This window comes from Zootoca vivipara, chromosome 12 (assembly GCF_963506605.1).
Source record: "Zootoca vivipara chromosome 12, rZooViv1.1, whole genome shotgun sequence".
In the NCBI taxonomy this organism is placed as follows: Eukaryota; Metazoa; Chordata; class Lepidosauria; order Squamata; family Lacertidae; genus Zootoca; species Zootoca vivipara.
The window spans coordinates 13,420,579-13,564,757 of NC_083287.1; the positions used below are offsets into that span (position 1 = coordinate 13,420,579).

The window sequence follows — 144,179 nt, forward strand, 5'->3', positions numbered from 1 at the left end:
ATAGATACAGTGGTGCCTCGCTTAACGAATGCCCTGCTTAACGAAATTTCCGCTTAACGAAAGGTTTTTTCTAGTGGAGGTTGCCTCGCTAGACGAATTCGTTTTACGAAAAATTCGTCTAGCGAATCGCGGTTTCCCATAGGAATGCGTAGAAATTCAATTAATGCGTTCCTATGGGCAAAAAAAAAATTCACTGCATTCCTATGGGATTCGCTAGACGAATTTTTCGTTATAAGAAAAGACCTGTGGAACAAATTAAATTCGTCTAGCGAGGCACCACTGTATGTGTTATCCCATAGCACCATGAGGAACACTCATCCCACCACGAAGTACTTTCTGTTGCCGGTAGTTCTAACTATAAAGATGTACCTTCTTAATAAGACTGAAGACACAGAAGTGGCTCAGGTACACGAAGCATAATTTCACCCGTTTTGATTCCGAGATCCACTTTATTTGCACACATTCTTGCATCGATTTGTAGCGCCTTTACAATCCACAACCACTGAGCTATCTGGGATAGAATGAAAGAGGGATCCCTGATGGGCGACAAGGTTTCAGTGCGCTGGCTCAGCCCATTTGACACTCGCACAGCACCTAGAGATTGCTTGCGTTCCCCCTGCTACCTCAGGTCCAAAGTGCAGATTAGAAAAGAGCGTCACAGTGAAATGAGCAAATCCCCAGGGATTATTGCGCAGATGCCACACAACATCATACCGTGCCATGTACAAAAAATTAGCACAAAATTAAAGAATCAGCCGTACAAAAATGCAACCTTCCACTGCTATTGCATTACAACATCAGATTAGCGTTCAAAAAAGGGGGGGGGAAGGCTGGACTGTCACATCAGAGAGCACAGCTATCCAAGGACACTAACAAACTCAATCAGGAAACAAAACAAACTTTTAAGAAGAGTTATTAAAAATGGTTCAGGTCTGAGCAAGTGGGAATGAGGGAACTATCACTGATGACGTCATAGCCAAGAGACACTTGCAAGTATGGACATATTCCATATGGCAAACTCAACAGCGCTGGATAGGTTAGCAAGTTCCCAACTACAAAATACAAGACTTCAGTTTGTGCATTGATTAGGCTAAAAGCCAGAAAACCTCTGGAAACAACAAAGTAATGGTGGCTTCTACGCTCCATTATTTCCACTCTTCTAAAGGAAAATCAAAACAAACGGGAGGTGGGTTCACAGATAAAAACCTTCTAATATACAGGAAAACATACTTCATTCTTCAGCCTGTCTTGTCGGAACCATCACTTTCCACCCTCCCAAAATTGTCTTCAATTTGTCTTTGTTTTTAATAGAGATTTGTTTCCAGTTCCTGAACAAATGAATCAATGAGCAAAGTCATTAGCAACGACGGCAATAGAAATGGGAGAGCAGTACTTCACAAGTTGCTGCAGAGGCATAGTTTCCAACCAAAACACGTTGCTAATTTCCAGGTACCTGAAAAGGGAAGGAGAATAATGTTACCTGCTGAACTTTAGGGCATGATGCAGTTGATGCTCAGCAGGTAAAGCTCTCTACCCATGGAAATGTTTGTTGGAAATGCAAGGAAAAGGAAGGCACCTCCTACCATATGTGGTGGAACTGTAAAGTGATAAAGGAATTCTGGGAAATGATACACAATGAATTAATTTTTTTTTTAAAAAAATAACTTTTGTAAAAAACACACACACCCAGAAGCCTTTTTGTTAAGAACTGTAGGTGCAGAGATACCAAAAGAACTGAAAAGACTGTTTATGTATGCTACAACAGCTGCAAGGATGCTTCTTGCCCAGAGTTGGAAAGACAACAAGATACCTAGTAGGGCAGACTGGGAGATGAAACCATTGGACTATGCAGAGATGGCAAGATTAACCGGGAAAATCAGAAATCAGGAGGATTAGAACTGCAACAAGGAATGGGACAAATCTATATAGTATTTGAAAGACCACTGTAAACACTTGAACTCTTTGGCAGGCTTACATAACTCTTGCAATGATACATATATTTTGGATACAATGGAGTGTAAATTATATGGACTTATAATATGCAGTTAAAACAACAAAGTTATGTAAAGTCTTGAGATTCGGAAGAATCTTGTGTAAACTTTATTATTTGTAACCATACTACTTCTGTGAATGAAACTGTAAAAATCAAATAAAAATTATATTTTTTAAAAGCCCTCTACACATGGAATGGGGGCTGACAAAAAGGGCAAGTCATCAGTCAGTGCTACATGGAACGGCAAGAATAATTCTATTTGTTTTGTTTTTAAAAGCATATTTATGGGACAATGAAATTCTACTTACAATGATCTGCTGTCCACTGCTGAAGGGATTTCCAGGGGTTACGAAATCATATGGTGTGGGCTCCCGAAAAGCAGATTCGGCATCTAGAAGCATAGCTCCACTTGGCATAGTGTTGCCAACGGCAAAACTAGGTATGCAACAACAAAATAGAGTCTGGGATCAATGTGTTTGCAAAGGTTCTAATGCAAAGCAGAGGATGAGCACAGAATGGCTTTGAAGTGAAACTACTCTTTCCCCGTCTCCATCCAACATTTTACTAGCAGCCAGTTGCTATATTCCCCTTTTTCTATGGAGCATACTGTCTGTTTGCATGCGTTAGTACAGAATGTACTGATTTTTCCTATTCTACTTATTGATCTTTCCTATTCTACTTATTTCAAGAGGGTTCTGGAAGCTTCTCTGTGTAAAAGAAACAAGCAGATGGTTCATGATGTTTGGGTTATTCCTTCAGAGACATTTTTAACCCGGAAGTGAGTGTTCCGAGCTCTTGGAGGCCTCTGCGAATGCCGGGAGCCAGGCCCCGACATCCACAGGATGCCCAGCAGGTCGCATCCCAGCCCCAAAGTTAGGTAAGGAACAGTTACCTAAAGAAGATGAAGAGCAGTTAAGAAAACAAAGATGAGCCTGGGCCGAAAAGCCCTTTATCAACCCTTGCCCCACCCCCAGCTCTAGCAAGATGGGTGGCACCTAGCCAGGTAAGCCCACCTCCCTGGGGGAGGGGAGAGAGGAAAATTCTGGGATTCTACAAGGGATTTTGGGATTTGTTTATGAGAGTCTGCCTTGTGCCTTTGTCTCTGCTTTGCTCCTTCGTTTGGGGGACTTCTGGGGGATTCTGCCTTTTGCCATTGTTTTGAGGATCGTGTGGAGCCCAGTTCAGCTACTGGTTGATTGTGTGACTACAGAAATGGATTAAAAAAAAATCCATCCAAACAATGACTATCATTAGTGCATGTAAGTGCATGTTATTTTTTTCCCCATCTACAATACTGTCTTATTTATTTTATAGTATAGTACATTGATGATTGCTTTCATTTTATGGATCAATGTTCTCGTTAGACAGTAAAATTCGTGTTAAATTGCTGTTTTTCATCATCTGGAATGGATCAATCCACTTTTCCATTAGTTTCAATGGGAAAGTGCGCTTCAGGTTAAGAAAGCTTCAGGTTAAGAACGGACTTCCGGAACCAATTAAGTACTTAACCTGAGGTACCACTGTATATTGATGCTTCTCTGTTTCTCCTGCACGATTGGCAAGAGATGGTAATGTGGAGAGGGGCCATTTCAGTGGAGCCTGTAGCCAAACCAACAGCCATGATCAGCCATTGTTTCCTGGAGTAACAATATGCAACAAAGCAAATGAGATCTTATGTGAGTCAGACCTGCAACTCATTTAGACTTAGTTGAAGGCCATCACAACTCCCATAAGAGCGTAGGTCATGGATATATGAGTGGATATATATCAATGTGGAAAATCATGTGTGGAAAGAAACTCACATGCGCTTGGGTGGACCATACAGGGGCCTCTGTTGGCTAATGCTTGTACATTTTCTCTTGAGCTGTGCTTGCGGATACTTGTTCATTTCACCTGTCAAGACATATGGCACAATTGGTGGGAAATGATAAGCAGAGCTACGATGCGAGCAATGAACTGCAGTCCTTTCCACACAAACACTTAGCAAACAAGGTTGGGTGAAGTCTTCCATCCTCTGCCAAAGGAAGCGGCAAACCGTTCAACTTTTTGGGACATCTGTGCATGCTTTCTACCACACCCCACCCGGTCTGTGCACTCTTTTTCCACCACCCCCCACCCAATTCATGCACTCTTTCTCCCACCAACCCTTCCCAATCTTTGCGCCCCAGCTGCCCCCTCTCGCCGCAGCCTTCCCTTCACCAGCTCCCCCTCCTCCTCTGCCACTGCCACAGCTAGGCCTCAGCCAACTTGCCGCCTATTTTGCGGCCTTCCTGACCTTGCCACAGGCACCATAAGTGGTGTGCCTGCTTCCGGAAGTGTTCTTCCAGTTGCGCTGCACCCGCTTCCAGGAATATGGCGGTGGAGGTGGTGGTTGGCCACAACGGCAGTGGAGCCTATGGCGGAAGCTGTCCCAGAGGGGGAGGGGGAGGAGGCCAGGGGGCAGAAGCAGGACATCACAGACTTCAATCAGAAGCTGGGGCAGCTTCTGCGAATCTGTGATGTCCTGCTTAATTCGGGACAATTGAGTTGTGTGAAGCAGACTTCATTGTTTCGGGGACACCTGCTCAGCCCCTGCTTAGATCTAAGCATCTTTTTGTACAGGCTTATCTGACTGAGCACTATTGGCTCCAAAAGGCAGTGATTCTCCAAGGTCTCAAGTACAGGTTCCCCCCGACTTTTGCTGCATGAGATCCTTAACGGAGAGCCTTTCAATGGAGACGAAAGAGACTGAATTTTCTACATGCAAAGCATGTTCTGTACCACTAACTGCTATGTCTAACTGTAATAATATTCCAAATGATTACACAGCATCTGGAACCAAAACGAAACGAGCCATCTGTTGGGGACTTGCACAATTGCTTTTCCTTTGGCGTTGTAAAATGCTCACAAAGCTGAGGGCATGCAACAGGCTATGTAATCTATAAGGCGTTTTGATCATAGGCTTACCAAAATTTGGCAAGCACAATCTCGAGGCCTGCCAAACTCAAGCTAGCCTGTGGCCTGGATATGTCCTTGATACTTTATATTTCTCTTTTTCACCGTCATTCTGGTGCAAGATGGGAGGAAACAAGTTCAAACATTAGGGGCTTTAAATTCAGCTCTTATTTTTTAAAAAAAATAAAAATGGGCTCATTCATTGAAGGGTTTCATGAACAGCACAGCTCTGAATCCACTGGGACTGGCAGAAATGCTGCTGGCAAACTTTGAAAGTCCCCTGTTCAAGATTGCTTGGCCTGGGAATCATATTCGGACAAACCATTCAGGCTGTAACAACCTTAAATGATAGGTGTTGTCACTATGAAAGCCTACTTTAGCCCAAAGATTTGAAAAGCCAACTATAATTCAACCTCAGACCACTCAATCACCCAATATTCAATTACACAATCTTTATTTCTAAGAATGTATTATTCTTCCAGATGCCTCAGTAAACACTAGGAATAAAGGCTGGACTGAATTGGTTCCTTGTCATCTGGAAGCATTTAGGGGATTCCCTTCTAAACACAAAGCTCTCTCTCTCTATAAAGCAAGGCCAGCAACAGTAGAATGACTTACTCTTAAGGAGGCGTAGAAATGGCTTCAGAAACTTCACTGCATACCCAAGTTCAGCCTTGTGAATTCGCCCAAGCTGCACCACGTGATGTTCCAGGGGCAGGCTTGCTAGTTCTTCAATTTCCACTCCATCATATTCATCCCCTAAGGAAAGCACAAAGAGTGCATAGCCCAGGCACTTGGCTCTCAGAGATGCATCCCTCAGCACTTCCTTGTCCCATCGACTTGTTTCTCCAGCAGAAACAACAAAGATTGCCTTGTATTTTCTCTGGTTGGGTGCTTCAGAAAAGATGTTGCTAATGGTCCACTGTATGGCATGGCCAACAGCAGCCGCTCCATTTAGCTGCTGGATAGACTCTTGGATGTGTCTCTTCATTCGTATTTTACTGCCATAAGTCAAAAAGTCAAACTCGATCTCTACTGGGCTCCTCTGGGTTTTGGGCCTGAATTGTGGAGGAGCATGACTCAGCACAGCCACCCTGTCCCCTGTCAGAGAGGTCTCTGGTTCGGCAGAGATGTCAAAGCCGTCGAGCGCTGCGCTTAGGAAATCTTTCAGTTTCCGGAATTCAACCGGGCTTATTTCCCTTGAATTTTCCAAAATGAAAGCGGCATCCACATAGCCCCGAGGACGGGGGGTTTCAGCACGGAAGCAAGAGCTATCTGGCTTGCATTTGTCTGGAAATGGAAACACAGTTGTTTTAATAATACAATATGTGCGGGGAGAAGAGAAACCGTGAACGGAAGTCTGGTTTCATGTGCTCTCACCATAGCAAAGTACACACGACTGAAGTTTTTGTAAGGCTGGAGTATAATCTCTCTCAGGTTGAATATTGATAACTTGAAACAGTCTTGTGTCATCTATCTGAAAGAATATGAGATTTAAATAGGTGTATAACTTATCAGGCAGATGGTGAGAGTTGTGATCCTGTCCACATCAGTCCCCCTTTCTCGCCCATGCTTCCCAGAAAGCTCCCAGGAGGATGCAACTGTAAGTTTGCATTTCTTAGTGCAGAAAGTATTGATCTGATGTGTAGAGCTCTTTCCTATTCTAATTAATTCAAGAGGGTTCCGGAAGCTTCTCTGTGTGAAAGAAGCAAGCAGGTGGTTCATGGTGTTTGGGTTATTCCTTCAGAGAAGCTGAGCACAGCTGGCTTAAACTGGTCCTCTTATCTCTTCTGTCAAGGTCATGCTGACTATAATAATAAGGCCAGAAGGAGCCTTGGTTTCATTTTCTCTTTCTATCTCTCTTCTTTCTGGTGTGGTGTTCTGTACATATTATGTTTAGTGTTAAGTTTTAGCCTTATTGTAAGTTATTGCAAGTTTAACTTAAGTATACTGCAGCTGGTTTTCTTATGGACAGTGCCAATCCTGAATATACAGTGGAACCTCGGTTTATGAACACCTCGGTTTACGAATTTTCGGTTTACGAACGCCGCGGACCCATCTGGAATGGATTAATTCACTTTCTATTACTTTCAATGGGAAAGTTCGCTTCAGTTTATGAACAGACTTCCGGAACCAATTACACCCATGCTTCGGGTTAAGTACGCTTCAGGTTGAGTACTCCGCGGACCCGTCTGGAACGGATTAATCCATTTCCATTACTTTCAATGGGAAAGTTTGCTTCAGTTTATGAACGCTTCAGTTTATGAACAGACTTCCAGAACCAATTGTGTTCATAAACCGAGATACCACTGTATTGGATTTGTGACCATTATGTTCATTTGCCTTCAGTAGCAGTAAAGCTCTGCTGGATGAAATACAATTGCCTCTGGTCTATTTTGGGGGAATCCTGCAACGTGTTTAAGTTTTTACTCTCCATTGGAATCTACTCTGGATCAATATTGAGTAGAATTCAATGACAGTAACGTCATGATGATATCCTCTCATGGGCCTATTGGATGGTACAGGTGGCTGAGAAATGTGGCAGTGCAGCCCTTTTAAACCCCAGCATCCTCCAAGAAATTTCACAGAGATTTTCCCGCACCAGTAAAAGAGAGAGAAAACAAACGAACGCTGGTATGGAGGTGCCAGGTGGGGAGTTTTACAAAAATAAAGGGCGACTTTCAGCACAGCACTAATTGCAACGTTCCAACATGTAAAACTCCCTTGATGTTTAAAAGGTCCAATGAGCAGTGAAGCCCTTGAGACAGTTCCGAAAGCAAGGAAGAAAGAGGCAACAGTTTCTTACCGCAAAAGCACGATTGATGCTTGGGATGTTTTTAAAAGCAATCACCGCTGGGTGGATGTCAAATGCACGGAACTCCAGGACTGCTGTGCTGAGAGAATCTCCATTGTCAGATTGGCCGTTGCTGAAGAAGACAGCAACTTTTCTCACGTTAGCACCTGGGAGAGTTCTCTTGAAAACATTCCTGGCAACAAATCTCATGGATGCCCCAGTGTCACGTCTGATCGTTGACCTCTGGTAAGAAAGCTTAGCTAGCTCCTGCAGCAAATGTTCCTTGTTGTGAAAGTCCTGGAAGCGGATCAGATAGTGGGTATCAGAGCTGTAGGATACAACGGCGACTCTGGCTCCCACTGGGCAGTTGCTTTCCCTTATTTGGGTATTGTTCACAACTGCTATGACCATCTCTCTCATCTGCTCAAATATCTGGGGCGTAGTATCTTGAGATACATCCAAGGCAAATACTACGTCTGTCGGATATACCGGACACTCCAGTCTTCCTAGAATGCAAAATAAGGTTATTGAGTAGCATGTTAAAAATAATTTTGAAAGCAAACAACGTATGCATTTTGGCTGAACAATGCCCTCAATGTTTGCATCTATGTAGGGCACTATCCAATCAAATATCAATACTTTTGAGAAACACCATTTGTTTTAATGAGAGAGATGTATGCAAGTGTTTGGCTGTCCTGTTAAAACCATTAGGGATTAAAATGGGCTTAATTCAGCCTGGATCACACACTACGTACGTTTCCGAGCACAATTCAAAGTGTTGGTGCTGGCCTTTAAAGCTCTAAACAGCCTCGGCCCAGTATACCTGAAGGAGCATCTCCACCCCCATCGTTCAGCCTGGACACTGAGATCCAGCGCCAAGGGCCTTCTGGCGGTTCCCTCACTGTGAGAAGCAAAGCTACAGGGAACCAGGCAGAGGGCCTTCTCGGTAGTGGCGCCTGCCCTGTGGAACGCCCACCCATCAGATGTCAAGGAAACAAACAGCTATCTGACTTTTAGAAGACATCTGAAGGCAGGCCTGTTTAGGGAAGTTTTTAATGTTTGAAGTTTTATCGTGTTTTTAATATTCTATGGGGAGCCGCCCAGAGAGGCTGGGGAAACACGGCCAGGTGGGCAGGGTATGAATAATAAATTATTATTATTTGTTATTATTACTACCTAGAAATTATAACAAATTAATTGTGCCACTGCAAATACTGTCATGCAGAGCAATGCTTAAAAAGCACTGGTTTGGAAGTGGAGCAACAACAACAGCTAGTGCGATACTCACCCGTCCAACAAGCTAAACGGAAAGAGGAAAGAAAAAGATAGGGTTCCAAATTAGATTCCCTTGAAAACTTTAAAAGAGAGAAAAGCACAGTTATTAATGGCACACTTCCCTTAAACTGCCCCCATCAGGAGGGCTATGTTTTTGGATAATAACGATAATTTAAATCATAAAATAAATTAACCCCTAATTTTCAACAATAGGTAAAGATTGCAGAATAGAAATATACAGGAGAAATTATAATCCAAAAGAACAAATAGATTCATTTATTAAATTAATGTGCATTTGCTTTTATGTGATATCTTGATGATCAGAGCCCTCCCCTCCCTAACTTTTGAACATCAAATTGTATCCCATGCAAAAACTCCATGGTATAAAAAGGGGGATCTTTGGTGGGCAGAGTCTCAAATTTACACTACAAAACTGTTTATTGGGGCTGTCAATTGATTTATATACTATGCAGTTTTGTTGTTTAGTCGTTTCCAACTCTTCGTGACCCCATGGACCAGAGCACGCCAGGCACTCCTGTCTTCCACTGCCTCCCGCAGTTTGGTCAAACTTATGTTCGTAGCTTCGAGAACACTGTCCAACCATCTCATCCTCTGGCGTCCCCTTCTCCTAGTGCCCTCCATCTTTCCCAACATCAGGGTCTTTTCCAGGGAGTCTTCTCTTCTCATGAGGTAGCCAAAGTATTGGAGCCTCAGCTTCAGGATCTGTCCTTCGAGTGAGCACTCAGGGCTGATTTCCTTCAGAATGGATAGGTTTGATCTTCTTGCAGTCCATGGGACTCTCAAGAGTCTCCTCCAGCACCATAATTCAAAAGCATCAATTCTTCGGTGACCAGCCTTCTTTATGGTCCAGCTCTCACTTCCATACATCACTACTATGCAGTTTTATGCAGTTTCAAAGGCCCAAGAGCATCTCCCAGGAGCCCATATTCCCAGATCCAACCCTGCCATACTACTACCAATCAGCCCACCCTGGACTGGATGGTTTTGGCTGCACAGGAAGTCGTGTGGTCTAGGCTCTTTTGAACAGGAATGACTTGCATGTGCCATGGCTGCTTGGGATATCATAGCTCAACATGAGATTGCATCATGCTAACGCTAGCCTGAGGCCCTTTGAAAACTGTTAACTGAACCAAACAGAGTTTTCAGCCCCACTGTTTATTGTAACTGCAGGCAAGTGGTCAATATATTAACTGGGCTCTGTATAGGATGTTCTTCCTCCTTTTGGTATCAAAATTCAAAATCGGGCAGTACTTACGGCTGTGTTCACGCAGATACTCAATGAGTTCACAGGACTGGGGTGGCACGGGAATGAAAATGAACACAGATACATTGTTAGCAGAAGAAACGTCTGATTTCTAAGCAGAAAGTGCATGTTGAGAGCCAATACGTAATTATTAGGGTGTTGAATAAGGTCTGAGAAGACCCAAGTTTAAATCCCTCCCAGTAATGATGTTCATTGTGTAAGCCCAAGATAGCTATCATCACTCTGCGATGCTGATAATGCCTATTTAAAGCACATTATGTGGGTGTTCCTGTGGAGTGTTCTTTCTGGTTGCAAATTGTCTAAATTGTTTAGGCATGGCATTGAGAAAGTCGACAGGTTTTTTGCCTTTCTTAGAATGCTAGAACGTTGGGAAATTTAAGGAGGCTGAATTTTGGAAGATTCAGGACAGATAAACGAAAGCATTTCTTCATGCAGCTAGCCTATTGGATTCACTCCTATTACAGGAAGTGAGGGGCATCAACTTGAATAGATTTAAAAGAGGATTAGACAAATTCATGAAGGATAAGGCTATCATAGCTACTTAACCATGATGGCTGACCAGTTGGACTAAATGAGTCATTGGCCTGATCCAGCAGGCTCTTCTGATGTTCTTAATTATTGCTCACATTAACTTTCTTTTGGAATAGTCTTTAATATTTATGCACGTTTCTTCACTTTGAAATCCTATCCCTGCGGTGTGAGGAGTGACAGGTGAGCAACAAAAGTGGATCCATGCAATCCCTTATGGTTGCAAAGAGACTTACACTTCAAGGCTGGAAGGGGAAAACACCCACACGTCATAAATACTGCATTCCAGGTATAAGGTACGTACCGAAAATGAGGACAGACCCTTCTCGCCTTTTGGACCCTAGAAGAATAAGGTTGAGATCAGAGAACTAGAAGTTGAACTGAAAGTTACTTTGGTCAGCTGGTGGTATTTGTCTGATAGAAGAGTCTTGTTGGTGCCGTAACATATGAACCCATGCCATCTATGTTATAAGCCAAGTGCAGGTGCAACATTTTCTGATCTCTTAACCATGGTTAACCGCTCAGCCATACCCATCTTGCATTTTCCCACCTTCTCTAACCAATGCAAATCTCTCCCTTCCTTCTACAGCATTTGCCACAACATAACTTTATGCCTACCCAAAGGTGAACATTAGCCATGGTTTGTTTTAACGCCTTCTAACCCTTTGACTCAGGTGGCGCTGTGGTCTAAACCACAGAGCATAAGGCTTGCAGATGGGAAGGTCAGCAGTTTGAATCCCCACGATGGGGTGAGCGCCCGTTGTTCAGTCCCAGCTCCTGCCAACCTAGCAGTTCAAAAGCACGTCAAGTGCAAGTAGATAAATAGGTACTGCTCTGGCAGGAAGGCAAACGGCGTTTCCGTGCGCTGCTCTGGTTTGCCAGAAGCGGCTTAGCCATGCTGGCCACATGACCCAGAAGCTGTCTCCAGACAAACGTCGGCTCCCTCAGCTTATAGAGCGAGATGAGTGCGCATCCCCAGAGTCGTCCACAACTGGACTTAGCGGTCAGGGGTTACCTTTACCTTTAACCCCGGGTTAAAGCAACAGCTGCTGCATTTACTTGATTGACTGATATAAAATGTTTTAAACCATTTGGCTGGTGTAAAAATACTCTCCCCCCAGCTTCTGCTTCTGCTTTCATATTAATGGCAAGTAGCAGGAAGTGGGCGGCAGTTGAGTCCCATGGCATTCCACACTGTCACTGTCGTGGGACAGAATAAAAATTCCCAGACAAGGCCTTCTGAAAGTGGTCTGGCAGTTCAGAAAAGAGTTATTAGACAAGAATGCCGCCAATTCCGAAAGCATGCAGGTGGTCCTCTAGAACTGATGAAATCAAAGTTGCTAAGCAGTTCACCAGCATTGTGGGGATTGTTGCATTAAGGAGCCCCAGTTGGCTGCAGATGGGAGCATGGCTTTACTAAAACTCAGATCACTTCATAGGCCTGAGAAGATGAGTGCGTTAGAAATCTAGCAACTCAGAGAATTAGACTTGTTTCTGATGCAGAAAAAGCAGCATATGTTTATAGAACGAAACATACCGGACGTCCTGGAGGACCCCACGCTCCTGGGCCACCCGGCTCACCTTTTAATCCTGGAGTACCCTAGAAACATTACATAATCTGTTTCAAGTACAACATCAAAAAAGACAGTACATTTGCATATTCACCAAAAATAACAGAAGACAAGGATCTTCCCGGCATCAGAAATGACACCCAATTAGTAAAAAAAGTTCCTTCCAGTAGCACCTTAGAGACCAACTAAGTTTGTCATAGGTATGAGCTTTTGTGTGCATGCACACTTCTTCAGATGCACTGAAACAGAAGTCACCAGACCCTTATATATTGTGAGAGGGCGGGGAGGGGTATTATTCAGAAGGGTGGTGGGAATGGGTGATTGGCTGATAGTGGTAAACCTGTTGACGACTGTTAACAACAGCAATTGGGTCTTACAGGAAAAAGCAAGAGGTGAGATGGCTAGAAATAGCTTTATCGTGTATAATGAGAAGACCAATTGCAGTTGAACTTTCCAGGATCAAATCAGAAACCAGGATGGCTTCTCTAAATCAGGGACGTCCCTGGAAAATAGGGACACTTGGGGGGTCTGTTAATCCCATCTTCGCAGAAGCTGAAAAATAAGTACTACAAGAAGGGCATGTAAGAACTAAACTAACCAATAATACTATTAAAAAAAAACCCTCAAATTGCTGTTCACCATACCATTCTTCCCCTAACGCCTTTTGGTCCTGGTTCCCCAGGAAGGCCTGGGTTTCCACGTGCACCCTGTTGAATTGAATAGAAAACAAAGAAGATAAAAATGACTGTCCTAGCAAAGAAAGAAAAAATCAAAATGTAAGATATTCTGCTTATTCTGCTTCCCATGATAGACATCCCAATGGCCACTGAACTGGGAAGCAGAGGGCATACAGTCAGTTCAATTTATTACAAGAAATGCTAATAATGATTGCATTAGGATTTAATCCCTTGTTGGGATTTGGCCCTCAGAATATATGTACATGGGTACCTGCATTCCAATGTCTCCTGGGAAGCCTTCTTCTCCCTATAATTTAAATATGTATTTTATAATTAACATTGCAAAAATTCCTAGACGGATGTTTCTTTTGCTATTTTTTAATCAAGAAAACGTTGACAAAGCCGAGGATAGGCATAAACTCAAGGCATAGAAGGAAACAATCACGAAACGCAACAGGAAAATGCTATCACTTCGAGAAACGAGCGCTAAATTTTTTTAAGTGGGATATGGTTTTTGTAGTGACAAAGAGATTCTAGTCCATCCCAAGCAAGCATAGTTCATTCATGCACAACCTTTGTAGATCATAGTTTAACATTCAACATTCACAAAGTAAAAATCAGCTCCCAACTTTATATAAATACATAGTTTTAAAACCATCCACCCACTCACGAAGAGGAAAAGCAGTTTGGTTTGAAAAACAACAACTCTCTTTTAATAATGAAAACTGCACAAGAAAAAAACAACACCTATTAAAATTGCTTATGTGTTTCCTTTTCTTGCATACAAAGAACCCCTTTAGATTTCAGCCAAGTAAATATCTGATCCTTATATGCTCATTTTGAAAACTCTGGGACTCAGAACTGTACCCTTTTGGATTAGAATTTCCCCAGTCATATCAAAACAGGAATTTAATGCAGCAATTTAACTCCAGGCAGTATTCCTTTCCCAATGCTATGCACTCTAGGCTCTATTGATGATAATGACATTTGCACCCGTGTAAGGGAATCTGCAGTAATTAATTGGGAGTAGTTCCAAACTGCATAAAAACAAGTTCAAGTTTTTTTTTTTTTGGGAAAATGTAATTACCTTTGATCCTTTCTTTCCTGCTGCTCCATATCCAGGAATTCCCTCATCCCCCTAGGGCAGACAAGAGATGTTTAAAAGTGGGTGGTCAATTCCCGAGGGAATATATTTAAAAAGTGTGTATGAAACATATTTGTTTTATCGTGAACTTGGGGCAGGGCTGTTGCGGAAGTCACCAAATTTGGCTTTCTGCGGTAAGGTATTTTAATTGTTGACACCGCATTGTACACACCAGGGACAGATGTTTCTGAATTACAATTTCCTTCATCCCTGACCTTTGGCCATGTTGGCTGATGCTTGTCTTTCAAAAGTCTTTATTGGTGCACATTATTTACAGTGTAGCGAGCTGATGGTTTCATGTCTCCTCATTGTGAGTCAGATTCCGGCACTGCCCCCTTCCGCGATTTGGACCAACATAAGAGCCTCGGGACAGTGAATCTCCTCCCTCTTCTCCTCCTCCTCAATTCCGGTGTCGGGGGGGGGGGGGAAGGGTCTGCGGTCTGCCTTATTCCTCTCCTCTCTCTCCCTCTCCTTCTCTTCCTGCCTGTGGAGCAGGGGCTCTTGGATGTTGCCAGAGCCTGGGCACTCCCTTTCCCGTCTCCTGACTTTCCTCATCTGCCCCTTCGCTTTCCTGACTGCTTGGAGATGGGCTGCTTCTAATGAGGGGGGGGGCTGTTCTCTATAAGCCCTTCCCCTTACAGGCACCATGCGGGCTACCGTCATATACATGGGGGCAATTCACTTTACCCTTTGAGCCCAAGACACTTTTGGTTTTCGGTCAGGCCCTTTGAGTAAGATGAACATAAATTACAAACCCTCGTTCCTTGTGGACCACGGGGCCCTGCTGGTCCTTTCCTTCCAGGATCCCCAGGTTCTCCCTGTTGGGCAAATTGAGTACAACATCGTATATGAGAACCAAAGGAGTAAACCAAAATGGAAAGTTGCTGAATCAAAATCAGAACAGTGAATGAGATATGTAGCAAACATTCCCTGAGAAATAGTTACTGGTAGGGTTACAATAGCTCTAAAAGTGAAAATCAGGACAGAGTTGTTGAGCTTTTCTCTCTCTTTTTTTTGGGGGGGGGGGGAACCAAAGCTTTTTAAAGGCATGTTTGACACAATTTAATCCCTGTTGATGGATTTCCAGGACATTTGCCTGATTTCCAAAAAATAATCCAGGGTGCCATTTTCGGAGGTGAATTCTAGGACATGTCCTGGAAAATCAGTATATATGGCAGCCCAAGTTACTGGCAACATAATTTGTGGTTGGCCACAATCCCCCAAAACAGATAAGCTGTGTACTTCAGACAGAGTGGGATTAAGGTTAGTTAAGGTAATTTGGGATTTATCAATTAGAGACTCAAATTCACAGATATTCTTTCACTGTTAACAAATACTTGTTTCTTTCTTTCTCTTTTTGTTTGTTCAGCTCACGAGTCACCTAATAAAAAAATATGTGAACTATGAAATACACATGTTTGCACAAACTTTGCCTTGAACAGACTGGCTCAGCCACTGTCTATGTAAAGTCTGTTTTGACTATTTATTTGAATAAAGGCAAATAAAATATTGCCGTTTTAGGAGCAGAAGCTCTGTGCCTTCTACAGCAGCACAGAAGGAACGTATTGACAGGTACAATTTTTCCTGTTGACAGGAAAACCAATGCCTGCTTGTTTTCTGTCATGCAACACATAATGGCAAAAAGCTCCTGTCAAAAATTAAGTAGTAGTTAACAACCCTAATTTAAATGCAAAGGGTTGGTTTTTTTCCCCACAGAGAGAAAAAAGATTTTGGAGAATCTGCATTGGGAAATTTTCTCCTTATCATTTATAGCCGGGTGGCTAACGTGTGGTCTTTGGGCTGTTGTGGGACTCCAACTCCCATCAGGCCCAGTCAACACAACCAATGTTTAGAAATGATAGGAGTTACTAGATGAGGGCTGCACTAGTCACTCCTGATGTTTACACTATATGGGCAGACTTTACACTTTGTGTAGAAAAATTAATAGCAGACATTTGAAAACATACTTCATTTCCTCTTGGTCCAGGTTTCCCTTGATTTCCTTTAGGGCCTGGGATTCCCAAGTTTCCCTGAAAACCAAACAAACATTATATCAAGCTTTTTAAGTTTGACCAGAAAGAAAGAAAGAAAGAAAGAAAGAAAGAAAGAAAGAAAGAAAGAAAGAAAGAAAGAAAGAAAGAAAGAAAGAAAGGGAGAAAGAGAAAAGGAAAGAGAGAGAGAGAGAGAGAGAAGAAACTCTTATCTTCTGTAATGTGTGGAACCTTTCAATAATACTCATTGCTGTAATTTATCTCTATAGCACCCGCTGCCATTGGGTATGAAGACAGTGCCTCCCATACTGTGCATTAAAGGTAAAGGTACCCCTGACGGTTAAGTCCAGTAGCGAATGACTCTCCGGGTCATGTGGCCAGCATGACAAAGCTGCTTCTGGCGAACCAGAGCAGCACACAGAAACGCCGTTTACCTTCCCGCCGGAGCGGTCCCTATTTATCTACTTGCACTTTGATGTGCTTTCGAACTGCTGGGTGGGCAGGAGCTGGGACCGAGCAACAGGAGCTTACCCCGTTGCAGGGATTCGAACCACCGACCTTCTGATCAGCAAGCCCTAGACTCTGTGGTTTAACCCACAGCGCCACCTGGGTCCATACTGTGCATTAAAGGTAAAGGTACCCCTGACGGTTAAGTCCAGTCGCGAATGACTCTGGGGTTGCACGCTCATCTCGCTTTGCTGGCCGAGGGAGCTGGCATTTGTCTGCAGACAGCTTCCGGGTCATGTGGCCAGCATGACTAAGCCGCTTCTGGCGAACCAGAGCAGCGCACAGAAACGCCGTTTACCTTCCTGCCAGAGCGGTACCTATTTATCTACTTGCTAGGTTGGCAGGAGCAGGGACCGAGCAACGGGAGCTCACCCCGTCGTGGGGATTCGAACCACCACCATTCTGATCAGCAAGCCTTAGGCTCTATGGTTTAACCCACAGCGCCACCCGCGTCCATTACAACCCAAAAATGCATCCTGGCCAGGGGCAGCCCTACCATTAGGCAGAGTGAGTCAGGTGGCAGATGCCAGGGATTGGCAGCAGTACCCCTATTCCCTAAAACTAGTCTGCTCTGCTCCTCCTGAGGGAGCCTGCTGGCTTCAGGCACAGCAGAGGATATTCCATTGCCAGTGCTGAAATCAGATTCAATTGCAAGTCTAGTCGTATTCAATCCATGGAATGGGAGGCTCCATCTTGTCCTTTGCTACAAGGGGCAAAAGGTCTCAAGCCAGCCTGATATGTTCCTGAGTAAATTGCACACAAAGGCCTCCCCTCCCCACACCCCATTCTCACCGAATTTTTTGTTCCATCAGGCTAACCATACTAAGGTTACCAGATTTTAAAAAATGAATCCAAGGACACTTTTCAGCTTCAATGGATTTTGTGTGGGGACTGATTTGTAAATCCAGTGACTGTCCCTGGGAAACAGGGACACCTGGTAACCTTCATAGCTGCCAAGTCTCCCGTATTCCTTGGGAAATCCCCGTTTTCCCAGCTGTTCCTAGCTGAAAAAACGGATTTTTTTGTTTCCCCCCCGGTTTATTCTGGCGCGGCAGCCATTTTGGAACTGGGCGGAGCATGCTCAGAAGCGACAGTTCCAAAATGGCTGCAGTGCGACTTCTGGCGCGGTGGCCATTTTGGAACTGGGCAAAGCAGCATCAAAAGTCACTTCTGAGCATGCTCCGCCCAGTTCCAAAATGGCGGCAGCGCTACTTCCGGTCTGCTACTTCCGGTCGGACCCTTATTTCTCCGACAGCAACTTGGCAGGTATGGTAACCTTAAAACCATACACCATTGCCGACTCTTTTAAGAGATACCTCTCTCCATATACGTCACAGTTAAAAGTCTACTGATGTACATACTTCCTATATAGATTTACAAAGGGCTGTGTCCCTGCTTGCTCCATTTACCAACACCCTGCCATTCCTCCTCCAGGAATGAAGTGGCAATTTTAAATGACAGGATCACTCCCTTCTCACTTCCATGCCTTGGCCATTGCTGTTGTGCAACCTACCTTCAATTTTGCTTCCCTGCCCCCACCCTGACTTCATGCAAATCCCTCAATTGGGGCTGTGCGATGACATCCTTACGTTTTTATTATATAAAGAGATATCAACATGAATAGTGAAAGATACAATACAAAATTTATTCAGTGTTAACTACTGATGTAAAATTCTTTTTGTTGTAGAGAAAAAAAGGCCAGCCTCTAAAAGAAGAGTTTGTTTATAAGTGTATCCCAAATGGCTGAGTGAAATCACAGACGGGTCTTGCTTCAGAATGCTTGAAAAGCACTGTATTAAGAAAAATGAATCTCAGTGAAATATGCATGAGGCCATTTTACCGGAAGACCTTTGTTTCCTGAATGTCCTTTCTCTCCTTTCTCACCAGGAATGCCACTTGTCCCCTGGAAAACAAATTACATCTAAGAAGTCTGGTAAATTCACCCAAATGTCTACCTGAAAGCTTATGAACTCTATGCTACTAAACAGAAACATAAAGGAATTTGAAAACTGGAAAATACGTGGGAAGGCTTTCTTTTGCAATAAGCATAAGCAGACAGATTTGTATTTCTGATATATTGATATATATACATATATATAACCATGGCTCTTCCGGAATCTATTATATGTTGTTTTTGACACAGTCTAGGCAGGTGGGCACACACTCAAATTTATCTCAAAGTTAAGTCTTTCCAAATACACTTATCCCTGTACACACATAGATAATGGTTACAGGTAGGTAGCCGTGTTGGTCTGGATCGAAGTAAAATAAAAAAAATTCCTTCAGTAGCACCTTAAAGACCAACTAAGTTTTTATTTTGGTATGAGCTTTCGTGTGCATGCACACTTCTTCAGATACCTGAAGATACCAGGTATCTGAAGAAGTGTGCATGCACACGAAAGCTCATACCAAAATAAAAACTTAGTTGGTCTTTAAGGTGCTACTGAAGGAATTTTTTTTATTTTACACATAGATAATGTTCTTTAAGTTCTCTCTGGCCCAAGTCTTAAAGCAATCTGGCGATTTGGCATGGGGACACTATTTTTTAAAGAAGTTTTTGAATGCGTTTAGACATTCTAAATGTTCAAGTGCTTTCTGCTCTCAGCATCTTTGTGAGGAAAGGCAGGATAATTAAAGAGCGACTATCTTAAGAACAGCATACACTGGTACCACTTGCCCCTTTAAAAAGCTCTCATGCCAAATTCTCAAGGTTTCTCTATTTCATGTTCTACACAACTTGTGTATTTAGCGGGACAATTATTCTGCGAGATTTGTGCAATGTTATTCTGTGGTGTGTTTAATATATTGTTGATTTATGAGACAAGCAGAATCCCTGACAATTGCAGGCGCAATTTTTTTACACACAGACAGAGAAGGTAGAGTGCAAACTGATATATCACAAATTTATTCAAACTATGTGATTTTCCATTGATTTACACCCTTTCCCTCAACACACACATAAATGCTAATACCCACTTGTTGACCTTCAAAGCCTTGTTTTCCTTCCAAACCTCTGGGACCAGGGTTTCCTTTTGTCCCCTGAAAGAAGAACATTCTTGTTGGCATTGGTTTTCCTCAGTTCCCAAATGCAAATTAGGGAGGTTTGCCTTCTAGTGTGAACCAAATATAACCCCACCCCCACCCCGCAATTCCTCATTTCTACACTTTCAGACAGGATTGTGGTGGCATGAAAATGCCAGGTAGCTCCATCTCCCACCAATCTATTCTTCTCTCTCCAACCAATTTCTCCTTACTGACCTGGGCAGTCAGGAGTTCCTGTGGTTACGTCTCATCGCATACTTACTGAAACTGGTAAAATTAAGAAAAACATACCGGTGGACCTGGAAGTCCTCTTTGTCCCTCTGGTCCCTACGACAAAAGGAATATTTGTTACTTTAGAGGTCCTAACTTGATGCTACAAACATTCACAGGCCTGCTTTTTGACGAGGGAGCAGCTCATGGAGCCCTTGCCCTGCTCTATGCTTCCGTCACCAACCAACGTAGGCATGGCAACATCAGCATACTTTTCTTCCCTCCACCATCCCTTCCTTCATCTTTGCAGGATCACCACCCTTCTCCCCCGTACCTCCCCATTTCTCCTCTTCCTCATACAGTTCTCTTCCCACCCCCTTTTTTGGTAACATTTCTTATCATTGAAATAGCTGTGGCCTCTCTCTTATTATTAATTATTATTAATATTAATATCCCGTCTTCCCCGGCCAAAGCCGGGCTCAGAGCGGCTAACAACAAGTAAAAATAGCACAGTGTACATGAAATCACACAGTCAATTAATTAAAATACATTCTAAAATCAATTCAGAATCAAAATAAGGCCTAGAGTTCTATGAGGATTACAGAAGGAGAGAGAGGGTCAGACTGTGCCCATGGCCCAAGGCCTGGTGGAACAGCTCCGTCTTGCAGGCCCTGCGGAAAGATGTCAAGTCCTGCAAGGCCCTAGTCTCTTGTGACAGAGCGTCCCACCAAATCAGGGCCATGGCCGAAAAAGCCCTGGCTCTGGTCGAGGCCAACCTAACCTCCCTGTGGCCTGGGATCTCCAAGATGTTTTTATTTGAAGACCGTAAGGTCTTCCGTGGGACATACCAGGAGAGGTGGTCCTGTAGGTCCTTGGTCCACATCTCCTCTCTGCCTCACCTTGCATGGGCTTTGACTAAGAGCCAAGGAGGCCATTCCCGCCCCTGCCCCCCAAGCCAGGCATTCTGCATTCATTTTTTTTATAAACTCTAAGTTTAAAAAGCCTTTTCAGCTGCTATGGCAAACCACGGCAGCAGTGCAGGCAGTCTTGTGGCCATCTCACCCAAAATATCTGGAAGACCTTGACTCTCACTCCTAAAATGCTTCTGGTTGGGGATTTAGCCATGGGGTGAGTCAGGCTACTGTGTGTCCCCTTTGAGGTTGGCTTGTGACAGACAGGATTTATGTGACATTTCACAAACAGGGAACCGTAAAATAAGTTCTCCATTGTCAGACTTAAGGTTCGGATACTGAAGCTATGGTCTAGTTTGGAATTTGCTCGATCTTTTATTTACTAAGAAAACCCAGGTGAGCTACGTTCGTCCTTACACTGTATCCTGGAGATCCATTCTCGCCTGTAAAACCTTGTGATCCTTTTTCTCCCTGCGGATAGAGAATGTAACTTTACACCATGGTTTCTACAGCAATTATTGTGGCTCTTAATCTTTCAACTTTTCACACTAAGACAGAAAGTGCAGGCACACAGTTCACCTTGGTGGGGAAACGTAACGTTCGTATACATGCCTGAAGTAGTAAGAATAAAAAAACATAAATAGGGAAGACCCAAGAGTCAATTGTTGCAGGATGACTACAGTACTACTATCAAATGGTCACTGATGGAACAATTGCTACTCTTATACCTCTAATGGTCCAACTGTGTCAAGCTTGCTACTTGATTAAAACGTCTCCAGCTGATTGCATGTAATTTAATCCATTGATCTTTGTGGATTTCTCATCTCACCCCCACAAGCCCCTTACCCAGAATACATGTAAAGTGACACTGTCTGCAGGTTATTGTTCCAATGGTTGAACAATTGAAACACGGTATATGAAGATTACCGGGAAGCTTTTAATGTGTGATGCTCTGTTGCATTTTTGTATATTCTGTTGGAATATACAACAGAATATTGGGGCAACCCAGTCAGGTGGGCGTGGTACAAAAAAATAAATTCTTCTTCTTTACCACTAGGGTTGTCAGAGAGTTCCGATGAAAACAGAAACGGGAGCAGTAATTGCTTATTTTTGCTTATTTGTCCCATGTCCAGAACAGAAATAAATCCAGTTGTGATTGCTGTTGCATTCAGTATGCAAATGAGAAGTAACTGATCATTTCCTGCCCCCATTTACATTTCACTTCCTTTGCATCTTAATTAATGGGGTGGAATAATATAACCACAACACACTTTTTTGTCATTTACTCAATTTTGTAAATTACCTAAGTTATGTAATTTATGCAATATTGCCACAGTGGATAGGGAGACAAATACAATAGTTTTTGGCAGAAGGTGAACTGTAGCAAAAGAGAAACCATGGTGCTACCAATTAAATTCTTCCAATGAGATTATTTGAAAATTCTTATCTAAAACTGTGATAAATGAATCAAATTATTTATCAAAGCAATTTATCCATTTAGTTTGTAATCACCTTTATTTGTTCATCAATACCTTATAGTAAGGATTGAACTTTCAAGTGTTCAAAAACAAAAAAGATATAAGCAAAGCTATAATTATCAATAGTTACCCTGCTCCCTTGTGAACCTTTGTAACCTTTCGCTCCTTCTACATCATCATCCACTCCAGAATCTCCCTAAATAAATAAAAATAAGCTGAGGTTTACTTTCATGAAGATAAAACCAAAGTGTTGAATAATACACAGAGTAACACAAAAGTTGCCGTTCACTGTGTAATCAGTATCTGAGATAAATCCACCCTTAAGGTTTTAAATTAGTTGAGAAGCATGCATTTTCTTTATATATAACAATAATATTGTAGCGCCCTTTCATATCGCAGCAAATGTCAATCAGGTTTTTTTCTGGGTTGACATTTGTTCTGATTTATCACAAAAGAACGGATTTTCCAGAAGAAAGCGATGGAGCAAGGGCAAAACCCCTCGAGTTGGACCCAGGCCTACTTGGACCCTTGGTTTCTAGGCAGAGGACAAACGCAAGACTGGGCGAGCCCTAAGAGGGGCTGTTGATATATATTTTAGTGCATAATAAATACAATCAGAAACTACCAACCATATGTATGGTGTAGTATGCTCATGGAGTGTGGAGAATACTTACAGGATCTCCCTGGAAGCCTTTCTGACCTTCATCACCAGGAAGTCCACTTGGTCCTGGGCTGCCCTGGAGATGTAAAATAATCCTGTGAAAACCTCCCAGATTGTCTGTTTGGATTTGTGGCTGTTTTAAAACCGAGAGAGTTGGGACCTTGCTACCCTTTCCTGTACAATGAGGCTGCTCTTTGTAACCTTCACAATTGACTTTTCTAATGCGCTTGATATATGGCTGCACGGAAATATGACCCGGAATCTGCAGGTGGTGAAAAATGCTACTGCTAATTTGCTAATGAATATTGGGAAATGAGGGCAAAGCCAACTTCTTTTGCAACAGCTGCACTGTTAGCTTCTGGACCCAATTCAGGAGGCTGATATTTAGCGTGAAAAGCCAAGTTACAGGGAACCAGGCAGAGGGCCTTCTCGGTAGTGGCACCCGCCCTGTGGAATGCCCTCCCACCAGATGTCAAAGAGAAGAACAACTACCAGACTTTTAGAAGACATCTAAAGGCAGCCCTGTTTAGGGAAGCTTTTAATGTTTAATAGATTATTGAATTTTAATATTCTGTTGGAAGCCACCCAGAGTGGTTGGGGAAACCCAGCCAGATGGGTGGGATATAAATGATAAATTATTATTATTATTATTATTCATACACAAGGGACCTCCTTTTTCTGCCAAGGGCAGGGTTTTTTCTGGATCTGGAGCCAATAAGCACGCCAGTGGATGAAGAATAAGCAATACTTTATTTGCATAAGGTCAACAGATAGCAGCAGGCATACAAAACACAAATTACTGTATAGCATACCAGACAGGAGTCACACACAATCTCCCCTTCAGCTGCTCCAGGTAGAGCAGCGAGAGAGACCCCGGCCAACAGTCTCACAGCATCTAGTACCTCAATCCATAGCTGCCAAGTTCCGGCCTGAGAAATAAGGGACTGGACCGGAAGTAGCAGACCGGAAGTAGCCGCACCAGAAGTCGCGCTGCAGCCATTTTGGAACTGGGCAAAGCAGCATCAAAAGTCGCTTCTGAGCATGCTCCGCCCAGTTCCAAACTGGCTGCCACACCAGAATAAACCGAGGGAAAACAAAAAAAATCTGTTTTTTCGGCTGGGAACAGGTGGATAAACGGGGGTTTCCCGGGGAATACAGGAGACTTGGCAGCTATGCCTCAATCTGTGAAGAAACTCACTGCTCCCTTTCCGCCTACAGCTTTTATAGCCAACTTTGATTTGATTAGCAGGCATCACTCATGATCAGCCCAGGACACCGGGTACAACTAATGCGGAGCAGCTGAGAGTCTCCAACCCAATTTGCTGCAACTGTGTATCCTCCCCACTAGCCAACCAGCACTCAGAACACAGGAGACCCAGGAAACGCTTGACACAGGTGTGTGGAAAACAAGTTATACCATCATGAATCGGCAAACCTTAAACCGGGGGTGGAAAAAGGGAAAGAGACATGTCACCTAGCTCCTCGAAATTACAATGGTCTTCCACGTTTACCCTACACTATTCCTGCATGAGCTTCTATATCTCTGTGTTCTACTAGCAATACTCTGCTCTATATGCATTCATTACATGAAATAGATATCAATAGTAAGGAGCTGGGCATTCCCTGAAGTGTCCCTCGAGGCAATAGAATGAACTCCTGGTGGAGGCCAGAGATTCTCCTATTTCAGCCTTTTGTTGGGACTATCAAAGCCATTTATTTCAGGTAACATTTGGCTGACTGATTCTTATCTATGGGATGCCATGATTTTCAGTGGTGGCTGGGACATGCTAACACACACAGTTATATCCAGTTCTCAATTAACCCATTTTAAACCATGTGAACACATTTTCCTTTGTTGTTGTTTTGTTGTAAATGTCATTTGTGGTTTTTGTCCCTTCAGGTGCCATCAAACTGGTGTGGAATACCTCGGTTTGGCAAGAGATAGTTAGCTTGGGCACCTGGCAGATTTTGTAATATTTTCAAGGTCACAAAAAGTGCAGCAGCCTTCCAGATGGGAGATGCCACTCAATACAGGCAGTTCAGAAATTTTCCCCGGAGAAGGAAAGCCATATATATTTTCCCCAGATTATCATGTGCAGAAACTGGGAAGCCCACCACGCAAAATGCAAAGATCACAATGTCTACAATGTGTCCCTGTCAAAATTCAGCGCCAACATTTGATGGATGAAATTGCAATCTTCCCATGCATGAGACATAGCCATTTTTCCAATATCTTAGGAAGCCCAGCTATCCGAAACTTTTTACTAGTCTGTGTGTACTCAGCCTATTCCTTTCCTTTGAGAATTAAGTAAAAGTTCCTTACTTATACATTACATTGGCTTACCATCTCTGCTCAAAGTCAAACTTGGAAGCGACGATAGAATTTGAAATGATACCTGCAGGCCTGCATCCCCCTTTTCTCCTTTGTGTCCTGGGAGTCCAAGTGATCCCTTGAAGAAGATTTTGAAAATTAAATTATTTCAACAGTTAAAAAAAAAAAAGAGTGTGACACAAGAAGATGGAAAATAACTTACCTCTTCTCCTAGAATTCCATCAAGCCCATCATCTCCTTTCTCTCCCTAAGAGAACAAAACCAGGCAATGAGTTACACTGCTACTCAGAATAATCAGCCTGCATAAACAGTTCAAGAAAAGTAGAATCTTTGCCAACTCCAACACCTGCCCAAAGCCTAATGTCACAGTGGCCGGAGTGGACTACTTCAGAGTAACGACGCTACGCAGCTCTGCATTTTATTCTTTTATTGGTGCTGCGTATTTACAGTGCTCAAGTCATTGCTATTTACACGGAGCGATGTTGTCAGTCGGTTTCAGAACCTCCTAATGGCTTTTGGCGCGTCTTTCTCCAACACAAAAGCTTTGGCAGACCCATCCTCTTGCCCCTCCTCTTCCTGCGTAATTCTGGAGTTGGGGGGATGGGTCTTCCCCCCTTACTTGCCCCTTCCTGTCCCACCTGGGACCCTGGCTCCTCTACCCTGCCTGAGCCTCGGACACGACTTCCTGCTTCCCCACTGGAATCGGAACTCTCCCTGCTTTCCCCTTTGCTCGGGGACGGGCTTGAACTCAGGAGGGGAGGGACTTCGCGATATCCCCTGTCCCTCACATCCACCCCCCTCCCAAGCTCTCCTTCACCCCTCCCCAGGCCCCCCCCATGTGTCGGTGACGACTGGAAGCCTAAAAACTCGGTGCTCTCCGATCCCGTTGGTGTGAACACCTCCCCCCAGTCCTGCGAGCCCCCCCCTTCCGCCTGGGAGGACGGGAATCCCAAAAAGTCCGTGGCGTCTGAGCTGGTGGGGGTAAAAATGTTTTGCCAATCTGCTCCTTCCTCTGACTGGGTGGATCTTGGCGACACCCATACCTCATCCTCTGGTTCCTCAAACTCCGCTTCCCAGCGCCATGGTGAGCTGTTCTCCCGTGCCTCCTCCTCCTCCCCCTCCCTTTCCATGTGCCAGGGCTTGGGTCTGTGGGGAAAGAGGGCGTGAAATTCTTCCACCAAGAATTCCTCCTGTATCTGAGTGGCGGGAACCCATTCATTCTGGGACGGTGGAGCATCCTCCCATGCCATGAGGTACTCCAGGCCCCCCACCCCCCACCTTGAATCCAGGATGGCCGTGGCCTCATTGAGTTGCTCCCTGTTTTCCCTCTCCCCCCCTCCCTCGGGGGTTCGTTCGCTGTCCCTGAGCCTGCTGCTTTCCCTGTACGGCGACAGCAGCGATCTATGAAACACTGGATGCACCCTCATGTCCTCTGGCAGTGCCAGCCTGTATGCCACCGGGTTGACCTGTTGCGTGACCGTGAAGGGGCCCAGCCATTTGGGTGCCAGCTTCTTGCACCTCCCTCTGGTGGGAAGGCCCTCCGAGGACAACCACACCTTGTCCCCCACCCTGATGACCTCCCCTTGTCGCCTGTGGCGATCTGCCCCCTTTTTGTACGCTTCCTTGGCCCTCTCCAAGTGTTCTCTGAGCTGCTGGTGCACCGTCTCCAGTTCCTCTGCCCAATCCTCAGCCTGGGGGCCCTCCTCCTCCTCCTCCTCCCTCTCCCTCTCTGGGAAAGATCTGAGGTCGCGCCCGTAATTGGCCTTAAAGGGCGACACCCCTGTGGAGACGTGCACTGCATTGTTGTAGGCAAATTCTGCTAGTGGCAAGCGATCCACCCAGTCCGTTTGCCGCTGGCTGACGTAGCATCTCAGGTACTGCTGCAGAATGGCGTTGACCCTCTCCGCTTGTCCGTTGGTCTGCGGGTGTCTAGCCGTCGACAAGCTGACCTCCACCTGCAGGAGGTTCATGAGCCGCCGCCAGAACCTGGAAACAAATTGGCGGCCACGATCCGAAATAACCCTTAAAGGTAATCCATGCAGTCTGAAAATGTGATCAACAAACAGTTTGGCTGTCTCTTCTGCCGAGACTGCCCTGGCACACGGTATAAAGTGACACATTTTGGACATGAGGTCCACCACCACCAACACTGCAGTCTTACCCCTGGACGAAGGCAGATCTGTGATGAAGTCCATGGACACCACTTCCCACGGCCTGTGTGGTGTGGCTAAGGGCTCCAGCAACCCTGGTGGCGCTGCTCTGACCACCTTCGCCCGCTGGCAGGTGGTACAGCCCCTTACATAGTCTCGAACATCTTCCCGCACCCCTGGCCACCAGAAGTGTCTCATGACTAGGTGAGCGGTTTTGTCCCTTCCAAAATGCCCCGCTGTAGGGTTGTCGTGCATCTGCTTGAGGACCGTACGTCGAAGCTGGGTGGTGGGTAGGTACAGCGCACCCTTGTAGAAAAGCAGCCCTCTGCGTTCTGCAAAGTCTTTTGCTTGCTCCCTCCCCCCTCTCAGTTCTCTGAAGATGCGGTTGGCAAAGTCATCCGCTGCCGTCAGTGCTGTGAGTTCTGCCTCGCTCACCACAGCTGCTCCGCAGGACCATGCCGACGGGGGGAAAATGTGCCTTGGGGCTGGTGGCGCCTCCTCCTCCATGTACTCTGGCTTGCGGGAGAGGGCATCCGCCCTGACATTCTGCTCCCCCGGGATGTAGTGGATGGAGAAGTTGAAGTTCGAGAAGAACTCTGCCCACCGTATCTGCCGCTGGTTGAGCACCCTGGCAGTTCTCCAGAACTCCAGGTTCTTGTGGTCTGTGCACACCTGGATGGGGTGCTTTGCGCCCACCAGGAAGTGTCGCCAGTGCTGGAACGCAGCGTAGATCGCAAGAAGTTCCCTATCAAACACTGTGTAGTTGCGTTCAGGCTGTGTCAGCTTCCTGGAGAAGAAGGCACAGGGTCTCCACTCCCTGTTGGCGTCCAGTTGCAACAAAATTGCGCCCACAGCTTTTTCAGAAGCATCTGTCTCAATGCGTAGGGGCGCGTCCTGCACCACATGGAACAGGTTTTGGTCTGAGGCGAACACTCTCTTGAGGCTTTCGAACGCTGCTTGCGCCTCTGGTGTCCACTTGAACTTCTGCTTGCCTCTCAGGCAGTCCGTGATGGGAGCCGTAACGCGAGAGAAGTTCTTGATGAACTTCCTGTAGAAGTTAGCGAAGCCTAGTAGGCGTTGGGCATCTTTGCGCGTCCTGGGGCTGTGCCAGTCCAGGATGGCCTGCACCTTGTCCTTGTCCATCGCCAGCCCCTTGTCTGACAGCTTGTAGCCCAGGAAGTCCACCTCTTTGGTGTGAAACTTGCACTTCTCCAGCTTCACATACAGGCGGTTCTCCTTCAGGCGTTGCAACACCTCTCTGACATCTTTCACGTGCTGCACTGGGTCATTCGAGTAGATAAGGATGTCATCTAGGAAGACCAAGCATTTCCTGAAGAGGAGGGACCCCAGGACGTGGTGCATGAAGGCCTGGAAGCATGCTGAGCCCCCTTGCAAACCGAAGGGCATCACCAGATATTCAAAAGAGCCCAGAGGCGTGAACATCGTGGTTTTCCATTCATCTCCTTCCCGGATCCTGATCAAGTTGTACGCCCCCCTTAGGTCCAGCTTGGTGAAAATCTTGCCCCTGCGTGCCGCTGTCAGGAGATCATCCACTCTGGGCATGGGGAAAGCCACTGGCTCTGTCACCGAATTCAGCCGTCTAAAGTCCACCACAAGACGGCGCTGTTGCGTGTCTTTCTTGTCCACCCAGAAGACCGGGCTGCCCCCTGCTGCCTTGCTTTCCCTTATGAACCCCCGCTTGAGGTTCTTGTCGATGAAAGCGCGCAGATCCTCCAGCTCCTGGTCTGACATGGCGTACAGCTTGGCTGGGGGTATCGTCGCCCCTGGCACCAGGTTAATCTGGCAGTCAAAAGGCCTGTGCGGGGGTAGGTGGTCGGACTCCGCTTCGCTGAAGACCTCCTGCAGGTCCCAGTACTGCTTGGGTATTGCCTCACCCCCTTTGATATGCATGGTGGCCACCGTGGCTATCGGAGGCCCCTCCCCTGGTTGGTGCTGCATGCAATGTTCCAGACAAAAGTCCGAACCAAACGTGATGCACCTCTGGTGCCAACTGATGGAGGGGTCGTGGCGCGCCAGCCAGCTCATGCCCAAGACGATGGGGGGGTCTGAGATGGTGGTGACGTTGAACGCCAGTGTCTCTGAGTGCCTTCCCACCGTCATTCTCATGGGGGGGGTTTGATGTGTGATGGCCCCTCCCAGCAGCTCCCTGCCGTCAATGGTTGCCACGTGCAGAGGAAAATCCAACTGCAAAAGCTGGATTTGGTGCTCTTCTGCAAAGCTTCTCGAGAAGAAGTTGGCGGACGCCCCACTGTCAATTAAGGCGAGGACCGTCAGGGGATAGCCATTTGGTAGCGTTAGCGTCACTTCTAGAACCACTCCTGCTCTGGGAGGGGTGGGCTGGCTCTGCACCTCTCTGTGCGGGTGGGCGGGCTGGGGCTGTTGTCTGCTGACTGTGCCTGGCTGCTGCCCCTTGTCTCCTGCAGCCAGGCTTTCCCGTTTCCCTGCTGTGGTGCTGCGTCAGTGGGGGAGGGCACCACCGTTCCCGCCTTTCCTTGCCACTCCCTGCGATGTGGGCAGTCTCTGACGAGATGCTGGGGTGAGTTGCAGAGAAAGCAATTCCCGCCCCTTCCCTCCTTGCGTCTTGGCGCCGCTGGGGTTTGAAAAGCCCGCGCGCGCGCGCTATCAATCTGCATGGGCTCCTGGTCCTGGCTGGCTCCAGGCGTGGCTTGAAAGGGTTGTTGAGGGAGTGGCTTCTCCTGCGACCGTGGGAACCAAGCCCGCTTTGCGCGCGTCGCTTGCTTGTCGTTCCACCGGGATTCCTGCCTCACCCCCACCGCCAGAGCTGCTTTGCTCAGCTGATCCATAGTACTGGGCTTTGGACCTCTCGAGAGTTCATCCTTCACCTCCTCGCTCAAACCCAAGTAAAACGCAGCTTGCATGGGAGGCGAATCCAAAACCCACCCCAGTCTGTGCACCAGCATGGTGAATTTCGCCCAATATGCGCGAACTGTCATATTTCCTTGGCGTAAATTATGCAGTTCCTCCTTAGTCTGGTCCAAATGACTATCGGACGAATACATCGTCCTCAAACCTTCTAGAAATTGTTGGACATTTTTCATGCAAGGATTCTTGGTTGCGATTAATGGTCTTAGCCACTCCCTGGCTGCTCCGGTGAGATGTTCCACAATAAACGCTACTCTGTGCTCATCATCGGGGAACTCATTCTGGTGCAGCTCAAGAGCATACACGATCTCAGTCTCAAAGCCCTGAAACTCCTTCGGGTCTCCATTGAACTTGCTTACAAGGGTCCCTGCTCTCCTTCCTGGCAGCACTTGGACTTGGGGAGCCCCTCCCGCCTTGTTTTTCTCTGCATCCAGCTTGTTTTGGAGGTCTACCGCCACCGCCCTTAAATGCTGCTCTTTTTCCTGGAGCTCTCTCACCTGTTCCGCAAGTTGTAGCCGGTCGTCCTGGACCTTCTTAGTCTCCTCTTTAGCTGCCTTCAATTCTCCCTGCGCCTGCAGCGACAGCTGTTGCAGTTCTAGCTGGGCTTGCTCAGCGACCTGCCGCCACTTCTCCGCCTCGGACACGCTCATCCCGGCAACTCCGAAGTAGCCCAAAAATGATTAGGAGGTTGCTGTCACAGTGGCCGGAGTGGACTACTTCAGAGTAACGACGCTACGCAGCTCTGCATTTTATTCTTTTATTGGTGCTGCGTATTTACAGTGCTCAAGTCATTGCTATTTACACGGAGCGATGTTGTCAGTCGGTTTCAGAACCTCCTAATGGCTTTTGGCGCGTCTTTCTCCAACACAAAAGCTTTGGCAGACCCATCCTCTTGCCCCTCCTCTTCCTGCGTAATTCTGGAGTTGGGGGGATGGGTCTTCCCCCCTTACTTGCCCCTTCCTGTCCCACCTGGGACCCTGGCTCCTCTACCCTGCCTGAGCCTCGGACACGACTTCCTGCTTCCCCACTGGAATCGGAACTCTCCCTGCTTTCCCCTTTGCTCGGGGACGGGCTTGAACTCAGGAGGGGAGGGACTTCGCGATATCCCCTGTCCCTCACACCTAATAAGGATTTTTATGAATAGTGTTGGTTATTTTTAGGGTCCCCCTCCTTGACCCAGTGTCTCTCTATGATCCAATCCAAAATCTGCAATGTTATCTGTCTCTAGTTTCACATCCTTTCCCACTTTTTCTAAAGACCTAACCTCAGCCCAGAACTAATAAATATAAAATATGCAACTGAGCCAGTTGTTTAAATTAGTTTACTTTGCCCATAACAGTAAGAATTCTAGTTACAGGTAGGTAAGAATTCTGTTTTGTTAAGCACTAGTCATAAAAAAGCACTAGTCACAGCGGGTGGCGCTGTGGTCTAAACCACTGAGCCTAGGGCTTGCCGATTAGAAGGTCGGCAGTTCGAATCCCTGCCACGGGGTGAGCTCCTGTTGCTCGGTCCCTGCTCCTGCCAACCTAGCAGTTCGAAAGCATGTCAAAGTGCTAGTAGATAAATAGGTACTGCTCTGGTGGGAAGGTAAACGGCATTTCCGTGCGCTGCTCTGGTTCACCAGAAGCGGCTTAGTCATGCTGGCCACATGACCCGGAAGCTGTACTCCGGCTCTCTCAGCCAATAAAGCGAGGTGAGCGCTGCAACCCCAGAGTTGTTGCGACTGGACCTAACGCTCAGGGGTCCCTTTACCTTTACCTTTTAGTCATAAAAAGCTTCCAGTTAGGGGAGGGAAATAACTCACTTCTTGCAATCTTATACAAAACAGAGACCAGAAGGTTTCGAATCGGATCTTCCTATGCCATTACTATTGTAAGGGGGAGAGATTACAGAGAACCTCCCCCTCTCATCAGGAGCAGTTCGTCCCCAAGCAGCCATGAAAGCGCGGGGTCTGAAGGGGCTAGTCAGGAAGCGGAGAGAGAGAGCCAGGTCTCCGGCATCATGGGAGAAACCCTGCTCCACAGGCGGGAAGAGAGAGAGACGGAAAGGGGGGAGAGGGAAAAGATGGAGCGTAGACCCTTTCCCCCGGCACCGGAATTCAGGAGGAGGAGAAAAGGGAGGAGATTCACTGTCCTGAGGCTGTTATGTTGGTCAAAGTCGCGAAAAGGGGCAGTGCCGGATTCTGAGACGGAATGAGCGGACATGAAACCGACAGCTCGCTACACTGTAAATAACGTGCAGCAATAAAGACTCTTTTAAAGACAAGTATGTGGAAAGTTGTTACTCAAGAGTAGCCCTAACAACCTCTGACAACTATAGATGTGAATCCTATATTCATAGCCAATGATTTGCTACTTACTCTCGGATTGCAGAGCTGTTGGTTGGGGTGTGATGACCAATGGCCAACTGTGGCTGTGACATGTTGGGAAAGGCCTGGTGGGCTGGCCAGAGAGGGCCTACTGGACCATTTGAGGTCCCCAGGCGGAAGACTCCCCAACACTAATGTAGGGCTTTGCCTCACTGATTGGGAACCTACCTTTGACTATGAGAAGGCAAAATCTTTTCTGATATCTGGTATCTAACAAGTGAGTGGGTTCCAGTTTTTCTTTCATTCAAAACATTCTTAGACAAATCACACCTCAAGTGGGTGGAACTCCACACGACACTCCAATGTGTATGAAAAGGCCATTTCTTAAATGCATCTTGGCAAGGTCATATTTTTAAGAGGAATAACGGTATTGGGGGGAAGGGGCTCAGTCCTTTCCACACTAGCCATTTTTGTATTCAAATTCCCCTCTCCCTTTCCCCTGTAGCTTTCATATTTATATTTATGATAGTAAGTGTGCATCTGGGACCCTATGCGGAGGAAAGCATATACAGGGATTTTGAGAAGAAAATGCAGTTGGTGGGGGACTCTATGTTGTCACACCCTAACTCAAAATCTGTGTCTCTTGAGGCTGCTCCTCATTTAAAACTGAAATAAAAAATGGTGCTTTTTTACACTCATTTCATGTAATACCCTGTTCCCCCCCAAATAAGCCATACCCATAAAATAGCAGGATTTCTAAGCATTTGTGCAATATAAGCCATACCCCGAAAATAAGACATAGTGATAGGCGCAGTTCTGAAGGGCGCCAAGGAAGAGAAGAGGCTGGAAGCATAATAAAAAAAAATAAGACATCCCCTGAAAATAAGCCATAGTGTGTCTTCTTGAGGAAAAATAAATATAAGACAATGTCTTGTTTTCGGAGAAACATGGTATGTACAGTAGCTTGCCCATTGTTGTCGTCATCATCATCACTATCGTTATTATTCCAGGAATAGGTTTATAAATCTTTCCCTTTCACCAAACAATCACTATGTTTTTGCAGACATAAGACAGCACAGACAATATTTCCTTACTGCACCTTTCTTCCAGTTCGGCCTTGTAGCCCCTGAAATATTAAAACAAAAAAACAGGTGTTCATTGAATGACAAAACAAAACATTACAAAACCCGTCTTTTGATTATTACTTTAATTGCTTAAGTGTATTCCTACCTTCATTCCTCGACTGCCTGGGTCTCCCCTATAGCCTTGGGGTCCCTCCAGCCCAGGGAATCCTCTGGAACCCTAAAAGAAAAAGGACGACGTCAGTGGAAACAAGAACCCTACTAAGAACTGAAAAATTATTTCAAATGTCGATATAACTTACTGGCTCTCCATCCTCTCCTACATATCCCCGATGGCCGGGCAAACCAGGAGATCCCTGAAAATAAAATTTTAATAAAAAAGGGTCAATACTGAAATTTGGGAAGCATTCAGATGAAGTGCTTTCTCTAAGAGTGACTTGATATTTAGTAAAAGGTGCAGTCTGATAAATGCAACGTCAGTATTCCAGAGTATAGAATATTTGAATGCAAGTTAGAAGCTCTTTGACTTTTTCTAAAATTTCAGGGACCTCGTGCATTACAAGTGTTTATCTGGGATGCACAAAGAGTTCACCAAAGCATTACCACTGCATGGAAGGCTGCCTTCATTTCCTATACAGTCGTACCTTGGAAGTTGAATGAAATCCATTCCGGAAGTCTGTTCAACTTCTGAGACGTTCGGAAACCAAAGTGCGGCTTCTGATTGGCTGCAGGAAGCTCCAGCAGCCAATCGGAAGCCCCGTCGGACATTTGGCTTCCAAAAGAACGTTTGAAAACCAGAACACTCACTTCCAGGTTTCAATCGTTCGGGAGCCCATTTGTTCGGGAGCCAAGGCATTCGTGATCCAAGGTACGACTGCAGTTTGAAATATCAAATGTTAACTTGAAGAATTAATAAACAATACAATCCAAACATTTCTGTTTTCCTGGATTAGCATTTGGCAAGTTCCTACAAGAGAAATATTAGATTAAAAATGTAAGTTATTTTATCAGTGGCATATTAACTCCTTGTATGTTCAAATTATGGAACTGGTAAAGGCTTCCACATGAAAAGTACTGCATGTGGAAAGGAGTCAACATACATAGATGGTTGTAGTAAATTAAATTATGCACAAACATCCATACCTGTGATCCAATTTTCCCTTTTGGTCCACGGGGCCCTTCCTCTTGCATACACGTACAGAATTGGCAGCAGCATGTTCTCTCAGCAATTTGTGTCTTGAAAAGAGGAAATTGCCAATGATGAAACATATATATTCTTAGAGTATTCCTGTAGCTTTAAACGTGATGAGAACTGAAATCACTGCACCCCATACCAACCACTCATTTTCTGGTCAAAGGTCAAAGGTAAAGGACCCCTAGACAGTTAAGCCAAAGGCGACTATGGAGTTGTGGCGCTCATCTTGCTTTCAGGCCAAGGGAGCCAGCGTTTGTCCTCAGACAGCTTTCTGGGTCATGTGGCCAGCATGACTAAACAGCGCAACGGAACTCTGTGATGGAAACCAGAGCGCATGGAAACGCTGTTTACCTTCCCGGCACAGCGGTACTTGTTTTTTACTTGCATGCTTTTGAACTGCCAGGTTGGCAGGAGCTGGGATAGAGGAACGGGAGCTCATCCTGCACCATGGATTTGAACTGCCCACTTTCCGATCGGCAAGCCCAAGAGGCTCAGTGGTTTAGACCACAGCGCCGCCCACATCCCTGTTTATTTTCTGGTATGAGGAGTCCCTTCAGCCTTTAAATGTCTTATCAACTTACCACAAAGGCAAACAGCCTGCCGGCAATATTTTGTGTACCCATACTTAATTGCTGGTTGTATCCAAATCCCTTTCCGAATTCAATATCCAGAAGATCAGGAAAGTTGGTAACTCCTTCCAGAGCAACTGTTATTATTCCATCCAGTCCTATTTGAAACATTGGTTGTTACAAATATGTTACACATATCTAATTTCCCAGACTATTATTTGAACTCGTTTTTTCACTTCCTTATCCTGAAGGATTAACTCACATGCTATGTATGATATGGTAACTAAAATGAGGAGCGTGAAGAATATATCATTTTTCACATTTCGTTTTTACAACTCTGGCTGGGAGTAGCCGGATCCCACTCAGTAGCAGATCAAAGAAGCAAAATACCATAACCCTCTGACTTTCTGAACTTGTTCAAACATCTTAGCACCCAAAATAGTTGCAACAAATGGGATCTATAATTATATACAGCTATACAGTCACACCTTGGAAATCAAACAGAATCCGTTCCAGAAGTCGGTTCAACTTCCAAAACATTCAGAAACCAAAACATGGCTTCAGGAAGCTCCTACAGCCAATCAGAAGCCGCAGAAACCCTGCTGGATGTTTGGCTTCCAAAAATAGTTTGCAAACCAGAACAGTCACTTCTGGGTTTGCGGTGTTCAGGAGCCAAAACGTTCGAGAGCTAAGCTATTCAAAAACTTCCCACAGGCGACTAGTGAGAAGAGTATGCTAGACTAGATGGACCATTGACCTCATCCAATAGGCTCTTCGTATGTTCTTAGTACCTTACATATGCAGGCCGGATTTAGGTTTGATGAGGCCCCAAGCTACTAAAGGTAATAGGGTCCTTTATATGTCCAGCTGTCCTTTGGCAACAACCAATCGTCGCTTTTTTGTGTTGAATATATGGTAATTTATGGACCTAATAGGTATCTAAAGCCATTTGCACATCACAAAATAGGAGCCTACACAACACAAAACACTGTTGCGTTGACAGGCGGAGTCCCCCAACCCCCCCCCCCCGGTGACCCGCTGAGCGGAATAAAGATGCATAACAACGTGCTATGGGATTCAAACTGGCCTCAACTTTATTAAGATTCAGATGTAGGGAGACCTTGGCTCAGGCATTGGGCGTTATCCTTCCCAGTCCCCAGCCGGGGTTCTGGGAGGTTTCGGGGTTATCTACATGTATAGGGGTTGGAGCTGGCTCTGGAGAACATATGTTCAAGCAGAGAGAGCCCGCCCCCTGTTCGTGGCCGCTGGAAGGGTGAGTGATGACGCCTATTGGCATGGTCAAGGCTTCCCCCAATACCCTGCACTTGTTGCCACAAAGGGGGTGAGGTCTCCGCCTCATGCCCCTCCCTCTAGGAAAATCGCCAAAGAATTCCGCCCAAGGCCTGACACTGCCAAAGTTATGGGAGAAGCTCTGGAACCAACTGGTGCTTGGAGGTAAGATTCAAATTCTATTGTGTGAGCTGGAAAGTCCCTCCCCTTACCTGGCAGGATTGGGCTTGGGTAGGTGGAGACCCCTGGCATCCTACCTGGGAAGGCGATGCCAGCCCCGAACTACCAGGGAGTCGCCTCTGGGACCAGGGGGCTGCACGCGTCCACGCAAAAGTCGCCCCCCCCATTGATGTGTGGAGTGGTCATTGCTGTATGTAGGTTTTATTTTATTTGTTTTTTATCTTATATTTTGGAAATGTACTTCCAGTTTTTCCCCCTTAAATTGTTTTTGGGGCCTCCAAGAGAGTGGGGCCCTAAGCTATGGCTTGGTTAGCTTATGCATAAATCCAACACTGTACATATGTCACCTTGCATAACACCTTATTGTTATAGCTAGAACCTATTGTAAACTAAATCAATTATATTCAGATTTTATGTAACATACCTTTTCCCCGAAGTTCTTCTGATTTCTTTTTAAGTACTTCTTTGTCAGCATCCAAGCCATCGGAGAAAACAAGCAACACCTAAAAAGTATTAGAAAGGGAAGACTAAAACAGCAACTGTATATACCCCAAGAGCAACAAGATACAGTGGTGCTTCGCTTAACGAATGCCCTGCTTAACGGAATTTCCACTTAACGAAAGGATTTTTCGAGCGGAGTTTGCCTCGCTAGATGAATGTGTTTTATGAAAAATTCGTCTAGCGAATCGCGGTTTCCCATAGGAATGCATTGAAATTCAATTAATGCGTTCCTATGGGCAAAAAAAAATTTCAAAAAAAATTCAATGCATTCCTATGGGATTCGCTAGACGAATTTTTCGCTATAAGACCCGTGGAACGAATTAATTTCGTCTAGCGAGGCACCACTGTATATGAATGCATGGTACAACTTCATTCATCAAATAGTTTAATGGCTAGCTAGACTGAAAGAACAACTGCACATCTGGGGAATGGAAATCTTTTTGGATAAAGTAAAACTAGGGATGGAATAAAAATTTCATTCAGTGTGCATTTAAATGCATAATCCAAATGGCAGCTCTCTTTGGAAATCTGCACTTTTCTGAATTTTGTGAGTTGGTTCCCCAATCAAAATATGGTGCAGAAATGTATACATGCCATGTATATAAAAATGCATTTATTAGTGAAAAGAATATTCATTAGGGGGAAAATGATTCCAGAAATGCATATTTTAGGAAGAACTGCATCCAAAAATATTGTTAGGAGAATGTGCTCTAAATTACAATCTTTCCTCCAGATCTTTTGAATTCTTTTTTGAAGTGACGCAGAAATGTGATTAACGGAGTTTAAGATAGGAAAAATGAGAAACTAACAGAAGCTGAAGTTGAAGATTTGTTCTTTCTTAATTAAAACTGACAGGTGACAACAAAGCAGATGCAGTGAAGGAGATTCGGATTGTTCCGAAGGGTTAGCTGGCAGGTATGCAGTAAAAAAATTCTGCTTACGCAGTATTAAAGTACCATCTGTTCAGCATGAGAATAAATTACCTGGCTTCGCATGTGATTACCAGGTACATTTTCAAATACATTCCAAAGGTTGTCTAGGAATTTGACATTGAGATATGACGGGCCATTCAGCCTGACTTTCCGGACATCCTCTAGGATTTTTTCATGGTCAACTTGGAGAGTCCGCAGGAAAGGTGTGTCTGTATTTTCTATCAGATTTGCCACACGGAACTGTGTTTTTGTTCCTTTGTTACAACTCACAGCCCCATAAGATGTAAAGTCTTTTAAAATATCAGGGAGGTAAGTCTCCAGAAGGTGCTGCTCATTGAAAATATGGTCTCCGGCTTTCTGAGATGAGATATCGAATCCAATAACGACATCCATAAAACATGCTGTTTTAGGGAAACACAAAGATTTCAAAATAAATAAATCACAAATTAATTTTAAAAGTAAACCCTGGAAGTAGATAGATACGGAAAGAGCAGTGCAGAACTGTATTCTGACAAACTTGGACCATTTATCCTTTGAAATTGGTTACTTCTAGGTATCTCAGGTGACATCTGGATTAATATTTTTTACTGGCCAAGGAAGAAGTGGATTTATCCATATAGAGACAAACTTGGAAATTTGATGGAAGGATACATTGACTTGGGTTTGCTTGGTTTAAGGAGAGGGCGGCCAATGTTTGAACTGTCAAAGTTCTCAAGAAAATATGGCCTACCTTCCCCTGACATTATGGGCTGGTTGTTAGGAGGATGCCTGTTGAGAAAAACCTTGAACTGGATGGTCATCCTTGAAATCCCTATTTTAAAATGGTCATAGAATCATAGAATCATAGAGTTGGAAGAGACCACAAGGGCCCTCCAGTCCAACCCCTGCCAAGCAGGAAACACCATCAAAGCATTCCTGACAGATGGCTGTCAAGTCTCTGCTTAAAGACCTCCAAAGAAGGAAACTCCACCACACTCCTTGGCAGCAAATTCCACTGTCGAACAGCTCTTAGTGTCAGGAAGTTCTTCCTAATGTTTAGGTGGAATCTTCTTTCTTGTAGCTTGAATCCATTGCTCTGTGGTCAACAGATTAGAAGTGACAATAAGAGATATTTGAATTGGAAATTAAAGAGGATTTTGACACGTGGAATCTTGGACCAAGCGGACTGAGCAGATAAGAAATAATAGGAAAACATCTAGCGAAAGTGAACTATTAGGTTTTCATACACACAGAAGGAAGGAAAGGAATTTATTTTAGAAACAATAATAATTGTTTAACGTGGATTGATAACTTGTTGCGTAACCTCACTTGTAGGTATTGGAAATGTTAGTATATTGTACGTGCAGGAATTGGCAAGTAGATAGATGACGGCTAAGGATAATAAGTTAAAAACAAAAAATTGTAATATAAGGTTAATTGCAAGGAATGGGATGTGAATTAGAAATAACTGGGAAAATAATGCAGCAACAGGGGGAAACTATGGAGTGTGGGAACCCAGTTTTTGGAAATATTGTATTAAATTTGCTTTAATTTGTGGTTGATTTGGGGAAAAAATGGAAAATCAATAAAAGCGATTTGGCAAAAAAAAAAAAGTTTTCCACTGGCCAACTATACATACATTGAAATGGACTATATAAAATGATGCTTAGCAAATTTCAGCAACAGAAAAAAAAGTGATACTTTGAGCTGATGCACACATGCAGCAGAATCATGTGGTGAGGCTTTTTTTCTGGACCATAACACTGCACAGTGCAAGGGGGAGTACTCTTCCCAGACCATATCTGCAGCTAATCACCCTCACATAAAAATGATTAATGGAGAAAGGTATGTTAGAACCCTTCTAGTTTATGTATTAATCTTCAATATGCAGGGTGCAGGATAACCAGCCTTATATAATCAACATGCTCAAGTCTAGTTAATGCACGAAGGGGTTAATACCACAAAGTACACTGTCCTCCTTGGCTTAGCTATATTCACTTCCACTCACTTTGGGAGAAACTAGTTAATCAAGCCTTTGTTCTTCCCCAGTCTACCTGAGAAGCTCAATGTGTGAAGAACTTTGAGCTGGTTGCTCCAGCTCGGACCGCATGGCTCTCACAAGCCACTCTTGAGTTCCTATACCAATAATTTAGCCACTTTGTAACTAAGACAGGACAGGTTTTACTGCCTGTGCAAGTTTGTGAAGCGCATGAATTTGGCTTTGGAGAGTTTGTAAGTAAACCATTTTTTAAAAAACTTACTTTTCCTATGTTGGGAGAAGAGGGAAACTTTGGAGAGAAACTTTTTAAGGGGACATTTTGCAACTCACTTTAAAGGGCAGACATATTTTAAAGGTCTAACAGCCCATATTTAAATCTTTCCTCTCACCAAAGCCAACACAGGGAAGGTGTTGGGTTGCTTGTTTTTAAATGGAACATTCACATATGAAACCCACACCAGCATTTTGGAGCAGTAAAGTTCAAGGAAAGGTGCCTGATATCTTACTCTGGTGCATGCACAGTAGATGTCCTCTTAGAATTTTCAGAATGCTAGAAGTGGAAGTGACTCAAAAGCTCACACTTCAAATATTTTGAATATTCCTTATATAAAATTATTATTTGAATAATAGAATTCAACACATATCTGACGTAAGGCTCCACCTCTAATATCAAATATTGTTAGAATGCTAATGTCAATTAAATTTCACATTAGTGTTCTTACTAAGCAGAAGAACATTAGAGAGGGGGGAAGAAGTGGATCAAGGTCCTTCTTAGCAGGCAAAGCTAGTACATTATTTTGTGGATTATCACCAAGGGGTTTCAAGTGCCAAGAATGAAGTCATGAAGGGCCCTCAAGTGTGACAGTAAATAAGGACAAAACGAAAACAAAATGTAGTTTTCTAAGGAGAAGGGAACAAACTCTTGGGGGAATTAATTTACACATGCACAATTCCTTTTTATATTTGCATTAGCCACATGCAATGCTATTTTTCTAGACAAAGAGGTGCCGGAACTCACTATGATCATAATGGCCATGGCGCCCACCTGAGAGGGGCTGGAACTGAGTTCCAGTGAGTTCCGGCTGAAAAAGCCCTGGCCCTTTATGAAAATATAAATCTATTTTTGCATGAATAATGAAAGAAGATCTAAAATGTTGTTTTTGAATGGAGCTTACTTGCTTCATTTTCATCTTTGCACACTTCCTTAGTTACGCGAGTTAGGATATTTGGCAGATCTCTGAAATTCGCCACAGAGTATATCCTGTCTGAGTCATCAGTGATCTCCATTAGTTTTGCCCGGTCAACCGTTCCCACTCCAATAGCGTGAATCTCGACACCATCGGCAGTCAGGGCTCTTGCACTGTCAGCAACAGGGTCATGTGAGTTTCCATCTGTGATTAGCAGCAACTTGGGCATGACGTGTCTCGGTGTTCTGCGTCTTGTGGAGTTGAATAAGGCCTTCACTCCTTTGAGAGCCCCTCCAATGTATGTTCTATCACCTACCATCATTGTAACATTAGTAATTTTTTCTTGAAGTTCTGGTTTGTTCTGATAAGCACCCAGAGCAAATTCTTCTTTATATCGGTCAGCAAATTGGGCCATACCAACTCTCACATTGTCATTATAATCTATTAAATCAAGCAGGTTTTTCAGGAAGACCTTCATCCTCTTGAAGTCTTTTTCGGGTATACTTTTGGAACCATCAATCAGGAAAACAAGATCAGCTTGGATTTCACATTCTGCAAGGGGAAAAACAAGGTAAACCAAGATTTTTGTGTTAGTATTGCCCAAAAAAAGAGAGGTGAAAATAACAGTCACATGGAATAACTTACTCCATGAAGGTTATCAACTCCAGTTCACCAAAAACCATCTATTAAAAAGAGATGTCAATGGTAAGACTTTAAAACCGTACAGCACAACTGCCTTGTCTTGGTTTCTGTAAATCCCTTAAAGGTAAAGATAAAGGTACCCCTGACCGTTAGGTCCAGTCGCGGAAGACTCTGGGGTTGCGCGCTCATCTCACTCTATAGGCCGAGGGAGCTGGTGTTTGTCCACAGACAGCTTCCGGGTCATGTGGCCAGCATGACTAAGCTATAGGGACTAAGCTAACTTCTGCTATAGGGAGTCATCTCCGGCTATTGTCATGATAGCTCCTTGACAACCATTTCCATTGTTGTGTCATAGCTCAGGTCCTGCAGCCCTATGCTACTGTGATGTAAGGTAAAGGTAAAAGGACCCCTGACCATTAGGACCAGTCACGGACAACTCTGGGGTTGCTGCGTTCATCTCGCTTTACTGGCCGAGGGAGCTGGCGTACAGCTTCCGGGTCATGCGGAAATGCCGCTTACCTTCCCGCTGGAGCGGTACCTATTTATCTACTTGCACTTTGACGTGTTTTTGAACTGCTAGGTTGGCAGGAGCTGGGACTGAGCAACGGGAGCTCACCCCATTGCGGGGATTCGAACCGCCAACCTTCCGATCGGCAAGCTCTAGGCTCAGTGGTTTAGACCACAGCGCCACCCGCGTCCCTGTGAATCCCTTAGCATTATGGGGAAAGGAAACCTAGCCCCCAATACTTGAGTTGAGAGACGTCAGGCAGTACAGCAGTGTTCAGTTTATTATTATTATTGAGATTATGATTATGATTATGAATAACATGGGATTCCCCATCTGTAACCTGCAGCATCATAGTCCAAACCTGCTCTCCCTCTCCTTGCTTCCTATTTGGGTATACAGATACAGTGGTACCTCAGTTTAAGTACAAAATTGGTTCCGGAAGTCTGTACTTAACCTGAAGCGAACTTTCCCTTTGAAAGTGATGGAAAGTGGATTAATCCGTTCCAGACGGGTCCGCGGAGTACTCAACCTGAAGCGTACTTAACCCGAAGTATGAGTGTAATTCGTTCTGGAAGTCCATACTTAACCTGAAGTGTACTTAACCTGAAGCGAACTTTCCCATTGAAAGTGGATTAATCTGTTCCAGACGGGTCCGCGGAGTACTTAAACTGAAAGTACTCAAACCAAAGCGTACTTAAACCGAGGTATGACTGTATAAGGATAATGCTTGTTCAGCCCCCCAAAAGGGTTGGGGGTTTAGAATGAATTGTGCCACCTTCTGCTGTATACTGAAAACCAAACTAAATGCTATTTCCCCCCTCCCTCCCTCATTTAAGGAACAACAACAGAATCAACCATGACAAGTTTCTAGTCCGAATAGAAAAGTGAAGGTGGAGGGGGGGGGACTCTTAAGCTTTGAAACCTCTGCTCTTTTACAGCTGAAAACTTGACACATCTCTGAGCTGCTCTTTCAACCTTTTTTTAAAGAAAAAGAAAAGAAGAAGATGATGCAGGTAACCTCTATACAATATCTCGTCTGGTGGTATTGTGGGAGCTTTCTGAGGCAAACCGGCAGACAAAAATAGATCTCTATTGCAAGATGGCACAGGAAGGCTAGTGGGGAATTATTTCCCAGTTCGGCAAAAGAGGCGTTCTATGGTTTTACTTTCCATGCGTTCAGATGAGTGTTGTGCTCAGTTGTGTTTTCATTATTCTGTGATTGGGTTGCATTTCCTGGGCTTCAAAGGAATCCGCAGATTTAGACTTCACACACACACACACACACACACACCCCATGTACAGTCCTTCTTTCAAAGTTGACTGGGAGTAAAAGGTGAGAAAAAGAATATTCAGCATGAAATCTAATGTAGGAAAGTCATGCTTCCTAAAAGTTATTTTAACAGAGTAGAACAGGACATGACTCAACGGTTGAGGTCCTGATGACAAAAGCTCAGGGCTCAAATCAAATCAAATTTTATTAAACGGTCACAGACCAAATCGACTCATACAACTAGTCAACAAAGGATAACACAGAAATAAACAGAGGACAATTTCTATACAAATTAGGCCATAACAACACTTTAAAGTTAAAGGACATAAATAAAATTAAATATTTGCATTCGCCTGCGTGTTGACATTGGAAAGCTCTTGTTTCCTGCGTCTAATAGCAGCTACGCAGAATTTGGCAACATTGATCGTAATTTCAGGGACCTTGTCTTCTACCAAGGCTCTCAGACGTTGGGATTCTGGTTCATTTTTAAGCTTTTGTGAGGCTGGGGTGATAAAGATCAGGCGAAGGTCCTTGGAAAAACTGCAGTGCAGCAATACATGCAAATTTGTTTCCACTTCCGATGAGCCACATGGGCAAACGCGTGACTCATACGGTTTACCCTCATACCTGCCTAGCAACAGGGCGGAGGGCAACACATTAAATCTTGCCAAGGTAAAGGAATGTCTGTACTTGGGTATTTGCCGTTTTGCCAGGTAATTTGCAGGTGAGAACCCTATCCCCAAATCTCTTATTGTGGCATGTTTGTCCATTTTGCCCATATGACGCTGCAGCTCCACGTCCCTAATACGTTGGAGCACTTGACTTCTGGCTCTCTCGTATCCTGCCGCTATCAAGATCTGCGGAGAAAATGCTCAGGGCTCATGAACTGCCCTGAAATTTACAGATTATTATTTAAAATTATTATTATTTATAATAATAATAATAATAATAATAATAATAATAATAATAATAATAATAGCTAAAGGAAGGACTAAAATCTAATGTAATTACAAATGGGTGTAGTGAAATTATCACAAGTCCATTATCTTATAACTGACACAACCTTTTGAAAGAAAATGGGCAACTGGGGAACTTGCCATGGAAAACTTTTCCGTTTCCCAAATGTCTCTGGAAACACCAACTTTAACCACACTACATATATGAGGATAAGCTGTTTCACACCTACTACTGAAAAGCAACAACACACAAACACAACAAAGGAGTAAGCCTGTACTTTACCTGGCTTTGAATTGTTGCATAGATTAGCTGATAAATTCGTGGATATGTTTTGCAGTCCTTCGAATGTGTCCACAAAATACTGGTTTTCTTCTGATCCAGCCATAGTCAGAAGTTCAGCAGGATTGGCCTCTTTTATCCCAATGGCCATGATAGTAATTTTATCATCCCTGAGTTTTTTAGACACTTCATCAAGTCTTTCTCTATCGTGGGATTCACCATCGGTTATGACCATGAGAATTTGGGAAACACCCCTGTGTTTGCGACTGCCACGTGCCTCGGTGAAAAGAGCTTTTGAATGTTCAAGAGCCTCCGCTGTGTATGTATCGCCCCCCAAATGTGTGTCACTCTTGATAGCATCGATGACGTCTGATTGTGTACTGTGGTCATCGAGATCAAACAGAATGTGTGGATCATCTGAATATTTGAGTGCTCCGAACTGAACAAGCTCCTTGCCCACGTCAGATTTATTCACAATGCCAATCATGAAGTTCTTCATGAGATTATAGTTTTCAGGACCAATGCTGCCAGAACTATCAATTACAAATACTATATCCAAACGCTCTAGCCTTTTGCACTCTGGAAAGCAAATGAGAGAAGATACCATCAATATTCATTAGTCATAATCAAACACCTTGTTCCTCTTAGAAATGCAAGTTCAAGTAAAGAATGCAATATTTCTCATTGTTGCAATTATGAATGAGTTCAGCGCGATGGTGCCAATGTTAAATTCTGTATTTACCCAGAGTGCATGAAGTGTGCAACATTGTGAGATAAGTTGGATGTGTGTGAAAGCAGATGGGTCGCCTGAGATGGAAAGATGCGCTTGCCAAAACCACCCAGCGAATTTTTGGCAACAAAAAGTCACAATAGGAGCGTCCCAATTTGTAGCCCAGTGTCTTAGCAACATTGCACCCCGATATCTGCAACTTTAGAAAATTGCTGTGTACATAATAATTCTATCTTAAGCCATAAAATATCTGTATTTCTTTAAGACCCATTACAGAGTAGATTCAAGACCAATACTTAAGAATCATTGATGTGGTACATCAAAGCATTAAGTCTGTTTGTAAACCTATCATTTCAGTGCAGTAAAGGATCTTGGTATGACAAGTGAATAAATGCAATGTAGTTAGAAATGTATTATAGCTGAATCGGTGAAAGCTCAAGACAGACATTTTGGGTGATTTTGGTCAGCTTCCTGTATCAAACAGCCTCAGCAGTAAAATTGAAATAAGAGTGATCTATTTTACAAAGCTATGGTCAGGATGAAAAGGGTAAATTGACGTTGTGTTTCATCCAGGACATTATAAAAGACAGCATAAGGCAAAACACCTGAAGATGGGAAAACATTGAAAGAGGCACACTCTCTAGCAAAAAAGAAAAGAAAAGAAAAGGTAAAGGACCCCTGGACGGTTAAGTCCAGTCAAAGGCAACTCTGGGGTTGCGGCGCTCATCTCACTTTCAGGCCGAGGGAGCCAGTGTTTGTCCACAGACAGCTTACCGGGTCATGTGGCCAGCATGACTAAACCGCTTCTGGCACAATGGGGCACCATGACAGAAACCAGAGTGCACGGAAACACCGTTTACCTTCCCACTGCAGTGGTACCTATTTATCTACTTGCACTGGCGTGCTTTCGAACTGCTAGGTTGGCAGAACCTGGGACAGACCAACGGGAGCTCATCGACCAATCAGAAGGTCGAACCGCTGACCTTCTGATTGGTAAGCCCAAGAGGCTCAGTGGTTTAGACCACAGCGTCACTCACGTCCCCCACCTCTCTAGCAGAACTGCCACAGAAATATGGGATGGGGGCATAATGAAATGTAATTGGACTTATATGCCCTAAAACTGAGTTTTAGATTCTCTTTCTACTGGAAGATAGCATTTGAAGGACTGCCACTTTGCTGCTGCAGAATCTCTCTCTCTCTCTCTCTCAACACACACACACACACACACACACACACACACACACACACACACACAGTGCATAAGTGCCCAAGAGCAACAGAAAGTGCTTTATATCATACAATATAAAGCGGATTGTGGTAGGGCTGATAGGAAATTTAGTTCAGGGTTTGGTTTGTGTAAGGCCACAGGTCATGCTGAGTAATGGGGGCGTGCATATGGAAATCTCAGGGTTTTAATTGGTTGGCGGGTTCCCCTTTTAAAGAGCTTGCCCACCATTTTAGATTCACTTTTGCCTTTGGCGTTTGAATCCCCTCCCACCCGCCCCTTTCTCTTGCAGGTTAGCACGACATTGCTATTGCCTTCGGGGCCGCCTGTATTCAGGGGCCAGTAGGAATTTTTCCAGTTGGCTGATTGGTTTTGCCTCTTGGTTTTCGCCTACTGCGCTAGCAAATTGTCACAACTTGTTAGGTTGGCGGTTAGGTTTTTGGTTGGTTAATCGGTTGGTAGAGGGGTGTGGCACACAGATGCCTACCCCCACCTCCGTTTGCTCCATATAGAAGTATTCCGTTAAAGGAATCTCGGGGCTTACGCTCTTGTCCTTACCATCCCGCCATTGGCGGGGATGGTGGGCCCAATTATAAGAGTAAGAGCCTTGGGGAACATTCTTGGTGAAAGAGAGGAGGGAATGACTGGGCTCAGCCACCTCCTCTCTCCCAGGTATGTTTACTTGACTTCCCTTCAGGAAGTCGGAGCAGGAACTGTCCAAGCGGACAGTGGTGAGTCCTGTCCATTGGTGACAGCTGATGTGAGTCCTGCCCCAATTGGGCAGATGAGGTGAGTCCTGTCCAGAGGGGACAGCTGATTGAGTCCTGTCCTAAATGGACAGATGGGGATAGTCCTTCTTAAGGAAGGATGAGTGAATAACCAAAAGCCTAAGCCAACACTCGGATTAAAATTGGTGTATTTAATAAAGTTGTGGCCCTAAATTATTTGCCAAAAACCAAACCATAATTCTGTTGTCAGTTGTGAGTTATTTAAGGTAATTTCTGGTAAGCCTCGACACACAAACAGTACAGTACTCACCCTCTTCAGGATTGCACACACCAAACCTGAGCTCATCCTGTACCTTATTCAAAACATCAAAGTTCTCCACGTAAAACACCCTCTCAGGTCTCCCACTGATCTCTTCGAGCTGAGTTTTATTGGCATTAAAAACGCCAACTGAGTAGATCGTGATGCCATTATCTCTCAGGGCTGTGGCTGGAGTTTTCACTTCATCTTGTGCTTCCCCATCGGTGATCAGGATAAGAACTTTGTGGACGCCACGCCGTGCCCCTTTGGCAGGCTCAAAATAATCGGAAATAAATTCCAGCGCTTTTCCAGTGAGCGTGTTGGCTCTGATAAGGGACATACTACCAATAGCATCAATGATATCCTTCTTTGTGAAGTACCTATTGAGGGGGAACCTTTCTTCGGTTGTGCCACTGAACTGCACAGCACCAACGCACATTTCTTCTGGGCCAATGTTAGATTTGTTCACAAATTCTGTCATGAAGGTCTGCATTTTTGCAAAGTCCTCAGGTCTTATGCTACCAGAGCTGTCCACTAGGAACATGACATCAACCTTCCTCTCCTCGCAGGCTGTGGAAGGAAAAGCAAGGATTGCTCAGGTTAAAAGAAATACATTTGAATTAGGCCAAATTCATTGCTTATGTGGTTTCAGCAGAAAAGAAACATGTTAAAGCAGGGCCGATCGAGGACATTTTGTTGTTTGAGGTGGAGCCTGGAAATTTCACCCCCTTCCCCAAATTGAGTTTATTTTTAAAATTTATTTTACAAATAATAATAAACTGCTTCACAGCCTGCCATCATTGAAGCAGCCTACAAGTTGCATGCCCTGTAGTGCCTAGTAGTTTCAACCAGAAAAATAGGTTCTGGAAGCAATAAATGTTCATGAAAATATTGATGCAAGGACTTGGGTTTGCTTGACAGCATTGACTCGGAAACTACAACTAATCCAGAATGGCAACATGGGAATGGGCCTTTTCTGTAATGGCTGCCTGTCCTTGCAGAATGCAGTAGCTAGACTGGTCACTGGGAGTGGCCGCCGATACCATAGAACACCAGTCTTGAAAGACCTACATTGGCTCCCAGGATGTTTTCGAGCAAAATTCAAAGTGTTGGTGCTGACCTTTAAAACCCTAAACGCCTTCAGTCCAGTATACCTGAAGGAGTGTCTCCACCTCCAGCGTTCAGCCCAGACACTGAGGTCCAGTGCTGAGGGCCTTCTGGTGGTTCCCGCACTGCGAGAAGTGAGGTTACAGGGAACCAGGCAGAGGGCCTCCTCAGTGGTGGCGCCCGCCCTGTGGAACGCCCTCCCATCAGGTGTCAAGGAAATAAACAACTATCTGACGTTTAGAAGACACCTGAAGGCAGACCTGTTTAGGGACGTTTTTAATGTTTGATGTTTGATTGTATTTTTAATACTGCATTACAGCCAGATGGGTGGGGTATAAATAAAAATATCTTATTTATTTAATTATTATTATTCTGTTTATGGAAAGAATTACCAAGGGAATTTCTCTTTACCTTTTTCATTGCATATGTCCCGAACAACAATGTTTTTTATTTTTTCCAAGGCCTCGAACTGTTGCACAAAGTAAACCCTTGACTTTGAGCCCGCAATATGAAACAACTCTTCTTCGCTGGCATCTTTCACTCCAATGGCGTAAATGTTGACATTTGCATTCCTCAGCAGCCGAGCAGCTACCTTCACGTCATCACTTGATTTTCCATCCGTCAGCACAATGAGATAGCAGGGGACGTTGCCGCGACACTGTTGTCTTGCGTCCTTAAACAATGGCCGTGTGAAATTTATAGCTGCTCCTGTGTTTGTTTCTGGTAGTGCTCTATGTCTGATATGATTCATTTCTTTTTCTAAACTGATGCGGGTGTTGTGCTGACCAAGTCTAATTGGTAAGATAGTATTTTCTGAATACTGAACAACTCCAAATCGAACATTATCAGGTCCTATGGTAAACATCTTAATAGCTTCCTTCATAAAAGTTGTCATATTAATGAACCCAGCGATATGAATGCTTGAAGAATCATCAAGGAGGAAATAAATATCAGCCCTTTCTGTCTCCACACATCCTGCAAGAATATAGAGAGATTTTATGTCACTAGAGGTCAATTCAACACAGTCTGGGTTGAGGACCTGCAGCCCTCCAGTGTTGCTGGACTCCAAGTCCCATAAGCCTCAGCCAACATAGTGAATCGACAAGGATGATGGGAGTTGTAGTTAGGCAATATTTGGAGAGCCACAAGTCCCCCATCCTCACGTTGGACCCGAAAGATAAGCATTAGACTTGCATGATAGTATTCAAAGCCATGTAGGCATGGGGCCAAATGCAAGAGATCAAATGGAAAGGTTCCAAGAACTCAGGCCAGGAAGGAGATTAATTATAATTTCTTCAAACTGTTTAAAGCTTCAAGTAGTGAGCCAAATTTCAGTTAGAATAATTTTCAAATACAGGACAAGGCCTTGTTTCGTTTATTCTTCATCAGCTGGAATATTAAAAGCTCCTACGTTAGAAATATATCTTATAGCATTGTTATACATTTTATCATCTCTACATAGAAAATTATATAGTAAAGGTAAAGGTAAAGGGACCCCTGACCATTAGGTCCAGTCGTGACCGACTCTGGGGTTGCGCGCTCATCTCGCATTATTCACCGAGGGAGCCGGTGTATAGCTTCCAGGTCATGTGGCCAGCATGACAAAGCCGCTTCTGGCAAACCAGAGCAGCACATGGAAATGCCGTTTACCTTCCCGCTGTAGCGGTTCCTATTTATCTACTTGCATTTTGATGTGCTTTCGAACTGCTAGGTTGGCAGGAGCTGGGACCAAGCAACGGGAGCTCACCCCGTCACAGGGATTCGAACCGCTGACCTTCTGATCAGCAAGCCCTAGGCTCAGTGGTTTAACCCACAGCGCCACCTGGGTCCGTTTATAACAAATAGAGACAGCTTACCTATAGTTTCATGGTCAAAGTGTACTGATTGTGTTTGCCTAACTTGCTCAATCTGTTTGCAGAATTTAAATGAAAAGTAAGATGTGGTCTACTGAGAAATTAAAGTGACAGTACTACATCTAAAGATACTGAGTTGTGCTGCGACAATTTAAAGATGCAGTATCATGGTTTAACTACAGGCTGTATGAAGACACAAAATAAATTATAAGAATACTTGAAGCTTTAAACAGTTTGAAGAAATTATAATTAATCGCCTTCCTGGCCTGAGTTCTTGGAACCTTTCCATATGAGGCCAAAGGCAGGCAGAGTTTGTGGTATCAAAAATATGGTAGGCAGAATGTTTAAAAAAATGTAGGCAGAATGTTGTTGTTTTTTAAAAGAAAAAGGAGAAAGGAGAAGACATTCATACAGGTTAGTTCAGGCACCCCCAAACTTCGGCCCTCCAGATGTTTTGGACTACAATTCCCATCTTCCCCAACCACTGGTCTTGTTAGCTAGGGATCATGGGAGTTGTAGGCCAAAACATCTGGAGGGCCAAAGTTTGAGGGGTGCCTGGGTTAGTTTTTCACAGTTCAGTGGTCTTTGAAACATCAAAACGAAGAGCTGAAAGACCAAAGCTAGGACTATGCTTACCAGATTGCGTTAATGTCTTTACCTGATTTGAGCTGAATTGTCCTTTCAGGTTGGATAATAAGTCTGTCTTCTATTAGGTTGAAGAGTTTCTTGTGAAAAGTCTCGTCCTGTTTGGGCAGGTCGGAAAATTGTCTCAGTTTGATAATATTCTGTTCTGGCGGATGTGACACAATCTTAGATAACTGAGCGGCATCCGCTCCTTCAACGCTGATGGCAAAGACGGTCACACCAGCCCTGCTAATGAGAGAAGCTGCATTTCTTATATCATCATCCGAGGGCCTGTGGGTGATAATGGTGGCGACCTGCTCTACACTCCTCCTCCTTCCGGCAAAAACATGTTTTGTGGTCATATTAATAGCAGCACCCAAATGAGATTTCCCTTCTTTAGGGGAAAAGCTCCTAATTTTCTGAAGAATGTCCGTTTTCTTCATTTCGTCTCTCAGAGAAGTTAATACTTTGGGCTCCGTGCTGTACGTGACAATGCCCATCCTTATGCACGCTTCCTTCACGTCGAGAGAGTTTACTGTGTTCTGCAAGAATTCTCTGATATGTTCAGCATTCGCTTGTGAAACAGCCTCATCCACAACAAATACAATGTCTGCGACTGAGTTCTCACGGCACGTCAGAGCTGGGAGGGGGGGAAATAGCACAGCATTAGTAATCCAGCTCCCCACCGCAGAAATTGTTTGCAAAAGTTTTTTTAAGTGTACAAAGAATGCTCTGCAGTCCTAGGCATTCACCATCTCCTGAACCATTTTGGGAATGTGTTAGCAAAGCTATTCCTGTCACTAGTGGGGAGAGACTTGCGGAACCCCCCTCCCTCCACCAGGAAGAGACTCGAGTTGCTCTCTCTTGGGAGGAAAGGGGTCAGCAAGATATTTTGATTTTATTCTGTGAACTGCCCTGAGACCTCTGGGTATAGGGCGGTATATGAATTCAATAAATAAATAAAATAAAATAAACCATCAACCACAGATTGGACAGATGTGACGATGAAACTAGATGAAAGTTAAATAAATGCATGAATACATAGCTGCCAAGTCTCCTGTTTCCCCCGGGAAATCCCCGTTTTTCCAGCTGTTCCTAGCTGAAAAAAACGGATTTTTTTGTTCCCCCTGGTTTATTCTGGCACGACGGCCATTTTGGAACTGGGCGGAGCATGCTCAGAAGCGACTTTTGATGCTGCTCTGCCCAGTTCCAAAATGGCTGCAGTACAACTTCTGGCACGACGGCCATTTTGTAACTGGGCAAAGCAGCATAAAAAGTCACTTCTGAGCATGCTCCGCCCTGTTCCAAAATGGTGGCAGCGCTACTTCTGGTCTGCTATTTCCGGCCTGGTCCTTTATTTCCCTGACAGCAACTTGGCAGGTATGATGAATATCATTTTGGGAGGAGGTTTTCATTTACCCCCACCCCCCAAACCCACAGACTTAAGCAGAGCTGCTACATTCACCTCAGCAGACAAGTTTCCATTGGTGATAATGACAGTTTTCCTCCCGAGGGAAACAGCTTGGGGGCAATTTTCATGGCAAGCATGGTGCCAGGAGAAAAAGTTTAACCCTCCTCCCCACACACTGCAGCCCCAGTGTCATTTCTACAAATACTAACAGGACACATTAGATATGTACATGAAGATAATGTACCGTCTACGAAACATTCACATCATACATTTCAAGCACTATGACACCACTTTCAACAGTCGTGGTTCCCCTGCCTCAAAGAATTCTGGGAACTGTGGTTTGTTAAGGGTGCAGAGATTCGTTAGCTGGTGCTTATTCTCCATCACGGAGCTACAATTCCTGCAGTGATTTAACAATCAATCCTTCATCCCAGCAAATGCTGGGAGTTTAAACTTTGTGAGGAGAACAGGGGTCACCCAACAACTCTCAGCACCCTTAGCAAACTACCGCTCCCAGAATTCTTTGGGGAGAAGCCATGGCCGTTTAAAGTAGTATTGTAGGGCTTCCAAAGTTTGGTGCGAATGTGGTCCAAGTTTGGGATTTTGTGCATAGCTGCCAAGTTATCCCTTTTTTAAAGGGATTTTCCCTTATGCTGAATAGGCTTCCTCGCGAGAAAAGGGAAAACTTGGCAGCTATGATTTTGTGATCCCTGTTTCTAAAATCCTGCTGCATTGTTTTCTTTACCTTCTGGAGATACAGGACCAACGGTTCCTGTTACATTTTCTGTCACATTTGGAAGTGCAGGCGTTGCTGTGACCGTGAAAATTTCCATTTGTACAGCCTTTCCAATAACTTCAGACATGTTATGAGAAAACGCTAGGAGATCCCTTGGTGTATCAAATTTATAGTGGAACGGAGGGGTAGCGATTGACTGCAGCGCTTGAGGCAACGCCTCCTGGATTCCTAACGCTATTATTTTTATCCCATCCTGCCTCAATCGGCTTGCTGCTTCTTCCACGGGATCATCTGACATCGCTGAAGCCGTGACCACCACAATCTGGTTCCTGTCTTTCCTCGGTCTTCTGAAAAAGGTCTCGTGGACCCTTCGTATGGCATTCCCGGTCCTCAAAGGTCCACCTTTGAACGAAACCTTTTTGAGTTGGTTCAGCATAGGGTTCTTGGCTTTATAGTCATCCAGGTGGAATTCAACCTTCACGTCATCGCTGTACTGCACAAGCGCAATTCGATACCTGCTTGGGCCAATTGGGAGACTGTTGATGATTCTGTTAACGAAGGATTTGACAGATGGAAAAGCCCTTCTCCCAAGGGCATCAGAGCTGTCGATCAAAAGGACAATATCTGCCGATTCAGAGGCTGAGAAAGCAGAAAATAAAAACTCAGTGCATAAGCTTATCAGGGCTTTAGACAGACAATAAACATACACTCCAACAAACTGAAGGTAAAAAAAAACAGGACACCATCTTCCAGGACCCCAGAAATAAGTGCATCTTCTCAATTTTTTTTCTTGTGAGAGGACGGCGACCATTTTGGGTGCCGTGATCTCTCATGATTCCCCCCCCCAAAAGTGTTTGGGGGGAACATAGTGCCCCCAAACATGCCTTTTGGGGCACCACACAAGATCGTGGCCCCCAAAGTGCTTTTCTTGTGGGAAATCACAGCATGAAATTGCACGAGATCACAGCGCCCAAAATGGCCACCAAAATGGCCACCATTTTTTTTCTTGTGAGAAAAAATAGGATGTCCTGGTTTTTCTGGGACAGTTGGAGGGTATGAATAAATAAAAAGAAGTGGAACCAGAATTCTCTTTTATTTGTTCATATTCTCTGATGTCAGAAATATACTAATATATTTATTGCTCTTGTGAACTTATACAGTATCCTCAATTTATTGTACTTTGTATTTACACGGAAATTGCTTTAGTCTTTCATGTAAATTGCTCTAGAGAAATGATTGAAGGGCAGTGTAAAAATATCCTGAAGAAATAAGTGCATCAAATGTTATAACATGCATCACATTTCCCTGCTAATTTACACAACACGCAAACTAAAGTGGCTAGCACCACAGGGGTATTACTCAGAAGGGTGGTGGGAATGGGTGATGGGCTGATAAGAGTGGTAAACCTGTTGATGACTGTTAATGACTGCAATTGGTCTTGCAGGAAAAAGCAAGGGCTGAGGTGCTAAAGAAAGCTTTATCATGTATAATGAGATTAAGAATCCAGTGTCCTTATTCAGACCAGGCCTCTCCATGGTTTTAAGCTTGGTAATGAGTTGCAATTCAGCAACTTCTCTTTCCAGTCTGCTTTTTCCTGCAAGACCAATTGCAGTCGTTAACAGTGATCAACAGGTTTACTACTCCTATCAGTCAATCACCCATTCCCACCACCCTTCTGAGTAATACCCCTCCCCACCCTCTGACTATACATTAGGGTCTGGTGACTTCTGTTTCAGTGTATCTGAAGAAGTGTGCATGCATACGAAAGCTCATACCTATGACAAACTTAGTTGGTCTCTAAGGTGCTACTGGAAGGATTTTTTTATTTTGTTTTGACTTCATTAAAAATAATTTAATATTAATGATAACAATGATAACGCCCTCTATACATGTGCAGTTTTCTAAAGTTTCACATGCAGCTATCCCAGATCTGGCCCAATAGTATATTTTGGCACCTGAGGCAAAAAATAAAAGCAGGGTGCAATGCCCAGGGAACAACAGACCCGACCATTTCCTCCCCAAGAGTGTGAGGAGTCCAGCATCCTCTCCTATTGTAGAGATGGAATCGAGGGAGGGCTACCAAGGAGACAACTGATCCGGCCATTGCTGTCACGGTGGCAGCAGCAGCAGCAGACGATGCATTCCTGGCAGGCCAGATCTGCTGCTGCCCCTGTGAACCCTGCCGCCTGAGGCACCTCACCTTGCCATATGGGTGAGCTTGCCCTGAACTCCCCGCTCCACCCCGCCACAAACCTACGACCAAATGTCTGTTTGAAAGGAGCTTATGATCTAAATTGCCACCAGACTGTAAAAACCACTGAAAATTTAATAAAAATTACACACACACACACACACACACACTGTATATAATTTTCTAAATTACATTTCAAAATATTCATTTAGACAACCTTAAATCAATTACTTCCCTTCTTCTCTTTCCGTGGTTCATTTTGCATACAGTGGTACCTCTACGTACGAATTTAATGCGTTCTGAACGCACATTTGTAAATCGAAAAAAATTGTTAGTTGAATCCCATAGGAATGCATTGGGAGAAGCAACCCTATCTAAAAATTCGTAAGTAGAAAAAAATCCTATCTAAACCGCATCCAAGATGGCGGACGGAGCTCCATTTGTAAGTAGAAACATTCGTAAGTAGAGTTATTCATAAGTAGAGGTACCACTGTACTGCTTATCCCTGCATATTTTGCATGAACTAAACCATTCAGTAATCCATTGTTGCATCCATCAAAACTTATTTACACTGTTGAATTTATCTTAATGCTGCCAGCGTCTTTAAATAAAGACAATTGAAAATTGTGAAAATTGTGTTTATTTAGAACCACTGATCTTAACACGAAATATGACATGCTACATTTTTAAAAGGATACTGAATTACCAGGTCTCTGTGCTGTAGAAGTCTGTGCTCCAAGAGTAACCAGAAGCAAAATTAGAAACATCTTCAATCTGTGCACAAATGAGCCAGGGAAAAAAATCTGGAGGTGGGGAAGACATCATAATCACATTCATTTCATTTCATTTCATTTCATTGATACCAATTTTTCCTCCAAGGAGTTCTAGGTAGTGTTCATGGTTCTCCTCCTCATTGCATCCTCACAACAATCCTGCAAAGGTGGTTTGGCTGAGAGGCTGTGACCTAGGTCACCCAGTGTCAGGGACTGGCTAGATGACGAGGAGTAGGGGACAGTGCCTGACAAAGAGGCTTTCAGGGAGAGTGCAGAAGAAGATAGTATGAATCCAGGTTTGTGGTGATGGGAAACAGGACACGGAGAAGATGAAGATGAAGAAGTGTCAGGCTTGAGCAATTCTCTCCCTCCCCCAGTGGCACCAAGAAACAAGAAAGTTCTTACGTACGATTTTATTCAGTCAACATGGTGAAAGACAATATATCCAGTCATTCCTCAATGATGGCGTTGCTCACACTGAGCTCCTTCCCCTTCCCTTCTAGTAACAACACCTGTCTCTACGGCGTTCGCCAATGGACAATTGCCTCTGTGCCCTTTGTTCTCACACCCTTAATGAACGCCGCGTTTGGGAGAAGGGGGGGGTCAGTTATGCTATTCAGTGACGTGTCAGCTAGTTGCTCTGTCTCCCCTCCTCCTCCTCCTAACATAGCATAACTCGGCTGTTCGCCTGTCTCTGAGCTGTTATCTTTCTCAAAGCCCTGCTGTAATTTGAGACTGCCTTCCTCCTCCCTGGAAGCTACAGGAGAAGGGTGTGTGTGATCTCCACCCTTCCTTCCCCTCTTCAGTCCAGTCCCTGACCAGAAGAAGAGGAAGAGGAAGAGGAAGAGGAAGAGGAAGAGGAAGAGGGAAGAGGAAGAGGAAGAGGAAGAGGAAGAAGAAGAAGAAGAAGAAGAAGAAGAAGAAGAAGAAGAAGAAGAAGAAGAAAAGAGCTGGGAAACATTGGAGGCTGAGGAACAGGAGAAAGCCAGCAGGTGCAGCAGCCCTGAACAGAGGCAGGAGCCAGATGTGATAGAGACAGTACCAGAGCCAGACAGTAGCATGTCCCTTAAGAGCCTGCAAGATCCCCTTCCTTCCCCTAAAACCAGGTGTTTCATTCATGCCACAGAGCAGAAAACCAGACAGAGGCAAGAAGGGTCCCTTGGCAGCCACCTTAGGCAGCAGGAGGGGTCTGACACATACAAAATGAATGTCTCCCAGGACATTCTATACAATATCTCAAAGCAGCTGTTTTATTACAGAAAAATTTCAGAAACAGACTGGAAAGAGAAGTTGCTGAATTGCAACTCATTAGCAAGCTTAAAACCTTGGAGCCACCTGGAATGAACAAAGACATAGGGTTCTTATCTCATTATACATGACCAAGCTTTCCTTAGCACCTCAGCCCTTGCTTTCCCCCCGCAACACCAATTGCAGTCACAAACAGTCGTTAACAGTCATCAACAGGTTTACCACTCCTATCAGCCCATCACCCATTCCCATCACCCCCCCTCTGAATATATATAAGGGTCTGGTTGATTCTGTTTCAGTGTATCTGATGAAGCGTGCATGCACACGAAAGCTCATACCAAAATAAAAACTTAGTTGGTCTTTAAGGTGCTACTGAAGGAATTTTTTAATTTTGTACATACAAAATGAGTTGGTGTTGGAAGGAGTGGGCACCCTGCGCAACAGCTCAAGCCTTGTGGGAGTAGACTTTATGGGTCTCTGTGTGTTTCTGTTTGATACTAATAAATGAACCGATTAAGAAACTCACTGTGTGCCCGGTTTCTCTCAGCTGTTCGCCTGTCAGCTACCTCGTAACAACCAGGGAGTTTTGTTGTGGCAGAGTGGGGATTCGAATCTTGATCTCCCAGGTCAAAGTCCAACGCTATAACCATTACACCACGCGCTGGCTCAATGGTACCACTTTTATGCATTAAAGTACAATTTGTTCTCCTGCCTTAGAAAACCAGTTGACTCTAACTCACTGCCCTGGGTAGCACCTGGCTGTCAACTCAAACACTTTCAACGCAAAGGAGGACACGTACCTGGGTCTCCCTCTGAAAAGAGGATGGGGTGCTTTTAGCATCCCACTCCCTATTCAACGGGATGAGGTCGCTTCAGCCACATAAAAAAAAAATCTTATGAGAACTCAGGAAGTAAAAATATACACATCCAAGCATGCAAGCCAGTTCCCATTAAAGTGACTCAGGCGTCGTAACTGAGATCCAAAGAGCCACTTTAGGCAGTCTAAGGGGCGTGAGCTTGACCAGTGGGATTTTTTAAAAATGTCTCTTTCGAACATTAGTCCTCCATGCATATCAGAAGCTGTTTCTGAAGCTCCCCTCTGATTCGAAAGCAATCTGCCATATGGCAATGGCTGAGAAACATGAGCAGAACTCATTGTGCAGTTCCTTGGATCCAGAGAAATATCTGGCCTTTCTGAACATCTCTGTTTCCCCCTCTGACTTTATGAACTAAATCAGGCAGACAAAAAGAAACAATAAAAAGCCCAGCGGAGTCCAATCATGAAGTTGGAAGGGACCCTGAGGGTCATCCGATCCAACCCTCTGCAATTCAGGAGTCCGATTACATACGACCCGCAATTTCTTCATTGCATTTGTGAAAGGAAAGGCAGACTGAACCTATTTTTTTTCAACTGACTGATGAGAAGGATAAAAGTTGATGGCAATCAGAGAAAACTTCCTTCTCAAGCTTTAGCACAGGGGTCAGCAACCTTTTTCAGCCATGAGCCAGTCCATCGTCGCTCAGACCATGTGGTGGGCCAGACTATATTTTTTTGGGGGGAAATGAACGAATTCCTATGCCCCACAAATAACCCGGGGATTCATTTTAAATAAAAGCACACATTCTACTCATGTCAAAACACGCTGATTCCCAAACTGTCTGTGGGCCAGATTGAGAAGGCAATTGGGCCGCATCCCGCCCACGGGCCTTAGGTTGCCTACCCCTGCTTTAGCATCTGTGGCCAGCTGGGTCCAAGAGTGTAAATATGTGTCAGAGAGAGACTAGTGGCAAAACCTCTCTAGAATGCAGACCCCTGCAACCGTCCTGATTTTACTGGATTCACAGAAGCATTCCCGACTTCCGTTTGAATCTGGTAATGTTCCCCCTTCCAGAACAGCCACCGAGCTCTGGGAGGAGGAAGGGGAGCTGGTCAAGCCTCTCCAGGGCCGCTGCTGCCGGCCTCCTCCCTTTTGCAGCTTGTAGCGGCGGCTGGAGAACAGGCAGAAGAGGAGAGAGGAGAGGTTGCCACCGCCAAAGCCCAGTCCCCAAAGACATGCCGGAACCAGCAACTCTGCCCCCCCCTCTCTCAATAAATTTTGATGATGTGCAATGTCCAGACTTTTTATATTCAAAACAACTTACCCTGTTTCTCATATTTTAAGGCATCCCCATAAAATAAGCCATAGCAGGATTTTTAAGCATTCAAGGAATATAAGCCATATATATAACTGAGAAGAACATATCTACAATCTTATGCTTATTCACTTTGTTCCTTATGGAGAGCACAGTTTTCTCCCTATTAACATTTAGGGGTCTTCCTTTGTCTGCTTCAACCCAAGCCGACCACACCAACACACACTGTCCTCGGCAGCACCCAGAGAAACCTCTCTCAGCAGCCATTCTCTCTCTGGACTCAGCTATGTAGCTGCAAATAAAATGTTTTAAGTGTGTTGTAAAATTCATTATACAAATATGACACTAGATGGCGATGGTGAGCTATGGCAAATTCATAGAATCATAGAATCATAGAGTTGGAAGAGACCACAAGGGCCATCCAGTCCAACCCCCTGCCAAGAATTCAATATATTTTTCAAAACGTTTTTTCAAAAAGCCTTTTCACAACATTTCTTTTTCATGTGTCTAGATTCCACCTCTCTCTCTCTCTCTCTCTCTCTCTCTCTCTCTCTCTCTCTCTCTCTCTCTCTCTCTCTCTCTCTCTCACACACACACACACACACACACAGAGAGAGAACAACAGAAAACAGTTAAAAACAACAGTTACTTGAATAACAATCACCACAGAATAGAATGCCTCTCTCACAGTCAGCCAATCACATGAGAGAGCTACTGCCAAAGGAAAAACTCCATGCTAAAAATACACAGCAATTGCAAACATTCCCATTTCAGGGAATTAAACCATTATCCTTAACAGCCCTTGCTGAGCTTCACGCCCCTCCCCACCCTCATCACTGGGGTGGCAGCTGGACTTTCCCCCTCAGGCACCAAAACGTCTTGGACTGTCCCCGGATGTGTCTTTGAATTGAGATAATGTTTCTGGCGTGCCTGGACCAAAAATGTGGCATTTGATTACGTAGAAACTACCCTCTTGTACAAAGGAAAAAGTCACATTCATTGCTCTGCACACTTTTGCCTTCGGCTCTTCCTACTACCAGCATGTGGATACCAAGATGCCGAGAAAAGGAATTGACCTTGTGGCTGAGAAAGTTCCCCCACCCCTGGCTCAATAAACTGAAACTGACCCAGGGACAAATGGAAGAAGACACCTTCACCCGGTATGGCTCCCTTCACAGCCTTACAAGACAACGACAAGAATCCACCAACAGCATACAAATCAATCTGGCTAACCTGATTCAAAAACACCCACCCACCCCACTCACACGTGAAAACAAAGTTCACTACAGCCAATCACAAACAAACAACCACACCCTAGGCCAACCCCAACTTCTCTCACCACCAAAGGAACACAAGCAAATAGTAAAGAGAACCCGCACAAGTGACGCTGACACAAAACCCCACACATACATTAAGTAAATAGAAACATCGGCACCCTCACCATGGCCCCTTCCACCTCTTCCCCCCTTTTCTTCCTAAGGTAATACTAATGTCTCAACAAATGAAACTGATCTGTAGAAAATGTAACTTGAAAAAAGAGACATTACACAGACTTTTGTAAACCGAGAAATCTTTAATAAAAAATATGTTAAAAACAAAGCAAAACAGTTGCCAGCATTTTTCCTGGATGCAAAGCCCGATGCAGGAAATCACTTGCATACATTTTTTACTGTACTGGTCTTTCCTTTCACTGTCTATTAAGAGTATTACAAAAGACATGAACCTAAACAAAGATGTGGTCATTAGGGCAGGATGGAAGAAGCAGAGTTCCTCTCACAATTTGGCACATTGAAACTTGCCCTCTATTTTATTCACCCTTGTTAGGCTTGACCTTTATTTACTCTAACATTCTTCTGGAGAGTCCCACTCTCTCCCTCCCTCGAAATCCAACAGCTGTTTCATACATTTTCCCCCCATTTGAAACCCATCCATAAACATTTCATTTTGTGCAGTTATTTGTCCATCCGTTTTGAAGTAGGGAGTTTTATCAGATGTAAGGGATCATGTCCTTTGCCAAATGGTAATTATATTTCTTTGAAACCAAAAGCCACAAGCGAGAGCCAATTCTCCGTCCTTTGCAGAACAAGCAAGTGTTCCCACAAATGCATATTTTTCATCCAATAACTTGGATACGCTAATTGTGACGAGTCTAACCATTGCATCCATCTAGCTCAATATTGTCTACACTGACTAGCAGTGTCTCCAGGTTCTCAACCCTACCTGGAGATGCCAGGGATGACCTGGGCACTTTTGCATGCAAATATACTGCCTTTCTGAATTTCTGAATCTTTCTTTTAAACTTCTTCCATCTTTCAGTGCCTTATCAACCCATCTCAAACCCATTTATTTGCAAAGATCCTGGGGGTGCAACAGGGATGGAAGTCACTGTGCTAGACATGAGAATCTGCAGATCGGAAAGGGGATATTAAATTAGATGTGCTCTGCCCTTTCTCTTACTTTTCTTTTTATGATTCTTGCACTCTTCTCAAGTCCAACTCACCCACTGAACCCTGCGAGGGACTGACTAGCTGGCCAGAAGCCAGTGACCATGTCACAAGAGTTAGCGGGAAAAGGAGAGACAAAGACTCTCCTTTGTCCTCAGCTTTCTTCCAATTCAGCTGCTACCTAAAGGACTGTGCAGACCAGTTTATTTTATAGCATTTATGCTAACAGGTTCGTACTGAACTTGCAAGGGGTTTATACGGCGTTCTCTGTTTATCAGTCATTCATCCCAATAAGTTCATGCTGAGATTATGCAGCACTGCCAGCTACTCGTGGTTGTCTCCCACTTTCCTGTCATTTATCTTGTCTGACTTTCCGAGGTCAGAAAAGTGATGGGGTAACTGCAGAAGGTGACGGATAACAAGCAACTTTTGTGTGAATAAACAGCCTGTCTGGAAGTGTGCTAATAGCTGCTTCTGCAAGACTGGTGACTGGGAGTGGCCGCCGAGATCACATAACACTTTCCCCAAAAAAACCTACATTGGCTCTCATTACATTTCTGAGCAAAATTCAAAGTGTTGGTACTGACTTTTAAAGCCCTAAATGGCCTCAGCCCAGTATACCTGAAGGAGCATCTTCCACCCCCATCGTTCAGCCCGGACACTGAGGTCCAGCTCCGAGGGTCTTCTGGCGGTTCCCTCATTGCAAGAAGTGAGGTTACAGGGAACCAGGCAGAGGGCCTTCTCGGTAGTGGCACCCACTCTGTGGAATGCCCTCCCACCAGATGTCAAGGAAATAAACAACTATCTAACTTTTAGAAGACATCTGAAGGCAGCCCTGTTTAGGGAAGTTTTTAATGTTTGATGTTTTATCATGTTTTTAGTATTCTGTTGGGAGTCGCCCAGAGTGGCTGGGGAAACCCAGCCACATGGGCGTGTATGTATGTATGTATGTATGTATGTATAAATAAATATTCCATTCAGTGGTGCCATCAGAGTAGGACATTGGGGTCCATGACACCCACTCAGCAGAATGAGCATTCATCTCCCCCAAGGCAACCAGACTGAATTATCACATTGTATTTGCCATCTAACAGGGGATGAGGTAAGACAAGGGCCTACTAATTGCAGCACTCCTTTTGTTGCAACTCCCTTTGAGTAAAACAGGGGGGGGGCCGAAAACCCTTATAACCAGCACCAAACTGGGGGGGAAAGACTGCTGCAAATGACCAGTCTGTGCATGCATGCACATCCCATTGTCTCAACCTTCCCCTGTGGGTTTGAGAATGGTGGTGTTAAGTTTACATCTGCCTTGGCTGTTTTCCCAAGGAATATTACCCATAGTGTTTGGCACTGTATCATATTCTGAAGCCAACAGTCAGATCACTTAAGCCCTTGTCAGACATTGCATAGCAGGGAAAACTACCATCTGGGAAGAGGTAATGGAGAAGAGAGCACTAGCTCTTGCCTCTCTCTGCTCCCATTTCCATCACCTTCCAACTAATGGGAAGGGTCTGTCTGCAGCAGTGGCCTTGAGCCTCCGTGGAGGTTCCCTGTCCATTCTGGAACCCTGGGAAATCCAAGTCATTCTGAACTCACAGCTTATAGACGCAGGACTATTCTGTTTCCAGGGCAGCTGTCTACCAGCTCCATCTGGTACGCAGGCTGAGACCCTACCTGCCTGCAGGCTGTCTCACCAGAATGGTGCATGCTCTGATTGTCTCCCACTTAGACTACTGCAATGCGCTCCACGTGGGGCTACCTTTGAAGGTGACCCGGAAACTACAAGTCTTCCTGAATGCGGCAGCTAGACTGGTGACTGGGAGTGGCCGCCGAGACCATATAACACCGCTCCTGAAAGACCTACATTGGCTCCCAGTACTTTTCTGAGCACAATTCAAAGTGTTGGTGCTGACCTTTAAAGCCCTAAACGGCCTCGGCCCAGTATACCTGAAGGAGCACCTCCACCCCTATCGTTCAGGCCAGACACTGTGGTCCAGCTCCGAGGGCCTTCTGGCGGTTCCCTCACTGCTAGGGTTACAGGGAACCAGGCAGAGGGCCTTCTCAGTAGTGGCACCCACCCTGTGGAGCACCCTCCCATCAGATGTCAAGGAAATAAACAACTATCTGACTTTTAGAAGACGTCTGAAGGCAGCCCTGTTTAGGGAAGTTTTTAATGTTTGGTGTTTTCCCCGCTTTTTTATTACTGTATTATTACTAATATTCTGTTGGGAGCTGCCCAGAGTGGCTGGGGAAGCCCAGACAGAAGGGTGGGGTATAAACAACAACAACAACAATTTTCTAAAGATGATGGTGAGCCTTCATAGATACAAGAGGCTCCCCAAGGCAATCGCCTTCCACGTGTTAGGTGACAAGCATAGGGATGGAGAGACTTCACCGCTAGTGCCCTCATGATCTCTGCCTCTCCTCACGAGGCAACTTCCCCAATACGCAGCACCCAGGGAGATCTTTAGACAGCTGGAGTCCATGATCAAGGTATATCATCTGGGCTTCGAACTTCAGAGCCAGAACTTCATTACAGAAGTTCAGGCATTGTCCTCCTGGATATTGCCTGGACTACATCCCAAGAAACACTGTCCTGGCTCGCCTAGAAAGTCTGCCCGCAGTTAGGCACTGAGCCAGGCTTTTGACAGTAGACATGTGTGACTACTTACACGTACATTTACTTTTCGTTAGTGAGGGCAGACGGCCACTTGAAACGGGAGGGCAAAGTCTCTCCTTGCAAAGGAGGCTTCAGTGACACAAGGCATGAATCTCCTGAAGTTCTCCACTCAAACATATTTTTCTCCTTATTATTATTTTATCTACACCCCCGCAAAAAAAACCAACAACCCCCAGTTCAATAAGGACAGAGGTAAGCCCAATAACCAAACAACCCAACAGACAATGAACGTATTGAATATCAGTTGGGAAAAAAGAGAGGGAAACCTGGGTGGTACAGGTAGAACATCTGGCTGCAACATCTGGCTGCAAGGTATATTTATTACTTTACATAAATAAAGTAGGAGCCTTAAACGGGAAAATTCGACCCAATTTCCAATCGAAGCATCAGATAATGATGAAGAAGAGGTGCTTATATTTTTCTCGTTATTCCATCCCATCAATGATTTCATAGAGCTAGAAAACAGCAGGAGGAATGAGACTTACCTGTATATTTTGGGTCACCCCAACTCCAAAAGCACATCACGGAGCTGGAAAACATGCAGGAAATAATAATACAGTAGTTTTTAAAAAAATCAAGCATGTTTAGCACATTCTCTTCAAACAAGGGTTTGGGTTTTTTTTTTTTTAATTTTAAAAAGGATGACATGATTTATGAAATTGTACACGATGTGGAGGAGATATTTTCTCCCTCTTCCATAATCTTTGAACCTTGTGTCACCCAGAGAAACTGATAGGCATAGCAGACAAAACAATGAGTCCCCAGCTGGACAAGGACAGTATGCAACTTTTGTTAGAACTAGTCCAGGAGCTGGGGGAGGACGTCCAGGAATACAGGAGACAGACACAAACTCTTAAAGAAGCGATACAATTGTTTCCCCCTAAAGGATACTTTGGAACTACAAGATGAGAATCAAGAAGAGCCTGAAACTCTGGAACCTGAGCAACTTTTGAGAGAAGATGCAAAGGACATTGGTTATATTCAGAAGGCACCAACCCAAGAAAAGACTCAGAATGCTGGACTCTCAGTGGGAGAGGGAGCCCAGATTCTGGTCAAAGTTAACCAGACAAAGACAATAGATTTGAGCAAGCCTTGGCTTTGGGGGGAAAAGAAGAAGAAAGTTGGGAAAGGGAATTGGAGAAAGAGACTGGAACAACAGAAGGAGAAGTGGAGAGAGGGAGGGGGTATGGAGTGGGCAAGAGATGGAGTGGGGTGAAAAATAAAATGAATTCTAAATAGGGGATGGATTAAACAGTTTAAAATTGGACTGTCACAAAGAGCTGGTTGAAGTTTGCAGGGAATTGCCAATCAGGGGAGGGAGGAGGGGTTAATAATAGCAAATTTATTAAATAAATAATTGGGAATATTTTTTAGGCTAAGGGATTTAATTTACATATTTGATTGAATATTTTGAGGCAATTCTATAGGATGTGAATATAATCAATTTTGTAATAATTTAGATCATGAGATAAGAGTAATTTGTTAAATGAGAAAACTGCTGAAGCTGGTTTTAAAATAGACTCGGGAGGGGAGGGACAGGGAAGACGAAATTATGTGAAGGAATATTAGATAAGATTCAATATTTGCTGGTTCCCCCCCCCCATCCTTTCTTTTTTCTTTTTTGTGCCTTTTTTCTTTTTTAAAATAATTAGAATAATTGTTTATGTTATGATGATATGAAAAATGTTTAAGTTGAAAATCTTAAATAAAAATCATTTATATATATAAAAAAGAAACTGATAGGCATAGCTGTCAAGTTTTCCCTTTTCTCGCGAGGAAGCCTATTCAGCATAAGGGAATTTCCCTTTAAAAAAAAAAGGGAGAACTTGACAGCTGTGCTGATAGGGACTGGAATTAGGAGAGTCAAAAGCAGGGGTCCCCAAACTAAGGCCTGGGGGCCGGATGCGGCCCAATCGCCTTCTAAATCCGGCCTGCAGACAGTCCAGGAATCAGCATGTTTTTACGTTACTAGAATGCGTGCTTTTATTTAAAATGCATCTCTGGGTTATTTGTGGGGCATAATAATTCATTCATATTTTTTTTCCAAAATATAGTCCGACCCCCCACAAGGTCTGAGGGACAGTGGACCGGCCGCCTGCTGAAAAATGTTTGCTGACCCCTGGTCAAAAGGATACACTCTTGCAATGAATGCATAGAGATTTCCAGAGGTTTAGATGGTTTTAACAGAGCATTAGAGAAATTCATGGCGGATGGGTTTGTGGGTGGTGATTAGCCACAGTGGCCAAAAGGAATTTCTCTGACTGCCAGGTTTAATTGGGGTGGGGATGAGGAAACGGTGTAATATAGGAAGTTACTGTATAGAGAATGTTAGACTCTTGATCTATGTAGCAGCACCGACTAGCAGCAGTTATGTAGGGCTTCCCAACCCTAGTCTTTAAAGGCTGGTGAATGAATTTGTGATCTTCTGCAAAGCAAGCCTTCTACCATTGAATGATGGTCCTTCTCAGTGGGAGAGAACTGTGGTTCCCATGCCCTGTTTATGGGCATCAGGAGGCAACTGTCTGACCACTGTGAAAAACTGGATGCTGGACGAAATGGAACTCATGTTGAGAGTCCCCTGACATGGAGAAATATGGAGATAGCAGAGTGCAGGGCAGCAATCTCACACCCGGGTTCCTAGGAGCAAGCCCCAAGAAACTCAGTTGGTTTTACTTTTGAATGGACCATATAGTGGAAAAAAACGAAAATCGAATGCTTTCACTTTACTGTACTATTAACATGCTCACATTTAATCGATGGTGATAGCTGTATGTGAAAGTTCTGCTTCTATTACAAAGTGCCAGCAATCATTGCAGAGGGGAGGAGATAAATGAATTGTGATGTGATCTACTAAATTAGGGTTGCCAATTTTGGGGTAATTTCACACACAAAAATAAAGCTTTTGAGCTATTTTTAAGGGAAATCGCCCAAAACGGCACTGCAGAGATGGGTTGCCATACGGCCGGATTTTCATGGATTTTGTTTGAGATTTTCGCCCAGACACTGCTTCCGACTGCATTATTCCTTATATGTCCAGAATCTGTATTTTTAATTGTGCGTTTTGTTGGAATACCTTGCCCAAACAAACTTTCAGGCTGCGTAGGGGGAAATGTGCCGTCGAGGAAGTTTTGCTGTGTGCTTAGTTTGCTTGCTTTTACTCAAAAGAAAATGCGCTAGAGGCTAACAGCACAATCTACGCAGAAGTCCCATTGATTTCAGTGGGGCTAGTTCAGAAGAATTGATGCTTTTGAATTATGGTGCTGGAGGAGTCTCTTGAGAGTCCCATGGACTGCAAGAAGATCACACCTATCCATTCTTAAGGAAATCAGCCCCGAGTGCTCCCTGGAAGGACAGATCCTGAAGCTGAGGCTCCAATACTTTGGCCACCTCATGAGAAGAGAAGAATCCTTGGAAAAGACCCTGATGTTGGGAAAGATTGAGGGCACTAGGAGAAGGGGACGACAGAGGACGAGATGGTTGGACAGTGTTCTTGAAGCTACGAACATGAGTTTGACCAAACTGCGGGAGGCAGTGGAAGACAGGAGTGCCTGGCGTGCTATGGTCCATGGGGTCACGAAGAGTCGGACACGACTAAACGACTAAACAACAACAAAGTTCAGATTAAGGAGGCACAGAATTGCAGTCTCTGCTTGGGAGTAACTCCTAATAAACTCAGTGGGACTTAATTTTGAGAAGGTGTATACAGAATTGCAATGTTCTAAGGAGGGGAATTGACAGTATCCACCAACCGATGGACAAATCTGTAATAAAATGCTCAGTACTAGAAGAAAATTCACACGGAAACAAACCATAGGTGTCAACAGTCAAGTTGTGTTCTAACAATAATCTCATATCCCCCCCCTCAAGATTTTTGCAGAATAAGAGGATCACAAAGCAGTGGTTACTGTTACATTGAGCAGTCATAGATTAGTACCTTTAAACTAATGTCATTCAGGGAAAGCTAAATAGGTGCTTAAATCTCCTAGGAAATTAGTAGGATTTTAAAAAGAGCTTAGTGGTGAATAGAGGATATATATTTTATTTATGCTTTTTTCTGCACTTGTGAAGGCCAGTGAAATATTCAAGAAGTGTGCAGGAGGAAAAGGAAAGGAATGAACATGGCATTAGAATGATGCTAGACTTAGAAAAGATTGGTGTATTTATCCACAAAGTAAATATTGCCAGCATCACAAACAAAGAGTTAAGATTCAAATTCAAAAGCGTACACTATGCACATTTTTTGTTGTTGTTTAAAATCAGAGTAAAATACTGAATGGCAGGTATTGGCCACAAGAGTTAGTTATGCGTACTTAAAACAAAGGTTTCCAATATCAGAATGCAATCGCTTAATTTTTGAGAGAGAAAGAGAGAGTATTATTAAATTTCTATTCTTCTTTTCTAAGGAGCCCGGAGCGGGGGAGAGGCAACCTCAAAACGTTAAAACAGTATAATTTTAAACAAAATAAAAACACATTTCAAACTTATTTTAAAAATTCTAAAACACCCCGGGGCTCCTTTGGGAAGAGCGGCAGGATATAAACTGAATAAATAATTATAAGAACAATTACAAACATTCTGAGCTTCTAAGAACATTTTAAAGCAAACACATAAATCACAACCTCTAATTTCAAATTGGGCTGTAAAATCTGCAGTCAGTAATGTCTTTCGTTAGTATATCATGTCACCGGGGGGGGGGGGAGCCACCTTAACATCTACACTCCATGAAAGGTTTCTGACAAAACAGTCACTTTAAAAGTGGGGGGTTTAATCTGAACAACTTCACCAACCTCTGACAAGCAATGAATGAAGACACTTACCAATTAACAAGGTAACTGCAAAACTTCGTCAACTGCAAAGTGGCTCAGGAAAGACGGGGCCTTTTTATGAGCAGCATTGTTAGCAACATCCCATAAATCCTCTCCCAAGGCAGCAAATTGGAACAAATTCCCTGGAAAAGATCAGCACCACCCCCTCTTGATATTGGTTTCTGCATCATTATCTCTGAATCCACAGTCAAAGGCCATTTTCAGAGGGGATTTCCTCTCTTCCAGCCTGTGCAACTGGACTGCAAATTGCTGGATAGAAAAGAACTTGCTTTCTTGTGAATTTATTTTTTTAAAAATAATGCTGGTCAGAATGCTGAAGTCCCCTCTCTTTCATTCCTCCTCCCCCACATACGTTAGTCCTCCCTACCTCTTATCACAAGCTCAACTTCGCTAGCCAAATAATATAGCAAAACTACTGGCAGAGGTAACTTCCAGAGCAGCATCTGGCAGCTCACCATATTAAATAAGGCGACAGCCAAAAGCAAAGCCCCAACCCAAAACATTGTTTGGTAGCATTTCAGGAGACATGGACACAAATGGAGGAGTTCTTTTGCACGCGTGTTTCTCCGATGGCCCAAAGCTGTGCTTCTGTCGAGAGAACGGCATATTGTCGAGTGCGACTTTCCAAGCTAGCAGTTCGAAAGCATGCCAATGCAAGTAGATAAATAGGTACTGCTGTGGCGGGAAGGTAAACGGCGTTTCTGTGCGCTCTGGTTTCCGTCACAGTGTCCTGTTGCACCAGAAGCGGTTTAGTCCTGCTGGCCCCATGACCCGGAAAGCTGTCTGTGGACAAACGCCGGCTCCCTCAGCCTGAAAGCGAGATAAGCACTGCAACCCCATACAGTCATACCTCGGTTTAAGTACGCCTCGGTTTGAGTATTTTCAGTTTAAGTACTCCGCAGACCTAGAACGGATTAATCCACATTCCATTTCAATGGGAAAGTTCGCGTCAGGTTAAGTACGCTCCAGGTTAAGTACAGACTTCCGGAACCAATTGTGTTTGTAAACCGAGGTACCACCGTAGTTGCCTTTGACTGGACTTAACCATCCAGGGGTAGTTTACCTTTTACCTTATTATGATTATTATGATTATTATGATTATTAATCAGGGGCCCCAAAACTAAGGCCCGGGGGCCGGATGCGGCCCAATCGCCTTCCAAATCCGGCCCGCGGACAGTCTGGGAATCAGCATGTTTTTACATGAGTAGAATGTGTCCTTTTATTTAAAATGCATCTCTGGGTTATTTGTGGGGCCTGTCTGGTGTTTTTACATGAGTAGAATGTGTCCTTTTATTTAAAATGCATCTCTGGGTTATTGGTGGGGCATAGGAATTTGTTCATATTTTTTTTCCAAAATATAGTCCGACCCCCCACAAGGTCTGGGGGACGGTGGACCAGCCCCCTGCTGAAAAAGTTTGCTGACCCCTGTTATTAATTGTACTTATATTCCACCTTATACCTGGATATCACCCAATATCTATAGTCTAATTAAACTCTGGTTCTTTTTCAGAAGAACAGTAAGGATTTTCTACTGCATGAAATTCTAATACATGGGTAAGCAAACTAAGGCCCGGGGGCCGGATCTGGCCCAATCGCCTTCTAAATCCAGCCCATGGGTGGTCCGGGAATCAGCGTGCTTTTACATGAGTAGAATGTGTCCTTTTATTTAAAAGGCATCTCTGGGTTATTTGTGGGGCATAGGAATTTGTTCACACACACACCCCCAAATAGTCCCGCCTCCCACAAGGTCTGAGGGACAGTGGACCGGCCCCCTGCTGAAAAAGTTTGCTGACCCCTGTATAGCTAAATGTTTTGATGCTGTTGCGAATTTTACTATGCATGCCCCCCCCCCGAGATTCTTCATTGCTATCCAAAATATTTGATGTGGGATTTGAGGTTACTCATTCCTCCACAACTCTGTTTTACCTCAAATGATTGAGAAGAAGAGATGTTGGTCTGAGTGACGTTTCACACTGTGCCGAATTACTTTCACGAATTCAATGTAAATTAATGTAAAGGGGGGGCAAGTTCTGTATGTTAAATGAACTATCAGGACAAGATGCAGGCACTGAAACAAGATCACAAGAGACCTTCAATTATTGTTGGCATCCATCTGTCTCAGGAAACAATTATAAGTTGAGTCAAGCTGTCTGGATCTTGATACAATATTGGACACAGGAAAAACAGTATTAAGGAGTTACTTCATAAGCTTGTCTGCATTTATAGGGAAACGGAAAAGGGGAAAGCTTAAGAAACGTCCAAGAGATAAAGCAAGATAAACTTTGGAAAGAGTGTGTAATGTTTAGAACACACCTTTATATGAGACTTATAAAATCGAGCAAGCTTTGTTATTTTTGGAAAAGCCAGAGATTTTTTTTTTTTTACCTTAAAGGTTTTCTTGCAAAGAGAAATCTAGAACTATCCCTCCAGGCAGAAGGAGTGATGATGAAACATTGTCAGAGTTTGTGTTGTTTTATATTTTTCCTCCATAAATCTGAACCAAAGAAAAATAAATCATTTCCTGAACAGTTTGGAAATCCCTATCGACATCGCAAAATAAAAAAGATGTTGACCGTTCCTGTCCAGGATACAGAGAGGACATCTGTTATAAATATGGCAACCCTAGGAGAGTTGGAAGGGACCTCGAGGGTCATCCAGCTCAACCCAACTGCCATGCAGGAATCTTTTGCCCAGCGTGGGGCTCAAACCCGCGATCCTAGCAGCACTAGGATCCACTCAACGGGTCTGCACTGGCTACTGGTTTTTAACTGGGCCAAGTTGAAGGTTTTACTATTAATATAACACTCTCAATTGGGACTAGTTTATTTGAAGGGCCGCTTTGTCTCTTATGTGCTTATTGGACTGCTTTGATCGGTGGAACGTGGGAGGAGTCAATTTGGTAGCGTGGCAGCACCAGCCGCCGAGAGTGTCTTGATGGTGCAAAGCGAGAGTGAGGCTGGGATCGAAGGGCGCAGGGCTATGTGGTGCTGGCAGGGTGGCATGAGCAGGTCCCCCCCACTACATCCCTGGGCTTCGTAAGTCCCTGCCTTTTAACATTAAGCCTGCATTGTCAGAAGGAGGGTGCCTAATTGAATTAAAAACCTTGTGGAGGCAATGTAAAAAAGATAAGTTTGCATAGGCTTGGGTAGATTTTATTACTGTCAGGGACTGTGCTGAGGAGGGCTGCACTGACTAAGAATGATGGGAGCCACCCCCTCCTCCTGATCCTGAATCTTCCCAGGAGCAGGAGGACAGCATAGATCTGGAACAGCAGTTTGCAGAGGGGCACAGTTCAGAAGGCAGAAGCTGGGAAATACTGGATGGGAAACAGCTAGGAGAAGAAATACTGGAAAAGAGGGGGTTAACAGATTCACAGTCTCTGGTCAGCATTCCTCCACTCAGCTCAAGGTCAAGAAGAGCTCAGAAAGCGGCAGAACAGAAAACACACAAAGCACAGAGGGGACAAGCTCAGGTTACAAAATGTGGGAGTGACGTGGATTCATAGGGACGTAAGGGGATGGGATCCTTAATTGGGAGCACCGTCATTCTAGGAGATGGGTTCCTTGTTCTCTCGCTGTGGTTATTAAAGCTTCTAACTGATAAGAAGACTCCTATTCCTTTGCTCTGCTTATCTACTGCCACAGGGGGAGGAAGCCGATTTCCTGAAGCCTGACAATTACATATGACAATAAGGAAGAACACAATATAGTCAGCTCTATCAGTGAATTTGGTTGATGCAATAATATATGATAGTATTCCTCTTTAAGATTCACCCCACCCTTGACTATGGTTGCCATATTTCATATTTCCATATTTCTGGACACAAAAGTTATTCAGCTTTTTTTTAAAAAAACAAACAAACTATTTTTAGGGAAATCGTCAGAAAAACAACATTTCGGGTTCCCCCGAACATTTTAACAACTTTTCAAGAATTCGGCCCAGATGCCATTTTTGACGGATGAATCCTGCCCATGTCCGGGAAATTCTGGACACATGGGAGCCCTAACTCTATAGTTTCATTATTTATGCCTGTTAGCAATAGTGCCGCAGCACACAGAGTGCGTGGAGGTAATCCACTCTTTAAGTTTCCAATGCCTAGAAGACTCCCGAGGTCAAGCTATCCTGGATTCAGGAACTGTTGCAACTGCCATACTAGCTGAAGGTGGTAAATGGCAGTCTTAGACGTATGCAGTAGATCTGAAAGCTTCATATAGTTATTTGAGGGAGTTGGGGATAAAATATTGCCCCCACAACACATCATATATTTGCCAGCTGAAAAGCACTCTCCCAGAGCTTCCATTGCAAACTGTTTGGGAGATAGGGGCAGTTTCCGGTGGCAGTAGTGGGGGGGGGGCTCCCTGTTTCTCCCTCCCCCCAATTAAAACCATCACTTACTATGATGATCATGCCAGCCTTATTTACAGACTCTTATCAATCCAGATGGTTTCAACTCTTACATAGCAAAATCAGATCTATGGGTATTGACTTGGAACTCTAGTATAATTTAAGTGAGCAATTATATTTATTGTAATATTCAAATCAGATTAAGGGCCATTGAAAAATAAAACATTGAGTCAGCTGTAGTTAAAATCTGCTGTCCCAAGTTTCATGGTTTAAATGCAACAGACAACAGGGTTGCTTATATTTCAAAACTAATAATTCCAGTCTTTACGTTAGCCCGACTTTTGTCGAGGGCAAATATTTAAACATCCCCAGAAACAATAGACATTGTGGATGTTTTTTTTAATGTGCTGGTCACTGTAGAACATATCCTTTTCTACTGTCTGTTGTATAACCAGCTATGCAAACATATACTATCCCCCTTTTTGGGGTAGTCTAACACCACGGCAAAATGAAAATATCAGATTCCCTCTGTTTGACATTAACCCAGAAGTAACTGCAAGGGTGGCTAAATTTTTTTCAATAGTTTCTCTCAGAGTGGTCAATGGCACTATTTAGCCGGAGGAAACTCCAATGAAAATCCTCGTTATTGCGTATTTTTACATGGCCGTTTATTTGTATATATATATATTTAAATTTCACATAGAGATGTTTTATGATGGTCTATATTTGAAATGCCTAGTAAAGGTTTGGCGAAATAGATAATGACCGCTCCACACATCAAATGGGGGGGCGACCTTTGCATGGTTGTGCACAGCCCCCTGGTCCCATAAGGCAACTCCCTGGTAGTTTGGGGCTGGCACCGCCTTCCGAGGTAGGATGCCAGGGGTCTCCGCCTACCCCAGCCTAGCGTCCAATCCTGCCTGGGGAGGTGTTGCCAGGGGATGGCCAGGTATGGGGAGGGACTCTCCAGCTCACACGATAGAATTTGAATCTTACCTCCAAGCACCAGTTGGTTCCAGAGCTTCTCCCATCCCACCCTCCACACCCTCATTCAAGTTTCTTTTGCAGGTTAACCTTTTTTTCCACAGGTACACAGGTGCTGCTACGTCAAGGTCGCTGTTGAAGGGCCGGAAAAGAATTTTCCTGCATTGGCAGGTTTCGCCTTTCCTGTAGCAATACGTCACAACTTTGGCAGTGTCAGGCCTTGGGTGGAATTCTTTGGCGATTCTCCTAGAGGGAGGGGCATGAGGCGGAGACCTCACCCCCTTTGTGGCAACAAGAGCAGGGTATTGGGGGAAGCCTTGACCATGCCAATAGGCGTCATCACTTCCCCTTCCAGCGGCCACGAACAGGGGGCGGGCTCTCTCTGCTTGAACATAGGTTCTCCAGAACCAGCTCCAACCCCTATACATGTAGATAACCCCGAAACCTCCCAGAACCCCGGCTGGGGACTGGGAAGGATAACGCCCAATGCCTGAGCCAAGGTCTCCCTACATCTGAATCTTAATAAAGTTGTGGCCAATTTGAATCTCATAGCACATTGTCTTGCATCTTTATTCCGCTCAGGGGGTCGCCTGGGGGTTTGGGGGACTCTGCCTGTCCACGCAATGCCAGCAGCACCTCCCTTCTTTTTATTACTGTATATAAACTACAAACTGCCCCAGCAGTGGGTGTCCAGAGCAGATCTCCTGCAGTCTCTGAAATGTTTCCTTTCCCCAAATGACCCTTAAATTTTAATAGCATTGCTCTGCTACTATAATTCAGAGAGAAATATGGTGGGTGCTGTGCTCCAGTCATACCGCTGTAAACGGAGGCAGTGTCTTTTATGAAGGGCAGGAGAGAACGGAAGGGGGAAAAGCTCACAATTTGAAAGACAATTAATACAGAATAAGGACAAGCTATTGACCAAAACGTATAATAATAATAATAATAATAATAATAATAATAATAATAATAATAATAATTTATTATTTATACCCCGCCCATCTGGCCGGGTTCCCCCAGCCACTCTGGGCGGCTTCCAAAAAAACAGAAATTCTAAAATACAAAAATCCATCAAACATTAAAAGCTTCCCTAAACAGGGCTGCCTTGAGATGCCTTCTAAAGGTCTGGTAATTGTTCTCTTTGACCTCTAGTGGGAGGGCATTCCACAGGGTGGGTGCCACTACCGAGAAGGCCCTCTGCCTGGTTCCCTGTAACTTGGCTTCTCGTAATGAGGGAACCGCCAGAAGGCCCTCGGAGCTGGACCTCAGTGTCCGGGCAGAACGATGGGGGTGGAGACGCTCCTTCAGGTATACCGGACCGAGGCCATTTAGGGCTTTAAAGGTCAACACCAACACTTTGAATTGTGCTCGGAAACGTACTGGGAGCCAATGTAGGTCTTTTAGGACCGGTGTTATGTGATCTCGGCGGCCGCTCCCAGTCACCAGTCTAGCTGCCGCATTCTGGATTAGTTGTAGTTTCCGGGTCACCTTCAAAGGTAGCCCCACGTAGAGCGCATTGCAGTAGTCCAAGCGAGAGATAACTAGAGCATGCACCACTCTGGAGAGACAGTCAGTGGGCAGGTAGGGACTCAGCCTGCGTACCAGATGGAGCTGATAAACAGCTGCCCTGGACACGGAGTTGACCTGTGCCTCCATGGACAGCTGTGAGTCTAAAATGACTCCCAGGCTGCGCACCTGGTCTTTCAGGGGCACAGTTACCCAATTCAGGACCAGAGAGTCCTCCACACCCGCCCGCCTCCTGTCCCCCACAAACAGTACTTCTGTCTTGTCAGGATTCAATCTCAATCTGTTAGCCGCCATCCATCCTCCAACCGCCTCCAAGCACTCACACAGGACCTTCACCGCCTTCACTGGTTCTGATTTAAAAGAGAGGTAGAGCTGGGTATCATCAGCATACTGATGGACACCCAGCCCAAACCCCCTGATGATCTCTCCCAGCAGCTGCATATAGATATTAAAAAGCATGGGGGAGAGGACAGAACCCTGAGGCACCCCACAAGTGAGAGCCCAGGGGTCTGAACACTCATCCCCCACCACTACTTTCTGAACACGGCCCAGGAGGAAGGAGCGGAACCACTGCATGACAGTGCCCCCAGCTCCCAAACCCTCTAGACGGTCCAGAAGGATGTTATGGTCGATGGTGTCAAAAGCCGCTGAGAGATCCAGCAGAACAAGGAAACAGCTCTTACCTTTGTCCCTAGCCCGCCGGAGATCATCGACCAGTGCGACCAAGGCAGTTTCAGTCCCATGATGAGGCCTGAATCCTGACTGGAAGGGATCCAAATGGTCCGCTTCTTCCAGGCGTGCCTGGAGTTGTTCCGCAACCACTCGCTCAATCACCGTGCCCAAGAATGGAAGATTTGAGACTGGGCGATAGTTGGCCATATTGGCCGGATCTAAAGATGGTTTTTTAAGAAGCGGTTTAATAACCGCCTCTTTCAGCGGGTCTGGGAAGGCTCCCTCATGGAGAGAAGCATTTACCAACCCGCGAAGCCCATCGCCCAGCCCTTCCTGGCTAGCTTTTATAAGCCAGGATGGGCAAGGATCAAGGAGACAGGTGGTTGGTTTCATTCGTCTAAGCAGCCTGTCCACATCCTCGGAGGTAACAGATTGAAATTGATCCCACAAAACTTGACTAGACAGGACTCTAGCACTCCCCCGCCCCGGCCCTGCTCCCACGGTGGAGTCTACCTCTTCCCGAATCTGAGCGACTTTATCTGCAAAAAACTTTGCAAAATCATTGCAGGAGATCATGTGGCCCGTACTGGGCCCGGATGGAGCAGGTGGTTCCGCTAAATTGCGAACCACCTGGAAGAGTCTCCTGCTGCTGTTTTCTGCAGATGCGATGGAGACGGTGAAGAAGGTCCTCTTCGCCGTCGCCATTGCCACTTGGTAGGCTCGAAGTTGAGCTCTAGCCCGTGTCCGGTCTGATTCAAAATGAGTTTTCCGCCACCGGCGCTCTAGCCGTCTCAACGACTGTTTCATTGCCCTCAGCGCCGGGGAAAACCACGGGGCTGTCCGGGCTCCATGCAATCTGAGAGGGCGCTTCGGAGCCAGACAGTCAATAGCACTGGTTAACTCCGCATTCCAGCGGGCCACCAGGGAATCAGCTGAAAGGCCATCGACATGGGATAAAACATCCCCTACCACTCTTTGGAAGCCAATTGGATCCATTAAGTAGCGGGGGCGGACCATCCGAATCGGTCCCACCTCCCTGCAGAGGGGAAGGGTTGCGGAGAAGTCCAGTTGCACCAGAAAGTGATCTGACCATGGCACTTCTTTTGTTTCGCTTTTACTTAATGTCAGATCACCAACATCGTATAACTTTTTATTAGAATGGGAAAGAAAAGATGAGCTAGTCAAAGCTTCAGTGATGCACTGGGCAAAGGATATAGGACACAACATAGATTTAAAGCTCTGAGAGAAACTTTGGAAGAATAATTTGAAATTTACCGCATGTTACTCACTGAAAGAGAATTACATGAAATTGATTCACAGGTGGTATTTGATTCCGAGTAGGTTGGCTAAGATATACAGTGGTCCCTCGGTTCTTGAACGTCTCTGTTGACGAACGTTTCGGAACTAGGACGCCAACACCCCGGAAGTAAATGCTTCCGTTTTCGAACGCACCACGGAAGTCAAACAGCTTCCGCTGCGTGTTTTTCGATTTTATCAATTGCATTTGCAGCCAGCCCTTTGTGCCTCGGTTTTCGAACGTTTCGGAACTCGAACTGTCTTCCAGAACGGATTACATTTCAGCAGTGATTTTTCTTTCTTTCTAAAAAAATGTTTAGGGGCTACTCTCAATTTCCTACTCATATTGAAATGCTGTCCCTCAATGAGGCCAAACTTAGATTCACAAAATGTTTAGGGGTATGCGTACCCCTGCGTACCCCCAGGAAAAAAAGCACTGCATTCGAGAACTGAGGTACCACTGTATAAAGCAGAATCAGATATGTATTGGAAATGTAAAGAAATGAAGGGAACGTTTTTTCATATGTGATGGACATGTAAAAAAAAAGGTAAAAGAATATCGGGAAATGATCTATAATGAGTTGAAAAAAATGTTTAAAATAACTTTCCCAAAAAGACTGGAGACCTTTCTGTTGGGAATAATCCAGATTGAAATCCCCAAGTGTCAACAAAATTTATTTATGCATGCAACAGCGGCGACCCGAGTTTTGTTAGTCCAAAAATGGAAAGCGAGAGAGGGGTCCCAGGCAAAGAGGACTGGTAACATAAGGTGGTAGAAAATGCAGAGCTTTCAGGTTTAACATATAGAATAAGAAAGCAAGAAGAACACACATTCAAAGAAGAGTGGAAAATATTTATTGGGTATATGGAAAATAACTGTACACAGCTGAAAATGCTGGCAGCACAAAGATAAAATCAACAGTGTAATTAATGTCCGAGTGATGTAAAAGTGGAGAACTAATATGGTCATAGTAAAATATGCAGGAATGAAAGATTAACAAAATGAACCAAGGATGTAAAATTGAAAATTTAATTTTAAAAAATGTAACCGCTTTTTCTTGACTAATGTACAGTAGCTGAGTCCCTGCTCTGGTCACACCAGGCTGTACTGCATTTCTGAAACAGCTCCCTGAAACAATTGATGAAGGTTTCAAGTCCAGTTGCTCTGAAGTCCTGGATTAAATTGAGAAAACTAAAATATTTCTGTTTCTCTAGCCAAGCATCCAGATATAAAAGAAGATATTTTCAGGTAGAGAAAAGGAGGTGCTCATGGCGTATGGATAGCGATCACATAACAGAGACCATGCATTATCCAAAATAAATAATATCTGGTATTATAAACAAATAAAGTCATATTTTGATGCCAGCCATGTAAGTCACAAGTGGCTGTGAAGTTTTGTGCAAAAATCTTGAGAAAAAGATTGCAAAATTGGTGAAACAGGGAAAATTTCACCAACCTATAAAATTATTACTGTTATTATTAATAATAATAATAATAAATATTATTCTTGAAATTGAAAAGAAACAAATTATGTATATTAAACAGTGGAAGAAGGTTTTCTAATGAATTCCCCAATATTATCTGACGAAAGCTCTGGAACAGGGGTGAGTAACCTATGGAGCTTCAAATTATGTCGGACTACAGTCTCTATCATCCCTGACCATTGGTTATGCTGGCCTCTGCTGATGAGAGTGAGAGACAAACAACATCTAGAGGTACACAACTCTCAGTCGTCGGTGGACTGAGAAGGTTGGGGGTCTTGTTTTCTTCCTCTATGGACAATTGGGAAACAGGCTTATTATAACATTCGATCCCTTTCGATCATCTTGCCTTTTTATTGCAAAATACAGATCCGTTTGTAACTTTACAAATGGCAAAAAAAATAACTTCTGTTTTGTCATAGAAGAGACGTAATGGATTGCTGTATGGAAATTGAAATTTCCTTATTATATTTATATTTAATTTTGTATATCTATTAAGTCTTTTATTGCTAGTAATTCTTAATCCAACTTGTCTGTGTATTTGTTCTTGTCTGTGTCTGTCTACGAGCTTAAAGCTGAAATAAAGTGATTGATTGAACATTTGATCAGTGTTTTTGTATCTTCATGGAGGTTGAATGAAACATTTTTGAAAACTAAAAGGGGCGGAATCTTGAGAAGGCTGTGAAGCTAAGCCTGCAAACATGCTTGGTAGGGGTATATACAAACGAGAATAGTTGGGTGGAGATTCTACAAATCTTATTTTTTACAAATGGATTTTCATTTCTGCAATCTTACGATGCCTTTCCATTAGGAATGAGTAAGATCTGCATTTATTACGGGGAGCCAATATGTTGGAAAGAAGCTATTGTTGTTGTTGTTGTTTAGTCGTGTCCGACTCTTCGTGACCCCATGGACCAGAGCACGCCAGGCACTCCTGTTTTCCACTGCCTCCCGCAGTTTGGTCAAACTCATGTTCATAGCTTCGAGAACACTGTCCAACCATCTCATCCTCTGTCGTCCCCTTCTCCTTGTGCCCTCCATCTTTCCCAACCTCAGGGTCTTTTCCAGGGAGTCTTCTCTTCTCATGAGGTGGCCAAAGTATTGGAGCCTCAGCTTCAGGATCTGTCCTTCCAGTGAGCTGGAAAGAAGCTACAGCACCCAATTAAGAGGGAAGATGAGTTGCTATTAAACTTTTGGGCTCGTGAAGTTATGGGAAAGTTTATCTGAGGCCGACCAGAATTAATTGAAAACAGTTTTGTATAAACTGTGGTTCTTTCAGTATAATTTGGAAGGATCATAGGGAAACTTTTGATTTTTAACATGCTGCGGCAGATGTTCACAAAATCTTGTAGACTTTGGTTATTATTGCATTTAGCACAACATATGAAACAATTAAACTGGGAACAGGAGGGTACAATTGCACATTGCTTGGTTTATATTTCAGAGTCATAAAAACTGATGACACAAAACAACTTGTATACTGTATTTCCAAAGTGAGTGACTCTCCCCCGCCCCCCAATATCACTATGACATAATTTATCTGTGACAGCTGTTTAATGGTTTCTGCATGGGAAAAGAATAACCGCATGCAACTCTCCATATTTAGTACCCTTTTCAGATCAAAGAAGGAGATCACTTAGCTGAATGAGTTGTTTGTGGCAACATTAGGATCTGATTGAACCAATTTATATTGAATCTACAAATAGAATTAGGGACGCGGGTGGCGCTGTGGGTTAAACCACACAGCCTAGGGCTTGCCGATCAGAAGATCGGCGGTTCGAATCCCCACGACGGGGTGAGCTCGGTCCCAGCTCCTGCCCACCTAGCAGTTCAAAAGCACGTCAAAGTGCAAGTAGATAAATAGGAACCGCTACAGCGGGAAGGTAAATGGTGTTTCCATGTGTTGCTCTGGTTCGCCAGAAGCGGCTTTGTCATGCTGGCCACATGACCTGGAAGCTGTACGCCAGCTCCCTCGGCCAATAACGTGAGATGAGCGTCGCAACCCCAGAGTCGGTCGCGACTGGACCGAATGGTCAGGGGTCCCTTTTTCTTTATTACAAATAGAATTAACTGTGGCCGAAGGGGGGAAATGGGACACAGATGACCTAGTGAAGTTTGGCAACGTAAGATCAAAAGAGGTGGTGATAAAACTGATATAATAAATTCTTCCATTGTACATGACCATGGATTTTTTTTAACCGGACTTGTCACCTATAATTTAAAAAGAGGGAAGAAGCTTAGATTCTTAAGCAAATTCTCCCCTATTTATTTAATTTAATTTATTTATTTATTCATACTTTTAAGTTTATACATTTCATTAGTTTTATACATTTCACTAATTTTACATTCATTTTGACATTTCAAAACTTGACTTCCCTCCCCTTCTTTCTGTGGTTCCTTAAATTTGTTTTTAATTTCCAAATTAACTCAATTTACTCATTTATTCATCTTCTTTAAATATATGCTCTTATAAAAACTGCAGGTTGTTACAATAATCCTGCCAATGTTTTTATCTGTTTATAATTTATCTGTAAATATTCAATAAACAATTTCAATTCTTTTGTTTTAAAAAAGGTTATCATGATTTTATATTCTTTCAGCAAGCTTCGTCATATTCCACAAGTTTTTGTATCCATTCTTTCTTTACTGGAACGTCTGCTTTTATACATAATGACCATAGCCAGTATACTCTGTACCAAAACATGGAAAGAGTACAGAGAGCCAAAGAAATTGGAAATCGTTAGGGAAAACTAGGAGCAATGTGGAAATAATTAACTGCAATGATCTGGCAACCTAATCAAAGAAAGCGATTAATTGGTCACATTCAATGACACATACTAGCAGAGAACTGGAAATATTAAATATATGATGAAATCAACTGCTGCTGTGAAGAAAATGAAATTCAAAAATTACAAGATAATCTACTATATAATTTGAAAGGTGGTTTGTCTGTCTGTCTGCCGGCTGTTCTGTTCTGTTCTCTAAGCATTCAGATGCTCTCAAGATACCATCAACAAGCTGGGCACAAGAGTTTCCAAGATGGGGTGGCAGTCTCCAGTGATGCTGGGACATTGGCTGCCGTATTGAATCAAGATGGCAGGCTGAAACATGCCATTGGCATAACTTCACCAGATTTTGCCCAGTTTGGCCTGATGCGTCCAACCAGTGTGAATTTGGATGCCTCTGGAAATATCATTGCCCAGCTTGGCAATGAAGGTTCTCGAGTGGGAGGTGGCAGTCTTCATCTATGTTGGGAAACCAGGAGCCATTTTGAAACAAGATGGCAGACCAAATCATGACTTTGGTACGACTTTTCCCCATTTGTCGTGACAGTTACAAATGTGGTTTCCTGAGACAGAGCAGGTGGTTTTCGCTTAAGTTTGGATGTTATCAGATGTGCTCAGCCCTGCATCTGTTCTAAAACTCACAAATTACAATAGCCATCTAAAAATCTCAATTTTTTTTTATTACTTCAACTTCTCAGGAAGTGCTTAGCACTCGCCACTAGTATAAGATGTTATTATTTGTAATATGCAATTTGCAGGTGGCGCTGTGGGTTAAACCACTGAGCCTAGGGCTTGCTGATCAGAAGGTCGGCGGTTCGAATCCCTGCGACAGGGTGAGGTCCCGTTGTTCAGTCCCAGCTCCTGCCAACCTAGCAGTTGGAAAGCACGTCAAAGTGCAAGTAGATAAATAGGTAAACAGCGTTTCCGTGTGCTTCTCTGGTTCACCAGAAGCGGCTTAGTCATGCTGGCCACATGACCTGGAAGCTATACGCCGGCTCCCTCGGCCAATAACGCGAGATGTGTGCCGCAACCCCAGAGTCGGTCATGACTGGACCTAATGGTCAGGGTCCCTTTACCTTTATTATGTGACTAATGATAGATTGTAATAACATTTTTAAAAAACCAACCCCCTTTTATCAACTCTTTTCAAAATGGAAAGCTGTAACTGTCAGGGTTATTTTAAAACATTGTTACACCACTTCTAAACCTTCAAGGTTTAATGTCACTGGATATTTAAAATCCACATTGCAGATTTGATTCATTTCTTACTTTGCAGCAGATTTCTAAAGTGTTCTGTGCGGGAAAAGAACAGCCCTACCCTGTCTACAACTTTTAGTACCCAATTAATCCTGAAACTGTTGTATTTATGCCTGCCAAATCCTACAGTTTTATTGCAAGCTTTACAAAAATAAAATCAGCAGACTAGTAACAGACTGCATAGATTTAAGGTTCAGATGAAGGAAAAGCTCGCTTGAAGGCTTCTATCATCTATGGTCACAACTACAGCTCCATAACATTAAAAGCACATCGCTCCCTTCCGAAATCATGGAAACCGTAGCTTGTTAAGGGTGCTGTGAATTGCAGCTTTGTGCGAGGTGAACTGTAATTTGCAGGATTCTGAGGGGCAAGTGGTGTGCTTTAAATGTGTGTTAGGAACATAGAAAGCTGCCTTATACCATGTAAGAGCATTGGTCTAGCTAGCTCAGAATTGGCTACTACACTGGCAGGCAGTGACATAGCATGGGTTGCCAGTGCCCAGGGCTACACAAAGGTAGGAGAGTGGGAGGGAAATGGACAGAGTACACATGCACATTCAATTGCCTCATGACATCCGTGTCACCCAGGAGATTACATCCACAGAGATAACAAAAGAAGAGTTGTTCTGTTTGTCACTGAGATTCTACTCAATATGATCCAGAGCAGAACTCTGACGTATAGTTAGCAGAGTAAAAACTTAAGCACGTTGCAAGATTCCCCAAAAATAGACCAGAGGCAATTGTATTTCATTCAGCAGAGCTTTACTGCTACTGAAGGCAAATGAGCAACAACGGTTACAAATCCAATACACTCAGGACTGGTACTGTCCATAAGAAAACCAGTTGCAGCAGACTTAACTTAAACTTACAATAACTTATAGTAAGTCTAAACCAGGGGTCAGCAAACTTTTTCAGCAGGGGGCCGGTCCACTGTCCCTCAGACCTGGTGGGGGGCTGGACTATATTTTGAAAAAAAAAAATGAACGAATTCCTATGCCCCACAAATAACCCAGAGATGCATTTTAAATAAAAGGACACATTCTACTCATGTAAAAATATGCTGATTCCCAGACCGACCTGGGGCCGGATTGAGAAGGCAATTGGGCCGCATCCAGCCACCGGGCCTTAGTTTGGGGACCCCTGGTCTAAACCGTAACACTAAGCATACTATGTACAGAACACCACACCAGAAGGAAAAGAGATAGAAAGAGAAAGTGAAACCCAGGCTCCTTCTGGTCTTACTTTTATAGTCAACATGACCTTGACATAAAAGAGATAAGAGAACCAGTTTAAACCAGCTGTACTGTATTGTATTGTATTGGATCAGATTATTATAAGGGGTGTGTTCTTTGTTGTGTATTTTGTTGCTGTATACCGCCTTGTACATAGCAATATAGTATACCTGAGGGAGCGTCTCCACCCCCATCGTTCAGCCCGGACACTGAGGTCCATCTCCGAGGGCCTTCTGGCGGTTCCCTCATTGTGAGAACCAGGCAGAGGGCCTACTCAGTAGTGGCACCCACCCTGTGGAACGCCCTTCCATTAGACGTCAAGGGAATAAACAACTACCCGACTTTTAGAAGACATCTGAAGGCAGCCCTATTTAGGGAAGTTTTTAATGTTACATGTTTTACTGTATTTTTAATATTTTGTTGGAAGCTGCTCAGAGTGGCTGGGGAAACCCAGCCAGATGGACAGGGTATGTATAAATAAATAAAATTATTATTATTAATATAGAAAGGCGGTATACAAATTAAAAGTGAAATAAAAATGAAATCAAATGTTCTCTCCTCACCTTAGTTTGGAGGTAGCTGAGGGGTGTTTGTGGGTGTCCTCTCATTCGACAAAAACCTCTCCCAAGTACAGTGGTGCCTCGCTTAACGAATGCCCTGCTTAACGAAAGGATTTTTCGAGCGGAGCTTGCCTCGCTAGACGAATTCATTTTATGAAAAATTCGTCTAGCGAATCACGGTTTCCCATAGGAATGCATTGAAATTCAATTAATGCGTTCCTATGGGCAAAAAAAAAAATTCGAAAAAAATTCAATGCATTCCTATGGGATTCACTTGACGAATTTTTCGTTAGAAGAAAAGACCCATGGAACGAATTAAATTCGTCTAGCGAGGCACCACTGTAGTCTACACACCCTGCTGCCTTTCTGGGTACCTTTACAACTAAAAATGAGAGATATTGGCGGGGGAACATCATGAGCCAGGAAGTCTACAGAGTATGGAAGAAATGTTAAATAGACATGAGTAGAAATACCTTAAAATAGACATGAGTAGTCAAAACCCTGTCCACACAGGAATTCAAAAGAAAACCTGAAGTTCCTTGACAATGAGGCAGAAAAACATGGAAGCCACTTTCGCAGGGAAATGAAACTTCAAAGAAATCAGAGGGCAGAGTTCAGCGCAGCAAAATGCGTGTAGGTTTGTTGAGAGGCTGACCCTGTAAAAAATGGTTTCACATTTTGCCAGTGGATCGGTGTGGCCTGCATCTGCTGTTTTAGAAACAAAATGTGCAAAATTTGGAAATAGGTGTTGCAAGCCTTTACTGTTCCTTTAGATCTCTTTCCAGTGTTTCGTCCCCTTTCATCTCTAATCTTGCAGGAAGAATCATAGAAAGCTGAAAGCACAGAAACATTGTATTCTGGAGCGCGCTCAACGTCTGATGGAACGGAAGGCAACATTTGCTTTGTATGGGCGCCATTGAGAGAGGGCAATTGTCCCGCCGTCCTGTCGACATGTGATTATTTTTCATCAAGAACACATACACCTCTCTGGCAATTATGAGATAACCACTTCAAATGCTCTTAAAATACCCTCCTCAATTAAACTCATTCTCCCCACTGCAAAAATAAATAAATTAATACATCCAAGAGCAGGCTTTTGCGAAGACTTTATCCTGGAAAATACCACATAAACCCCAACATGTCACTCCAGTAGCTTTGCACTTGCTGTTGTGTGTTTATTCATTCCAGGGAAACCCTCGGAGGAAAGGTGAATTATAAATGCAAGGTGTTGCTGGCTGAGGAGAAGGACGGATGTGTGTGCACTCTGAACATGCTCAGAGGTGCTACTGCCAGTGTGGTGTAGTGGTTAAGAGTGGTGGACTCGTAATCTGGTGAACCAGGTTCGCTTCCCCGCTCCTCCACATGCAGCTGTTGGGTGACCTTGGGCTAGTCACACTTCTCTGAATTCTCTCAGCTTCACTCACCTCACAGAGTGTTTGTTGTGGGGGAGGAAGGGAAAGGAGATTGTTGGCTGCTTTGAGACTCCTTAAGGGGAGTGAAAGGCAGGATATCAAGTCCAAACTCCCCCCTCCCCCTCCCCTTCTTCTTCTTCTTCTTCTTCTTCTTCTTCTTCTTCTTCTTCTTCTTCTTCTTCTTCTTCTTCTTCTTCTTCTTCTTCTCCTCTTCCTTACCTTGCACATTACCGGATGAGACCCTAGCACTGGGCACCAGCCCTCCCTTTCCCACTCTTTGTCCCCCATCCTTCTAGTCGCTCAAGATCTGCACCATGGCCCTTTTAAGCCCATGCCCCTCCTGGGTCTCTCTGCTTCTGGCTCCCAGCAGCACCCTGGCGAATGACATCAACAAGCCATGCTGCCAAGCTCAGAGCCAGCCACCATGTTGTGAAGGGCAGAGAGGCAGGGGTGGAATCTACACACATTTTTTTAAAAAACAACGCTGTGAAAACGTTTTCTTTAAAAACCGTTTTGAAAAATACATTGAATTTTGCATAGCTCACTGTCGCCATCTAGGGTCACATTTGTATATTTGCCGCAGTGCAGCTGAGTCCAGGATCTGCTGCTGGGGAAGTGCTGTGAGTGGGGGACAAAGCCTCAAAATGGGGACACCTTGATTTCAAGTCAGAAGCCACGAAGGCTTTAGCATCTCAGCAGAATCGGGGCAGTTGAGGGGTATGTTACCCATCTCTGTTTCAGATGCTGCTGCCAGGTTCACCCCTAATGCCCTTAAATAGGGCAACCGTGCCGTGTTACTGAGATGGACTGACTCCTTCATAAACCGAGGCTAGTTTTAAACACCCCTTCTCCTTCAGCCTGGCTTGCGATAAGTGCAGGAGCAGTGATCATAAATCTTGCACCAGGCTCAAATTAAGTCAACCATACTCAGGCCAAGTTCATGAACCTTCTACTGAAAATCATTTCTGATTAAAAAGACTTTCTATTGCTGCCACTTTTCTTACTAACTCCACTGATTTCTCCCCACTGTCACCTCTTCCTATGAATCATGTGGTCACTTTAGCTATTTTGCCATATAGTCTCTGAAGAGGTGCTTTTCGTAGCCTTTTTTTTTTTGTCAGAAAGAAGTTCTCAAAAAGGCAATTCCCTGGTTGATCCTTAAAATTTCTCCTTGAATTGGTTTTGTGTGAGTCATGGATTTCCTGAGAAACAGCCTCTTTTTAAAACATTAAACTGTTTTAAAACATTATACTGAACTCCAGAGACATTTTAACTTCGCAGAAGAATGTAGTAAAGAGCAAATAATAAGCAGATCATTGTGTACTTTCAATTCAGTTAAAATGTTTCTTTACCACTCTTGATTTGGATGGTCCCAGAGCGGTTCACAATATATAAGTGTCATTAAATAAAAATCCAAATATTAAAGCTACAGTAAAACTACACCCACTGTGTCAAAAATATCTGTTTTCTTCCAAGCTGGAAGTTAGCAGCCAGCAAATGCCCAGGTGAATAAGTGAGTCTTAAGGAGGCTGCCAAAACCCCAGTAGAACTGGGACCTGCTACATCAGGAGTGGAAAAACTTGTGGGACTCTGGATATTGTTGGACTCCAACTTCCATCATTCCTGCCAGTTGGCCATACTGATGGCAGCTGTAGTCCAGCAACATCTGGAGGACGGCAGGTTCTCCATCCCTCATGTACATGCATCAAAGATGATGTTCGGAGAGGACTTTAGGGTGGAATTCCAGGGCCCACTCAGCAGTATAAGCAGGAGGGCCCTGCAAATACATCTGAGCTTGCTTACCACATTTCAAAAGAGGTGACGTATTTCATACACTAGTCAAAAAGCACAATCCCATAGGACCATTTGAAATAATAAAAAGGTAAAGGGACCCCTGACCATTAGGTCCAGTCGTGACCGACTCTGGGGTTGCGCGCTCATCTCGCATTATTGGCCGAGGGAGCCGGCGTATAGCTTCCAGGTCATGTGGCCAGCATGACAAAGCCTCTTCTGGCGAACCAGAGCAGCACATGGAAACGTTGTTTACCTTCCCGCTGTAGCGGTTCCTATTTATCTACTTGCATTTTGACGTGCTTTCGAACTGCTAGGTTGGCAGGAGCTGGGACCAAGCAACGGGAGCTCACCCCGTCACAGGGATTCGAACCGCCAACCTTCTGGTCAGCAAGCCCTAGGCTCAGTGGTTTAACCACAGCGCCACCTGGGTCCCTTATTGAAATAATACATATCACCAACTAGAGGGGGTCTGCAGACAATCCTTAAGGTGAAGATAAAGGTATGTGGTTGACACTGTGGTCTAAACCACTGAGCCTCTTGCGCTTGCCGATTGGAAGGTCAGCGGTTCGAATCCCCGCGACAGGGTGAGTTCCTGTTGCTCTGTCCTAGCACCTGCCATCCTAGCAGTTTGAAAGCATGCAAGCGCAAGTAGATAAACAGGTACCACTGTGGCAGGAAGGGAAATGGCGTTTCTGTGTGCTTTGGCTTCCGTCATGGTGTCCCGTTGTGCCAGAAGTGGTTTATTCCTGCTGGCCACATGACCTGGAAAGCTGTCTGTGGACAAACACCAGCTCCTTCGGCCTGAAAGCGAGATGAGCGCCGCAACCCCATAGTTGCCTTTGACTGGACCTAACCGTCCAGGGGTCCTTTACCTTTAATATTGGCTGACTGCACAGATTTCTGATTTTGGTACCTATTTTAATCAAGATGTGGCTGTTCCTTGCATGGCTATATACATGTAATAAATAAATATTCAGTTGTACCCCCACTTAAGTGGGGGTTACATTCCAGGCCCCTGTGACTGCAAGTGAAAAAGTGGGGAGCACCCTCTAAACCACCCTCTAATCACCCTCTCTGCCACTCTCTCTCCAATCTAGACCAAAAATGCTATATCCAAAAATACCCACAACCAGAATTGAAGTTCTGGGGCAGCCTGGAGGCCAGAGGTTGCACAGAAAAACAACTGCTGCTGCTGCTGCTGCTGCTGCTGCTGCACTATCCCGCATGTCAGCTGCTAGGTGGGGAGGCTAAGCAGCCTAAGCCAAGTCCCTCTTCACCTGCAGTCTCTTTGGGGATTCCTCCACCCTCACTGATGTCCTCTTAGGGCTCCCAGAAGGGTCTTCTCATGAGCCACGAGGAATATAGAATCATAGAATCATAGAATCATAGAATCATAGAGTTGGAAGAGACCACAAGGGCCATCCAGTCCAACCCCCTGCCAAGCAGGAAACACCATCAAAGCATTCCTGACAGATGGCTGTCAAGCCTCTGCTTAAAGACCTCCAAAGAAGGAGACTCCACCACACTCCTTGGCAGCAAATTCCACTGCCGAACAGCTCTTACTGTCATGAAGTTCTTCCTAATGTTTAGGTGGAGTCTTCTTTCTTGAAGTTTGAATCCATTGCTCCGTGTCCGCTTCTCTGGAGCAGCAGAAAACAACCTTTCTCCCTCCTCTATATGACATCCTTTTATATATTTGAACATGGTTATCATATCACCCCTTAACCTTCTCTTCTCCAGGCTAAACATACCCAGCTCCCTAAGCCGTTCCTCATAAGGCATCGTTTCCAGGCCTTTGACCATTTTGGTTGCCCTCTTCTGGACACGTTCCAGCTTATCAGTATCCTTCTTGAACTGTGGTGCCCAGAACTGGACACAGTACTCCAGGTGAGGTCTGACCAGAGCAGAATACAGTGGTACTATTACTTCCCTTGATCTAGATGCTATACTCCTATTGATGCAGCCCAGAATTGCATTGGCTTTTTTAGCTGCTGCATCACACTGCTGACTCATGTCAAGTTTGTGGTCTACCAAGACTCCTAGATCCTTTTCACATGTACTGCTCTCAAGCCAGGTGTCTCCCATCCTGTATTTGTGCCTTTCATTTTTTTTGCCCAAGTGTAGTACTTTACATTTCTCCTTGTTAAAATTCATCTTGTTTGCTTTGGCCCAGTTGTCTAATCTGTTAAGGTCATTCTGAAGTGTGATCCTGTCCTCTGGGGTGTTAGCCACCCCTCCCAATTTGGTGTCATCTGCAAACTTGCTCAGGATGCCCTCAAGCCCATCATCCAAGTCATTGATAAAGATGTTGAACAAGACTGGGCCCAAGACAGAACCCTGTGGCACCCCACTAGTCACTACTCTCCAGGATGAGGAGGAGCCATTGATGAGCACCCTTTGGGTTCGGTCAGTAAGCCAGTTACAAATCCACTGAATGGTAGCATTGTCTAGCCCACATTTTACCAGCTTCTTTACAAGAATATCATGGGGCACCTTGTCAAAGGCCTTGCTGAAATCAAGATAGGCTACATCCACAGCGTTCCCTTCATCTACCAGGCTTGTAATTCTGTCAAAAAATGAGATCAGATTAGTCTGACATGACTTATTTTTCAGGAACCCATGCTGACTTTTAGTGATCACAGAGTTTCTTTCTAGGTGCTCACAGACTGTTTGCTTAATGATCTGCTCTAGAATCTTTCCTGGTATTGATGTCAGGCTGACTGGGCGGTAATTGTTTGGGTCCTCTCTTTTCCCCTTTTTGAAAATAGGGACAACATTTGCCCTCCTCCAGTCTGCTGGAACTTCGCCTGTTCTCCAGGAATTTTCAAAGATTATTGCCAGTGGTTCTGAAATCACCTCTGCCAGTTCTTTTAATACTCTTGGATGTAGTTCATCTGGCCCTGGAGACTTGAATACATCTAAACTAGCCAAGTATTCTTGTACTACCTCCTTACTTATTCTGGGCTGTGTTTCCCCTGCTGAATCATCTGTTCCATCATCTGTTCCATATTCTTCAGGTTGGACGTTGTTTTCTTTCTTGGAGAAGACTGAGGCAAAGAAGGCATTGAGGAGTTCTGCCCTTTCTCTGTCCCCTGTTTGCATTTCACCATCTTCCCCTCTGAGTGACCCCACTGTTTCCTTGTTTTTCCTTTTGCTACGGACATACCCATAAAAGCCCTTTTTGTTGCTTTTAACCTCTCTAGCGAGCCTGAGTTCATTCTGTGCTTTAGCTTTTCTGATATCCAGCTCTCCAGTGTGGTGTAGTGGTTAAGGGTGGTAGACTCGTAATCCGAGGAACCGGGTTCGCGTCTCCGCTCCTCCACATGCAGCTGCTGGGTGACCTTGGGCTAGTCACACTTCTCTCTGAAGTCTCTCAGCCTCACTCTTCTCACAGAGTGTTTGTTGTGGGAGAGGAAGGGAAAGGAGACTGTTAGCCACTTTGAGACTCCTTAGGGTAGTGATAAAGTGGGATATCAAATCCAAACTCCTTCTTCTCCTCCTCCCACTCTTCTTAAGGCGCATCTCTGATCAGCCCCACTTCACATCCTCCTTGAATGCCTTTGCCTGCTCAGATGGAACCTTTTTTATACATATGTGGTGGACTTGTAGGAAAGCGAGGGCTTTGGGGAAATGATATATAATGAGATAAAAAAGATGTTCAAAGTGATTATACAAAAAAAACCCAACCCCTCAAAAAACAGAAGCCTTTCGCTTAGGGAGAGGAGATGATTAAGAGGAAAGAGGTGACATAGGTAACAGCGGCTAGGATTCTCTCGCACAAAAATGGGAGGAAGAAGAAGTTCCCACCAAAAAAGAATGGATAAGTAAGGTGATGGGCTATGCAGAAAAATGGCAAAGGTAACAGTCAAAATAAGAGACTCTAACAATGATTGCTTTGTGGAAGAATGGAAGCCCTTTTGGGTCTATTTAAGGAAATATTATAGTTTGATGAACTTGCAAGAAGGATTTGAATTATGAGCAACAAAATGAATTAGAGAATACACTATTGATGAGTTGGTGTAAGAAACAGAATGCAATATGCAGGGTGTGTGTGTGTGTGTGTTAAAGCACCATGGAAAATGAGGTGGGAAGTTGTGAAAAGTCAAATTTCTTATGTATTGAAGTATATATGTTAAACTTTTGAAAATTCAATAAAATTATTATTAAAAATAATGTTTCTGCCTGGCTGGAAAGTATCCTTGAATCCTGAATGCTTATTCAGTTCCCTGCCACAGCTAGAGATTGAACTCCTAAGGATGTGACATAAAACTACCACCCAATATGTCTGAGTTATTTATTTAAGTTTCACATTTCCAACTATGGCACAATCCTTTTTTGGGAGTGGGAGGGTGCTGAGCAACGATGCCATCGTAGCTTCGCTAAGGCCACATAATAATATTTCGAGGTGCTGACAGAATTTCTGGCAGCCCACTAGCCCACATGTAACTTTTTATGTATGATAAAATCAAAACCACATTGATGCTTAAGGAGTGATGGAAGCTGTACGGCGGACAGACTCTTGCTATGGTAGGTTAACGGAGGCTCTCCAGATGTTCTGAATGACAACTGCCATCAGCTCTAGCCAGCACAGCAAAGGCTGGCTTAAAGCGGGCAGACAAGTGCCAGAATGTAGACTTGGCTGCTTATGAGGAACTAGTAGAATTCAGCCCGTTTAAAAACGGGCGCTAGAACGCTGCTGTCGTGCAGCGCCGGCATGGGACGGAGCTTCGGAGGTCTCCGAAGCCCCGTCTCATGCGGGAGGTGCGCGGCGAGGCGGGTGGGGGGAGAGAAGCACTTCTCCCGCCCCCCCCCCCGCCGCGCACCTGCCGCATGAGACGGGGCTTCAGAGACCTTCTCCGAAACTCCGTCCCATGCCGGCGCTGCGTGCCGAGGCGGGGGGGGAGGAGCGCTTCTCCCCCCCCCGCCGCCTCGCCGGGCACCTCCCGCATGAGACGGGGCTTCGGAGAAGGTCTCGGAGAAGGTCTCCGAAGCCCCGTCCCATGTCGGCGCTGCGTGGTGAGGCGGCGGGGGGGAGGAGCGCTTCTCCCCCCCGCCGCCTCGCCGCACACCTCCCGCATGAGACGGGGCTTCAGAGAAGGTCTCCGAAGCCCCGTCCCATGTCGGCGCTGCGTGGTGAGGCGGCGGGGGGGAGGAGCGCTTCTCCCCCCCCCGCCGCCTCGCCGGAAACCTCCCGCATGAGACGGGGCTTCGGAGACCTTCTCCGAAACTCCGTCCCATGCCGGCGCTGCGTGGTGAGGCGGCGGGGGGGAGGAGCGCTTCTCCCCCCCCGCCGCCTTGCCGGGCACCTCCCGCATGAGACGGGGCTTCGGAGAAGGTCTCCGAAGCCCCGTCCCATGTCGGCGCTGCGTGGTGAGGCGGCGGGGGGGGGAGGAGCGCTTTCCCCCCCCCGCCGCCACCTCGCCGCGCACGCCAAGCCAGTCCCCGAGCCGAAGTGCGGCGCGGCGGGTGCTTTTCGCTGTTTGCCTCCCCCTTCGCTCCGGGAAGGCAAACGGCGAAAAGCCCCCGCCGCGCCGCACTTCGGCTCGGGGACTGGCTTGGCGGCGGCGGGAAAAAGGGGAGGAATTCCTCCCCTTCTTCCCGCCGCCGCCAAGCCAAAGCCGGCTTCCCTCGGCGCCCGCTGCCGCTTCGGCCGAGGAAGCACCGTCCCATGCCGGAGGTGCGCGGCAAGGCTGCCGGGGGGAGCGCTTCTTTCCCCCGCCGCCTCGCCGCGCACCTCCAGCATGAGACTGGGCTTCGGAGTGGCGGTTGGCGGAGCGGCGGTTGGCCGTTGTCCCTCCGTCCAATCCCCGTGTCTCTGGGGTACATGCGCAGTACCCCAGGGACACACGGGACAACTGGACGCAGGGACAACATGGACATTATTATATAGGATTCCTGAAAGTGTGACGCAGTTATTGGGTCAAGGAATGACCAGTTCTAGTTCTTCCAGTGCTAGGGAAAGAGCTGGTGGGCAAGCGAGCGAGGAGGTGGTGGCCAAAGAGTGTTGGGCAGAGAGCCCACTGTCAAGGTGGGAGACCGTGGGAGACCGTGCCAACTTCTGATGCTCACCTTCAGGCTCACAGTTACCTGGTGCAGATAGGCAAGGTGCCAGAGAGGCCATCTGGTGGGGGCCAGGGGGACAAGGACCCCCCCAAAAAAATATTCAAGGAGGTTCCAGGGAACCACTGCAAAAGCCATCCATGTTGTTACAGCAGATTATTAAATTACATTGGTACCTCTACTTAGGAATAACTCTACTTATGAATGCTTCTACTTACGAATGGAGCTCCGTCCGCCATCTTGGATGTGGTTTAGATAGGATTTTTTCTACTTACGAATTTTTAGATAGGGTTGCTTCGACTTACGAATTTTTTCTCCCAATGCATTCCTATGGGATTCGACTTACAATTTTTTTCGACTTACGAATGTGCGTTCGGAACGCATTAAATTCGTAAGTAGAGGTACCACTGTATTCACTTCATTTATAGCCTGCCTTTCCGCTATCTAACAATAGCAATCATAGGACCCAACTCCTAGGGGCCGAGGCATAGCTGTCAAGTTTTCCCTTTTCTCACGAGGAAGCCTATTCAGCATAAGGGAATTTCCCTTTAAAAAAGGGAGAACTTGGCAGCTATGGGCCGAGGTCTCTTCAGCCCCCCGGAATAAAATATTTGAAGGGTTCCCCCTAGTAAATGGCATCACCTTTCAAAATTGTGTGTCTTTGCCCCATCATGTGACCAATTATGCAGGGCGGGGCTTACCTGAGCCCTCTCCAATATTTTATTCAAGTTGGCACCCCTGAAAGCAACATTTTTTGGGGTTTTAAAAATAAACTATGTGCTAAAACCCCGTAAAGAACATTTGAGGGTTCCACAAAATCCTAAAAACTGCAGGAGGGAGAGCCAGACATTATCTTAATGCTCTCTCTTGTGCCGTCTTCCTCTATTTCTTTTTTACGCACCCACCCGGTACATTTCCAAATATCTGGCAGAAAATAGGGAAAGGGATGGCTTTCTCAAGATTAAAGTAAATCTCATCACAGGAACTCATGTGACACCGTCACATGATAGTGACCTGGTCCCAAGAGGGCACATTCTGTGAACATCTTTAAAACATGGCCAGAGTTCTGACAGATTCTTGTTTAGAGTAGAAATGGCGATAGCTGCAGCTTAACAGTCTACTTGCTTCTTCTCCTAAGTGTTCTGGACTTCCTTTATCACCTGGAAGGCATTAAAAGGAAGACAAAAACAAAATCTGAAATGAAATGTTGCTGTTATATCCAGCGTCAGGGCTTCTCTGTTCCTCGTTTACAAGAAACAGTACGTACGCCTGTTAATCTGGTGTCTACACTGCAAACATTCTTTTTATTTGGTACATGTACTAAGTAAATCGCCCACATGTTTGGTCTGATGCTGGTATGACATGAATCTAGTCATCTACCTTCTAGAATAGCAATATTTTCGCATGTGGCCGTGTTACTTGGGGACAACTGGAATGCACTGGCCGGCAGGAGGTTGCAATAATCCCCCATCCCCACGTCTTCCGCTGTCACCCCGTACTTCCTACACCAACCACTCCTTCCTCATCCATTGCTTGCCCCAATGTGTCCCAGTCCCGGCTACACCCTTTGCCAGGATCCTCTTCCTCTTCTCCGTAGTCCTGCCAGTTCATGACACTACCCAAGGTCCAGATTAGGGATTCCACTGAACAATGCCAGCAGCTGCCCCCTACACACCTTCTTGCATATGTCCAGTCCAGATGTCTCTGCCTCCAGCAGCACCCATTTGTAGGCCTTTCTGCCGTTTACCTTCCCGCTGCAGCGGTACCTATTTATCTACTTGCACTGGTGTGCTTTCGAACTGCTAGGTTGGCAGCAGCTGGGACAGAGCAATGGGAGCTCACCCCGTCGCAGGGATTCGAACTGCCAACCTTCTGATCAGCAAGCCCAAGTGGCTCAGCGCCACCTGCTCCTATTGTACTGCCAACCTTACTGTACACTTGTGAAACATGGACCACTTATAAACACCATCTTCAACTCCTCAAAAGATTCCATCAACAGTGTCTCCCAAAAAATGTACACATCACTTGGGAAGACAGGCGAACTAATGCCAGTGTACTGGAAGGAGCAAAGCTCACCAGTGTCAAAGCAATGATTCTTCAACATCAACTTCGTTGGACTGGTCATGTTGTGCGGATGCCTGATGATAGTCTTCCAAAGCAACTACTCTATTCCGAACTTAAAAATGGAAAGCTGGTTATGGTAATGCTGGTGGTCAACAAAAGAGGTTTAAAGACTCTCTTAAGGCAAATCTTTAAAAATGTAGTACCCTGTTTCTCATATTTTAAGACATACCCATAAAATAAGCCATAGCAGGATTTTTAAGCATTCAAGGAATATAAGCCATACCCCGAAAATAAGACATAGTGATAGGCGCATCCCTTGAAAATAAGCCTTAGTGCGTTTTTTTGAGGAAAAAATAAATATAAGACATGTCTTATAATATGAGAAACACGGTATAAACACGGACAACTGGGAAACACTGGCTTCTGAGCGCTCCAATTGGAGAACAGCCTTTACCAAAGTTGTCGTGGACTTTGAAGACGCTTGAACTCGGGACAAAAGGGAGAAACGTGCTAAGAGGAAGGCACACTTGGCCAACCCTCCCTGTGATCAACTCCCACCTCGGAACCCGTGTCCCCATTATGGAAGAACGTGTGGATCCATAATTGGCCTCCACCGCCACTTATGGACTCACTGTTAAGACCATGTTCATGGAAGACAATCTTACTCAGCTCACAATTTCTGAAACAATATGAGAACTGAAATTGAATTGAACCTTCAAAATTTGCCCGACTCCGAATTTTGCAGTTTTCCAGTGCATATCCTGGGTAAAGTGTGTGTTTAAAAAATGACACACAAAACATTTTTAAAATGTGTTGATCCACAATAAAATGAGCACATTTTAAAAAGTAACTTCGAACGTATGTGGAAAGGAGAACTGAGCCTAAAACTGGAGAGGGGGGCGGGGAAGCCACTGCGAAAACTGAAAATTGACAGATTTTTCAACACAAGGTTCTTCGCTCTGTGCTGTCTCTCCCCCTGTAACTGGAGCTATGATAGCTTTTGAATACTGCATGACTGTATCTTATCAGCTGGCTCTTATCAAACTGACAGTGCCCGAACTAGTCCCTTACTCACTTATAACATCTGTCTCCTACAGTTTTCGTGTCATTTGCTCAGTAGCCATATCCTCAGTGCCATGTGTTATAGCTTAACAAGGCAGCTTTATCGCAACACAATTCCAAAGAACAGTGAAGGGAAGAAAAATGGTTCCAGGCACTGGCTGCAGAAACGCTTGTGCAAGAGCTGAACAGAAGAATTTATTCAAGGCTATAATAGCATTTTATTCAACAGTTTCTATAGTTCTATAGCAATTTTCCTCTTTGGTGTTGACGCTCTATGGACTGAATTCTAGTTTTCTTGTGCAATAGTCTAGCACAGGCAAAACCACTCTGAAACCCTCTGGATTTTGTTGAGACTACAGCTCTCCAAATCTTTCATGCCTAGGACCGATGATAATTGTAATCCAGCAACATCTGGAGAGCAGCAGATGTTAGCCTGAATGATGTCTACATGGGTGTAGAACCTAGAAGTGTGCCTGTACAGAAAGCATGAAGACATCTATAAATTTAGTTTTGCCTCTCTTGTGCAAACAGCTCTTCCACCAGCTCTTTCATATGTATTGCCAAAGAGCCGACAGTAAATCACACAGTTCAAAGTTGGAGTTAACTTTTTATTAGCAAAAACACAGTCTTCATTTGGTTGAGTGTCAGGCCTAATAAGCAAAGCAGCTCATCTCCGGTAGGTCTTACCCCATGCATCAGACCCCCTCCTCTCCAGGGCTTTCTCCAAGCAATCGGAGACTGAGCCTGCATGAAGCCAACCTCTCCTCCGCTCCTTTTCATGTCTCTCCTAGTTCTGGGAGACAGGGAGGGAGGGAAGCCTGTTGCAGCAGGAGGGGGAGACATTTGTGCCTCTTCACCAGCCAAACTCATCTCTGCCTCTTGGCCTCCCTCCTCTCCTGCTTCTGCCTCTGATTCTAGACCCCTTTCTGCCACAGACTCTCCCAGCACCCTCAGCCCTGTTTACCTATTCAGTTTCCAACACCTTGTCTTCCCACTCTTCTCCCTCCGACCACTCATCGTTGTCCCACCACCAGATTTTCACTTTTTGAAATATGGCAACCCTAGAGTGAGGGTCAAGCCACAAGTAGTTAATCAACCAGTTACAAGTTGCAAACCCTTTTGCCTGCTAACATAGACCAAGAAGTTTATTATTATTATTATTATTATTATTATTATTATTATTATTATTACTACTACTACTACTACTATTACTGCTACAGTCATACCTCGGTTTAAGTATGCCTCGGTTTGAGTATGTTCAGTTTAAGTACTCCGCGGACCCGTCTGGAACGGATTAATCCACTTTCCATTACTTTCAATGGGAAAGTTTGCTTCAGGTTAAGTACGCTTCAGGTTAAGTACGCTTCAGGTTAAGTACGGACTTCCAGAACCAATTACACTCATACCTCGGGTTAAGTACGCTTCAGGTTGAGTACTCTGCGGACCCGTCTGGAACAGATTAATCCACTTTCCATTACTTTCAATGGGAAAGTTCACTTCAGGTTAAGTACGCTTCAGTTTAAGTACTCCACGGACCGTCTGGAACGGATTAATCCACTTTCCATTACTTTCAATGGGAAAGTTCACTTCAGGTTAAGTACGCTTCAGTTTAAGTACTCCACGGACTGTCTGGAATGGATTAATCCACTTTCCATTACTTTCAATGGGAAAGTTCACTTCAGGTTAAGTACGCTTCAGGTTAAGTACAGACTTCCGGAAGCAATTGTGTTTGTAAACCGAGGTACCTCTGTACTTACAGATCAGTTACCTGTGGGACATGTTTTTGTTTTAACTTGTTCCCAAATGATCCCATTTGAGCCAAGTTTGCTGATGATACTAAATTACTCAGAGTGGTTAAAACAAAAAGGGGGTTGTGAGGAACTCCTTGCAATGCCACCTCCCCTCTTTTAACTAATACATTCATTTTTAGGCACATTTCCCTCTAATATATGAAATTCTGTAAGGAATGGTTGCAGAACTACACCACAAATTTTGGATAAGGGAAAATTTTGAAAGATGACTGTGTTTTGGTTCTCATTATTGCTTTGGAATTTAATCATTTGGCTTTAAATACAAATCGAAAGGAATCCCACCTCCATCTCTGCTTGAACGACAATATACAGTGTGCTGGGTAAAACAAATTGACATTGCTTAGTGTGGTGGATTCTGCTTTGTTGCTCCCAAGCAAGCTAATATCACAAGCCTGCAGCAAACCACACACAGGTAAACAATAAGCCAGGATTCCTAGCTTATCCTATCTTACTTGAACCACAGTGTGAATGATCAGTGTGCTGGCACATTTCAACCTGTTTGTTGTTGCTTCACTCATTCCTTTGCACGAGTGGGTAAAAATCAGCATTGCTTAGAGCGATGTCTGGACTCTGGTTTGTTCCTCTCGAGTAAGTCAGGCTTGAAAGCCAGCAACGAACCAGAGTAAGTGCAAAACAGCTACGTGAATAAAGAGAGAACTACAGAGAAGTCCAAACCAGCAACAAATGTGAGTTTAATGATTTCATTCCATTCATTGCCATCAGGAGGGCAAGTACAGGAGAAGAGATAATTTGCTGGGGGTGGGAGGAACGAAGCAGTGGGGGAGCAAGAGACAACTAGAGACAGGCAAGGTGTGGAACAAGGGAAATTAGAAAATACTCGGTGAATAAAGGTTCGAAAGGGTCAGGTTGGAGGAGAAAAGGCTGACTGGAGATGGAGACTGGACAAATAAAAGTAATGAATTGAAAGAGAAGATCGTAGCTGCCCAGTCTCCCGCTGAAAAATGTGGGATCATCAGCGGCGCGGCACCGGAAGTCGCTTCTACGCATGTCTGGACATGCGTAGAAGCAACTTCCGGTGCCGCTCTGCCCGATTTCCGGTGCCCAGGCATGGGCAGAGCGGCATCTGAAATGGAGCCTCCCTGGTAGGAAATCCGGTAGGAAATCTGGTAGGAAATCCTGATTTCTGGGATTTTTTTCTATTCGGGATAACAGCGGGAAACGGATTAAAATCCGGGGGTTTCCCGCGAAAAACGGGAGACTTGGCAGCTATGGAGAAGATGGGTTTCGGCATTAGGCTAAAGCACAAGAGGCACAAAATGGCATGAATCAGTGCAAATATTGAAGTGTTTGGAAAAATGGAGGTTATTTATACTTTTCACGGAATGATAAAACATTTAAAGTGTGTGCAAAAACTGCTTTAAGTTGAGTGGAACTTTCAAGGCATTCTGTCCGTCAGAAGATATGGCCTTGCTAAATCTTTGGGAACGAAAGACCACATATTAAAAAATATGAAGAAGAGAAAGAGGATCCACTCCACGAACTTCATACGCCACATCTGGTTTCCAGAAAACACAGCCATCTAACAACAAGAAACCCAAACTCATCACCATTGATTGCAGCTGGCTAATGGTGAGAAGTCAGTTTTCTTTTCAATGCCAGGTTTGTCCTCGTTCAGTCATCTGAAAAATATCGAAAGCAGACATTGCAGGAAAATGAGCTGGGAAATGTAGGATAGCCTTTGGTTTGGATGATGTTTTTGGATCCTGTCCAAGACTGCGGCTTTATATCTGTAGGATGGGAGTCTGTTGTAGAAGGAACTGATGAAGTGGTCACACCAGTCCCTTTGTTAAGTTAATGGGCTTAGCTAAGCCTGCTAAGCATCCTTTTTACGTGACTAAAGAGTTGGCCTTCTTGCCACAAAAACAACAGCAAATGATCTCCCCAGAAGGAGAAGTTAGTCTTTCACCCCTCATGTGACTGGAGGCCACATCATCCTTGAAGTGAGAAGAGTTAGCCAAGAGTTAATGGGGAACCAAAATCTATTGGAGAGTTAATGCTGTGAGCCCTTCCATCTTATGCTCAGGTTGTAAATATGTGTAAATTAAACCACAAAACACCACAGTCCCCAGTAACCTTTCCTTCCAAGGAAACAAAATCTGAGCTAAGCACTGGTACTCCTTGAATCTCCTAGAGTTTGGAAACTGGGGTGCATCCAGCATCATATGGCAAAAGCAATGGTGGAAGGAAGAGGGAGAGTACAAATGGAAGGCCACAGGTAGGTCATGTGGTCTTAGATGTTGCAGAAAGCCACGTGGCTTTCCCTTCCTAGGCATGGGAAGGAAAGCCCTGGGATGGGGAGAGATGACTTGTCACAACTATTAAGGTAAAAGGCAAAGGACCCCTGACGGTTAAGTCCAGTCAAAGGTGACTATGGGTTGTGGCGCTCATCTTGCTTTTAGGCTGAGGGAGCCACCGTTTGTTCACAAACCTATTTATCTACTTGCACTGGTGTGCTTTCAAACTGCTAAGTTGGCAGGAGCTGGGACAGAGCAATGGGAACTCACCCTGTCTGGGGATTTGAACTGCCGACCTTCCGATCGGCAAGCCCAAGAGGCTCAGTGGTTTAGACCACAGCACCACCCGCATCCCAAGCATAATGTCACAACCATTAGCTATAAACAGTTCAGATCTGAATGATTGGGTTCTTCCTCCTCCCATGAAATGGATTAACAACTCTGGCCCCCTCCCTAAGAGTATGCTTAACTGCACCCTTTCATTTTTCTCTCATATAAGTGAATAGTCCCCTTAACTCCTGTAGAGAAGCCTGCAGCCCTGTACTTGGGGGAAATCTTGACGCAAGGGCAAAAACCTACCCTCCATTCCCAATACTAGGTGGCCAAGGATTCTTCAGGGAATGCAATGCATACATAGACACATGATTGACATTTTTCTAATTTATAATAATCTTTACAAATAAGTGGCTGGACTTACATGAGACTGAGACTCCTTGAAGTGTATCTCGTATTTTGAGAGGTGACCTTGTTACATTTTGTTCGGAGTTCAGCTGGTGGATAGCTGTTGATTCCACCTGTTGTGACAAAAAGACACAGGGATGAATCTTCGCAAAGTTTGGAAATAGATTTTGCCATGATTAGGGTGTATTTTCACATTTCCCCTCTTTTCATGAATCTTACACTGAAAGTCCTAATGATTGCATCTGGCCCTGGCCCTACACCAAAAGACAATTTCCAGGCCCTCCCTCTAATTCTTTTAGCTAAAACATGCAATTATTCTTCAAGATCATGTGTCAGGGACCGTGCTGAGGAGGGCTGCACAGATGAGGAATTGTGGGAGCCTCCCCTCCCCCTCCCCCTGCTACTGATCAGGATCCTGAATCTTCCCAGGAGCTGTGGGACAGTATAGATTTGGAACAGTAGTTCGCAGAGGGACATAGTTCAGAAGACAAAAGTTGGGGAGAACCAGGAGAGAGAGATAGTTAACAGCCTCCGGTTCGCTGGAAACTGTCCAGCCGATCAGTCCAAGGTCGCGGAGATTAGATAAGGTAGCTGCACAGAAGGCACAGTGGTTGCGAGATCAGGTTGCAAACTGAGGAAGTGGCGAGGATGACTCAGGGGAGGGAGTGGATGTAAACCTTAATTGGGAGCACCTTTACTCTGAGATGGACTCTCTGTTCTTCCGCTGTGATCATTAAAATCTCTTTAAATGGTAAGAGACTATTTTTGCTTTGTTCTGCTTATCCACGGCCAAAGGGGGGGGGATACATCATGTGTATCTCTGTTTATTGTGAAGAAGGAATGACCGGGGGAGACGAGACACTTTAGGGGAGGTGGGAAAGGACCCATTTTGTGAATGGTTGCTGGGAACTGATTTCCTGATTGTGGGGTGGAGTGGAACGACTTGTAGTTTGCTGACAGTGGAGGTGGTTTCGTGCTTATCTTGCAAAGAGAGGGGACCTGGGGATTTTCATCTGTGTGGGTTGTAGGCCATCCCTCTGTAAGTCCTCTGTGGGAAAAGCTGTGGCTATAATTGCTTGGTGAACAGAAAAAAGCACTGTGCATATGCTTAAAGGGACTGGTGGTAGCATCTATATATTTTATTTAAAAACAAAACAAAAACACCCAGCATTCTTGGATGGACACTTTAGGAATACTTTTGCATTTTGTTTTCTTTTTGTTATCTGGTCTTTAACTGATTGTAGATGTTTTGTATTTTACACTTCAATACTTTTAAAATATACGAAACGATGAATAAATGCAATAAATAATAAATACTAAAATTTACCGCTCAGTTGTGATTTCTGCTTAAGATTTCTATGCCATGGATTGATACACGGGGGCTAATAATTTATTGCTATAAAATGGGCTCAGTGTCCTCAAAATGGGTTAGATGCTACACTGTGCTTATTTCACTTGCGACGTAGCGCATGCTCTGCCTTGATGCTTTTATCATCAGAAACCATCCACCTGTAGTTTCAGTTCCCATTTACTGCTTGCAGCATAACTGAGTGTGGATTCTGTCGGTCCACCATTACCCACCCGGCCTTGCAGCTGGGTTGCCAAACTTCACCCCAGTATCACTCTGTCTTGCACAGGAGGGTCTCTATTTTCATCAGTGGAATGTCTGGTTATACTATCCTAGAACTTCCCCTGATCATGGGGTAGCTAGGGATGAGTGGGTTTCTTGTGGGTGGAGGAGGAAGCAGGATCACATTGCTTCTTCTAATTAGATTCCACCAGAAGAGAGAGAGAACAGTTGTGAAGGAGCATCTCCACCCCCATCACTCTGCCTGGACACTGAGGTCCAGCTCCGAGGGCCTTCACTGCGAGAAATGAGGTTGCAGGAAACCAGGCAGAGGGCCTTCTCAGTGGTGGTGCCTGCCCTGTGGAACGCCCTCCCACCAGATGTCAAGGAAATAAACAACTATCTGACTTTTAGAAGACATCTGAAGGCAGCCCTGTTTAGGGAAGTTTTTAATGTTTAATGTTCTATTGGTTTTTTTTAAAAAAATATTATGTTGGGAGCTGCCCAGAGTGGCTGGGGAAACCCAGACAGATAGGTGGGGTATAATTATTATTATTATTATTATTATTATTATTATTATTATTGTTATTATATGCTACAAGTTGAGAAAACTGTTCTCTCTCCTCTTTTCCAAGTTTGTTGGCCAATCAGAACAGTAGAGGGCCAGGCCAGTGAAGAGACACTCAGTAGGCCATGATCATGTCTAATCTGGCACAGAGGGGTATGGAGAGCCCAAAAGATCTCCGCAAGCATGCTACAGCAACAGAACAAACTTAAAAACAACAGAGAGATGGAAAGCTGCGTACTCTTTCAAAATCACATCTCGATAACTTACTCCGAAGGAGGTATAGAAAGGGTTTCAGGAACCTAAACGCGTATCCCAGTTCAGGCTTGTGAATTCTGCCAAGCTGAATCAAATGTTGCTCCAAGGGTCGACTTGCCAGCTCCTCAAGTTCTGTGCCATTGTACTTAGGTCCCAAGGAGAGTACCAACAGGGCATAGCCTTGGCACTTGGCTCTCAGAGATGCTTTCTTCAACACTTCTTTATCCCAATGACTCGTTTCCCCAGCAGATACAATGATGAGAGCCTTGTGTTTCCTTGGGTTGGGAGATGCTGAGAAAATATTGTTGATTGTCCATTGGATGGCATGGCCAAGAGCAGCTTCTCCACCCAGCTGTCGAAGGGATTCCCGGATATGTCTTTTCATTGACTGCGTCTTGCCGTAAGTCACCAAGTCAAACTCTTTTTTTGCCGGCGGTTGCTGTGTCTGGGGCCTGAAAGCTGGTGCAGCGTGGCTCACCACAGCCACCCTGTCGCCCACTGAAGAAGCCGCGGGCTCAGAGGAGACCTCAAAGGCGTCGAGTGCGCTGCTTAAGAAACCTTTCAGTTTCTCAAATTCGCTGGGATTCATTGCCCGTGAAGTATCCAAAATGAAAGCCGTGTCCACGTATCCCAAAGGCAGGAGAGCTCTTCTGGTACGTTCGCAGGCAGCATTTCGTTCACATTTATCTGGAAACGAACACATGTTTCAGACATCGGTTTACAAACTGCACAATGTGGGATGTGATACATGAATAGCAGTCAAGTACAACATTCCTTGTTTTCCTAGAGTGGACATGTGAGGGAATGTTTGGTCCAGCCAGTCAAAAACTTCCTGTTTCCTCCTGGCTGGGACATACTTCCTTAGCATGTGACTAGAGGTGGGTGTGACCTTATCTGTTCAGGTAACAAAAGGACAAGGCACGCAGCTCTCTCTCTCTCTCTCTCTCTCTCTCTCTCTCTCTCTCTCTCTCTCTCTCTCTCTCTCTCTCTCTCACTTCCTTCTACGTTGGATCAGCTTTTTAGCTTGAGATGCTGTGTTGGCTTTTCAGTCAACAGAGGACACTGGGATCATTCCTCCATATGGGGTAGATCCACATGCATATACTTTGTAACTAAGTCTGCCTTCAGGGGTCCAACTGTGAACTGATGATGTGAGTAAACATCTTTTATAATCTTAAACAAGATTGTCGTGTGCTTATTCTTTTAAGAGGGATATAAGGGAACCTACCACGAACCTAAGAGAGAGAGGCTTACACAAGCCTGCAACAAGCTACCCGCTGTGAGTTTAAAAGGGGAATGTGAAACTCTGCTAAGTAAAGGAACTTGCTAGCGCAAGTTAGGAAGGATATTAATAAACAATATATCCTCTGCTGCCTCCCTGAACACTCCCACACACAAGGGGGTAAGTTGCCTCTTAGAAACAAATGGAATGCTCCAAGCAAAAGGAAAGAATTCTTCTCAGAATTGAATTGGCTCACAGCCTCCGTTGGGGAAATGCTGGGGAGTTATGTTCCTTTCTAGTGCTTGGCTGGACTCAGAGTTGTTGAGATATCTATATAGATTTAAATAAATATCCATATAAATTATAAAATGTCAGGGTTAGGTGGTGTACAAAATTTGCAGAAAGCGTAACATCCCATAAAAATGGTACAGAATACTCATAAAAATGACCATTGTGACCATTCCTGCATTCTATCAACACTGGGAACTTTGATTATCTAAAGTCTCCCATGCGCTCCTAAACTCATTATTGGTGGTTTGAGAGTCACATTTCCAAATATTGAGACAATTCTTTCCTTATTTTAATATTACCCGTGTCAAATGCAACAGGTGAAAGCTCGTTCAACACCCTTAAACGAGTACAAAATTTACATCTCTACTATATCTCAATAGTATATTACATGTGATGTTAGATAAGTAAGGAGAAGCTGTAAAATTAGGCCACAATTTTAGACATCTATAATTCTCCGGGAGTAAGGCATCTTCTTGTTGTAATTCGACATCATGAAGTCTCTGAGTACTGTATATTCCTGCGTATAAGACTACTTTTTAACCCAGGAAAATCTTCTCAAAAGTTGGGGGGTCATCTTATATGCCGGGTCATATTTCTTATACAGCGAGTATATCCCAAACTCTATATTTTAACTGGAAAACTTGGGGGTCATCTTATACGCCCAGTCGTCTTATACGCCGGAATATACGGTAATAATTATTTTTGCCTTGTTCCGAGTTCCATTTAAAAGATCTTCAGGATTTAGGCCAATTTGTTTGATCTTGTTAGTTATTTGCATAAGCCATGGCTTATAATAGCAAAAAAAAAAAACACCCCAACCTAAAATCAGTGAATCTAAATAAAAGTTTAGATGAGTTTCTCTTAGTCGCTCCTCTGGCTCACTCATCAACTGTTTAAAAATCAGCCCCACGCCCTGGAAATATCCTTACAATAACTGCTTAATTGCTGTTTTTTCAAAACCTTTAATCAACGCTACATTTCTGGTAGGTTTAACTTTCATTGGATGCCTTGATTTTCATCGCATGTCAATTTGTATTCACCGCACTGCCCAGCATAAAAGATGAAGAGGATAAAGGGGTGTTTTAGCAGAAGCAGCCGGGACAAAATGAAGACAGAATCCGAGTCAGCACCATAAGAAGGGAGTAGTGGTCAGATCCTTTTCTCTGCACACGGAATCTCATACCAATGACAAACTTTGTTGGTCTCTAAGGTGCTACTGGAAGGAATTTTTTAAAATTTTGTTTCGACTACGTCAGACCAACACGGCTACCTACCTGCGCCAAGCTCTGTCAGCCTTATGGCTCAGCACTATCAAATAAACATGTTTCTTGAAAATTGTAACTGCAAGAAGATTATGCTTCATACCGTAACAAAGGGTGCACAGTTGGAGTCCATGCAAAAACGATGTGTAATCTCCTTTGCTTGGAATGCGAAGGACTTGAAACTGTCCAGAATCATCCATCTAGAAAGAAAAAATGAAAAGGAGGAGAAAAAACTTCAGGTAGTAAATACAACAACAACAACAACAACAACAACAACAACATCATCATCATCAACAACAACAACAACTTGTGAACTGCCCTGAGACCTGCGGGTATAGGGTGGAATAATAATAATAATAATAATAATAATAATAATAATAATAATAATAATAATAACAACACCGTTTACCTTCCCGCCGGAGCGGTCCCTATTTATCTACTTGCACTTTGACGTGCTTTTGAACTGCTAGGTGGGCAGGAGCTGGGACCGAGCAATGGGAGCTCACCCCGTCGCAGGGATTCGAACTGCCGACCTTCTGATCGGCAAGCCCTAGGCTCAGTGGTTTAACCCACAGCGCCACCTGCGTCCCCAAAACCATATTTTACCTATTTTAACTATATTACCATATAGTTCTACACAAATAACAGTGACAATTTGTTGTTGACAAATGACAGCTGGACAGAATTTTAAGGAAAAATCATCTTCTGCAAAAGTTGCTGCTTGCCTTCTATCGCTGTGCCATTGAGAGCGTGCTCACTTATGGTTTAGGTGTGTAGTACGGAAGCTGCGCTTCTCGGGAAAGGATTGTGTAGAATTATTAAAACAGCAGAGAGTATCATTGGCTGTTCACTCTCCACCTTAGAACATATCTATACCATCAGGTGCCACAGAAAGGCATTAGGTATATCAAGAGACCCATCGCATCCTGGTCATCACTTCTTTGAGCTCCTACCATCGGGACGGAGATATAGAACAATGAAGGCGAGAACGAGCCGTCTCAAGAACAGTTTCTTTCCTAGAGCAATCTTGGCCTTAAATGGAAACTCTGGACTCTGGAGTCATCTTATTTATTTGTTATATTGTTCTGTACTGTATTGCACTTATTAGTATTTTAATTCATGTGGAGCGTCTTATTTGAGTTGATATGGCAACCGATAAATTTTGTTGTTCCCACAAGGGGACAATGACAATAGAGATCTATTCTATTCTATTCTATTCTATTCTATTCTATTCTATTCTATTCTATTCTATTCTATTCTATTCTATATGAAGGGCCCCATTACCGTCAGTAGCTTAGGGCCTCATCAAACCTAAATCCGGCCCTGGCTTCCATAAATACAGAGCAAAACATAATCGCTAAATGCAAAAGAAGTAAAAGACTATAGTTGTCCTCACCGCAAAGGGATGATGGAGCTCGGTGATGTTATTAAATGCAATGACCACTGGAAGGATCTCTAAGGCACTGTATTCAAGGACAGCTGTGTTGAAGGAATTTGGATCTGCAGCCTGACCGTGGCTGAAAAAGAGAGCAACTTTTCTCATGTTAGCACCTTGGAGAGTTCTCTTGAAGACATTCCTGGCAACAAACCTCATCGATGCACCCGTGTCCCGTCGGCTCTCGGCTCTCTGATAAGAAAGTGCCTTGAGCTCTTGAAGCAAATGGTCCTTGCTGCGAAAATCCGAGAAGCGGATCAGATAGCGGGTGCTAGAGCTATAGGACACGACACCCACCCTGGCTCCCACAGGACAGTTGCTTTCTCTGATTCTGAGGTCCTTCACAATTGCTATGATGATCTCCCTCATCCGGTCGAACATCTGAGGTGTGGTGTCTTGAGATACATCCAGGGCAAACACTAATTCCATGGGATATACTGGGCATTCTGGCGTCCCTAGGACAAAAGAGCAGATGGCTTTATCGAGTCAGAAGACAAAATCTCCTGACCAGAAGTCAGGAGACAAAATCTCTGTGTTCCGTTCTCCTTTGCTTCTGCTGGTGAGGGTTTTTACAAAATGGAAATGCTCTATTTTATTTTTGTAGTTTAGAAAGGAATCTACAAATCTTTTCAAAAAATAAAACAAACAGGGGTGGAGAATTCTCTTAGCTTTCCGTAGCATGAATGAGACACCCCCAAGTCAGCGTGAGGGCAGCTTGGCAGGAAAGATGCTTGAAACTGTTCCAAGATAGTCTCTGTGTTGCAAGTTCATCAACATCTCTACAAAGGCAGAGGTTTATCAGCTGTGAGCAGTAATGTTAGATGGCGCTGTGAAGACAAACCACACAGACTTGTCCCCATGCCATTCCACATGGTAAGCTGGTATGTGCAAAAGGGGTTCCTAAATGGGGCAGTAGCTATAGCGGGGGTAGGAGACGTTTTGCAGCCAAGGGCCACATTTCCTTCCGGGGGCCACATGCTACAATGAGGACATATCATGCAATCTCTTGGGCCAGAGAGTGAGATTCATCACTCAAGCACCTTATCAGATGATGCATGAACAAAGTCTAGACATATCAAGAGATCCAACGCACCCTGGTCACCATTTCTTTGAGCTCCTGCCATCGGGACGGAGATATAGAACAATGCAGGCAAGAACGAGCAGTCTCAGGAACAGTTTCTTCTCCAGAGCGATTTTGGCCTTAAATAGGAAGCCTGGACTTTGAAGTAATCTTATTTTACTTGTTATTTTGTATTATATTTACTGTTTTTAATTAGGTTTTTGTAAGTCTGGATTATGCGGAATGCTTTATCTGAGTAGATGTAGCAACCGAGTAATTTCGTTGTTCCCGCAAGGGAACAATGACAATAAAGATATCTTATCTCATCTTATTTAAGCATTCATTGAAAGAAGATTGGGAAATGTTTATTGAATATATGGGGGAAACTGTGTACACTTGAAAACATTGACAACATTAAGATAAATTCAACAGTGTAAATAAGTTTTGATGGGAATAATAATGGAATACTGAATGGTTTAGTTTATATAAAATATGCAGGGATTTATGATATGCAAAATGATATTTTAAGGTTGTTTAAATGAATATTCTAAATTAAATAATTTAAAATTTAATAACAATTATAAAAAGAGCATTTTTTAATAATATTTAGGTTATTTAGAAGTAAACGATGATGCTAATATTATCATTGGGTGGTTTTTTTAAAAAAAGTTTTTCTCATTGCATCAGATACCATACAATGCATAATTATACAACAAAACTTTTACAAAACCATAACAAAAACAGTGCACAACAATTTACTACAGACAAAAAGAGAAAATTCACAAATGTACCACATAAATCCACTTAACAGCTGCAGTATAATGTTAAGTGCCTACCTTGATAACAAGCTAAAGGAAAGAGAAAAAAATAATATAGTATCATTAACAACAACAACAACAACAACAACTTATTATTTATACCCTGCCCATCTGGCTGGGTTTCCCCAGCCACTCTGGGCGGCCCCCAAAAGAATATTAAAAACACAATAATACACCAAACATTAAAAACTTCCCTAAACAAGGTTGCCTTCAGATGTCTTCTAAAAGTCAGAGAGTTGTTTATTTCCTTGACAAATGATGGGAAGGCAGGCGCCACCACCGAGAAGGCCCTCTGCCTGGTTCCCTGTAACTTTGCTTCTCTCAGTGAGGGAACCACCAGAAGGCCCTCAGAGCTAGACCTCAGTGTAAGGGCTGAACGATGGGGGTGGAGACACTCCTTTGGGTATAATGGCAAATTATGTAGCAAATGTTCAAGCATCTCTTCTAGTTATCATAGAATGCTTCAGCTATTATTTTACAGAAATCCTTTTGAACAGAATGGCGTAGCAATGGGGTGTAACTCTGAATGTCATATGCAATTTGTGCATTTAAAGCACATGATGTCCCCCCAAAAATCGTGGGCACTTTAGTTAGTTAAGGGTGCTGGGAATTAGAGCTCTCTTATGGGTAAATATAATTCCTAGTATTATTGGGGGTGGGGGGAAAGCCATGGCTGTTAAAGTGGCATATATGTGTTTTAAATCGTGGTGTGGATGCAACCTCAGATATAGCAAGTGACCACTGTGAGGATAAGCTTGGCTGGTGGAGTTAAACAAGAATGAATAAATGAATTATTGAATGAAGCAAAAGGTGCTAGGGGCTGGTCTTGAAGAAAGGACAAATTCACCAGCTCCCAATTGTGTTTATATCTTGGTGTAGGCCTTTCTGGCTCCCATGAAAAGTAAAAAAAAAAAGCAGAATTAGGAAAGTAGTACACAGAGGGTGGCGTTGTGGGTTAAACCACAGAGCCTAGGGCTTGCCAATCAGAAGGTTGGCGGTTCGAATCCCCGCGACGGGGTAAGCTCCCGTTGCTTGGTCCCTGCTCCTGCCAACCTAGCAGTTCAAAACCACGTCAAAGTGCAAGTAGATAAATAGGTACCACTCCGGTGGGAAGGTTAATGGCGTTTCCGCAACCCCAGAGTCGTCCATGACTAGACCTAATGATCAGGGGTCCTTTTACCTTTAACTTACATCACAGTAGCATAGGGCTGCAGGACCTGAGCTATGACACAACAATGGAAATGGTCGTCAAGGAGCTATCATGACAATAGCCGGAGATTACTCCCTATAGCAGAACTAAAGTGTTGGCAAGGCAGCTACCCAGATCAGGCAGAGAGTCTCCCAAAGCTATGTGGAAACTTGTCGGCTTCTTAAGCCTGTGGAGGTCAGTAGTCAATAAAAGCTATAGTGTATGATTATGGGTGTTCTATCTGCCCATGACAATAGGAGAATCATTTAACTGAATGCTTGAACAGGGCTATGTACCAGTATCAGTAAGAATCAATACTTACAGCTGTGCTCACGAATATAAGCAATGAGCTCGCACGGCTACAGAGGGAGAAAGAGAAGGAAAGTTGAGTAATCTGGGGGGGATTATAGAACCTTTCTGAATATTTAAGGTCCATGATGTGGTGAATACATACGGAAAAAGAAGCCACACCCTTTGCTCCTTTAATACCCTGAAAGAAGAAAGATAGCATATTATATTAGAACAAATAGCTTTCTGTGCATAGTCACAATTGATAATGAAGTTGAAAGGAAAGTCATTAAGTGAGGCAACTGCAGCAGAATATCAACAGTCATTCAGCAAAACTGTTTGTTCTGTTGATTCGGTTTATAACTTAGAAATATGGGGTGACACCATATTTTTTTTAAAATAAGAAATATGTTGGAAAACACACCTAGGATTCAGTATCACGCAGTGTTCTTGCTTTCATTTGAAAGATATCTATCTATATTCTGCAAATTAAAAAAAAAGATACTAAACTATACTGCACTGAAATGTTTAAATGTTTCTTTGATTGTCCTTGAATCTTCCGATCACACTTGCGACACCAACGTTTGAGAACCGCTACCCTAAAATGACACACCTTACTCCAGCCTAACTCAGTCCACACAAGAAAAAGAATGAATTAGCTATGGTGATATAGATGGAGGAGTAAATTATATATCACATTTGGCCTACAGCTATTGTAGCCCACACAGTGACTGAGCTCTACATGCATAGCAGGTTGCCCAAAGCAAATATGGCATATTCACATACCCTATGTCCAGGAGGACCACGATCTCCTAATGTACCCTTTAGGCCAGTAGTACCTTCACGACCCTAAAAACAATGATGGGGAGAGACACTCCTTAAAAATGCAATTAGCATCTTGGGCATTACAGAAAAGGTAAATGAGCCTAACGGTAAAATACAGTTACAGGTTGGTAGCCGTGTTGGTCTGACGTAGTCAAAACAAAACAAAACAAAATTCCTTCCAGTATCACCTTAGAGACCAACTAAGTTTGTCACTGGTATGAGCTTTCGTGTGCATGCACACTTCTTCAGATAATGCACACGAAAGCTCAAACCAATGACAAACTTAGTTGGTCTCTAAGGTGCTAATGGAAGGATTCCCCCCCCTTGTGTTTCAGTAAAATACAGGATAGACCAGGCACCCCCAAACTTTGGCCCTCCAGATGTTTTGGACTACAATTCCCATCATCCCTGGCCACTGGTCCTGTTAGCTAGGGATCATGGGAGTTGTAGGCCAAAACATCTGGAGGGCCGCAGTTTGGGGATGCCTGGGATAGACAATCAGTGAACTGGAGTTATTCCTTATAAAAAGTTGCAGGAACTGCAGGAACATTTGGGAAAGTGTCTTAATTATGACTCCTTAAGGTCAACATCATTATGGTAGAACTAAATTTATAGGGGCAAAGAATGAGAAGACTCAGCATGTTGTTTCTTGCTTCCAGAGGGAGGATTTCATCTCTGTTATCATTCCCCACCCCACACCCCACCCCGGACTGCTGCTGCCACCTCCTCCTCCTCCTTGAATTAATCACACGGCAGAGGGCCTTTTTAGTGGTGGCCCCACCATTGTGGAAGTTGCAAATGGGCCTTAAAGAGCCATCTTTTTACGGTGGCATTCAGTAGCTGATGACACACTGAGCTGCTGAAGTGGTTCTGTGGTCTGCTTTTCTGGGCTGAGTTGTTTTCTTTGGGCTGGCTGTTTAGTAGTATTTTGAGTACAGGGAATAGTTTCAATTTCTATATTATTTTGTTTTGAGGTGCTTTCGGTTAGCTACTTTGTTGGAGATTTGTTTCCTCGAAAAGTGGTTTGCAAATGGAAACAAACAAGGGGGTGGCCTCTCTCTCTTTCCACTGTAGCCTAGCCGCCCCCATTTTGTCAGCCCATTTTTAAACCAAGGAGAGGAAAAGTAGTTTGTGACACAGTGTGTGTGTGTGTGTGTGTGTGTGAGAGAGAGAGAGAGAGAGAGAGAGAGAGAGAGAGAGAGATGACTAAAGTGGTCCTTGGGATCTTGGCCTAGGTTTGTATAAAACATTGATATAGCGCCAACCAGCAAGCTTTCCTTAATACTATTTTTGCATAAACACAGATGGAATGTGTTAGCTGTACTCTTATCGTTGTTACCAATAATTTATATAGGACTCCTAAAGTTGAAAACTCTTTTACAGCCCTTATCTCTTTAATTATGGTCACAGCATGACCAAAACATGCAAAAATACTTCAGTTTAAGAGAATTGTGTCTGAAATAGCATTCCTGTCGAGTTACGACAGGCAAACCACTATCTGCAATTTCTGGAAAATCCACGACTCCTTATTTCTACAAGTTTTTCCCAGCTGGATAAATTGGTATTTACCACAAGTGTCTATTTTGCGTGGATATATTCTTATTTTAAATATGGTTTTTTATTGTTTTTTGTTTTGTGCGGTTGGAGGATGGATGGCGGCTAACAGATTGAGGTTGAATCCTGACAAGACAGAAGTACTGTTTGTGGGGGACAGGAGGTGGGCAGGTGTGGAGGACTCCCTGGTCCTGAATGGGGTAACTGTGCCCCTGAAGGACCAGGTGCGCAGCCTGGGAGTCATTTTGGACTCACAGCTGTCCATGGAGGCGCAGGTCAATTCTATGTCCAGGGCAGCTGTCTATCAGCTCCATCTGGTATGCAGGCTGAGACCCTACCTGCCTGCAGACTGTCTCGCCAGAGTGGTGCATGCTCTAGTTATCTCTCGCTTGGACTACTGCAATACGCTCTACGTGGGGCTACCTTTGAAGGTGACTCGGAAACTGCAATTAATCCAGAATGCGGCAGCTAGACTGGTGACTGGGAGCGGCCACTGAGACCACATAACACTGGTCTTGAAATATCTACATTGGCTCCCAGTACGTTTCCGAGCACAGTTCAAAGTGTTGGTGCTGACCTTTAAAGCCCTAAATGGCCTCGGTCCAGTATACCTGAAGGAGCGTCTTCACCTCCATCATTCTGCCCGGACACTGAGGTCCAGCACCGAGGGCCTTCTGGCGGTTCCCTCATTGCGAGAAGCCAAGTTGCAGGGAACCAGGCAGAGGACCTTCTCGGTAGTGGCGCCCGCCCTGTGGAACGCCCTCCCATCAGATGTCAAAGAGAAAAACAAGTACCAGACTTTTAGAAGACATCTGAAGGCAGCCCTGTTTAGGGAGGCTTTTAAGGAGAAAGTTCTGCTGAATGTAATGGAGCTTACTCTCAGGTAAAGTGGAGTTAGGATTTCAGCCTAAAACAACAGACAGTGCTAGTTGCAATCTGAGTAATAGGAAAGCTTTTATCTGGGGAATATTCCTCCGGGCCGTGCTCATTAAGTATGCCTCAGATTGAGTATTTTCAGTTTAAGTACTCCACGGACCTGTCTGGAACGGATTAATCCACTTTCCATTTCTTTCAATGGGAAAGTTCGCTTCAAGTTAAGTACAGACTTCTGGAACCAATTGTGTTTGTAAACCGAGGTACCACTGTATAATATATGAACACAGAGTACTGGGAGTACTGGGAGGTGATAATTGACACGGAATCAAAATATATTGAATCAGTGTTTCACTTCAGCTTTGGCAACCAACCCTTCAGGATCCTAAAAATGAAAAATGGGCCTGTTGAAACTTATGCCTGGTTGTCACCAGATGAGACCTACAGTGGAAAAAACAGAGTTGTGTCTTAAGGAAAGCCAAACGCACAATTACTCCAAATTACTCTTTCAGGTATTATTATTACTAATCACAATATATCCTGCCCACCTTCCAAGACGGTCTCGGTGGGATGCTTAGTCTTTTCCAGTTTTATCTTCATAGCAACCCTTTGGGGTAGGTTCATGTTGTGAGTGAACTTCATGGCTTAAATGGGGAGCTAAGGCTTTGCCTACTGATGCCAGGATTTAGTCCAAGGCATTGCACACGCCCTCATGACATGACAAGCTTAAATCCAGATACCTCTCCATGTCAGGATTGCAATTGTGTAAGCAATGGGAGTAAGCAGTGTATGTGTGTGTGTGTGTGTGTTTCAAGCACATTTTGATATGAAGAGGGCATAAAGGATTGGCTTACCATTCTCCCAGAGGTTCCTTTTGGCCCAGGTTCTCCTGCAATTCCAGGGTTGCCAGCCTCACCCTAATGGAAATACATAAAACACAATGAAATTGAGGGGAAATGGCTACCGAAAGCCTCTGTTTATTAATTACAATATTTATATCGCCTGCCTTTTGTACCAAAGCACCCCAAATGACCAAGATATCAAGTACGGTCAAAGCTTGGTTCTCGATCGTCTCCGTTGCCAAACGTTTTGGCTCCCGAAAATCGAAAACCCAGAACTAAGTGTTCTGGCTTTCAAACGTTTTTTGGAAGCCGAACGCCCGATGCGGCAGACTAGCGGCTTCTAGTTGGCTCTTCCAATTGCAAGAGCCAATCAGAAGCTGCACCTCAGAAACCGAATGTTTCAGAAGTCAAACATCCTTCCAGAATGGATTACGTCCAACTTCTGAGGTACCACTGTACAGTACTTCTTAAAAACCAGACAGTTGCTGGTTCGGAGTGAGATTCAAGGACATATTGGCAAATTCAGGTTGCACAATTAATAGTGGCTTATTGGGAGGTCTTGCACAACAATCCCACTTCCCACCAGATTGTCGCAGCAAGCAAATAACAGGCAATGCCCTGGAAAGCGAGGGGATAACACTTGTTTGATGCAACATAGAGCAGCCATGTGGAAAATGAGCAGGGCTGTTAAGTTATTCAAATAGCCCGACTCCTTCGCAACATTTAATAAACCACCTGGTGAAAATAATGAAGGATGGAAAGGGAGGATCCAAATCTAGTACAAATGGAAGAGTTCTTTCCAACACAATTAGCAGACATGGAGTGGATCTAGACATAGGGGGGAAATGCTATAAATAAGTCAGAAATTAGATCATTATAACAAAAGGAAAAAAATCCCTATCGAAAACCATTTTTAAAATGTTCTGCTCTCTGGCGCCATCTGGTGTTGCATGTTTATAGTGCATTAAAATTGCTGCTTCTTTTCTAATGTAGCTGAGTCCATGGAGTCCTGATCAGGACTGCAGTGAGGGGCAAAGGTTTAATGCCCCATCCAGACTTCCAATCCAGATCAGCTATTTCTTTCTTTAAAAGTGATTGCACTGATCACATCACTTCTAGTTTGACCACCAAACATTTTTGCTGATGCTTGTAATTCCCACCTTGATTCTGAATCAACCCAAAGAAGACTTGAGCATCACTGATAGCCTGCTGACAAATTTGACGAGTGACATTATCAAACACTATTATCTTTCCAATCTTCCTCTGCATTGCAGCATGCTATCATCCACCAAGCAGGACTTTCCTAATCATATTTGAGCCAATTATCCTTTCATAGCTTTCAGCCAATCACGCTTCTTCTGCTGTCCCATTTTATTTCCATGCTTTTGCATATACACTTGCCAAACCATGAACAATACCTTCTGACCCATAGCTCCAGGAAATCCTTTTTGCCCCTGTAACACACAAAGGATGGAAACAGTGTTTAATCACGTTGATGTGTTATTTTAAGGACAGCAATCCCCATAAAGATACACCAGCAACTACTGCAAGAAGAAAAGTGGATTTTATCTTCCTATTTCCTCCGCACATTCTAGATTTCTAATGGGATTCATTTTGTACGACCTTTCTCAATAGCTGCTTTGATCTAGCTGTGAACTCTTGCAGCCAGCTCACTTATTCCCTGCAGAGAGATTCAGGGTCTATTCCCCATCACTTTTACATAAATAATGGCACTTCGTTGTTGTTTTGAGACAGTACGCATAAATCAGGCTTCCTCAAACTCGGCCCTCCAGATGTTTTTGGCCTACAACTCCCACGATCCCTAGCTAACAGGACCAGTGGTCAGGGATGATGGGAATTGTAGTCTCAAAACATCTGGAGGGCCGAGGTTCAGGAAGCCTGGCATAGATCATGGGAACAAAAGCAATCGATTCAGATTGCCCGGCACCCAAAATCACAAGACTACTGTGTTACTTCTACACACTCGGATGACTCCCTTTGTATACAAAAGCAAAAACAAAACATTTTTAAAAAACCCAAGCTGCCCAGTGATAACTCAGCAAATTTAGTGCCCTCCAAAAAACCTACAAAGTTCGGCTGGAAAACAGAAAACTGGGAGGAGTGAAAATGTCAGCCTAGCCAAGTTCCTCACAGCTTATACTTTCTCAGCGGAATATATGACTAGTGTTACTGGAATTTCTCTCTCTCTCTCTCTCTCTCTCACGCACACACACACACACCAGCTACCAAAATCAACACAATCACTACTGCAAATGTCCCCACATAACACTTCATAACAGAGTCTCCCCCCCCAAAAAAAATCTCTATTCAAAGGGACTCCGCTGCACATTACTAAATGTAACAATTCACTGATAAATGCACCTATGTACTGGCTCACTGGGAAAACTTTAGAAAGTCATATAAAATCACTTCAAGTATGGATTTGCGCCATTCCAACTTTGTTCTGTTCAGGAAAGGAATGGCTACGAAGGGGGGAGTCTGGGACGTGGGCAGCCACAATCCCTCAAGCCTGAGATCATGTACTCAGCAGCCTCTTGACTCTTGCCCAAGAGATAATCACTGGGGAAATGTACCTGTGCTGCTGATACAAATAGTAGTATAAGACATGCAACACGTGGGCGACACACAATGATCTCCAAGTCAGTTTTACATTACTCACCATACATTATTTATCAAGCTTCTGAGAAAAACATATATATATATAAAACCTTAAGTAAAAGCCACAGAGACTTACAAACTCGCAACTCTGGAAACAAACTGTTGGTATCTAGTTCCAATGCATTTTTCAAATGTATCACTCCAACTGAATGTCCAGTTCTAATGTTTTCCAGATGTTTAACTCAGTATTTCGATTTCCTTTAGAAAAGTAATGACTTGGAGATCATTGTGTGTCGCCCACGTCTTGCATGTATTATACTACAAGAGATCATCGCCCCCATTGCGGCGACAATAACAGGGTTCCTGTAAATGGGGCTAAGGGGGAGGCATTGACCATACGCAATAGGCTATCATTGCCCTCCCTCTCCAGCGGCTGCAATCGAAGGGGGGTGGGCTATCTGCTTGAACATATGTTCTTCAGAGCTAGACCAACCCCCCCCCACATGCTGGATAACCCTGAAATTACCCAGATCCCTGGCTGGGGGCTGGGAAGGATATACGCCCAATGCCTGAGCCAAGGTCTCCCTACATCCAAATTCTTAATAAAGTTGTGGCCAATTTTAATCTCATAGAACGTGGTCTTGTGTCATCATTCCGCTTGGGGGCTGCCTGGTGGCTTTGGGGGACTCTGCCTGACCATGCAATCACTGGCATCCAGGCAGATGGGTGTCAGACAGACAGACATCCCACAGACAATAGCAGACCCTCCAGGAATGCATTGGGTTCTCGGTCAGGACAAAGGAGTGTGATTACCTTGACCAGGGATAAAAGGAACTTGTAAATATTTCTTTTGCAGCATTTGATGAGTGTGAGGTGGAGGGTAAGGGAAAGATGGAGGCATAATTGGTGAACCAGTTTCTACCAGGAAAAAAAAACTTCCCTGTTTGTGACACATGTATGATGTATGCATGATGCTTCACCAAAGGTGTTGTGGGTAAAAGGGAAAACTTATAAAAGTAAGAACATCCTTTTGTTCTGGGCTTCTTCCTGCTTCTTCCATGTGTCCAGGGCCAGATTTAGGTTTGATGAGGCCCTAAGCTACTGAAGGTTAAGGGGCCCTTTATATGTCCAGCTGTCCTTTGTCAACAACAAATTGTCGCTGATTTTTGTGTTGAATATATGCTATATGGTAATTTATGGACCTCATAGGTATCTAAAGCCATTTACACATAACAAATAGGAGCCTACACAACACAAAACACTGTTGCTGTATGCAGGTTTTATTTTATTTGTTTTTATCTTATATTTTGGAAATGTACATCCAGTATTTTTTTCCCTTTAAATTTTTTGGGGGTCCTAAGCTATAGCTTGTTTAGCATATATGTAAATCCGGCACTGCATGTGGTGGGTGGAGATCCTGTTGCAACAGTCTTTGAATAAAGATCAGGCCTACGGGCTGTTGTTTTGCTCCTATATTCTTGGCTGGTGTCTTTGTTTGGCAATCCAGGTGAGCCCAAGGATTTTCATATAACCTTACCTTCCAAGTCCCGGACTGCAGAATCCGGGACCGGCAGCCGTGTGACACCGGAAGTTGCGTCGACGTAACTTCCGGTGTCGCTTTGCCCTTCTATTGGCACCAAAAATGGCCACCACCGACACCGGAAGTCGCGTCTATGCACTTCTGGACATGCGTAGATGCGACTTTTGAAGCCGGCGGCAGCCATTTTTGGTGCCCATAGAAGGGCAAAGCGAAACCGGAAGTTATGTCTCCTTTTTCTTTTAATTTACAGACGATAGATTTCTTTACATGTGGAAAAATCACCTACAGATAACAGAAACCAGGACGCTGTGAGTGGAGAACATGACTACCTCCAGTTGTTGCTAGATTACAACTCCCTGACCTTTGGCCATCCCTGACTCATTGAAGCCGATGAGAATAGGAATCCGGCAAAATCTGTAGGATCTCAGATTTCCTAACCGTGCATTACTTTATTTTTGTGTATGTATGCGAATTTGCTGGGAAACTGATAGGTGTCAAACCACCAAGTTTGATACTGGAAGGCAACACGTAAGGAGATAGCTAATCTAGTGCCCACACCTCTAAAATAACCCATATTTTATTTCCATTCATTCCGACTGATAATGAAAAAGAGCTCAGATTTTCATCACTCTTACCTTTATTCCTTCATGTCCTGGTTCACCATATCCGACTGCACCACCATCGCCCTAAAGCAAAGTTACATTACATCAGTATTTCGTTTCCATTTCCATCTACCTTTTTGGGGGGCACAAAGGTCTTCTTTGTGTTAATAGTCGCAAAACCGGAAGAAGGTTTTGGCAAATCTAAACAAACAGAGGACTACAACATGCATTTCTCCTCCTATTTTCCATAAATTCTTTTCATTTATTCCTATAGTAAGATGAGTTCAATTAATACTTCTCCTGATAAATTCATCTGCACCAGGTTTTTTTTTTTTTTAACAAAAACCCATGTTCAAGACTGGAATTATTATTATTATTATTATTATTATTATTATTATTAAATTAAATTAAATTTATATACATATTATATATTATATAAAATTTTATCTCCAAAGATCTCAGGAAGGTTCACAAGATAAAAAATACAGGATAAAAATTCACAGGAGTGTAAATAAAATAATAACATGCAAACCCTTATTCCCCGGCGTCCTGGTGGACCTCTCTCCCCTTTTATCCCGGGGTCGCCAGGCTCTCCCTGTTAAATGAATACAAAATTGATACTGTTATAGGATCTGGAACGGGATGCCTGTCCTCTCAGAATCCCTTGCAGTCTCATGAGTTTAAATTTGTAAAACAGGCATCTGGTGAGGACCTCCACCCCAATAATACCAAAGCCGTTCCCAAAATACTTCCTTCCCTCACTAAATTGCCCTAACCTGGTCTGAATAGAGACACTGGATTCTTATCTCATTATACATGATAAAGCTATTTCTAGCCATCTCACCCCTTGCTTTTTCCTGTAAGACCAATTGCCGTCGTTAACAGTCGTCCACAGGTTTACCACACCTATCAGCCGATCACCCATTCCCACCACCCTTCTGAGCAACACCCCTCCCCACCCTCTCACAATATATAAGGGTCTGGTGACTTCTGTTTCAGTGTACAGTGGTACCTCGACTTACGAATTTAATGTGTTCCGAACGCACATTCGTAAGTCGAAAAAAATTGTAAGTCGAATCCCATAGGAATGCATTGGGAGAAAAAATTCGTAAGTCTATCTAAAAATTCGTAAGTAGAAAAAATCCTATCTAAACAGCATCCAAGATGGCGGGCGGAGCTCCATTCGTAAGTAGAAACATTCGTAAGTAGAGTTATTCGTAAGTAGAGGTACCACTGTATCTGAAGAAGTGTGCATGCACACGAAAGCTCATACCAATGACAAACTTAGTCGGTCTCTAAGGTGCTACTGGAAGGTATTTTTTAAAATTTTTGCCCTAACCTGTTAAGTATCTCCTTTGTTATGTAAGCGAGGGACAATCTATTGCCACAGAAACTAATTCCTGAGGACAGTTTTAGGAGGTGAGAGTCAGTATGACCTGACTGGAAGTGATGTGATCAAGTAGTCTCTCTGCCTGAAAGAGCTTTTGGAGCCACACACAATCAGAGAGAGAGGCTGGGTTTTAGATTTAGGAAGCTAACAGCTTTTGGGGAACTGGCTGTATTCCCTTAGACATCTAATCGGTGAATTTCAGACATCTTTTGGAGTTACATCCCCGCTTATGCCCTGCCTCTAAAGGTAAAGGTAAAGGGGCCCCTGACCATCAGGTCCAGTCGTGTCCGACTCTGGGGTTGCGGCGCTCATCTCGCTCTATAGGCCGAGGGAGCCGGCGTTTGTCCACAGACAGCTTCCGGGTCATGTGGCCAGCATGACAAAGCCGCTTCTGGCGAACCAGAGCAGCACACGGAAATGCCGTTTACCTTCCCGCCGGAGCAGTCCCTATTTATCTACTTGCACTTTGATGTGCTTTCGATCTGCTAGGTTGGCAGAAGCTGGAACCGAGCAACGGGAGCTCACCCCGTTGCAGGGATTCGAACCGCCGACCTGATCAGCAAGCTCTAGACCCTGTGCATTAACCCACAGCGCCACCTGGGTCCCAAGATGCCCTGCCTCTATAGACGTGTAAACAGTGCTTTTTTCCTGGGGGGACGCAGGGGGACGCATACCCCTAAACACTTTGTGAATCTAAGTTTGGCCTCATTGAGGGGCAGTATTTCAATATGAGTAGGAAAATGAGAGCACCCCTAAACATTTTTAAAGGAAAAAAGCACTGTGTGTAAATAAAGCCATATATCACAAAAATGCCACAAGCCTCCAGCGACCTGGGAGTTTTACACTGCTCAGGGAACTGGGGCGAATGGAGATTAATTTCAGTGTCAGCAAAGAGGTCACAACATACGGCAGCTGTGATCAAAATTGCCACAACCTGCTGAAAACTCAAAACAGGCAACACAGATAAATTTAATGTCCATGCAGTTTAAATCAGATCAGTAAGGCAAACCAAATATTTACTGTGTGTGAAAACAAGAACCATTGCCATTTCCCCCCTCCATATCTGAATGAACAGGAAACCTCTCATTCAGTCGGGGGTGTGTGTGTGAATTTGCCTATCTGGGTGTCATGCAATTAACACATTTGGGGGAAAAAACTTCTGATCAATTCCAGAGCATTTCTACTTGGTGGAATTAAAAGGCAACATGTGAACTGAAACAGGCCCAGGAGCCCACATGTGAATATATTTAAAAGGAATTTGCAAACAATTTTTATAACCAAAAGTATGGATGCTCCTGTGGAGCAATTGCATGGATATGATAAAAGTTTGCCACATCCATCCCCTGGCTGTCTAAATTCCAACACGGTAATATAACCTTTACATCTGGACAGCTTTTTTTTTACCAAGTACAGTGGTCCCTTGGTTCTCAAACGTAATCTGTTCCGGAAGTCCGTTCCATAACCAAAGCGTTCCAAAACCAAGGCTCGCTTTCGCATAGAAAGTAATGCAAAACAAATTAACCCGTTCCAGACTTTTAAAAACAACCCCTAAAACAGCAATTTAACATGAATTTTACTATCTAACGAGACCATTGATCCATAAAATGAAAGCAATAATCAATGTACTGTACTATAAAATAAAATAAAATAAGACAGTATTGTAAATGATAAAAATAAAAATGAAATAAAAATTCTTACCTGTACTGATGATAGTCATTGTTTGGATGGGGGGGGGGGCTTTTATCCATTTCCACAGTCACACAATCAATCAATCAATAAGTAGCTGAACTGGGTTCCACACAGTCACAAAAACAAATGAACTGAAAAAGCCTCAAAAACAAAAGCGCACAATAAATAGCAAAAACAAAAGCGCCAAACTTCATCCATTCCGGAAGTCCGTTTGACTTCCAAAATGTTCGAAAACCAAGGCACAGCTTCTGATTGGTACAGGTGCCCTGGAACAATAGCTGACAGACCCATCGGATGTTCGGTTTCCGAAAAACATTCAAAAACCGGGACACTTACTTCTGGAATTTTGGCGTTTGAGAACCAAGGTACCACTGTAAAAAGCACCCGCTGGATTCTTTGAAACGTACCTGATTGCCTTTGGTTCCCCAGCTCCCAGGAATGCCTGGTGGACCTGCCACTCCCAGGTAACCCTGAAACAAAAGATAAAACGGGGCAAAACTATGCATATGGGTAAATTATTACTCGGCATAGCATTTTTCTTTTAATGTACCACCATCCAGGCCTGCCCATGAGGCAGACTGAAGCAGCTGCCTTGGGCAGCGGGATCCCGAGGGCTGGTCCCCCTATGGATCCTCCGGAGGGCGGAGGGGGAGGCTGGCTGTCACACACTCAGATTGTGAGTGGACGTCAACTGGATCAGCCCACACCAGTGGTGGTGGTGGGGTCACTCCCTGAGGTCCTGCAACTTCCTTTTGACCCCCAGCCAGTGGGCTGGAGGGAGGGGACATCAGCCAGCAGTGGGCTGCCCAGTATAAGGATATTTGACACAATGCCACACCTACCTCCATGATTAACGTCATCAAAGTTGGGGTTGTGTTTTACCAGGTCTTTGGCTTTGCGCTTGCACCCCTGTGCCTCAGGGACAAACTAAGGTTGTAGGGGATGTTTTGCCGCAGTTAATATGGAATCTGTTTTACTGATTGACCCTGGACTTTATTTCACATTGTGATAGATAGATAGATAGATAGATAGATAGATAGATAGATAGATAGATAGATAGATAGATAGATGATAGATAGATGATAGATAGATAGATAGATAGATAGATAGATAGATAGATAGATAGATAGATAGAGATAGATGATAGCAGAGTTTTTTTCTTTAAAAAATGTTTAGGGGTACTCTCATTTTGACTCCAGAAAATCACCATTTTATAGTTCAATTCGGGGGAAATAAATACAGTAAATGGACAAAAGCACAAAGATTCACAAATGCTTTGGGGTATGTGTAGCCCTGAATCCCCCTCAGAAAAAAGCACTGGATGATAGGATTTAAGCTGATTTGAGATTTAAAAAACAAAACAAAATAAAGTGTTTACATACAGGAAACCCTTTGTTTCCTTGATTTCCTTTCATTCCCTTCACGCCCTGGATTCCTCTCACACCCTAGAAACAAATTTGACAAAAACAGAAAATTGAATATGAACAAATCATGTTTTCAGCACAGGATCTCTCAATATCCCGCAGAAATGAGCCTGAATATTTTTAACGTTGACCTGTGGACCTTTAAATCCTTGCTGTCCAGGAAAACCGCTAGGACCACGGGGGCCTTGTCTCCCCTGTAGCAAACAAAAGCAAGAAAAGACCAGACTTAACATCTCCATTCATGAAGAAATAAGTTTAATTAGAGACCAAATTGGTCAAGATGACAAAAGATAAATAATCAGGTCTCACTTTTCTTAATTTTTTCTGTAAATGACAGTGCTACGAGTTCCATTATTACAAGGCATTCATACAAGGCTGGAGATGTACTGTCTCACAAATTTTGGACATGCCCTAAACTCAGAAAATATTGGGTCCTCAGTGAATGAAATGGAAATGATTGGTTATGAATAACCTATGGATCCTCTAGTTTGCTGACCCCTGGTGTTGCGCAACGAATGGCACCCAAGCTTCAAAACATCACTGTTGCAGCTACAGCTCTCTGGAAACAATTACCAGCCAAAATTAGACCAGTGCCTTGCATGGCAATGTTTAGGCTCCTACTGAAGACATTTTTTGTTTTTAAATAGGCTTTCTTAGGGTGGCATTGTGGGTTAAACCACTGAGCCTAGGGCTTGCCGATCAGAAGGTCAGCGGTTCGAATCCCTGCAACGGGGTGAGCTCCTGTTGCTCGGTCCCAGCTCCTGCCCACCTAGCAGTTCGAAAGCACATCAAAGTGCAAGTAGATAAATCGGTACCGCTACAGCGGGAAGGTAAACGGCATTTCCATGTGCTGCTCTGGTTCGCCAGAAGCGGCTTTGTCATGTTGGTGACATGACCCAGAAGCTATACGCCGGCTCCCTCGGCCAATAAGACGAGATGAGCGCCGCAACCCCAGAGTCGGCCGCGACTGGACCTAATGGTCAGGGGTCCCTTTACCTTTAGGCTTTATTTGAGGGGTAACCCAGTCATTTATGGAATATCTTTTTTTTTTAAATATATTTTATTAATTTTTCCAATTAAAACCAATTATATCACATTCATTATTTCAAATTATACACATATATATCAATCAAACCGAATGTTATGCCAAATCATCTAAAAAAATTTTTTAGGGTTCCCATGCTTCAAGAAATTGGGGATTCCTCGCAACCGTCCACTGTCGTCTTTTTTCTAAAGTTCAAATCGTCTCTCCAAATCCATAATAATCCAGATCTTTCCCTTTACAGTCACATAGATGTTTTCCTCTTTCAACCGATTATTTCCCAGCTGCTGAGATAAATGTCAAACAAAGTTTCACAAATGTTCTTTCTCCTGTGTGAGTTAATCAGTCCAGCCCCCCCATAAATCTTCTTGGTCCGGAGCGTCCCTATTGCGTCGGCTCTCAACACGAAGCAGCGCCATCTTAAAAAAACTCAAATCACTTTCGTTTTCACTCATAACCATGTAGATTAAACGATCATTATAAAATTTACAGCTTTTCCAGGCCGAAGAACCAGATCTCACACCATGCATTGACTCTTGGTAAATTAATGGTTCTCCTTGCCCTATAGCTGAACTTAGCTTCAGGTCGCTGCTCCAATTCAAAGTGCGTCACAACTCATAAATCCTCCGAACGCGTCCAGGCACTCCTTCCGTCCAACTAGAGGGGGGCTTTTCTCATCAGCAACTCCTCATCTTCAAAGAATATGCTCAATAACAACGTTTATAAAGTTCAACTCACACAGTCTTTTGCTTCTCTTTCACTCCAAACAAGCCAGGACATCGCATCTGGGAAGGTACGAAGTAACTCATATGAAAAAAAATAAATAAACAAAAGACTCGCTTCCCTTATCGCTCTGTCCCCATCAATCCTTCTTCCAGATGAAATACAGCCTTTAACTCCTCACCTTCAGCAGCATAGATTTCTCGGCAGTAAACAGCGCTTCTGCCCCTCCTTCTGAAGTATGTCCATAGATTTAAGCCTAATTATCTTCTTTAATCATGGAAATCCCCGCCATGCAGATTAGCGTCCGGGAGTCCTGGCCGTCGTAAGGGCTTGAGCCCAAGCTCCCCCCACTCCATAAACAGTCGGAGTGGGTCTGGGGGCATCGCGGACCAGCGGCCCCTCTCCGTAACCCCCGGAGAGGGCAGGGGGTTGCCATTTACTCCCCTAGCAACCGCCAAATTCCTTACGAAGGTCAGAGGGATGGAAAACAGGTCCGCCATTCCTGCAGGCGGAAACCGGAACCGTCATTTATGGAATATCAATTTTACATCTGATGAAATTGTTGTTTATAGAGTTTGTATGGATGGGTTTTTTTTTTTAAAAAAAAATTGTTTTAGAGATTCCTCAATTGGTTTTTATTATTCTTCGAGCTTGTGTTTCTGTGTTTTATTCTGTTTTTACTGTGTACACCACTGGCAATTGATTCCAGAGAGCTGGAGCTCCTCTAGCTTGCTTATCAGAAGAGAGAAATCCACAAAAACAATCTGAACGAGGTTTGCAACGCAGGGCTCCATTTGCCCCAATGGACCAACCTGCACTATTATACCTTCTTGTAATATATTTTACAGTTATATATAAAACTGTGCAGGGAACACCACTGTGTATAACCCTTCATGGCTTTTGTGGACATTGCAGGAACTCCCTTTTGCCTAAATTACACCAAGGCCAGAGTTTTCCTTGTAAGACAATCTAATATATTGTGGTCATGTTAAAACAGCAGTTCTATAAATATATATATATATACAGTGGTACCTCGACTTACAAATTTAATGCGTTCCGAACGCACATTCGTAAGTCGAAAAAAAAGTGCAAGTTGAATCCCATAGGAATGCATTGGGAGAAAAAATTCGTAAGTTGAAGCAACCCTATCTAAAAATTCGTAAGTCGACAAAATCCTATCTAAACCACATCTAAGATGGCGGACAGAGCTCTGTTCGTAAGTAGAAACATTTGTAAGTAGAGTTATTCGTAAGTAGAGGTACCACTGTAAATAAAATACACACATACCTGGGGGCCAGGCTGGCCTCTTCGGCCTTGATGTCCCTATGACAAGATAATTGCAATAAGTTAAACATTTCTATTTAGATCTCACCTTAACTAGCCTATGTCCACTTGGATGTAAGTACCATTGAGTTTAAAAGGGCTTACTCTTACGGAGAGATGCATAGCTCTAGGATGCTGTGTGACAAAACCACATTTAATAAAGATACCACAGTCTCCACTGTCCTTCATTCAGAAGAAGTAAAACCCCTGGGATCTCACACTGCTTGGAGATTGGAGTGGCACCAATTAACAACCAGGCGGCCCCATTTTAAACCATCTGAACCTTCCAAAGACTTTTTGAAGGAAGCTTCTAACAGAACTAATCTCAGCCATTCAGCAGTCAATTTACCAAGCCATGAATGCAATGGTGAAACCCCCTGCTCCCCCAACAGAAGATGCATCCTATTGATTTCAGTGTCCAGACTCTGCCACGGATCTGGATCCACAAGAACTCTTTTCTCTGCCTCAAGACATTGCCCAGAATCAAGCGGCAAAGATTTAGAGAAAGGGGGAAAGTCTCATGCAAGTGTAATTCCAATACTCTCAAAGGGATTTCTATTTGTGAAAGAGGGAGCTTAGGGTTCTCTGCCTATTGCTGGGAGTAGACCCAGTGATAGGACTCTCACACAGTTGCTGTCTGCCTTGCATTACCACCGTGAAGTTCTTTACGCAGGGAAAACAATGCCAGCATCATCTTTCTTTGGTTCTTACTCTGGTTCCTTTCAAGCCGGGCAATCCTGTGGGGCCCCTTGGTCCCCTCTCACCCTGAAAGCAAAACATTTGAATTTAAATTCAGGTTGCAACATCTTTATGAGCATAAGACCCCTGCACTATGAGGCCAAAGGCCCATCTAGTCAGGGTCCTGTTCTCACAATAGCAACCAGATGTCTACAGAAGATAGCCCACATAGGAAAATTCATCTTCTCAAACTCATAGCACGACACCTGACCAGGTGTTGGCAAGTAGGATAAAATAGGTTTCATTGTGCTATTCACGCTGCACTCGTCTCTTTACAGAAACTAGAAACGGAAGCTTTGGGTATGAGGTGACATTGTTACGGGCTGCTGGCACATTTTAGAAAAAGTTAAGCATTAATCTGCACAAAAGGTTTCAGTAACTATCCTGCAGCCCTGCCCCATCCCCGGGTCACCAGGGTTTTGGTCAGGCAAGACAAATGAGCTAAGGAACTTAGCAGGGCCTGGTCTGGAGTTGGGGCTTCAGGACCCTGGACAGTGCTACAGGTGCTAGCCTGCAGATTCTTGGTATTTATTTGCATATATGCAAATAAATGCCAAGAATCTGCAGTGTATATAAACACACCCACACACCCACACAACCAAACACACCCCCACACACCGTAATTTTCCGTGTATAAGACTAGGTATTTTTTTACTTAAAAATAATGTTAAAAGGGGGGTAGTCTTACACACAGGGGCAATCTCCCTCCATTTTCTTAATTTTGAGTCCCCCCAAATAGGGGGTGCCTTATACATGGGGGGGTTATACACGGAAACACACACACACACACACACACACACACACACACACACACACTGCATAGAACACTAATGTCTCACAGCAAATGTAATTGATCCGTAGAAAACACAACCTGGAAAAAGAGACAATGCTTGCACTTTTGTAAACTAAGAAAATCCTTAATAAAAATTATTGTTAAGAAAAATCCCCATAACATCAACCTTAAGGAGAGAGAAAATATATCACAGAGGCAAACAACATTAAAACGAGAAGAAAATTACATTTGTAAAACAAGTACAAAACACATCGCAAAACAGATGACCTTTATATTCTGGCATGAGTTCTTGTTGGGTGAGAGCGCCCAGGGCGGTGTGTGTGTCCCCCCCCCCAACACAGCATCACCCAGGATTCATCACTCCGGTGTTCCGTCACACTGATGTGACCCATATCCAAGGACATGAGCACATGACTAGCAGAGTCCAAACCTTGAGGTGTAACATCTAACCCTAATTTATTGTAACATAACAAAGAAAACATGGCTTCTCTCTGTGTCTTTCTTCCTCGGAGAAGAACGGAACAGCGTTATACAGAACGGAACAGCGTTATCTCAATTTCCGCCCACAAGACTCCCAACAATCAGTGCTGGAATGTAAACACAGACATGTGACATGTAACAACCCAACATATCTGCAGCACGGGAGGAAGGGAATTTCCCAACATCTTTCCTGCAAGCTAAGGTAGGAGACAGGCTACCTCAGCACCAGCATGAACCAGCTGCAAAGATTTTGCAGTGTAAAACTAAAATGACTTGTGTATATTTAAATAGGTATATAACTGGTAGATCACTTTATGATTGATAAAGCAGAAATCAAAAGGGTTCAAGCTTATATGGAAAAGCAGATGATGATGAGATCTCACCCATATGGCTTTTTTTTTTTACATAAGTAGAAGTATAGCAAGGCACACACAAAACGCTTGGCCAATGTTTCAAATATAGAAATTGATGAACACAGGGTTTCAGCAGCTAATATGCTTATTAGGAAGCATTTAAACACTAAAGTGCTTAGGCAGAACAGCAGAACAGGGCCTGATACAAAGATATTTCAAGGCAGGATGAAGTACTCCTTTTGTGTGGGACAGTAATAGCAAAGGATGAAAGGTTATCACCAAGAGACTGATGGTGAGTTTGGAAACATATCAGAAAAAACCCTAAAAACCAAGTTGGATTGATATAGGGAAAGGGGAGAAAATGATATGGTTGGATAGATACAAGACTTAGAGAGTTGAGTAAGATCTGGAATGGAGACAAAGTTTGTGTGGGAGAGAAGCAAGAAGAACCTGGTCTTAGACATGTGGGAACCTTCTGTTGCTTATTGTTATGTCTGTTATTTCATATTCTATCAGTTCTGCTGGAGCTGTAAAGTAATAAATCCTTAACATCATTTGAAATGGGCTGATCACGGCTTGGTTCAGAAGTGGGAGAGGTGCGGTTGCCATACACATCAACGCTCAGGCATTTATTATACTATATTTCTTTAGAGTTGGACTATAAAGAAGTCTGATCGCCGAAGAATTGATGCTTTTGAATTATGGTGCTGGAGGAGTCTCTTAAGAGTCCCATGGACTGCAAGAAGATCAAACCTATCCATTCTGAAGGAAATCGGCCCTGAGTGCTCACTGGAAGGACAGAACAGATCCTGAAGCTGAGGCTCCAATACTTTGGCCACCTCATGAGAAGAGAAGACTCCCTGGAAAAGACCCTGATGTTGGGAAAGATGGAGGGCACAAGGAGAAGGGGATGACAGAGGACGAGATGGTTGGACAGTGTTCTCGAAGCTACGAACATGAGTTTGACCAAACTGCGGGAGGCAGTGCAAGACAGGAGTGCCTGGCGTGCTCTGGTCCATGGGGTCACGAAGAGTCGGACACGACTAAACGACTAAACAACAACAACAACATTTCTGTAGAAACTACTTTTCACAGGTAAATGATAAACGAGGCATGTAAGGTGGTATTTTACCTCTCTTCCTCTTCCCCCTTCTAAACCTTTTGGTCCTGCTATGCTACTATCTGGTCCAGGAATACCCTAGATGAAAGGGAAAGAAATGTTGCCACATTGTTTGTTTGTTTGTTATGAGAGATGGGTCTCACAAGTTCTTAACCTCTGGTCTATGGACTCATGGGGTCTGTAAATCTCTCTCTCTCTCTCTCTCTCTCTCTCTCTCTCTCTCTCACACACACACACACACACACACACACACACACACACATCGTTTCCTTGATTTCCTTCCAGCTACCTTGAAGATTGTCTTTGTGGGAGGAAATCTTGGGGCAGGGTTTATAGCTTTGATCAGGTACTCAAGCAATCCATGAGACACACCCCGACAAAGGTGTGCTCAACGGGTATAAACAAAGCTTTGGTTTCAAATTGTGGAGCGAAAAGGAGCCATCTGGTGTCATTGTGATGTCAGGTGGTTGCCAGGGGAGAAATCCTAAGAGAACAATTCCTCTCACAGAATTACAGTTGCCATAATTTCCTGGGAAGGGGGTTAAAACCACTCTGAGAATTGTAGCTCTGTGGGGAGGATGGGGAATTAGTGATCTCCTAACACCAGGCTCTCCAAGTATGCCTATTTTCCATGGATGTCCCTGATTTAAAGAATGTGTCCTGGTTTCTGATATAATAACAATAACAATATTATTATTATTTATACCACGCCCATCTGGTCATCCATTTTGATCCCAAAATGTCCCCCTTTTCCTTAGGAGGTTCCTATTTTCATTGGAGAAATGTTGGAGGGTATGGAATTATCAAAAAACAAACAAACACCAAGCCATCTGAAGGTAATCCTGTATAGGGATGTTTTTTTAAAAAAAAAAATGTTTAAAGTTTTGTTATGTTTTGATATATGTTGGAAGCTGCCCAGAGTGGCTGGGACAACCCAGTCAGATGTGTGGGGTATAAATAGTAAGATCATCATCATGGAACAGGACATCCCTATTTTCATCCGAGAAATGTTGGAGGGTATGCCTAACACCTCTCAGTGCCCTCAGCAAACTACAGTTCCCAGGATTCCCCCAGGAGGGACTGTTTAAGACGATATGGCTCTACCTCAAAATGCAAGCGCCACTAGCCTCTTGCCCCTGCGATTCAAGCAGTAAATATGCAGCAGCCAAATGCAGATATCAGGGCAGTGAGCACAGAGTCATTTCCCTCTCTCTCGCCTCTGGAAATCAAAACTTACTGGGTCTCCTTGGAAGCCCTTCTCACTGCGATCACCAGGGATTCCCCTTGGTCCTGGGCTGCCCTTTGAAAAATAACATAGTGCATGGGAGCTTTAGAACAAGAAGACATAAGTGATCCATTATTTTGTGTGAGTGATGTGTTTGGCATTAAACGGGCTCGAGGGGAACTTGTTGCTGTTTTGCTTCTGATTTAGGCTCAAGGCAGACATAAAGTTTCTCTGTTAACAGAAGCAAACTTTCCATGTTAACAAGATTAGAAGCAAGTCCCAGGGAGGCTTGAACCCTTAGAAGTGCCAGACAAAGGCCATTTTATTCTCCCAGTCGACCGAGAGTTGCCTCTCTTAACCTCTTTTTTAATGCAGGGCCAGTTATTGCCATGATTTTTTTCTGCTGCTTCTATTTATGGTATTCATTTTATTACTTTTTTGCTGTACTTTTATTCTTACTGTAAAGCCACCCTGGGAAAGTTTCTTTGAGAAGTGAGCTACAGGTATCTAAAATGAACAAATGGAATTACCTGGCAGCCTGGGTCACCCTTTTCTCCTTTAATTCCTGGAGGTCCAGAAGAGCCCTTCAGAAGATACATTAAATGGCCTATAAGTATGTGATTAACTCTATTGGGGGGATATGTTTGCTAATTCAAACAGAACACTGAAAGGCAAAATGAAGAAGAAATAAAAATCTTACTGGCTCTCCATTAACGCCATCAAATCCATTCTCCCCCTTGTTTCCCTGCAAGAACACATAAAACCAGGAATTATCTGCCAAATCCATCTCCGTATTAAAGACATGTTTACAGGCACTGTCAGATCTTGCAAATTCTATTTCAAAGACCCCTGCAGAGTGCTTTGCAATGAATTCCACAAGACCCAACAGTTAATACATTAATTATTCTGCTGTTCAGAACATAACAAAATATGTACAGCAAATTTTCCCTAAGTATTTTTCTCTTTTGTTGTTATCTGATTTTTTTTAAAAAAAATTGCTTAAAGGGACTCCACAGTCAAGCCCACCACTCTGAAAACTTCAGAACCCCAGGAACTGAAGTTTACAAAATAATGTTTATTCATGTTACAGCAACTGGGGCCTCATTTCTGCATTACTGACAGCACAATCCTATGCGTGTCTGCTCAGAAGTAATTCTCATGGAATTGAGCAGGACTTACTCCCTGGTAACTGCATGCAGGATTGCAGCTGTAAAGCAATGCGACGCCTGTTTTCCTGCAGTCACCCTTCTAACACCCCCAGTAAAAATCTACAACACCCACCCATGTGGTTAGTGCAGATTGTATGCCTGCATTTATTGACTTCATTTATAGCTCAGCTGTTGACTGTCTAACGAAAAGCTATTTCCATAAACTGCTTTAAAAAAGTTTAAAAACCTGGCAGCAACAAGAGTTAGAAGTTACCCCGAACACCCTGCTTTAGCCAAATGTCTCCTGGAACAAAAAAAAGCCTTGGCTTAACTTTCTAAAGATTAAAATTAAGCTAGGATGCTCTCACAGAGGAGCACATCCCAAGATTAGTGATACAATTCCATAAGAGCATAAGGAGAGCTTTGCTGGAGCAGATCGGAGGGTCATTTAAGTCAAGCATCCTGCGTCCCCAAAAAGCCAACCGTTTGCCCGCAAGAAGTTCACAAATAAGAGCACAAGGGCAATAGTCCTCTCTAGCTCATACTACTTCCAGTCCTGGAGCTGATCCAAATCAGGCTGATTCAGGTCGACCCAGGATTCCGTCAAATTCGGTTAAGGCAGCTCCAGATTGCCCTGGCCGAGTTGGGTCCACTCAGAGCTATCCAAGGCTATCAAAAGGGCAGCAGGGGGGAAGGAGTCATATCCAGGCAGTCTGTACACACACACACACCCACTCCCAACTATGCATTTATTTCTCATTTTAAGCCAGTAGGGTGGGGCAGTGTCCCTTAATTGGTTTCCCAATGCCACACATCACTTCTGGTTACCAAGAGGGGATGTGGTGAGGCAGCAAACTTGGTGTGATGTGGGCACAGCAGCAGAGCCAATCTGTATACTTACATCTAAGTTACATGTAAGTCCTATGGTGGCGCTGTGGTCTAAACCACTGAGCCTCTTGGGCTTGCCGATCAGAAGGTCAGCGGTTCGAATTCCTGCAACAGGTTGAGCTCTGTCCCAGCTCCTGCCAACCTAGCAGTTCGAAAGCACGCCAGTGCAAGTAGATAAACAGGTACCGCTGCGACAGGAAGGTAAACGGTGTTTCCATGTGCTCTGGTTTCTGTCACGGTGTCCCCGTTGCGCTAGAAGTGGTTTAGTCATGCTGGCCACATGACCCGGAAAGCTCTGTGGACAAACGTCGGCTCCCTCAGCCTGAAAGCGAGATGAGCGCCGCAACCGCATAGTCACCTTTGACTAGACTTAACCGTCATGGGGTCCTTTACCTTTTACCTACGGAATTCAGTACTGCTTACTTCCAGGTGAGTGGATTTAGGGCTACAGCCTTACTTACGAGTAGCGTGGTTCATTGTCTATGACAGGATCAACCCGGAGGGCACGCACTTATTTACTTTTTGAAGTTTCAAGCCATGGTTTAGATGGAGTCAACAGCGATAGAAGGCCATATTCGATCATACCAAATCTGTCATGCCACCATTTGCAAGGGATGCTCATTTAAGGCACGATCACACATTCATACTTATTCAGGAAAGGAGGAGAAAAACAATTTTCTGTACCTTTCGGCCCACTATTCCTCTCTGCCCCTGAAAAGGATCAGAAGAGCGCATGTAAATTTGAGGACCGTTAGACACAAGAAGATCACAAGGAACGTTTCGCTACGCGTTAGAAAGGAATGCAATTGTAGCTGGTGCTTGCCTTAGGCCCTCGGTTACCTCGGCAACCCTTGTCGCCCCTTTCTCCATCTGGCCCTGGCATCCCTCGTGGGCCCTGAAAACAACAATAAGCACAACCATTAAGAGAGGGAAGTTGTGACAGCAAGGATTGGTATCCCTTTCAGTTAGGCTGAGCTATTGAATACAGAAGACAAGAGAAAAAGGAAACTGCTATGATGCCGTAATAATAATAATAATAATAATAATAATAATAATAATAATTTATTATTTATACCCCGCCCATCTGGCTGGGTTTCCCCAGCCACTCTGGGCGGCTTCCACCAGAAAAATAAAATAATCAATTAAACATTAAAAGCCTCCCTAAACAGGGCTGCCTTCAGATGTCCTCTAAAAGTCTGGTAGTTATTTTTCTTTTTGACATCTGGTGGGAGGGCGTTCCACAGGGCGGGTGCCACTACCGAGAAGGCCCTCTGCCCGGTTCCCTGTAACTTGGCTTCTCGCAGCGAGGGAACCGCCAGAAGGCCCTCGGCACTGGACCTCAGTGTCCGGGCAGAGTGATGGAGGTGGAGACGCTCCTTCAGGTGCCGTACACACCCAGTTGAATCCTTTTTTTGGGGGGGAACAGCAGACATCACCCTCCGTTCTTGCCATCCTTGAAATTCCCCTAATTTTCAGAAGAGTCTTGCCATGTGGCTTGGAGAGGCCTCATGTTTCAGCAAGGCAAATCCAGAGCACCTTTCACTCAGAGATGCTTTGGATGCTGGCCAATAATTGGAAATATTCTAACCCCCCCCCCCAAAAAATATTGCCTGTATGTAACTTAATAGCTTACAGGTTCCCCTTCTTCTCCTAAGTGTCCTGGACTTCCTCTAACACCTTGAAGACCCTAAAATGGAGATGAAGGAGACTTATTAACATTTTCAGAGCACATGAAACTATCAGAGGCTTCTGAGGAAAGCGCCTCTCTGGTGAAAATCCAAATTCCTTGCCTTCATCCCGTGTCTTCCTGAGTCTCCTGCTTCTCCCTCTTCACCGACACATTTGCAAAACACACAGCAACATGTTCGCTCGGCGATATTGGCCTGAGAATGAACGGAATGAACCCTTAGAATTCTGAAGTGCCATCTGTCATACTTTGGGAAGAAATTTATATAGGATTGCTATACCAATATGACACAATGACAGGGTTCGTCTACAGTTTTTAATCCCGCACTGTTACCAACTGCCATCACATTGCTGCTGTTTTAGCCCCAACCCAATGAAAGCTAGCCATACTATTTGCTCACGGTATTGCCTTGACCCATATGCACCTATTCAGTTGCTTTGATCTGCGGAAGTTCCATTTTTGCGAGTGCCACATTAATGTCCATTGTGCAATTGCAAGGATTTCTTCCTTCACTTGGCCAGGCAGCAAATGAGCTTTGGAAATCGCTGCCTATGTTTTAGATGACTGTTGAAAACATATTTGTATCAGCAAGCCTATTCAGACATATAATTTAGTTACCTACATCAGTTTCTAAAACTTCATTTATTTTATATTTGTTTTCAATTGTGATGATTGTTGTGTATATCGGTTTTTATATGCATTTGTTTTTAACGATGCTGGTTTTATGTGTATACATGTTAAGTAAACTGTGGGTTTTAATTGTGTGTTTTTCTCTCCAATCTTATTTGTGCCTGCAAAGCATTTTGATCGAGAACTTCTATACCTTTTCTAGATCAATTAAATGAATTCCACAAGTTTGGCTGCTTTTCTAGAGTCCTTTTCTAGAGTCCACACGGCATCATCAAACAATTGCACTGAACCATTTCTTGTGTTGTCCTCAGATTTTTTTTCATGATTTGCAGTGATTTTTTTTGGGGGGGGCGCTTCATGTCTGCAAGTTTAGCCTAATTTATTGCTTCCCTGTTCAGCACAACTGATGGATTGCTCCTGAACTGCCCTTTGTATAGTTCAGTTTTCAGCAGAGGGGTGTTAATGTACTGCTTTATTTCAATTTTATCACTTTTTTATCACCTATTTTTAATCACCTATTTTAATGTAATGGTAGCAATAGGGAAACCACAAGCTTTCAGTTAACAATGGAAATGATCCCCCCCCCTTGAATGGAACTTATTTCTAAGCAGACATTATAGAAGGGTAGAGGCTGGGGTGGGGTGGGGGGCATTGCTGGATAATATAACACTATATTCTGTCCTTTGTATAACCTTCATTTTGAATAAAAAATTCCTTCAGTAGCACCTTACTGTACTGTATCCGAAGAAGTGTGCATGCACATGAAAGCTCATACCAAAATAAAAACTTAGTTGGTCTTTAAGGTGCTACTGAATGAATTTTTTTATTTTGCTTCGACTCAGACCAACACGGCTACCTACCAGTAACATCATTTTGAAGCGATGGAAAAGCAATACTTCAGCAGCATTACAGAGCTCTAGTGTGGAAGCAACCTTAGTAGTAACTGGTTTAAGTTTCACTCACTTCAAAAAAATCCTGATCTGCCTCCTCCCTCCTTAAGCCTTGAAGGTTTCAGGAAGATCCATTGAACCCAGTGGAATTTAATACCCGTAAGTTGGTTTATTATTAACCTTTTCTGCTTTATTGCTCACAATTGTATCTTTACATCATAACTTTACATCATATATACGGTCATAGGTGCCAACTCCCAGATTGAAAAATCTGGGATCGGCAGCAGCGCGGCACCGGAAGTCGCGCTGCGGCCATTTTGGAACTGGGCAGAGCGGCACCGGAAGTTGCTTCTATGCATGCTCTGCCCATTTCAAAAATGGCCGCAGCGCCAAAAAACGCTTCTGCGCATGTCCAGAGACTCCAGACATGCACAGAAGGAGCCTCCCCGGGCCGGTAAGAATCCGGGGGATTTAAGGTTTTTTTAAAAATCCGGGCTACCAGCGGGAAACCGCTGGAAAAATGGGGGTTTCCCAGGGACTATGGGCGATCTGGCTGCTATGTATATGGTATATATTCTGTGTTTCCAATGTGTATTTATATTTATTATTATCATCAACCCTAAATCATCAAATGTTACATACACCCACATAAAAAAAGAAAGATGTAATGTTTAAAATCATATATTATTCATAAATAAATGACTTCCCGTCCCTTTCCATAAACTTATTGCCTATATTTATCTATTTTCTTATTATTTAAGATATTGCCATTTCTCTCCGTTTTCCTTTTGATATTTATTATCTACAGAAATTACTCAAAGGCCGCCACCGTTTTCAGATTGCAGCAACTACTTTTTAAATATTCCTTAAAACATTCCCAATTTGAAACAAAACTCCTGCTTGGATTTACCTTTAATTCTTTCTGATAAATAGGTATTCTAACTGCACATATTCTGTCAATATGAATGTCCAATCAAATCTGGTGGGCATTTATCCAATTTCCCAATATGTAGCTATTGCATCCCTCGCAGCCGTGGTGGCATAGAAAAACATTTTCCTCATCTTTTTAGGGTTCTTTGGTGATTTACTTACCACGTACTTGGACAGCTGACTGGCAATATTTCTCATGCCAATATTAAGTTGCGTCCTGTAACCAAATCCTTTCCCAAACTCAATATATTGAAGATTGTTAAATTCTTCAGCCCCTTCCAGAACGACAGTTATCAGCGCATCCAGTCCTGTTTAAAATGTTGGTTGTGATTTGTGAGCATATAACGTGGAGTTTTAGAAATCAAAACACCATCTCTAGGCATGCCCAACAACTTTGGCCCGACACGCCCCCCCCCAAAAAAATATGGCAACCCTATGTTAGTTCAGCATCTTCTTCTCACAATGCCCAGCCAGAAGCATGTGGGAAGCCCAAAAGCAGAATTTGGGTGTGACAGCACTTCACCCACTTGTGATTCCAGCGACTGACAGTCAGCGGAATACCATACCCTCCAATATGACTCTAACAAAATGGGATGCGTGCCATGGGAGCCAGCTGATTCGTGCAAGAGCTCTGCACTAAAAGATGCACAGTTTTGGGGGCCGCCAGAGTCAGCCACAAGCGCCACAAGCTCATCGGTAGAAACAGCGCCAAGAAGAAAGAAGATCAAACTCAGCAAAGAGGACTCGTTTGCAACATTAGATACAGGCTTTTTCCTTGCGGAAGATCATAGAATCATAGAGTTGGAAGAGACCACAAGGGCCATCCAGTCCAACCCCCTGCCAAGCAGGAAACACCATCAAAGCATTCCTGACAGATGGCTGTCAAGCCTCTGCTTAAAGACCACCAAAGAAGGAGACTCCACCACACTCCTTGGCAGCAAATTCCACTGCCGAACAGCTCTTAGTGTCAGGAAGTTCTTCCTAATGTTTAGGTGGAATCTTCTTTCTTGTAGTTTGAATCCATTGCTCCGTGTCCACTTCTCTGGAGCAGCAGAAAACAGCCTTTCTCCCTCCTCTATATGACATCCTTTAATATATTTGAACATGGCTATCATATCATCCCTTAACCTTCTCTTCTCCAGGCTAAACATACCCAGCTCCCTAAGCCGTTCCTCATAAGGCATCGTTTCCAGGCCTTTGACCATTTTGGTTGCCCTCTTCTGGACACGTTCCAGCTTGTCAGTATCCTTCTTGAACTGTGGTGCCCAGAACTGGACACAGTACTCCAGGTGAGGTCTGACCAGAGCAGAATACAGTGGGACTATTACTTCCCTTGATCTAGATGCTATACTCCTGTTGATGCAGCCCAGAATTGCATTGGCTTTTTTAGCTGCTGCATCACACTGTTGACTCATGTCAAGTTTGTGGTCTACCAAGACTCCTAGATCCTTTTCACATGTACTGCTCTCAAGCCAGGTGTCTCCCATCCTGTATTTGTGCCTTTCATATTTATTTATTTATTTGCCCAAGTGTAGTACTTTACATTTCTCCTTGTTAAAATTCATCTTGTTTGCTTTGGCCCAGTTGTCTAATCTGTTAAGGTCATGAAGCACTATTATTACATCCGCTCAACAACCAAAGCTATCCCCCCTCCCCTCTTATTTTTGTCTTTGAATCAGAAAGGCACCCGGCCAATTGCCACAGACATTTCTGAGATCACGGTCTTTCCAACGAGTGGCTCCTGTCCAGGTTTGTTAATGGTCCTACTTTAAATGTTGTGAGGATCCTATGCCCTTTTAAAATGTGGTTTTTTTTGGGGGGGAGAGGTAGGGGTTGTTCTGTTGTTGTTTTTATATTGATTATGTATTTGATGGTTTTATATTTTTATTTTATTCTGTGAACCGCCCTGAGACCTCCGGGTATAGGGCAGTATATAAATTATAATGATGATGATGATGTTTCCAGGATCAAATTCCAGGGTGGCTTCTGCAATTCCGTGAATGTCCCGGGCAAATAGGTACACTTGGAATACATCATTTCAATTCTATTGCAATAATGAACAACAAAGGAGAGGAGAAGAAAACATGTACCTCTCTGATCTCTGCTCTGCTGTTCTAAGCAGTTCCCCCTGCTTATGTCTCCTATCAGCAAAAACAAAAAAACTAAGAGAAGTTTGCTTCAGGCAGTGGAATGTAGTGACATCCAATCGGAGAGAGGAAATAGGTTTGGCCCAGTCCTTCCCTATGCGCTTCTTCTCATGTACACAGACTTTGAATGTGGGTGGTGTACATAGCTGCCAAGTTTTCACTTTTCTCGCGAGGAAGCCTATTCAGCATAAGGGAAAATCTCTGTAAAAAAGGGATAACTTGGCAGCTATGGTGGTGTAGACACTCAAATGGGTTCTTCTCCATATCTAGCTTCAACCTCAGATGGAGCATTATGGCCACGGAACAGAGACATGTGGCATAGGATGCCTGCTTCATATTTCTGAGGGACCAGGGCCCGATCCGAGGTCACAGGATGCAACCGCCTTACTGAATCTGCACAGGTTTGGGTCTATTCAGTGTCTGGATGGGGGACCATCTGATGCTTTGAGTTCCATGATTAAAGGACGGTAGGTAGAAATTTAATAAATCAGTCATCACAACAATAAACCAAACTAGAGCCTTTTCCCCAGAGTTTCAAGGTACACTTGTCAAATATCGCATCCTACAGAAATTCCATTCCGCTTTCAAAATTGTCACTCCTCCTCTACTGAATTCTCTGTTTCCCAGACCCTTGAATTTCTTACTTCCTTTCACCGCTGAGGAGCCTTTGTATGTTGATCGAACAGCGGTACCTCTAGTTACGAACTTGATTCGTTCCGGAGGTCCGTTCTTAACCTGAAACTGTTCTTAACTAGAGGTATGCTTTCGCTAATGGGGCCTCTTGCTGCCGCTGTGACGCCGGCACACGATTTCCATTCTCATCCCGGGGCAAAGTTCTCAACTCAAGGTAACTCTTCCAGGTTAGCGGAGTTTGTAACCTGAAGCATTTGTAACCTGAGGCGCTTGTAACTCGAGGTACCACTGTATTGACTTCCTCAAACTCACCACATACCTTTTTTCTTGAGCTCTTCTGATTTCTGTTCCAGGATTTCCACGTCGTCATCCAGGCCATCTGAAAAGACAAGGAGCACCTAGAGGAAAGTAAAAACAATTGCAATGGTTTGTAAATGTATTAAAATCTATATAAATAAAAATGTAAAGATAACCTTATGCAAAATCGATAATCTCCAAAAGTGCTTGACTGATTGCTTTGAAATTTTGACACAACATTGGCACACCGTACACAAGTGTTTTCATAT

At 44.1% G+C, this 144,179-nt stretch overlaps 3 protein-coding genes across 4 annotated transcripts in view; all 3 read right to left on the reverse strand.

Moving 5' to 3' along the window:
- Positions 1 to 334: 334 nt before the first annotated feature.
- On the reverse strand, positions 335 to 8,366 carry LOC132592875 (collagen alpha-6(VI) chain-like; the record flags this gene model as incomplete). The annotated part of the gene is made up of 6 exons (XM_060281052.1): positions 335 to 1,453; positions 2,302 to 2,428; positions 3,796 to 3,886; positions 5,546 to 6,217; positions 6,308 to 6,404; positions 7,734 to 8,366. Coding segments are annotated over 6 exons (1,635 nt in total), but the record flags the coding sequence as incomplete, so codon positions are not given.
- A 1,073-nt stretch (positions 8,367 to 9,439) lies between these two features.
- On the reverse strand, positions 9,440 to 70,518 carry LOC118091929 (collagen alpha-6(VI) chain). Of its 2 annotated transcripts, XM_035129536.2 has the most exons (32): positions 70,264 to 70,518; positions 65,932 to 65,975; positions 56,875 to 56,971; positions 53,987 to 54,616; positions 51,865 to 52,470; positions 49,765 to 50,328; positions 48,259 to 48,816; positions 45,269 to 45,844; positions 41,598 to 42,161; positions 38,496 to 38,845; positions 37,436 to 37,514; positions 35,554 to 35,699; positions 34,921 to 35,013; positions 34,080 to 34,133; positions 33,926 to 33,997; positions 33,795 to 33,821; positions 25,536 to 25,580; positions 25,398 to 25,451; positions 23,015 to 23,077; positions 22,471 to 22,536; positions 21,280 to 21,333; positions 20,033 to 20,068; positions 19,676 to 19,738; positions 18,540 to 18,602; positions 16,169 to 16,231; positions 14,957 to 15,019; positions 14,145 to 14,195; positions 13,329 to 13,364; positions 13,025 to 13,087; positions 12,347 to 12,409; positions 11,114 to 11,149; positions 9,440 to 10,309 (listed from the first exon to the last, which is right to left on the reverse strand). In XM_035129536.2, exons 3-32 carry the CDS (start codon positions 56,933 to 56,935, stop codon positions 10,196 to 10,198), a joined length of 5,313 nt encoding a protein of 1,770 aa, XP_034985427.2. In that variant the 5' UTR covers positions 56,936 to 56,971; positions 65,932 to 65,975; positions 70,264 to 70,518; the 3' UTR covers positions 9,440 to 10,195. The 2 variants fall into 2 exon arrangements, with proteins under 2 accessions (XP_034985427.2, XP_060136627.1); XM_060280644.1 differs by lacking the exons at positions 56,875 to 56,971; positions 65,932 to 65,975; positions 70,264 to 70,518 and having other exon boundaries at positions 53,987 to 54,994.
- A 33,044-nt stretch (positions 70,519 to 103,562) lies between these two features.
- Positions 103,563 to 144,179, reverse strand: part of LOC118091932 (collagen alpha-6(VI) chain) — a 61,696-nt gene continuing 21,079 nt past the window's right edge. Inside the window, 27 exon segments of the mRNA XM_035129537.2 lie at positions 103,563 to 103,663; positions 105,953 to 106,627; positions 108,819 to 108,915; positions 110,112 to 110,605; positions 112,047 to 112,058; positions 113,540 to 113,576; positions 113,672 to 113,707; positions 114,292 to 114,354; positions 117,612 to 117,674; positions 119,018 to 119,053; positions 122,394 to 122,444; positions 122,893 to 122,955; positions 125,847 to 125,909; positions 126,822 to 126,884; positions 126,995 to 127,057; positions 129,916 to 129,951; positions 130,663 to 130,716; positions 133,448 to 133,513; positions 134,673 to 134,735; positions 135,191 to 135,244; positions 135,361 to 135,405; positions 137,381 to 137,407; positions 137,520 to 137,591; positions 138,330 to 138,383; positions 138,487 to 138,579; positions 140,996 to 141,141; positions 143,933 to 144,011. Coding sequence (XP_034985428.2) covers positions 103,563 to 103,663; positions 105,953 to 106,627; positions 108,819 to 108,915; positions 110,112 to 110,605; positions 112,047 to 112,058; positions 113,540 to 113,576; positions 113,672 to 113,707; positions 114,292 to 114,354; positions 117,612 to 117,674; positions 119,018 to 119,053; positions 122,394 to 122,444; positions 122,893 to 122,955; positions 125,847 to 125,909; positions 126,822 to 126,884; positions 126,995 to 127,057; positions 129,916 to 129,951; positions 130,663 to 130,716; positions 133,448 to 133,513; positions 134,673 to 134,735; positions 135,191 to 135,244; positions 135,361 to 135,405; positions 137,381 to 137,407; positions 137,520 to 137,591; positions 138,330 to 138,383; positions 138,487 to 138,579; positions 140,996 to 141,141; positions 143,933 to 144,011 — 2,706 coding nt within the window.

What these genes read in the sequence shown, in the direction of transcription:
- LOC118091929 (XM_060280644.1), bottom strand. Translation starts at nt 54,788, where the DNA reads ATGGTCGCCGTCCTCTCACAAGAAAAAAAATTGAGAAGATGCACTTAT. An exon ending in AAGGCCGAACTGGAAGAAAG is followed by an intron (nt 25,581 to 33,794) that starts GTGCAGTAAGGA and finishes TTGTTCTCTTAG; the next exon opens with GGAGAGAAAGGAGATGATGG. An exon ending in GGGGTCCTCCAGGACGTCCG is followed by an intron (nt 11,150 to 12,346) that starts GTATGTTTCGTT and finishes TTATTCTTCTAG; the next exon opens with GGTCCAAAAGGCGAGAAGGG.